The sequence below is a fragment of the Bos mutus genome, chromosome 11 (assembly GCF_027580195.1).
Source record: "Bos mutus isolate GX-2022 chromosome 11, NWIPB_WYAK_1.1, whole genome shotgun sequence".
NCBI lineage: Eukaryota > Metazoa > Chordata > Mammalia > Artiodactyla > Bovidae > Bos > Bos mutus.
Window position 1 is genome coordinate 60,706,431 of NC_091627.1, and position 143,507 is coordinate 60,849,937.

The window sequence follows — 143,507 nt, forward strand, 5'->3', positions numbered from 1 at the left end:
GGGAAGGAAATGAAAAAAAAAAAAGTGATAGATGCATACGTATAACCGATTCACTTTGCTGAACAGTAGAAACTAACACAACATTGTAAAGCAATTATACTCCAATAAAAATTAATTTAAAAATAAAACATAGGCAGAAGATGAGAGCAAGATAGAGAAACAGAGGTCAAGAAGAACAGAGCAAAGAACCCTGGGTGTGAATCTAGTTGAAGGGACTCTGCAGAGGATGAAGGGCTGTGAACAGGAAGCAAATGGCAGACTCTCTCCTGAGTCCCTGTCCACAGAGCTTCGGCCGAGTCAAAACTGTCTTTCTGTTACAGATTAGAACAGTGACTCCAAAATTTTGAGTGGGAGGATACCTTTAAACATAAACATATTTCTTTTCAAATATCTTCATGTGTTAGTGACAGTAGTTTAAATATGATTAGCCAACCATGGGACTAAAAGCTACAGTGAATTCAGTAATATCACAAAATTTGTGCTTTATTCCTCATGATGGCATCTGCATGTACTTGAAAAATAGCAGGTAATAATGACTGTGCAAGAGGGGAGTTTTCTCAGATGGTAGGTGGGGAGAGCATGCGGGTCAGGGACCCACCACAGTGGCTCCTGGGTGAAGGCAAGCCTCGGTCTCAAAGAGGGCCATGGGAGGAAGGCCCTGAAAGGCCTACCACGGTGCTGCCTTAGACATGCATCCACTGGGCTTCCCTCGGTGGGTTGTGAGGATCAGACAAAGGACTTGGCAAGTGGTAAGAATACAATGAATGAGCAACTACAGCATCAATAACTTAAGCAATATAAATAGCTAAACATATATTACATTTAAAAAAACACTATTTCCAAATTTGTTGTTGTTCAGTTGCTGAGTCGCTAACTCCGTCTCCTGCTTTGCAGGTGGCTTCTTTACCATCTGAGCCACCAGGAAGCCCTTTCATTTACTATAGTGCATTTTAAAGAGGAGATATCAACTTGCAATATGTATTTTTTAAAATTTCAACTTATGTTCCAGCTAAAGGGGCTTTCTGGTTAATCCTTACCCAAAATGAAATTTAATTTAGCAGAACAGCCCTATTCCTGAGGCACCCTGATTAACCGAGGTTTTATTATGAAATACAGAAATGTTTCATGTGTGATGTTCGTTCACCTAAAGGCAGATTTCAAAATGGAAATGTCAGTAAAATCCTCTTAGTTTTTCTGAAGTTATGGAGCTCCTGTTAAAATTTTTCCTATCTAAAATTAATTCCACTCTGCTGCTAATAACAAAAAAAAGTTTTTTTTGAAGTGTGATCACTTTTCTATCTCAAAGGAAGCATGCTTCAAGTTTTAAAGTTCTGATCTGTGTGTTTATAACCACAGGAAGTATTCCTTGGCAAAACACATCCATTGATGGAGGAATGCATAAAGAAAATGTGGTACATATATACAAAGGAATACTACTCAGTCATAAAAAATGCCATTTACAGCAACATGGATGGACCCAGAGATCGTCATACAGAGAGAAGTCAGAGAAGGACAAATATCATATGATATCACTTGTATGCAGAATCTGAAAAAATCGTACAAAGGAACTTGTGTATAAAACAGACATAGGATCATGGATGTAGAAAATAACCTTATGGTTACCAGGCAGGGAAAAGGGGAGGGATAAACTGGGAGATTGGGTTCGACACACTATACATAAAACAGATAACTAACAGAAACCTACTGTATAGCACAAGTAACTCTGCACAATGTTTTGTAATGACCTATATGGGGAAAGAATCTAAAAAAAGAGTGGAGATATATATATGGATATATATATATATATGTACAACTGATTCACTTCACTGTACACCTGAAACTAACACAACATTGTACATAAATTATAGTCCAAAAAAAAAAAAAAAAAGATTGCACAGCACACTAACTTTCCTCTAATTTATTTTAACCCTAAATTGCAGTCGACTTTATGGTGTTGCTTTCTCTGTTTTTCTTTAAACAATTGGATAATGCGTATCTGTTTCCTGAAGTCCTGACCATAATTCAAAGCTAGAAGCAGGAGAATTATATTGATCAGATGGGGAATACAGCTTACTTTATTTGGTTTGTATGAAATTGACTCTGTATTTGTGTGTGTGTGTTTTTAAAGCTTAATCCTGTCTGTCCCTAAGAGATGGATTTCATGGGTTTCCAGCCAATTCTTTCTCGAATCTGAAGAGGTAATGGAGATGTACTTGGGAGTTTTGGTGAGAAATAGACAAAATGTGGATAAAATGAAGCACTGAAATCTGAAATTCCATCAGCATTTATTTTGAAACTCCTTTTTTTTTTAAGATTTTTTTTTTTACCTGGACCATTAAAAAAAAAAACTCTTTATTGAATTTGTTACAACATTGCTTCTGCTTTGGTTTATTGGCCAGGAGGCATGTGGGACCCTAGCTCTCCAACCAGGGATGACCAGAGATTGAACTCATACCCCTTGCACTGGAAGGTAAGTCTTAACCACCAGATGACCAGGGAAGTTCCTGAAATTCTGATAGTGAGTTCATCTAGTTCCAGTTCAGTCACTCAGTTGTGTCTGACTCTTTGCGACCCCGTGAACTGCGGCACGCCAGGCCTCCCAGTTCATCACCACCTCCCGGAGTCTACTCAAACCCATGTCCATTGAGTCGGTGATGCCATCCAACCATCTCATCCTCTGTCATCCCCTTCTCCTCCTGCCCTCAATCTTTCCCAGCATCAGGGTCTTTTCAAATGAGTCAGATCTTCACATTAGGTGGCCAAAGTATTGGAGTTTCAACTTCAACATCAGTCCTTCCAATGAACACCCAGGACTGATCTCCTTTAGGATGGACTGGTTGGATCTCCTTGCAGTCCAAGGGACTCAAGAGTCTTTTCCAACACCACAGTTCAAAAGCATCAATTCTTCGGCACTCAGCTTGCTTTCTTTATCCAGCTCTCACATCCAAACATGACTACTGCAAAAACCATAGCCTTGACTAGATGGACCTTTGTTGACAAAGTAATGTCTCTGCTTTTTAATATGCTGTCTAGGTTTGTCATAACTTTCCTTCCAAGGAGTGTCTTTTAATTTCATGGCTGCAATCACCATTTGCAGTGATTTTGGAGCCCCCCAAAATAAAGTCTGACACTGTTCCCACTGTTTCCCCATCTATTTGCCATGAAGTGATGGGACCGGATGCCATGATCTTAGTTTTCTGAATGTTGAGCTTTAAGCCAACTTTTTCACTCTCCTCTTTCACTTTCATCAAGAGGCTCTTTAGTTCTTTTTCACTTTCTGCCATAAGGGTGGTGTCATCTGCATATCTGAGGTTATTGATATAAAGGCCTCTTTTCAGTCCTCTTTGCTAATGCTCACAGCCCTCTGTTCTTGGCAAACTCATGAAGGTTTGGAGTTTCCATCCATCATTAAAGATGTATTAAGTGTCTGCCTTGTCCTGGGTCTGTAGGAAAAGGTGCTGGAGCCACAGAAGAGAATCTGACATGGTCCTGCCCTCAGGCTGTTTACATCTGAGTCAAGAGGGATAACACAATTCAAGGGCAATAAAGCTCTTTATACAGGTGGAAGACCCACAGCACTAACGCTAGTTTTATAGCCAAAAGTCACTTGAGGGCAAATACTGTGACTTGCTCATTTCTGGCTTCCTGTGGAGTACTCTCCCATTTAGTAAGTCGGCAATAAATATTAATTAAATGTAACCGAATGACCAAAAATAGAATTGTTTATCCCACACAAACCAATTTACCCAACTTCTCTGTTTCTGATATGGGCACTTTTTCTTTGCCGATACTCACATCCAAATCCCTCGGCGACACTGGAAGCCTGTTCTTTTCTGCCCCCACATCCAGTACTGTCCATTCCTTTTGAGCTTCTCCTCTCAACTTTTCTAGATCTGTTCCCATCCAGTCACACCATCCCAGTTTGAGTTATTACCTTTCTAACTTCCAAACTTCTATTTTTATTAAAAAAATTTTTTTTAAGTGTTGTAAACTTCTGACAGGTCAGCATTTTTTGGCAAAGACACCAAATGAGTTATCCCGCCACCACAATGATGCCCACACTTAATTCCTGCTGCTCTGGAGCTTAGAACCCTGAAGACAGAGTCCACCTAGGTCTTGCCAAGGACAAGCTTGGGGAGAGGGAAGGAAGAAGTCGAATTGCAACAAGGTTTCTCTCTGGAGCTGAGATGCCTGATGGCCTTTTGTTGCCTGTGATCATTGGAGGAGGAGCTCCATTGGGAAGTTTCATTTTGAACCTGATTAAACTCAAGAAATTGAGTTTCCTAGAGGAATGGCAGATGAGCTGGGAGCTCCCTGAGGCTGCAGGTTTGAGAGTTAATCCCCGAACATCAGACCGGAAATATACAAAAAATGATTGAGCCTCTCTAAAAAGAAAGGTAGACATTAATGAAAACAAACGGGCCAATATTGTTTCAGGTATATGACTGTTAGAGGTTAGGAGAACATGCCAGATAAGAACAGATGTGGGCAAGTCAGAAAGATAGTGATGTTAGATAAATGAACAGATAGATGACTGCATTTCAGGAAACAGCAGAAATGCCATGTGCACAGAAAACTGTGCCAGATAAAGACTGAGAAAGAGATGTTGGGTTTCAGACAGAGAATGTCCTTGGTGAGTTTACAAAGACCCAGAGAAGGAAGAGGAGTTCAACTCTCGATTCAGTGAAGGTTACAAAGCAGAGGAGTAGCAAAAAAACTGGGTCAATGTTGTTATACCTATTTTGAGTAAACTAATTTAGAACTGGGCCAGACCATTTACTATAAACTCTGCTTTCCTTCTTAGGAAGACAAACTTTTCACAAAACAACAGACTGAGGGAGCTTCTTTCTCAAAGATGTAGAACAGGTGGCTGTCTCTGATACCCTGACCTTGGACTGATGGTGGCTCAGTGCCCTGATCCCCCTCAGCCACTGACCACTGAGTGCTTCCTACTGCCTGCAAGTATGCCAGGGACTTCCAGAGGAGCTGGGCAAATATTATCTCCATGTTGGATAGATTTTCGATAGGGTAAGAAACCCTTGTTCCACAGTTAAAGAAGCAGACAGTCAAACACTCAACTGGGACTTCAAAGCTATACTGGTTCCAGGACCCTCCTTGGGTACTTGTGTTGGGGAAGAGGCATTCATTCAGTGACATCACCTTGTCACCTGGGGTAAATTACGATTGCTTTAATATAATGAGAGGCCAGGAGCCTAAGGAAGACCCTCATTAACATGGATCCGGGCTATTACACCAGGATATCAGAATCATTTGAATAGTAGTATTTCCTTTGGGGAAGCCACATGGGGGGAGATTGATGACAGACATCTGGATACATGTGCCTGTTTAAGGAACCCTGTGTCTTGCCCCTCCTCTTGGGTTTCAGTCTTCCAAGTGTGTTTACAGGTAAGCATGTGGCCAGGTGGCCGGACGGTCCCACCACCAATGACAACTCTTGGGACCTACATTCCTGCAGTTCCACCCAGGATTTCGCCCCGTGGGCTGGTTCGAACTGGACACAGAGGCAGGCACATTGTGGTTTCCTCTTCTGCTTTTAAGAACTGCTTCCGAAGATAATGAGGGAGTCAAAAAGTGTCTGGTTGGGAAAGTAAATAGATACGAGGAAAATAAATAAAAATGCCCAGAAGCAACTACACAGAGGAAGTGACATTTTTCTGTAAGTCACTTTTCTGATGGACCGCAGGCCTGCTCCGCCGAGGGTGTCGTGGGAAGGCTTCCGGGAGAGGGGGCGGTGGCCAAGCCCCAGGGCGTCCTGATAAGAAAATCAAACAAAAAGGGGATGGACCGACCACCCGTCGGTCCTTCGAGGCCGGGTTGCTGCTGTTCTCGCCTCTCCCGTCTTCCTATTCGCTCCCGGGCGCGCAGGGTCGGAGCCGGGCCTCCCCTCCCCTCGGCGCCCGGCACGGCCCGGCCCGGCCCAGCGCAGGGTCCTCTGGGCCGGGCGGCGCCCGCGTTTGAGCCTCGAGCCAGTCCCGGCGCCGCCCGAGCCGGGCCGCCGTGCGCGCCCAGGTGGGTCCCGGGCGGCGGGCGCGCGGGCCTGGGCGGCCCCGGCGGCGTCACTGGGCGGAGCGGAGGAGGACGAGGAGGGGGAGGAAGGGCGCGCGGCGGGCGCAGCCGGGAGGGGCGGGGCGCCGCGGCGGGAGCGAGGCCGGAGCCGAGCGGGCCGGCGGGCGCGGGGCTCGGCGGCGGGGGTCGGCCGGGCCCGCGGGGTCCGCCCGGGCCGGAGCGTCGGCCGAGCGGCGGGAGGAGCGAGCGGCGCAGACAAAGAGCGGCGCCTGGGCGGGCGCAGGGCGGCAGCCGCCCGGGACCCGCGCTGTTGCCCCGGCCTCGGCGGGCGGCGCGCGAGGTAAGCAGGGGCCAGGGGCCGGGGCCCGGGGGTCGGGGCTCGGGGGCTGTGGCCCGGGCGGAGGCCGCCAACTTGGGCGGCTCGCGGAGTTGCGGGGCAGCCGGGGCGGGGCGCGCCGGTGCCGGAGCCGGGGCTGGGGGCCGGGTCCCTTGCGCGGCCTGGCCTCGCGGCCGCCGGCACCTCCGGCTCGCCCCCTCCCCGGGTCGGGCGGGTGGGGCAGGCCTGTGCGGTGGTCCCGGAGCGGGGACCGGGGAGGCCGGGCGCGCCTCCAGTAAGAACCGCGTGGATCGCCGGCCCCGCGCAGGCAGGACCGGGAGGCGAGCGCGGCCCGCACAACTTCTGGGATCGGGACTGTTGGCGACCCCGCGCGGAGCTGCTGTCACTTGGCGTCAGGGAGGCTTCCCGCGGCCCGGGGCGCTTCGTGCCCGGCTCCGCGTCCGACCGGGGATCGCCGGCCCCGAAACAAAGTTTCTCACGATCGCGCTGCCCTGGTAGATTATTCTGGGCGATCGAACCACCCACCGGTTCTGGAAGAATTCGGTGTGTGATTGTAGGCGTAGACGGTAACTCCCTCGTGAGAGCATTCGGCGTGGAGCGAGTGGGGGGCGTGATTGCAAAGCGCTTTCGTGTGTGGACCGAGGCGGTCGCCCTGAAAGGGTTGCGCGTGTGCCGGGGCTCTGGGGCTCACTGGCAGCTCGTCCGCGTGGGGACAAAGGGGGAGCCGGCGCGGGGCGACCTCTGGCACTCAGGCTAGGTCGGGTCCCCTGTGTTTGCCTTTGTTTATTTTGCCAACAGGTTTGGGGCTGAGCCTGGCAAGTTTGGGTATGCGCAGGGAATGAGCAGGCCTCAGCGTTGGGCCCGCGCAGGCCCACTCCTGCCCTTGACCCCACAGAAAGTGAACCCCCGAGAGGCTACGGGGTGTGGCCTGGGGATGGGGAACCCAAAGGTAGGGGAGTCCCGCCTGGTCCCGGCCCGGCTTCCTCCTCGGCTTCGCCGAAGGGATTTGGCAGGAATGAGAGTAATTTGGGGCGTGTTTTGTCCCTCTACATCAGGTATCGTTGGCAACAGGGCTTTTCAAGGCTAAAAGCGACTGAAAATGAAATCAATCTGGGTGCTTTGAATTATCACAGCAGACCTAAACTTTGTTTCCAAATACTGCCCTTAATTCATTTACCCGGTGTCCCCAGAGATTAATAAACGGGTAAATTAATAACAGGAATCGAGCCTGGGCCAAGGGTTTAGTAAATAGGAGGGCAGTGGTGAACAGGAGATGAAGTGAGTTCAACTGCAAGACTGAGCTGTCCATGTAGGTTTTTAGATGGTCTGAACAGGGATTTCCCCAGATGTGGGTGTTAACCATGATTCTGAAGCAGTGACCAGGAGGGAAAATCCTACATTGATGTTTCTCCTCTCCAGGTTGATTAGATGTAGTATTGATTGACGGAGAAGGCAATGGCAACCCACTCCAATACTCTTGCCTGGAGAATCCCAGGGACAGAGGAACCTGGTGGGCTGCTGTCTATGGGGTTGCACAGAGTCAGACACAATTGAAGGGACTTAGCAGCAGTATTGATTGAAGAAAGTGGCCAGATCTTAGTGGTCCTCTGGCTGCAGCTAGCTGAGGCTGAAATTGGAAACTTAAAGCAGTGGTAAGCTGGTGGTAACAAAGAGGCCTCATCTGGGCTCCAAGCTTCTCAGCTGTTCCCTAGACACATTGCGGGATTGGTCCTGGAAAATGGGATGAAGTTGGGTGGTGAATTGCATCCAGAGAACAGACTGACCCAGCACCTTCTCTCCCCACTTAAGGTGGGGCCTGATTAAGGTGATTTCAAGTAGCTGTGCTCACTTGTCAGGCTCTGAGGTTTTCTTTATCACATGCCTTGCACTTCAGGTCTCTCCATCTCTCATCTCTTGGAAGCTGTGATGTTTCCCAGCCTCTGTTGTTTGCATCAGGCAATGACTGAGATTTTCCAGCAAACGCATCATATGTACACAGTATTTGAGAAGTGCACTATTATCCATGTTAAACATACCCAAAATCTTTCTTGTGTGTATACAAACTGAATAACTTTTTTTTTTTTTTTTAATTTTTCATTGCTCTGGGTCTCTCTTGTCACCCACTGCTTCCTCTTGTTGCAGAGCATGGGCTCTAGGCACACAGGCTTCAGTAGTTACTGTATGTGGGCTCCTCATTCAGTTGCTGCTCCTGGGGTGTAGAGCACAGGCTCAGTAGTTGTGGCACGTGAGCTTAGTTGCTCCACGGCATGTAGGATCTTCCTGAACCAGGGATCAAACCCGTGTCTCCTACATTGGCAGGCAGACTCTTTACCTCTAAACCACCAGGGAAGCCCTGGATAAAATACCCTAAAGTCTTCTTGATTGTCTGGAATGACCAGATTCTCTTCCTTGGTCACGTCAGTTGCCCCAACTGGATGAGGCTGTGTTACACCATTCTCCAGGACACATGCATGCTTGTAACTACCCAGCATGGCCAACAGTGTGAGCCGAGGGCGAGGGCCACACATGTTTGTCCCACACGAAGAATGGAACTGAAGGCTGCTCCCTAGGACTGCATGGCAGGGCAGTGGACCATGCTTGGAAATCTAGTAAGCTGACTTTTCAAAAATGGACAGGAAACTCCCCACAGCTTGCGAAATTAATTTTCCCATCCAGATGAGTGGCAAATGGCACTTCCAAGTGGTTTCTCTTTCCTCAAATGAGTGATGGAAACCCCATGTTTTCAGAGGCTCAAAGTGATACTGTGATGATATTGTTAAATGCTTAAGGCAGCTTAGAAGGACAGGACAGCCTTTTAAAAGTATGCAGCCAAAGTAAAAACAGTTTATTTCTTTAGGCCATTTTAGTGGCATTGTTTTGAAAATTAGACTGTTTTCTTCTCCTGCATTTCACTTTGAATGGATCCCAAAGTATGTCAGTTTCTGAAGGTGTAATTGACGTTAGTCAATTACAACTGCTTCCCTCTCCCTGCCCTAACAACACACACACAGGCATTTGTCATAGTCGGCCCTGTGGGTTCTTTGTGTTCTTTCCAGAAAATACTGATTGAGCTCGTGATTTTGAATTCTGAGTCTGTCAGTCATTAAGGCTCTAGGTTCATAAGGTTTTGTCCACAGTGCATCCAGGTCCAGACAATGGGGGGATTTGGTCTGGTGGCCTCTCTGTTTGAGAAGTTCTCTGTCCAATGAATCATTTATAGTCCTGAACCTAAAACTAAAAAAAAAAGAGAAAAGGCAAGATGAAAAACAAACCCAACTGCATAACCCCCTGGTGGGATGACTGAATATTTAACTTTTTCAATAGAGTGTCTGTGCATGTTAACCTGAACTGGAAACTCTGGGCAGAGCATTTGTTATCCTGACCGCGGGAAGCTGGTCATTTAGTGTCCTTTTCTTTTTATACCGTTTGTGTTTTTAAATGTTTTTAAGAAAAGAAGCTTCAAGTGCACTCAGAAGGGAAATATTGCAGTTTCTCTTTTTGAGACAGTTTTGGAAAGTGGGATGTTTTTGCTGGTCGGTGGTTAACGTAAACCTGAAATGCCGAAGTCGGATAAAAATAATAGATGCTCATGTTCCGATGATAGATTACAGTTTACCAATTACTTTCCCATTCACCACCATATTTAGTATTAAGAGAACTTGGGGACCTGGGCTCTGGCCCTGACGTCAGTGTGAGGACCCTGGAGCCCAGGGACAGTGGCAGTGTGACAGAGCCCCCTGCCCTGCTCAGGAGGAGGAGGTGACCCCAAAAAGTGCTGGGTGAGGTGGTCCTGGGGAGGCTGTGGATCTGCCGGCAGGTCCCAACGAGGCCAAGTGTGTGGCCCCTGCCTGGCTGCTGGTGGGACCAGGGTCAGTAGGTGACCTCATGTCCTGGTTTCAGTGTCTGAGCCTCATCGGCCTGGATGGTCTCTGTGGGTTGAAGGGCGCTTGTCCCGGTTTAGCGTATGCACATCCACTCAGACTGTCCTCACAGATCCACAGACAGCATCAAAAGGAAGCTGATTTCTTGCCATTCTGGAGGCTGCAAAGTGATCATCAAAGTTCGGGCAGACTAGGTTCTCAGTGAGGCTCCGTTGGCCGCCTTCACTTTGTGTCCTCAGGTGCCTTGTGTGTTTGTCCCTCTTCCTAGGAGGTCACTGCTTCTCTTGGGTTAGGGCCCCACCCTTCTGACCTTGTTGAACTTCAGTTGCTGCAGAGGTTCTGTCTCCAGATGAGTCACTTGGGTGGTGGGAGCTTCAACACTTGAGTATGGGGACAGTTCTGTCCACGACAGTCACTCTTCAAAACCAGGCTGATGATTTAAGGCATTTCATGGCTTCTGTCTCCCAAGTGCTTGAAGACACCACTGGGGCGGGAGAGGTGGGTGACAGATCAGTTTCCCTCACAAAGCCTCATACTGCTGTGGCAGGTGGGTGCCGGGCCCAGATGCTTCAGGTCTTGAGAGAGGACAGCCCTGACCGATGCCCTTTGTGGACATTTCCCCTTAGCCCGTGTTGGCTCAGCTGCAGCATGGTTTTGGGACCAGGATCAGCATCAAATAGGAGCTATATGCAAGTATTGAATTTTGTGTGGAGACGAAGGCGTTTCCTGTGAATGGAACCCACGGCCCGGAGTATCACTGGGACTGCCCTGTGACTGTGGGTTCGCCAGGAGCCAGGCAGGTACAGGCGGGTTTGGTAATGTTCACTCCGATCACATGTGTGTTTCTGGCCAGGGCGAGCGTGAGCTGTTCCAGGTGGTCACCTGTGTGACCACAATTGCAAACCTGTCCATTCATGACTCACTCGGTCATTCAGGCGAATCATGCGACTTCTCCCCACTCATTTCCACCGGAAACTCTGAACATCTTGGCTGGGAGTACTATCTCCTGACCTGCCTGCCTGGGTTAATGTCCCTAGCATTGCCTCACTGTGTCATCCTGGATTCTCCCTCACTTCCCAGATCCCACGTCTTATCAGTTTTACCTCTGAAGATCTCTTCCATCTGAGCCTGAGGTACTTACTCCTCTCTCACTGGCGCTGGCAGACCCGTCTGTTTACCACACTCGCCTGATCACTGCACCCTGGTACCCAAACCTGGCTGAGGTCCCAGCATTGGCTCTCCATTGCCCTCGGGTCAGTGTCACCAGTGCTCAGCATGGGCCTGCACCATGGGCTCCTCCCTGCTCCCTCAGCCTCTACGTATACCTCCCACCCCTGTACACAGTGAGTGAAAGCCTGCTAGTTGTGATAACAGAATACCAGCGTTTATTGTCAGCTTATTTTTAAAGACTTGTGTACTTCGGGGCTGATTCATTGCTACCCTTGTAATAACAGCCTCGTGACACACAGAAGCTTTGTACCCCAAAACTGTGCTGGACCCCTAAGGAAGGAGGAGAAGCTGGTGCCAAAAATGCTATGTCTTTTTTAACATGGGGTATTTCCTGCAAACACCCCTTGAAGAAATCAATTGTTAAGAGCAGTGCTGTCCCCTTCAAATATACACATGTGAGTCACAGATGGGATTTTAAATGTCTGGTAGCCACACTGGACTCCCCAGGTGGCTCAGTGGGAAAGAATCTGCCTGCCAGTACAGGAGACAGGGGTTGGATCCCTGGGTTTGGAAGATTCCCTAGAGAAGGGAATGGCAACCCACTCCAGTATTCTTGCCTAGAGAATCCCATGGACAGAGGACCCTGGGACAGTCCATGGGATCGCAAAGAGTGGGACATGAATGAGTGAATAAACAACAACAGTAACCACATTAAAGATGTAGGAAGAAACAAGCAAAATTAATTTTCACAATGTATTCTGTTACCCAGTAGAGCCACAGTACTTTTATTCCCAGTGTTCAACGTAAAACCCTGTTAATGAGATGATGCATATTCTTCTGTTCATGTGCAGCCTGTGAAAGCCTGTGTGCATTCTTCATCTGTGGCATGCCTCTTCCCTCCCCACATTGGGGTGTTCACTGGCCCCCTGAGACCGGTGACTGTGTGGGAGAGCACAGGTCTGTACACTTTCATAATTCAAGCTTCATTTAGTCTGGGTTTTCCTAAGTTGAGATAGCTAAGAAGACATAGTGAGAGCAACCTGGAATCATAATCATGGTAATTATTATTCTTTAGCAGAAAGGTATAATCTCTGTCATGCTAAGGAAGACTGTAATATTCCATGTACTCATGCAAGTTTAGAATACTAGAACCTGATTTGCTTACCTATAATCAGAATGCTTGTATATTTTACAAACGTTTTAAAATGTATTTTGAATTCTAGAGGTTAAATTACCAATGTGAAATAACTGTTTTGGGGTGTTAGTTTTCAGTGTACTTCTGATATATGTCAAATATTTAATTTCTAAGTACAGAATCTAAAGTCATAGTTTTTTTTTTTTTTTTTTAATATTTTTTATGTATTTATTTTTGGCTGTCCTGGGTCCGTGTTGCTTCTCCAGCTTTCTCTGTCTTTGGTGCAAGGGTTTCTCATTGCAGCATCTTCTCTTGTTGCAAAGCACGGGCTCTAGGGCTCTGGGACTTAGTAGTTGCAGCACGTGGGCTCAGTAATTGCAGCTCCTGGGCTCTAGAGCACAGGCTCAGTAGTTGTGGCTCATGGGCTTAGTTGTTCTGAGACATGTGGGATCTTCCCAGACCAGAGATCGAACCCACGTCTCCTGCATTGGCAGGTGGACCCTTCACCACTGAGCCACCAGGGACGTCCTAAAATCATAGTACTTTAGGGATCATTGGGTTCTTCCCTAACACACACACATCACACACATTGTAGTGATGGTACTAACCATATTACACACAATATTAGCTCATTCAGTGCTCACAGAAGTTGAGTGTGGTTAGTTGCTGTGTTTCTCTTCAGAGATGAGAGTAGAGAGACCTAGCAGGTTAGGCTGCATAAGGTTCCAGAGCTGGTCAGCAGATCTGGAATTCAAACCTGTCTGATTGCTGAGGCTCTGCTTTTATCCCCTAAGCCAGACCACCATCTCTTCATTAAAAGAAAAGACATAAACAGAGCTGTAAACTTTTATGATGGTGTAGGACTGGAGAAACATGATGGAGAATCACAACAGTGGGTGGAGCTTGGGCGTCACTCATTCTGGACCTCTTATCAGCCCTGGACTCTGGAAGGACGTATGAGCAACCTCGGCTGCTCCAGTGGTCCTGGTGGGTGTGCTCTGGAGGTGGTGCAGCGGAGAGCATCCCCGGCCTTGCTGCTGCTCCCTCAGCCTGCCTCCTGAGAACCACAGGCCAGGGAGCCCCAGACGGACCCAGCTCAGAGCTGGGTCTCAGCTGTTCCGCCACCCACCCCAGCCCATAAAGCTTCCAACTCAGATGGCTGGACCCACCCCACAGAGCGTCTTCAGGGGTGCCTGAGAATTTGCTTTTCTCATGAGTTCTCAGGTGCTCTGGAGTTTTGGAAGACTGCTGCTCCAAGGTCTTGGTAGGAACCTTGACATTGACTGTCATCTTGGGCGAGGCTTGTAGTACCAGACCATCCTAAACTTCCCCTTCTGTTGTCAGAGGACGCTTGTGGCCCTCTGTGCTGGGCAGCCTCCCTTAAGGGCAGATGGAACTGAGGTATAACTGAGAGTCTGGTTCTTTGCATATTAGCAGGTCAGAAAGGCCACGGTCTCCAATGGGCTGTAGGGCAGGCAGGTGCTCTGAATTCACAGGCTTAGATTTGCAGTCCAGCTGCTGATCCTGTGGCATGTTCCAGGAGGAGTAGCAGCAAAGATTTATTTACTTAAACAAGCTTAATAATTCTCCCAGCTGCGGTGGGGGCGGCCAGCTGGGGAGGAACCTTCCAAGAGGGAGAGATGGGCCTGAGATGCTTAGTAAGGCGCCAGTGGCTGACTCCTTGGACAAGCCCTTCAGCATCTGCATCCATCTTGCTTAAAGGATGTGCCTTAGTTTTGTAAGCCTGTGAGTTTTGGCTGAGCATTTAAGGATGTCTGCAAGTCAACAGGTATTTTAATGATGTTACTTGTGAGCCTGGCTAAAGAAGAAAAGAACAGTTCTCCATCCCTCTTTCCAGCTGGGTTTGTTTTTGTTGTTGTTGGACTTTTTTTTTTAAGAATTAGTACAAGAGTTTAATAAGGTCACTGGATACAGACCAAAGTTATACAAATCAATACCCTACCAGTTATGTAACATTATAAAATATGATACATGAAAAGTACTCATTTTCATTAGAAAAATGTTTCTAATACAATATATATTATGCTTCATTAGAACACTAGCTGTGTTCATTTTAAGGACAGTCCCTTTAAAAGCTCATGTCCCTGTTTTCAAATGTGTGTGTGTTGGGGGTGGGGACACGCTGGATTGGTGATGATGAGCTCTCTTGTTGCTCTGAGTGACGGGAATCAGTTTGGAGACATGGGTATTAAAAACCACAAGCTGCTTGAGTATTTTTAAGAGACCAAGAAATATCAAGGGATTCAGGGAGTTACTTTAGAAACAGTTTCTGGACATTGGATCTAGGTGAATAGTGAGTTTTCATCAAACTGCTTTTTTTTAAGGAACATATTTAGGAACAGAATCTAGCAAGACAGATATAAAAAAAGACTTTTCCTTTCTTTTGATTCTTTTCTGTGTATTTCATGTTTGTGTATGACTTCCCCACCCTGATGGTGCGACTTCAGTCACCTGCCTTCCTATCTGCACTCAGGTGGTTTTTCTTTAGGAGTATAGTTACCGCCGTCCATGGACCAGCCTGGCTTGTGTGTACAAGCTCTCCTTCTTTTATTCAGCCATCTCTGCTGCTTCATTTCCCTTCTTGGAGTCTCCTTCATAGGTCTGTTTCATGTGGTTCAGGAGATAAGACTCAGAAGTGACTATAAAGAAATTATCCTCTTTCAAAAAAAAAAGTAGGGGAAGGACAGCAGACCCTCTGCTGTTGTCATTGTCACGCTGAGGGGGGCCTGCGTGGAACTGAGGCTCTGTTGAGGATCCCAGGTGAGGACTCTGGTGTTTAATTGTTGCTGCTTGAACTTGTCTGTGCCTTGCACCCCCAAGCTCAGGGCTGAGTGGGGGGAGGGGAGGGAAGGGTGCCCCGCTTTCTGGAGGAAGGAGATCCTCTTTTTCTTCACGTCTCAGATCACAGAGGGTTGTTATCATCAAGAGCAGAAAATGTTTCCGCATAGTGCATCTTCCCACAGTGCAACATAGTGCAAATTCCCACCTGTGTTTGGATTTTCCTCACTGTTAGGTTTGAATTGAGAAATAAGTGATTCACTTTTGCAAATACAAAGTAAAATACCTTTTCAAATGTTGATATTAAAAAAAGAAACTTGAGACTTGACCCACTACTCTTGTATATAAATTAGTGGTTCTCAGCTGGGGGTGGTTCTGCCCTTCTGGACAATTGGCAGTGTCTGGGGACATTTTCCAGTTGTCCAGACTTGAGAGTGGTCCTGGTGTCCAGTGGGTCAAGGCCAGGGATACTGGCCCATCTTGGCAATGCACATTACATTCCCGACTTCAAAGGGTTAACTGCCCAACGATGTCAGTATTTCAGCAGCCTTATTTTAAGTGAGTACTGCTGTACTTGGCTTAAACCTTTCAGTTAATGGCTCATGTATTCTTTCATACAGTTGCCCTCTTGGAGATCATCCCTATCCTGTCATCCCCAGAATTTTTATAAACATGAAAAATAATGCCTATTTAGAAAGCTGAAGGCAAAAGGGAAAGGGGGCGGCAGAAGAAGAGATGGACAGATAGCATCATTGACTCAACAGACATGAATTTCAGCAAATGCTGGGAGATAATGAAGGACAGGGAAGCCTGGCGTGCTGCAGTTTATGGGGTCGCAAAAAGTCAGACACAACTTCCCAATTGAACAACAACAGAAAGCTGAAAAGTATTTATGTATCTCTGCAGTTAAATATAAAAAGGAGAAACTTTAACTGACATATCATGGTTTATCTGTTGGTGGAAAAGTAGGGCATGCATTGTTCTTTAAATTTTCTACTTCCGTTTGGACCATAGAAATATGAAATGCTGATTTTGTAGGACGCATTAGGAAATCTAGCTGAACTGTGGTGACAACACATTCTCCTTAGAATATCCACTAACAGGAAAGTGATGGGGTCCCTTATCAATTGCTTGTAGTAAGTAATTGATTTTCAGAGTTTGGTTTGGTGAAATACATCTATTTACTTAGGCTCAGCATCCTTACAATTGGTGATGGTCTACAGAGAAAAAATTCCTTTGTTATTACTAAAGTTTATTAGGTTCTAGGTTTAGCCTACTCTTCTTTGAGCGAGTCACATCTGTTAGCTTTTGAATGCTTTATTTCCTTTTTTGTAAGGTCTAAAATAAACCCTTCAGGGGAGAGAGAATGAAAATATCACAAATTAGATGTTATCCAGGGAAAAGGAAGGGAAAAATGATAATTTGGCTGTTAGTTTCTGAGTCTCAGGGTCTGGCTCAGGGCAGAGCTGCTTGTTAGCTGCCTGGTCTGGACTGTGATATTCTGTGTACGTTTTCTTTTTTCTCTTATGAGCAGGTCCTGACTTGAGAAAGTCAGAGAAGCCTAGATATCCAGAGGGCGGCCAGTTAGAAGTTTTCTTGGCTTAATCTTGATCTGTTTTCTGTAAATCATTTCCTGTTGCCTTTGCTCTTCCTTTTTGCTTGGTCGCCTCTTATCTGCTCTCTTCCTGTTCTGTTACCAGGATAAACACAGAATCAGCACTCAGGGCGTTTTTGAACTTTTCTTGGTGGAGGTGGTTAAGGTACAATGAGTCTTTTCTTTCCTTAGCCTCCCATCCTCTCGGGCACTGAGAAAGACCTCTGAGAGCGTCGTCGTAACTCTTTGGAAAGACCTCTTAGACAGTCATAGTAATAAGTCTTTGGACAAGCTTGGAAATTTGGCAGTGGTGTGCTGGCGGGCTGGGTAACACTGTGTGTTTCTAATTGTTGTGTGTCATTGTATCATTCACTTCTGACACTGGTGGAGGGAGCAAGTGTTACTTGGCCACCGTGGAGAGGGGCAGCTGAGGGGCACAGGGGACAGGGGTTGGCTGCAGGAGCCCTGCTGCCAGGTGATGCCCCAGCTCTGGAACTACAGATGCAGGACTTTTGTAGGGCTTTGCATTTACAGTATTGAAATCCCCTCCTTCCTCAAAATAAACCATTGGCCTGAATGCAGTAACGTCTTGACTTTTAATTATAAGTGTGTGCCAAGTCGCTTTAGTGGTATCTGACTCTATGGACTGTAGCCCACCAGGCTTCTCTGTCCTTGGGATTCTCCAAACAAGAATACTGGAGTGGGTTGCCATGCCCTCCTCCAGGGGATTTTCCTGACCCAGGGATCAAACCTGTGTCTCCTAGGTCTCCTGCTTTGGCAGGCAGGTTCTTTACCACTAGCACCACCTGGGAAGCCCAATTATAACAGGGGCTGGATTAAAACAGCCTCATCCTGAACTTCATAAATAGCTGGTCTAAATGTGAACTTGAAAGGTCTGGCTTCCTGTGAGCAGTAGAGGTACGCATGCTCTTTTCCACCTGCTAGTAGTTTTTTTTTTTTAATTAATTTGGCTGTATCGGGTCTCAGTTGTGGGACTCAGGATCTTTCACTGTGGTGCACAGACCCTAGCTGTGGTGCTGCATGGGCTTTGGTACCCCTCGGCATGTCGGATCTTAGTTCCTCCATCAGGGATTGAACCCCTGTCCCCTCGAATACTTAACTACTGGACCATCAGGGAAGCTGCTCGCCCCCCCTACACACACTGCTGGCTTGTCCAAGGTGCACAGCTCATTTCTAACTCCTCTCCACCTCTGTTTTGTGTTCTGGGAAGCAGAAGCTTAATTCTGATTTGTGTGTGTGTGTGTGTGTGTGTGTGCGCGCGCCTCTGTATACCCTGTTTAGGAATTGCAACTGTGCAGTTCCTTTTTCAAGAAGGGTCTTCAGAGCAGCCAGCCTGCGTGGTAAACTGAAGATGCTGTTCCTTTTTTTGTGAATCTGGCTGGAGGACCGCGTGTGTTGAGGACAAAGCTGGCTTCTGCATCCTGCTCTGACTCACAGATCAGATTACCCCCCAGTTTGTTGTCACTAAGTTGTTGAGTGGTGGCTGGAGAGGAGCTGTGGCAGGAGCTCCCGAAACACACAGGGGGACCATACAGACCTGCTCTCAGGGAGCTTGTCAGCCCAGCCTGGGTAACTTTACCCGTTCATGATTGACTCTCATCTCAGTTAACACGTTTCCAAGATGAGTGTCATGCCTCTGTGTGGGGTTCTGTGGAGGTGCGAGGAATACCCATGCAAAGTCCCCAGGCCAGTTAATATTCATTTACCCCAGGGAGGGACTTCCCTGGTGGTCCAGTGGTTAAGGCTCCATGCTTCCACTGCAAGGATTGTGGGTTCAATCAACGGTAGGGGAACTAAGACCTCACATGTCTCAAAGCGCAGCAGAAAAATTTAAAAAAAAAAAAATTTTTTTTAAAAATAAAACATCAAATATTTCAGGGGGAGTGAGACAACCCTGAGACCATAGGGTGTCTGCTGAGCAGGGATTGTTTCACTTGCCCGTGGTAAAGCTCTGTGGTTGCTGTAGCTGGTCAGCACCCTGTCCTCCACCGACCACCCCTCTCCATCCACCCTTACTAGGATAGTGCTGTCATCCAGAGTCTGCTTGAGGCCATGCTGTCGGTTTACTTAGGATAAACAGATGGTTTTGGAGTCAACTAGTCCATAATTTGCAGATTATATAAACTCTGTTTACGTGTGATTTATTTGCTGAAGACTTTTATCTAAAAAAATAGCAAAACTACTTATTGCTGCTTTTAGTGGAATGCTGGGGTCAGGAAGCCCACTGATACTTCCAGTTCCCTTTTTTAAGTTGATAATGTTGTAAATGCAGTATGCCATTACATTTTAACCTAGGAAAGATTTATTTAGTCAAATAACTCCTTTGCCTGGATTCGTAATGAATACTGTAAGTCAGCCCGGATCAGGCATTTTGCAGGCTTGTTTTTTATCCTGATAGTCTGTTCAAAGTGTTTCTTTAGTTTGTTTCTTTTGAAATGTAAACTGTATTTTACTTCCTTATAGATTTTTTTTTAATCTTTTTCAAATGCAGTGTTTCTATTTGTCGACCTCTGCTACATCTAGTACCAGATTGTTGTGCCCTGTTGACGGTAAGGTGGTAGACCAGTTTCTGTGTGTATGTTTAGCATCTGGAAATACTTGAATCCTTAGCATTCAAAACAATTCAAGTCACAATTAGTGATTTGTCTTTTTGTTTCACACTGAACCCGTTTACAGTTCCTTTCGCTTCTGATGAGGTGGATTAGTGTAAAATAGTTTTTGTGATATACTGTAATTAATTTGTGATACACTGTAATTAATGCTTAGTGTTTAAATAAATGTAATTTGAGAATAAAGAGAATTTAATTTGCAATACAGATTTTATGTTGCAATTTTAAAAATTGATTGGAATATATTGATTCCTGGCTCTCAGAGACCTTAACAGGAGAGAATTTAATGCATGCCAAATAATTTTTCTTGGGTCTTGTTCAAGGGAGCAAGATCTTTTGTTTATCAGTTCGTGTATTTATTATTTTACACTTTGTAGTACATTTATTGTTTTATTTATAGAAGCACACACAGGTATTCTCTGAAGAACCAGAGTTGTACAAAAATTCAACCATATAATTATTCTATTGTGTTAAGCTAATCAGTAAGTGTGTTTACGGAGAAGGCAGTGGCACCCCACTCCAGTACTCTTGCCTGGAAAATCCCATGGACAGAGGAGCCTGGTTGACTGCAGTCCATGGGGTCTCTAAGAGTTGGACACGAATGAGCGACTTTACTTTCACTTTTCATTTTCATTCATTGGAGAAGGAAGTGGCAACCCACTCCAGTGTTCTTGCCTGGAGAATCCCAGGGTCAGGGGAGCCTGGTCGGCTGCCGTCTATGAGGTCGCACAGAGTCAGACACGTCTGAAGCGACTTAGCAGCAATAGCAGCAGCAACAAGTGTGTGTATCTCCTTCTGTTGAGTACAGTTTTTTTTAACTTTTCCAAAGTACACTTTGTAATTGTTCAAAGGTATTCACATTATGCTTTGCATGTATGGATTTATATATAGTATGTATAGTTGTTTAGTTGCTCAGTTGTGTCTGACTCTTTACAACCCCAGGAGCCCGCCAGGCTCCTCTGTCCAGGGGATTTTCCAGGCAAAAATACTGGAGTGGATTGCCATTTCCTTCTCCAATAATATGTACAGTACATATATATTTAAAAGTAAACCTTTAATTTTAGAAAAGACTTCGATTTATAGAAAAATTCCAAAGAGAGTACAGTGTCCACAACCACCACCCCGTCCCCACTGTAAATAGCATCTGCCATTATTCTGGTACACTGGTTGTTAACCAAAGTCCATACTTTTTTGGATTTTCTTAATTTTTCCTTAATGTTCTTCTCTTGTGCCCCAGAATCCCATCGTGGAAACCACACTGCTTTTACTCGTGGTGTGTCCTGAGGCTCCCTTGGCTGTGACAGTTTCTAGATTTTGCTTGTTCTGATGGCCTTTTCAGTGTTGAGGAGGACCAGCCAGGTGTTTTGTGGAATGCTCCTCAGTTGGGGTCTGTCCAGTGTTTTTCTCATGATTGAACTGGGCTATGGGCTGTTGCATCTTGTCAGGGTGCATGGTATCATCGAGGCTTATCCCCACTGACCCTGAACCCCCGGCTGAGGTTGTGTCTGCCAGGCTGTCTACTGTGGGTCCTCTGAGGGGTGACCGGGTACTTCCCTGTCTATATTGAAGTCTTGGGAAGGAAGCCTGATGCCCTCGGAGGTCCGGTGGAGGGAAATGGGGTCACATCCATGAACCCTGCCCTGGACATGTCAGTCAGGACCAGAAGAGGGAAGTCCTTTGGGCCAGGTTCATCTGAAATGTTTTCTTTTTCCATGTTATTGTAATAGATATTTTGTTTTTTATTATTAGAGGAAAATTGCTTTACAATGTTGTGGTTTCTGGCGTATGACAATATGAACCAGCCATAATTAAACACATATTCCCTCTTGAGCACCCTCCGTTCCCCCATCCCACTCCTCTAGGTTGCCACAGAGCACCAGGCTGAGCTCCCTGCACATGTGTAAGAGCAAGTGAGAGTGTGTGACAGAATGTCTGTGGACTTTGTCCAGTTTGGGCAAATAAAAACCAGCAGATCTTCCTGGTTTCGGCACACGCCCGATCCTTGGTGCTCTGAGACGGACTCTTGGGTCCTTTGGAGCCATCCTGTGCTCAGGCAGACCCCTGGTAGGATAGGGGCCTGAGATCATTCTTCTGAGGGAGGAAGTGCTCTGTGGTGATGGTGCTCCCGCTGAGATCTCAGCCCAGAGCAGGTGTGCTCCCTCTGAGGATTCAGCCTCTCGGGTGGCCCCTACCACCTGCCCAGTTGCCCTGGCACAGCTCCAGGTGTGCGTGCCAGTAGGTGTGGGCCTGGGAGCTGGCTTGGGGAGGGCTGGTCAGGGTACAGAACAGGTCAGGGTTAAAGGCAGCAGCCTATTTCACTTTCCTGTTTGTCCCTCCCCTGCCCCCTAGTGATGGTATGATTCTGGGTAGGGGTGGTGGAAGGCCCCTTGTGGGGACTCTACTTACCCTTCTGCCCTCCCTAGAGCTACTCTGATTAGAGAGAATCACTTACATTTATTCACATAAATATAACCTATATTGGTGCATTTTGTTCATTAAAATTGACTGCAAATAAGCATCTACAGTGACCTTTTTGGGTGTTATTTTCTTTAAGTCCATGCCTCTGTGTTAAAGTATAATTTACAATTTCCATTTTGACCCGTGGGTTTCTGAAAATTTTTTAAACCCTTTTTCTGAGTTTTTGCTTTGACCGACATTGTTTCTGTGAGTGTCGGCGTTTGTGCGCAGAAGAATCATGACCATGAGGGCTCCCACTTTGTTGGAAGCATTTAAGGAACTGGCTGGTCTTGGTTTTCTTCCTGGCAAGTCTGTTGGAAGCATCCTTCCTGTGTAAGAGCAGGGGTGCACAAGGTGATCTCTTCCGCTTGGTGGAAGAAGCCTTGCCAGATTCCGGAAGCAGGCAGCAGGTGGGTGGCAGAGCGTCGGCCCCAGGGGGCTGGTCCAGCTGCCTCCGCACCTCCTGTTACAGCAGCACAGGGGCCTCTGCTCTGATGGGTCCCTCTGCAGCCCCACCTGAGTCTGAAATCTAGGAATTTGTTGAATCTGACGGCCCCAGTTCACGACATCCTGTGACATTCTGAGTGGTTCTCCAAAGTCGTGCTTAACCCAGGGGCCCTGCCCAGAGAGGATGGACTTTAGGAAGCCTATGACCTTGGGGTGAAAAACTCACATTTCTATCTTCATTGGCTATTAGCTGAAATTGTGTTTCCTTCCATTTGGATTGTACACAGCACAACCTCAATTCACGGCCTTCAGAGAAAGAACTGGGGCTTTTCTATCACCTTGTGGTGGGTGCAGACAGGTTGGGATTCAGGCTGCTCTCATCGTCCTTTATTACACCTGCCAGACCCTCTGGGTCAGTGTATTAATAAAGGAGCACATGTTACTATAAGGGCTTCCCTAATGACTCAGTGGTAAAGAATCTGCCTGCAATGCAGGAGATGGAGGTTCAATCCTGGGTTGGGAAGATATCCTGGTCAAGGGGATGACAACCCACTCTAGTATTCTTGCCTGGAGAATCCCATGAACAGAGGACCCTGGTGGGCTACGGTCCATGGGGTTGCAAAGAGTCAGACGCGACTAAGCCCGCACGCATGTGTTTCTATGTCTCTAGTTCTTCTTTTTAAATAATACTTCAGTAACTGTCTTTTAATACAGTTGCATAAAATGAAAACCATTTCAAAGCATCCTGAGAAGGAGGGCCTGAGCCTCCTCTCCTGATGTGGGATGGGGTGTGTGGCAGGGGGAGGGGCCAGGCTGATGGGTCTTGGGTGCTGTCTTGTCTGATGTTGGAACTGCTGGGACCTAGGCCTTGGGCCAGAGATGGTCCACACAGGCATTGTAGAATGTAATTTAATTTTACTGCCTCATGGAACTCCCTCTAGTCATGGAGTGCATATCTAGAATCTGCCTGCAATGCAGGAGATGCGGGTTCTATCTCCCCCTCAGTGCATGTCATAAAATCCCTTGCCTATAAGAAAAATCCAAAAATAATTTTAAATTCAATAAAAAGCCTAATCGTTGCTTTTGTAAATTTATTTAAATTGTTATAGTGGGAAGGTATATATCAGTTTATTATCTAAAAAAGCTAAAGTAACTAGTGTTGTGAGGTTTATGTTGATTTACTATTCTAGTGTTTGGTTTGCATTGTGGATTTGGGACTTAGAGATTTGTAGTAACTTCTGGTATCAGGAAAATGTCACTGACTTTTAAAAATCTCTTGCATGAAAGAGTTGGACTTTCTGGTTCTCAGGGGTTACAGCAAAATGGTCCTTGGAGTTTTTGACCTTGTATTTAGAAGAAATATTTTATAAAATTAGAAATATTTTGGGAAAGGTTTGGGCTTCCCTGGTGGCTCAGACAGCAAAGAATCTGCCTGCAATGCAGGAGACCTGGGTTCAATCCTGGGTCGGGAAGATCCTCTGAAGAAGGGAATGGCTACGTCAGTATTCTTGCCTGAAGAATTCCATGGACAGAGGATTCTGTAGGCTACAGCCCATAGAGTTGCAAAGAGTGGGACACGACTGTGCAATGAACACTTTAACTTTCATGTTACAAAATTAGAAATAGTTGGGGAAAAGAGTTGGAACATGGAGCTGTAAATGCCAGCTGCTGGGTGGTGTGGAGGAACCTTCCTCAAGCCTGAACAAGGCAGTGACAACCACTGATATTTACCTAACGTTCCATCTGCTGCGTCTGATCTGATCTTCTCTGCGCCCCTGCGGGCTGCCTCATCCCTGTGTAAACAGGGAGTTTATCCAAGTGCAGTCCTGGCAGACTCTCTGGAGCATTTTTCTGTGTGGGTGTGTTATACGTGAACTTGTGTGTGGTGGCCCTTGGCAGTGGCTGGCTGGGTGTCTTTGCTGGACAGGTGAGTGGGGGGCAGACGTCTGCATCTCTGATGCACCCCCAGGGCTTGGTGGGCTGTGGGCTGCCAGGACCACATCCCTGAGGGCGCCATCCTGCTGTGCCTCCAGCTCCTGGCTGCCCCCCTCCCTGGGAGCTGGATGATCATGGTCAGTTGCTCTGGTCTCCCCAGGGGGATTTGTGACACTGACAGGTAACAGTCTGAAAGTGCAGGCTGAACACACACATGCTGAGTAAGACCTGGTATTCGGAGACTTATCTTTTCTGGTACTCCTCTTTTTTGTGGGATTTCTTTTATTAATCAAGGCAACATGCTAACTCTTCTTAAAAAAATTGTTTTCATTTTTTTATTTGGCTGTGCTGGGTCTTAGTTGTGGGACACGAGCTCTTTAATTGCAGTATATGGGATCTAGTTCCCTGACCAGGAATTGAACCCAGGCCCTGCATTTCTTGGGCTCCAAAATCACTCCAGATGGTGCCTGCAGCTATGAAATTAAAAAACATTTGCTCCTTGGAAGGAAAGTTATGGCAAACCTAGATGGTATATTAAAAATCAGACACATCACTTTGCTGACAAAGGTCCGTTTAGTCGTGAACGAATATACAAATGTAAAAGTTGGACCATAATAGCTAAGTGCCAAAGAATTGATGCTTTCAAACTGTGGTGCTGGAGAAGACTCTTGAGAGTCCCTTGGACTGTAAGAAGATCAAACCAGTCAACCCTAAAGGAAATCAACCCTGAATATTCATTGGAAGGACAGAAGCTGAAGCCCCATTTCTTTGGCTACCTGATGTGAAGAGCCGACTCATTGGAAAAGACCCTGTTGCTGGGAAAGACTGAGGGTAGGAGAAGAGGGTGACAGAGGATGAGATGGTTGGATGATGGTATCATCTACACAATGGACATGAGTTTGAACAAACTTTGAGAGATAGTGAAGGACAGGGGAGTCTGGCGTGTGTCAGTCCGTGGAGTCGCAAGGAATTGGACATGATGAACAACAGCAGCAACAAGTGTTAATGATCCTATTGGCTTTATTCCCTGATTCATGTGTCAGGCAGCTTTCCATCAGTAGACAGAGGAGTCCTGGGGAGCTGGACAGAATGAAGGACTTTATGGGCAAAAGGGAGCAGAGACCAGGAGGTCAATTTGGACAGAGTGGGTTGGTTATTAAGGTCATTATTAAGGTCATTATTAATTATTAAGGTTATTAAGGTCACAGGTTGGTTATTTCCTGTGTGGAACGGACAGCAGGGGTCTGCCAGGCAGGTGACCTCACTAGTGCTGGTCACAGGATCCGTGATGGACTGAGTTCAGATTCTGTTTGTGGGAGAGTGGAAACTGTAGTAAGTCTCCACTTGGTGATGTGGGGCTTACACTAGGTGATTCCACTTCAGGACCATGCTCTTGTTTTTAATAGCATAGAGCAGGGGTTGGCAAACTCTGACGCTGGCGCCAAACCCACTCCCCACCTGGTCTTGTGAGTGGTCATATTAGGACCTGCCCCGGCTCGGCCATTTACACGTGGTCTGTGGTTGTCTTCCTGATTCCAGGCAGGGCTGAGTCATTGCCTTAGAAACTAACTCCCAAAGCCTGAGATATTTATCTGGTCCTTTTCCAGAAAAAGTCCACCCACCCTGTGTACCAGGAGACAGGGAGGTGAGGTGAGATTGGAGGTCTTCCTCTGTCACTTTGCTGGTAGGAGCCCAGCGCTTTTTCCTGTGATAAGAGACAGGGATGCTTGTCACTGCGGGGGGTGGTAGGGTAGGGATGTGGAGGGGTTGGGGGAGTGGGGTTGGGGTGAAACTGCCCCACAAGCCTGGGGGGTTCCAGCACATCACCTACAAACACTGAATCCATATCAGCACCTCTCCCTATGTTACCCAGAGCCTCCCATCCTGGTAGCCACTTTCTTTCTACATGTTAAGATTGGAGATGCCTAGAGGATTCCAGGCTCTGAATTTTCAGAAATGAAGGCATTTAAAAATAGCGCCACACACACACACACACACTCTCACTCACTCAGTCACTCATTCACTAGAACTGTAATATAAGCTGCAAACATGAGCTAAGTACCTGTGCTCAGTCATGTCCGACTCTTTACAATCCCATGGACTGTAGCCCACCAGGCTCCTCTGTCCATGGGATTTTCCAGGCAAGAGTACTGGAGTGGGGTGCCACTGCCTTCTCTAGGGTATCTTCCCAATTCAGGAATGGAACTCAGGTCTCTTGCATCTCCTGCATTGGAAAGTGGGTTCTTTATGACTGTGCCACCTGGGAATTTTAAGTTTTTAGTAATCCCATTAAGAAAGCAGAAAGATATTAATTTTTGTAATGTATTAATTTAGCTAGCACAGTATCATTTTAGCTTATAAAAATGGCTAGTGGGATTGGTGATTTTTACATTATTGTGTGCGTGTGTGTGTGTTTTTCTTTTTCAGTCTCGTCTCTGGGACCTGGTGAGACCCTAGAGCAGGACACGGCAGACTGACTGCATCTTAGCGTTCAGTGGCCATATGACCAGAGGCTAGAGAATGGATGGGTCTCATGTTTTCTGATACCAGCTGTGTGTTCTGTAATTTAGTTGAATTCTGATACCAGCCAATAGAGGTTGGTGCTATCAGTTCAGTTCACTCACTCAGTCATGTCTGACTCTACGATCCCATGAAGCATGCCAGGCTTCTCTGTCCATCACCAACTCCTGGAGCTTGCTCAAACTCATGTCCGTCATGTCGGTGATGCCATCCAACCATCTCATCCTCTGTTGCCCCCTCTCCTCCTGCCTTCAATTTTTCCCAGCATCAGGGTCTTTTCCAGTGAGTCAGTTCTTCGCATCAGGTGGCCAAAGTTGAAGCTTCAGCTTCAACATCAGTCCTTCCAATGAATAGTCAGGACTGATTTCCGTTAGGATGGACTGGTTGGATCTCCTTGCAGTCCAAGGGACTCTCAAGAGTCTTCTCCAACAGTTTAAAAGCATCAATTCTTCGGCACTCAGCTTTCTTTATGGTCCAACTCTCACATCCATACATGATTACTGGAAAAACTATAGCTTTGACTGTATGGACCTTTGCTGGAAAAGTAATGTTTCTGCTCTTTAATATGCTGTCTAGGTTGGTCATAGCTTTTCTTCCAAGGAGTAAGTGTCTTTTAATTTCATGGCCGCACTCACCATTTGCAGTGATTTTGGAGCCCAAGAAAATAAAGTGTATCGCTGTTTCCATTGTTTCCCCATCTATTTGCCATGAAGTGATGGAGATGGATGCCATGATCTTAGTTTTTGAATGTTGAATTTTAAGCCAGCTTTTTCACTCTCCTCTTTCGCTTTCAGCAAGAGGCTCTTTAGTTCTTCTTTGCTCTGTGCCATAAGGGTGGTGTCATCTGCATATCTGAGTTATTGACGTTTCTCCCGGCAGCCTTGATTCCAGCTTGTGCTTCATCCAGCCCGGCATTTCACATCATGTACTCTGCATATAAGTTGAGTAAACAGGATGACAGTATACAGCCTTGATGTACTCCTTTGCCAATTTGAAACCAGTCTGTTGTTCCCTGTCTGTTTTTCCATGTTCAGTTCTAACTCTTGCTTCTTGACCTGCATACAGATTTCTCAGGAGGCAGGTAAGGTGGTCTGGTATTCCCATCTCTTGAAGAATTTTCCACAGTTTGTGGTGATCCACAGTCAAAGGCCTTAAAGTAGTCAATGAAGGAGAAATAGATGTTTTTCTGGAATTTTCTTGCTTTTTCTATGATCCAGTGGATGTTGGCAATTTGATCTCTGGTTATTCTGCCTTTTCTAAATCTAGCTTGAACATCTGGAAGTTGTTGGTTCATGTTCTGTTGAAAGCTAGCTTGGAGAATTTTGAGCATTACCTTGCTAGCATGTGAGATGAGTGCAGTTGTGTGGTAGTTTGAACATGCCTTGGCATTGCTTTTCTTTGGGATTGGAATGAAAATTGACCTTTTCCAGTCCTGTGGCCTCTTTTGAGTTTTCCAAATTTGCTGGCATATTGAGTGCAGCACTTACAGTATCATCTTTTAGGATTTGAAATCATTCAACTGGAATTCCATCACCTCCACTAGCTTTGTTTGTAGTGATGCTTCCTAAGGCCTACTTGACCTCACACTCCAGGATGTATGCCTTTGGTGAGTGATTGTACCATCATGGTTGTCTGGGTCAGTAATCTTTTTTGTATAGTTCTGTGTGTTTTTGCCACCTCTTCTTAATCTCTTCTGCTTCTGTTAGGTCCATACCATTTCTGTCCTTTATTGAGCCCATCTTTGCGTGAAATGTTCCCTTGGTGTCTCTAATTTTCTTAAATAGATCTCTAGCCTTTCCCATTCTATTGTTTTCCTCTATTTCTTTGCACTGATCACTGAGGAAGGCTTTCTTATCTCGTCTTGTTATTCTTTGAAACTCTGCATTCATATGGGTATATCTTTCCTTTTCTCCTTTGCCTTTAGCTTATCTTCTTTTCTCAGCTATTTGTAAGGCCTCCTCAGACAATCATTTTGCATTTCTTTGTCTTGGGGATGGTTTTGATCTTGACCTCTTGTACAAACCTCCGTCCATAGTTCTTCAGGCACTCTGTCTATCAGATCTAATCCCTTGAATCTATTTGTCATTTCCACTGTATAATTGTAAGGGATTTGATTTAAGTCATACCTGAATGATCTAATGGTTTTCCCTACTTTCTTCAATTTATAGGTCGACCCTGTAGATGAAGGGCTTAGTAGATGGCAGGGGTTGAGTCTGGACCCTGCTATGCTTCTGACCCACTAGCTATAATTTCGGGGTTCCCATGACCCTCCTCTTCAGGTTTGAGAATTTATTATAATGACACAGGGTCAGGGAGGCACTTTATTGTCAATGGTTTATTGCAAAAATACATCTCAGCAGCAGCCAGAGGGAAGAGGGGCACAGAGCCAGGTGTTGTGGTGCTGGCTGGGGGTCAGTGATGGTGAGGCAGAGTGTAGGCACCCTCTCTGGGCACACAGCCCTCCCAGCACAGCAGGGTGTTGGCCAACCCATGGGCACCTAGATCTGGCTCTGGAGTATTCATAGCCCAGTCTCCAGCCCCCTCCTCACCCTGGTGTCCCACCTTCCAATCTCAAGGTTGGTTTTTCCTGGCCAGGCCCCATGCTCAACTATGGGTGGTGGGAGAGGGCAGCCTTGGGCCACTTCATCAGCATCAGCTTGGGTGTGGCATAGGAGCTGGTTATCAGTAACCAGAGACACCCCCATGACTTCAGGGGGTCCGTGCTGGGACCAGGCCACGCATGCGTTTGAGCGATGTGAGGATGCCCCGCGCTGCTTCCCGTGCCTCCTCCCCGGGGCCGTGTCCCCTTGGAGAACACCCCTCCTCTGTGGAACAGCTGACATGGCTTATGTCACATTCCTCTCCACCCCTTGAACTAACCGTGCCTCTCACCCACCCTGTTCTTGGTTCTCAGGAAGCAGACGCAAGAAAAAATATAGTAACATTTCTAGGGAAGCTCAGAGATAAGTGAAGCACAGAAATTGTGACTCTGCTTCTAATAACTTGAAGAATCATTAAACTGTGGAGGGGCTGTGGCTGCAGCTTTTCTGAGACATGGGAGGTATGGAAAAGCTGCCACGCCTTCCGCTGTGTGTGGAACCCGGGGGTCAATTAGATCTCAGTCCGGGCAGCTCCTGTCCCAGGAGCTGGGCAGTCAGGCTCCTCCCTGGGTGGGAGGACCATGTGCACAGAGGCACTGCCAGGAAAACTGGTTTAGGAGGAAAAGCAGAGGAAAGCTGGGATTTTTATTCCTCACGTAGGCTTCGGTCTGCCTTCCTTGTGTGACGTGTCTGCATTCTTAACGTTTACTTCTTAGCTCTTCCTTAAGGCTTTTAAATCCAGGGTTCGGGAAACAGTTCATATCTTGGTCTCCCGGGAGGACCGTGTCTCAGGCCTGTGGTCTTGCCTCTCGAAGCCTCTGTTGCCTGCACTGGAATATGGGTTGTTGTGGAGATGAAAATGAGGCAAAATGAGTAAAAGCGGAAGTCCAGGAGCTGTGTGAGTTGAACACAATTGCTAAAGAAATTTCTAAGAATCAGCACTAAAAAAAATGTAGTATTTTACATGTGACTTGGGTGAAATTCCTTAAGCCTAAAGGGCATGATTAAAATTTCTGTTATTGGAGCTTGAGTTAGAAGTGGACCTAGTTCTAAGCTCTAATGTTGAAGATCTTTAAAGAGTGGTATTTATATCTGGCTTTTATTTTTCTGAGAATTACAGCTACATCAGTGATCAAATACAGTGTTTTTCCATAGCTAAGAAGTACTGAAACTGACTGTAAAATGTATGTGTGTGATCAAAATCACAGCTAAAATAATTTCCTTATTGATAGAAGGCTACAGAATGTCTATTTCCAAAGAGTGTGCTCCAGAAACAAGGGCTGTTGATTGGTAAAATGAGGAAGACCTGCTTTACTGTTTGAATCATCTGTCACGTCACAGAGGGCTGCCTGCCTAGGATATGGATATTGATATTTAGGAGTCTGAGTTCATTATTTTACATTCAGACATCTTACTTTTAACAGGTCAAGAAAAATATGTTTGAAGAACATATTTTTAGCCTTTTTATTTGTTCAGATATTCAAGAAAGTCATTTTGGGGAAGTAAGCTATAGTGCTCGTCACTCAATCGTGTCTGACCCTTTGCTACCCCACGGCCCAGCAGGCTCCTCTGTCCATGGGCTTCTCCAGGCAAGAATACTGGAGTGCGTTGCCATTTGCTTCTCCAGGGGATCTTCCCAACCCCGGGATTGAACCTGTGCCTCCTGCATTGCAGGCAGATTCTTTATTGTCTGAAGCACCCGATGCTTGGATGGCAACACTGACTCAATGGACTTGAATTTCAGCAAACTCTGGGAGGTAGTGAAGGACAGGGAAGCCTGGCGTGCTGCAATCCATGGGGTCGCAAAGAATCAGACATGACTTCGGGACTGAACAGCAATAGCGAAACCATAGTGTCTTAAGTAGGTTTTTAGATGGCTGATAATTCGGGTTTTCTGTGTTGACAGTCCTGCTGTTAATCTCACTGTCTCTATCCTCCTCCACAGTTTTCGTTCTGACTCTATAGGAAGAAACACAAAACTGAGTTATATTTCGGGCGGATATTTTAAGAGCTGTTTCCCATTCTTTCTCATCACATGGCTTTGGTGATTTATTTTAAATGTTATTTTCTTGTGAGGCAAGGATAAATTTCTTAAAAGCTAGTGTTTCTTAAATAGCGGCTGTCTTAGCTGGAACAGCTATTACAAAATACCACAGATTCGGGGAGGGGGACGCTTAAGCAGCGGACCTTTGTTTCTCGCCCTTCTGGAAGAAGACTGGAAACCACAGTCAAGGGAACAGCAGATTTAACTCCTGGTGGGACCCACTTCCTGGTCTGTGAAAAGTGAAAGTGTTTGTTGCTAAGTTCTGTTCGACTGTTTGCAACCCAATGGACTGTAGCCCGCCAGGCTCCTCTGTCCATGGGGATTCTCCCGGCAAGAACACTGGAGTGTGTTGCCATTTCCTCCTCTAGGGGATCTTCCTGACACAGTTCAGTCAGTCGCTCAGTCGTGTCTGACTCTTTGCAACCCCATGGACTGCAGCACGCCAGGCTTCCCTGTCCATCACCCACTCCCCAAGCGTGCTCAAACTCATGTCCATCAAGTCGGTGATGTCATCCAACCATCTTACCTCTGTCGCCCCCTTCTCCTCCTGCCTTCAATTTTTCCCAACATAAGGGTTTTTTCAAATGAGTCAGTACTTTATATCAGATGGCCAAAGTATTGGAGCTTCAGCTTCAGCATCAGTCCTTCCAATGAATATTCAGGACTGATTTCCTTTAGGATTGACTGGTTGGATCTCCTTGCAGTCCAAGGAACTCTCAAGAGTCTTCTCCAACACCATAGTTCAAAAGCATCAATTCTTTGGCACTCAGCTTTCTTTATGGCCCAACTCTCACATCCATACATAACTACTGGAAAAACCATAGCTTTGACTGTATGGACCTTCACTGGCAAAGTAATATTTCTGCTTTTTAATATGCTCTCTAGGTTGGTCATAGCTTATCTTCCAAGGAGCAAGTGTCTTTTAATTTCATGGTTGCAATCACCATCTGAAGTGATTTTGGAGCCCAAAAAATAGTCTGTCACTGTTTCCATTGTTTCCCCATCTACTTGCCATGAAGCGATGGGGCTGGATGCCATGATCTTAGGTTTTTGAATGTTGAGTTTTAAGCCAGCTTTTTCACTGTCCTCTTTCACTTTCATCAAGAGACTCTTTAGTTCTTCTTTGCTTTTTGCTATTAGGGTGGTGTCATCTGCATATCTGAGGTTATTAATATTTCTCCCGGCAACCTTGATTCCAGCTTGTGCTTCATCCAGCCTGGCATTTCACATCATGTACTCTGCATATAAGTTAAATAAGCAGAGTGACAATATATAGCCTTGACGTACTCCTTTCCCAATTTGGAACCAGTCTATTGTTCCACATCCGGTTCTAAGTGCTGCTTCCTGACCTGCATACAGACCTATCGGGAGGCAGCAAGGTGGTCTGGTATTCCCATCTCTCTCAGAATTTTCCACAGTTTGTTGTCACCCACACAGTCAAGGCTTTGGCGTAGTCAATAAAGCAGAAGTAGATATTTTTCTGGAATTTTCTTGCTTTTCCTGTGATCCAGTGGATGTTGGCAATTTGAGCTCTGGTTCCTCTGCATTTTCTAAATCCAGCTTGAACATCTGGAAGTCCTTGGTTCACTCTTGAAGCCTGGCTTGGAGAATTTTGAGCATTACTTTACTAGCGTGTGAGATGAGTGCAATTGTGTGGTAGTTTGAGCATTCTTTGACATTGTTTTTCTTTGGGATTGGAATGAAAACTGACCTTTTCTAGTCCTATGGCCACTGCTGAGTTTTCCAAATATACTGGCATATTGAGTGCAGCACTTTCACAGCATCATCTTTTAGGATTTGAAATAGCTCAACTGGAATTCCATCATCTCCACCAGCTGGGATCAAACCCGCATCTCCTGCATTGCAAGCAAATACTTTACTGTCTGAGCCACCAAGGTAGTCGCTTCCTTTTTGCTGTGTCCTCCTAAGGTGGAGGGAGGGCTTTGGCCTCATCCCCTTCCTCTGAGAACATTTATCCCGTCAGGGGCCTCCCCCTCATGACCTCAGCTAGACCTGGAATCACCTCCACACGCCATCACCCTGGTGCTTAGGTCTTCAGTGTTTGCATTTTGGGGAGACACAAACATTCAGTCTTAACAGGAGCTACTGAGACTTGTTGTGACTTCATAACGCTTTCTACAAAAAGCATGGGCCTTCTTTAACAAAAGCCAGACATGGCTCAGATGGTAAAGAATCTGCCTGCAATGTGAGAGACTCAGCTTCGATCCCTGGGTCAGGAAGATCCCCTGGAGAAGGAAATGGCCACCCACTCCAGTATTCTTGTCTGGCAAATTCCATGGACAGAGGAGCCTGGCGGGGCTACAGTCCATGAGGTCACAAAGAGTCAGATACAACTGAGTGACTAACACTTTACACACTTGGTTTAACACAGTTTGCCACTGCTCCTAACGTTACTTTCTTCCATCTCAAGTGAAAGCCCTTCTGCTGTCAGAGACTCCCTTCTCCTGTGAGGCCCACCCACCCTCTCAACTCTGTGCCTCTCCTGCAGCTGTTGCCAGGGTTTCTGGCAGACTCGCTCCCTCCTGGGGCAGCTGGAGGGCCTAATTTTCCATCCCCTCCCTGCCACCGTCCAGATACCCGCTGCTGCGGAAGCATCCAGGACTTCAGCTTGAAGCCTTGGGGAGATCAAGCAGGTGCACCATCCCCTGTTTGAAGCCTCACCTGGAAGCCCTACTCACCTGCAGCAGGTGTCTGGTGGGGAGGTGTCCTGCTGGGAATGCTAATGGGGCTTATAGAGCAGTTTCTCCTCAGCCTGTTGGGGATGCTTGTCTTTTCTGGCCCCAGGTTGGAGAACCTTGAGTGAGACTGTTGATTTTAATGTTCTGAAGGCCCAGCAAACACTCTGCTTAATCCCCAGAGAGAACCTTTGGTCTGTTGACACGAACACAGCTGTGTCCCACCCATCTGTCCGTGGTCGATGAGCGTGAAGCCTAGAAACAGGAAGGTGTCCTGCTCTCTCCTGTGAGTGTGGGCAGCGTCGTGGTTCTCAGTTGTATCCGTCATGCACTCAGCCATCCATCCCAGACTTTCCAGGAGGGCCTGATCTCCAGGCGTGGACCACCCACCCCAGCTCAGGGCCAGCCTCGATGCCCAGCCACCCTGAGCCTGGACGTGTTGCTGGGGGCTCCAGTTGGGGCCCTCCCTGCAGAGGACACAGCAGGAGGCGGCACAGCTGTGGGGCCTCTGAGTTCTGTTGTCTGAGTCCTCCTTTCTGGAGTCAGCTTCCTGGCCTCTCCCGTGGTCACAGAGAGGTCATCTTGGGGGTGTAGCCTCCCTTCTCTGGACCTCCATTTCTGGGCCCCCTGACCCCCTGAAACAGCTTTCATTCTGCATGTCCTTCTCCAGGGATTCACTCAGTCCTTGCGTCCCCCATGTCTGGGGAACGGCCAGGACCCATCCTGCTTCACTCACTCCACCCCTCCTTGGACCGCTGCCCCTCGTCTCTGGTGCTCTGCTCATGACCCCCTGTGATGTGTGTGCAGCCTGCAGAGCAGGTGTGTGCAGCCAGGTTCAATGGAAAGATCTGTGCCCTGTCACACCTACAGCTCCCCCGCTTCCTGGTCCTATAATAGCACCCCAACCACAGCGTCTGGCTCAGCTCATACAGGTATCATGAGATGCCACACATTGGGTGCTTATAAACACGGGCGTTTACTTCGCACAGTCTTGGGGGCTGCACATCTGAGATCCCGGGGCCAGCTGGTCCACAAGGGTCTCGCCCTGTGTCCACTTGGTGGCAGGCGCCAGCAGCCCTTGGGGCCTTCTTTTAAGGCACTAAACCCCTTCATGAGGCTCCACACTCACCACCTGACTGCCTCCCAGAACCCCCCATCCCCCACCAAGTCCCATCACCTTGAGGGTAAGGAGTTCCGCACAGGAATTTGGGGGGCACATCAGGGTTCATGAATCATATACTGTGGCTTCTGAGCGTGTGGTTATCTCTCCCTTGAAAGATTTCGTGCTTCAGTGTCCTGTTGGACACGTATGCGAGCATCTGCTCTCTGCTGAGCACTGTTCTAGGCTCTGGTGTCCTGTAAGGGGAGGAGATGCTTTGCTCCCCAGGCCTGCGCCCAGCTCCTCTGAGGGTGAGTGGTGGTGTGGACTTCTCTGGGTAGTCGATGGTCATTTGTTTAACTAGTTCAATTTGTTTAGGAAAAAGAACCCTGATTTGTATCATAAGAAAAGTACCAGAGACCCGAAATGAACTCCACGTCCAGGAACCCTAACTGACAGGTGTCTGCGTGAAGGAGGCTTCAGGTGTGGGGTCCTCCCCACAGCAGCCCTCCGTCTGCCCTGTGTGGAGATGTTCTGACCGACACTCAGTCTTTTCTGTTTGAGCAAAAATAAGGCTGACGATGAATCAGAATCTGGTGGCCTGTCTGGGTAGGATGTATTGAAAGTGAAAGTGAAGTCGCTCAGTCATGTCCCACTCTTTGCAACCCCATGGAGTGGGGCTTACCATGCTCCTCTGTCCTTGGGATTTTCCAGGCAAGATTACTGGAGTGAGTTGCTATTTCCTTCTCCAGGGGATCTTTGCAACCCAGGGATTGAACTCCGGTCTCCTGTGTTGCAGGCAGACACTTTACCCTGTGAGCCACCAGGAAATCCCTAGAATGTATTGCTGCTAAGTCGCTTCAGACGTGTCCGACTCTGTGCGACCCCATAGACGGCAGCCCACCAGGCTCCCCTGTCCCTGGGATTCTCCAGGCAAGAACACTGGAGTGGGTTGCCATTTCCTTCTCCAATGCATGAAAGTGAAAAGTGAAAGTGAAGTCGCTCAGTCGTGTCCGACTCCTAGCAACCCCATGGACTCCAGCCTACCAGGCTCCTCTGTCCATGGGATTTTCCAGGCAAGAGTACTGGAGTGGGGTGCCATTGCCTTCTCCGAGAATGTATTGAGTGCTTGCTCAATGCTGGGTACAAGCCAAGCACTTTACTTATTTGATCCTATGTGTGTGTGTTTAGTTGCTCAGTTGAGTCAAACTCTTTGTGACCCCCATGGACAACAGCCTGCCAGGCTCCTCTGTCCATGGAATTCTCCAAGCAGGAGTACTGGAGTGGGTGGCCATTTCCTGCTCCGGGAGATCTTTCCAACCCAGGGATCGATCCCAAGTCTCCGGCATTGCAGGTGGATTCTTTATGGCTGAGCCAGCCTGGAAACCCCATGATTGATACACAGTATATCATCAGTAAAGCAACTTTTCTTTGGAATTGTGTGATTATCTAATGTAACACGGTTACAAAGTTTTATATGATGTGTAATTGAAAAAAGTACTTTCTAAAATTGCTACCAGATGGAACTGTTAAGAAATTAAGTAACGTCCCATTGTCCCAATATCCTGTGGTCTGCTTTTGACTTAACTATTTTTCGTGAAAATACTAATCAGTGATGTTCAGGTGCGGGGAGCAGGGGCACACAGTTGACGCGAATTTGGTTGGTTTTTAGATTCCTGAGAGATAGTTTTGAACTACAGAGCGTGGTAAATCCCAGCAATCACTCAGCCCCAGTGGTCATCTTCTGGGGACCAATCTTGTCCCATCTTTGCTGCCTTGTGCCCCTCCCGACCATCATGTTCCTGTTACTTGTAAAGTGGACTCCAGGCACATATCATTTCTTGATACATTTTTAACCAGACTGTAATTTTTAATTTCAAATTGGTTTGTTTGAAATTAATTCTGTTTCCTCCCACTTGTTTATTCTTCTCACATGTCAGGATGGTCCCTTGATATTATGTTCTTCATTGTCTCCTTTGGGTTTTAAACATTATTTATGGGTTTACGGCTTAATTTAAATAGCTTCTTTTGTATCTCAGTCTACCTTTCATCTGAAGAATAATCAGTTAATTATACCCTGTTGAAAATTAGTTCTTTTCCCTCTGTGACCCCCATGCCTCGTTGGCCTAACCAGAGCACCGCCCCCTCCCCATGTATGAGCTTCATGGGCTGCACTGATTCACTGGGACTCTTTAATGTGAATGTTTTTTCTTTGTACGCTTGTCATGCTCATAATCTCCTCATCTGTGAATGAGGTGGGCTCGCTGGTTGTCAGAGTTCCCATTTGGTTTTGTGGTTACAACAACAAAAACCAGTATGAGGCATGATTCCCCCCCACCATCCCACGTTGCTTAGGGAGTTGATGACACCCACCCAGGACGTGGTTTGAGGAGAGTGGAGTTTGAGGGCCCGTGGTGTTTTGCTTTGGCCTATTTGGCACAGCACTGTGGGTGTCCCTGACCCTGGGCAAGGTGGGTGCGGGGGAGGAGGCCACATGTGGCCCACCTCCCCTGGGAGCCCAGGGTCTGCACTGGTGTCTGGTGTGACCCATAGCTCTCACTTCCCCTTCCTGTCCTGGGTGGGAGTGGGAGACGCCCTGCTTCTGTTCCAGCTATAACGGCCACACCTCCTGGATTTTCTGTAACAAACTCCCTTCCTACTGTTTCCCCTTCTTTCTGTAAGCATTCCAAATATCTTGCAATTTCAACGTCCTCTGGAAGCAGCCAAAGAAATTTTGGGGGCGGGTCAGGATCGTTTGTCACTTCACTGGGCATTTGGCTGGTGGGGCCATTCCTATGGCCGGGGCAGGGCCAGCCAGCTGTGGTCGCCGGCTGCTTCCTGTGCCTCCCCTCCCCTCCCCACCCACAGAGCATGTGAGTGTCCTTGCTGTCCTCTGGCCCAAAGAGGAAACTTTGATACTTGGAACTTGACTAGGGAAGGGAACTTGCGAATTTTCTCCATGTTTGGCCACTGAGTGACTGATGCAGTTTGCCTGCCCACCTTTCACGGCCCCTCTGCTTCACAAGCTGGTTATGGTACCCCTGTCCTGCAGGGTGACATCAGCTTTTCCCAGTTTCCAGAGATCTTAGCCATCAAATCACAGGTGACAGGTGCAGAGTGACACACCTTCCTGGCCTCTTTCTGTTTCAAGTCCACTGGGAATCACCACTGCTGTCTCCCTTTCCCAGGTGATCTCTGCTCTACCCAGGCCATGGGGTTCTTCCTTGGGGGTTCTCTTAGGAAACGAGAATCTCTTGGGTATTTTGGACAGGGAATGTGTATGAAATGTGTAAAGGATCGCAGCAGCCATGGGGTAGGAAGAGTCACCCAGAGATGGAAACCAGAAGCTGCTGCTGTCCCTGGTCTGGGAGCAAGTCCAGGACCCCTGCCCTGGGTCACCAAGCAGGAAGCAGAGCTGTGGGCCACTCGGCCCCCGTGCCCCCAGCCCTGGAAGCAGCTGGAGCCTCCCTAAGTGGCGGCGGGGGTGGGGACAGCAAACGTGCCCTTCCTCTGGCTGTGCTGCACCAGGACTGCTGTCCTGCAGAACTAACCAGAATTAGGCTGGCAGGGACCTGGGGAACACAGCTTTCTGGTTTTCTTTTCTGGCAGCACAGAGTGTGGCCAATGCCTGCATCCTGACACCAGCAGGCCACGCGTGGCTGGGGGGACACTTGAGGTGCTAGCGGAGCTAGTGAGCCACCTGCCTGCGGTGGGCGAGGGTGGTAGCTGCCGTGTGTCTCCCCTATGGGGTCAGCAGAGATGGTGGAGGGTCCACTCATCTGCAGACCCTGCTCACCAGCTGGTGTGGAGTCGTGAGCCAAAGCAGGGCTGTCACAGTCGGCCTGGGCTGACAGGTGACTGCACACTGCTCCAGTGTGGCTGGGCTTGGGGAGCAGGTCGTGGGCGCCGGTGTGCATGTTTCTCATCCGGGTGCCAAGTGTGAGGACTCGGGGCCCTGTGGTTTCCCTGGCATGTCACATGATGGGTAGAGGGACAAGCTTGTCTTTGAAGCTCTGGTGCAGACAGTTTACCAGCGACAGACAGGAAACAGCTTCAGGTGCCCAGAGGATGCTGAGTCCCCAGGGGAAGGGGTTGGGGTGAGGGGTCATGAGGGTCAAACCAGGGCAGGGGGCTTTGCTCTTCCATCTACCTCTGGGTCCCATGTGACCTGAGGAGCTGGCTCGTTTCAGGCCAGACTGTGAGGCTCACAGCTTGTGGGCACCTGTACCTCTGTCTTCCCCAGCAAGCTCAGGGAGATGACAGCCGCCTTCTCCAGCTCCCTGAGCAAGACAGGAAGTTGTCAGGGGGCAGGTGTCTTGTGAAGGGATGTTGGCAGGGGACCCAGTGCAGGGCAGGGCTTATAAGGGCGAAGTAAGCCCCTGCCTCAGTCCCCCTCCCAGTATGCATGGTGGGAAGTGGCCTCCGCTGGCCACGAGGGGTGTGTGTCTGGCATTGACCCTGCTCTGAAGCCTGCCTCTCAGGCAGGGCAGTCAGTAGACCATCCCCCTCAGGGTGGAGAGTGCAGTCTGACTGGATGGTTGCCCAGGTCATAACCATGTGCAGGGGACGGGGGAAGAGCAGCACAGGGCAGGGGGCAGCGTGGGCGCGGGCAGCCTCCTGGTGGTGTCTCCAAGCTTGGCTAGAGTCCTTGTACCCTACTGCTGGATGGGAGGGAAGGAAGGATGCCCTTGTAACTGGTTGTGCACATAAACTGGGATAAAGATTATTTTTAAAAGAGCTTTACGAATATGCTCTAAGAATATAGTCTTCTAAATGTGGAAGTCTGGTTTTAGAATATTTGAATTGAGCAACTTTTGGGAATAATTTTATTAGAAACAGTTAGTGTTTATAAGAATACCTCCTGAAGAGACAAAAATGCCAGCATTCAGGACTTTTTCATCTTTGCTAGTGTTAAGTTGCTTGAGTCATGTCCAACTTTTTGTGGCCCCATGGACCATAGCCTGCCAGGCTCCTCTGTCCAAGGGATTCTCCAGGCAAGAATAAGAGAGTAGGTTGCCATTTCCTTCCCCATGGGATTTTCTCAACCCAGGGACTGAACCCTCCTTTCCTGCATTGGCAGCTGGATTCTTTACTGCTGAGCCACCAGAGGAGCCTGCTTTAGGATAGTTCTCTTCTAATCACTGTATCGTCCTTTGTCAGAGTGTGGCAGCATCTCCTCTACCCCCTGCCAGGGGAGGATGCAGCGTCACAGCCCAACTGGGCATCCTGGACAGAGTTCCGTCTCAGAGTCCAGACAACTGTGGAGGACATGCTGTGAGCTCTCACCCAGCTTGCAATGGAGGAGGCGGGGGTGGGGTGGGGGTGGGAGAGGGCAGGAGGGGAATTTTATCCCCACCCCAGGGGAGGAGGGATGCAGGAGGAAGAAGGCAGAGGACTCTGATTTATCTTACTAACCAGGTTTGATGGGCTTCCCTGCTGGCTCAGCAGTAGAGAACCCACCTGCCAATGCAGCAGACTTGGGTTCAATCCTTGGATTGAAAATGTCCCCTGAGAAGGAAATGGCCACCATTCTAGTATTCTCGCCTGGGAAATCCCATGGACAGAGGAGCCTGGAGGGCTGTATGTAGTACATGGGGTCACAGAGTCAGACACGACTTGAGTGAGCATGAGCATGAACCAACTTTGGCTCCAAATCTATTGATGAGTCCATGAAGTAAAACACACACTCACACACACACACATCCTGGGCAGAATGTTGATTTCAGGGAGCTCGTATGTCTGTATGATGGGGTTAATTTTCTTTGCTATAGAAAATGAGGAACTGATGTGAGAAAAACAGCACATGAGAACTACCGTCCAGGGGACCGTGTGTGATTAGACCCCCCTTGCCGCCTCATATCACACGTGTACCCACACACTTGGTGCTTGAGAAGTCTCTGGGCTTTGTGTGTTTGCTATCCTGAAATGATTTAATTCAGTTCTACTCTGACTTTCATAAGTGACTCCTCCTTCTGTTTATTTACTTTTGCCTTTCCTATATGACATGACGTTATTTTAACCAAGCATGTTTTGAATGCACGAGAAACGAGGCGTACTTTTTTTTTTGAGGTATATGTTTTTTAATAGGAAAAATGTTCTGATTGCATGATTAATCAAGAAGAATGAGTTTTACTGTAGTAGACTATTTGATAAGTTTCAGAAGTGAAATTTTCAGTATTTAAACCATTGCTTCTCAACCTCTAGGATAAGTTGGGGCCTGATGTCATAAACATGTAGATATCCATCACCGTGGTTTTGTACTTTGGCTTCATATGTGTGAATTTGTGTAAAGGATGGCGCGCGCACACACACATGCATGCACACATACCCTTATTTTCATTTGGTCTCTGGCTTTAAATTCCTGTGTCCATCCACATATCCTGCTTCTCCCGTGCCCCTCAACCTATCCAGATGGGATGGATAAGATGACCATGTTTCTGTCTACATGGGGACCCCTTTGAGAGTGGAAGGTGCTGAGCCTGCAGCTGCAGAGCAGAGGTGGCTGAGGTCACCAGAGTCTTGAGCAGCCGGGCACTCCCTTCCCGTCGTCCACGCAGGGCCTCTGTCTCTTGCCAGCTGTGTGTTCGTGTCTTCCTGCTCCAGACCTCTCTCCCTCTCATCCGCCTCTTCACTGGGGTCGACCTTCTGATATATAGACTTACTTCACAGGTCCCCAAGTCAAGGGGCTCCTTACACATCTGATTCTGCCTGATCATCCACTGGGTAGCCCCTGTATGGTGGGGTTCCACAGTGGTCATTCCCAGCCAGGAAGCGTCTGCCCACCCCGACCTCTGCAGATGCAGTTCCCGACGCCTTGCCCACCTCCACTGCCGCCTTGTGGGCCTAGAATGGCATCTCCCCTTCGAAGGCTCTGCATGACCCCCGGGCCTTCCTTCTCCGGTTAATACACGTCATCTCCTAATTCCCCCACTCTGTCTCCTGGGAAGTGGGCACCGGTGTGCTGAGAGCCTGGTCCCCTGACCTGGATCCTGGCCCTCCTCTTGGCACTGACTTTGGGCTGGTAAGGCTCTTAGTGCCTCAGTTTTCTCACCTGAGAAAGGGGGACGATAGTAGTAGTTAGTTCCTGGGATAGTTGTGAGGTTTGTACAGAGCAGGGCCTCAGAGAGCCTGCTGCTCGGCAGGCAGTAACCCTGCAGTCGGTGCTGTCCGTGGCCAGCGGTGGCCGTGCCCTCTCTGCAGCGCTCGTCCTACATATGTGTTTCTCCAGCTGCTGTCTGTGTGAGTGTAGGGGCTCTGGGAGCATCATCAGGCTCGAAGGCTTTGCCGAGTCACTTTGTGAGTGTGCATGTTTTATATATAGTTTCATCACTCAGTCGTGTCTGTTTTGAGACCCCATGGACTGTAGCACACCAGGCTCCTCTGTCCATGGGATTTCCCAGGCAAGAATACTGGAACGGGTTGCCATTTCCTCCTCCAGGGGATCTTTTCGGCTCAGGATTCAAACCCTTATCTCCTTCATTGCCAGGCGGGTTCTTTACCACTGTGCCACCTGGGAAGCCCCATATATATATACGTACATGTATATTATTCCCGGCTTGTTTCTTACTGCAAATACCTTGAGTTGCAGTTCCACATGTGCAGCTATGGATGTGAGCATATCTGAGTGACCTGAAGACTTGAGGCCACCTGATCCCTTGAGTGGAGGGAGGGTTTCTGACGAGACAGAGAGCTGCTTTCCCAGGTTGGACGTCTGTCCCCTTCTCCTTGTGTCCTATGTCCTGGAAGCTGGGGGCAGGAGTGGGAGGGGCAGGGAAGGATGACCACATGCCAGCCAGTGGCATGACTGGCTTGTAAGGAAGAGCCTCATCCGATATAGAGAGTGAGCTGTGAGCTGGGGATGGGCTGCTGTGGGGGTCCCACTTGATGGTCTCTTCCTCTGCCTCCCTCATCAACATTTCTTACAAATTTAATTTAAAAAATTGGAATATAGTTGGTTTACAGTGTTGGGTGGTTTCAGGTGTACAGCACAGGGATCTGGTAATGCATCACTGGTTTGGGATAGTTTGAGTGGGAAGGTTGCCTTCCCGCACTGGTCATGGGCAGGCAGGCTGGACGCACCTGGGGGCTTGTGCTGGGCCCTCCTGCTCGGCTCCCCAGCCACAGCCAGGAGGGGCCAGTTTCTCTGCCACCCGGGTTCCTGGTGCCACGTCTCCCGCTCAGGTGATGGTTGGAAAGAAGGCTTCTTGAGGACTCAGGAAGAAAAAAGCAGTCTTTTCCTAACTATTGAACTTAATGCAACTCCTACTCACAATCTTCCTAGGCAGTGCCTGCTGCATGTAACATCCCATGTTCCTGACTGCCCACTCCTGACTTTATTAGTAGGTAGTGTCTGCTTTCCATACTTCTCTTTTTACTTCCTTAGAATAGTTTCATTTTCATGGCCAATTTAGCTCAACTCATATGATGTCTAATGTTAAAACCTGGTAACTTCTTAGTGTTGCAGGATCCTGCCCATTGAAATTGTCTGGCTGCAGCTGTCCTGTCTGTGGAGAAGCCAGGGCTCGGGGTTGGTGGGGGTGGGGGTGGGGGTGGGGTGTACAAGTCATGCCTCTTTTCAGCACTAGTGCCCACAGAGCAGGCGTCCCCAGAGCTGACCTCTGGTCATCTGGGCTAACACAGCATCCCTGACATTCCTGATTAGAAGGCTGTTTTCCATGGGAGATGGGACAGTAATGCTGACTGCTGTGCTGCATTCATGGGTGGGGTATAAGCTGCCCCTTTATTTCAAGACATAACAAGCCCCACTTGCAACTGATCCATGAGCACAGGCAGCGAGCTGCTCCAGGGCAGGCCCTGTGGTGGGTGCCTCTGATCCATGGAAGGGAAGCTGCCTTCCTGAGTCTTGTTGGCCAGTGAGGGTCAGTGGAAGGCAGAACCCTGAGGTGGTTGTCACCCTTCTGGGATCTTCCCTGACGCACCCTAGGAAGGATAAGCCTGGATCTCGGTGGCTGCTGAACTTGGACCCAAAAGACAACAACAAGTCTTCACATTGGGCTCTCTTAGTTCTTCAAATTTTTTATAATTTTTATTTATTTATTTTTGGTTGCACTGGCTTTTCGTTGCTGGGCACTGGCTTTCTCTAGTCACGATGAGTAGGGAATGTTCTCTAGCTGTGATGTGCAGGCTTCTCATTGTGGTGGCTTCTCTTGTTGGGGGAGCACAGGCTCAGCAGTTGTGCGTGGGCTTAGTCGCTCCGTGGCATGTGGGATGTTCCCAGACCAGAGATTAAACCCGTGTCTCCTGCACTGGCATGTGGATTTTAATCCACTGCACCACCAGGGATGTCCCGGGCTCTCTTTCAACTGTGTTCTTTGAGAAAGAACAAGCAGGGTGGCGAGAATGTGTCGAGTGCTGTTTAGAAGCCTCCAGGGTTCTCTGTCAGCTGCCTGAGCCTGGCTGGCCCCCAGTTCCTGCCCCCCCCACCCCTCCCCGGGGAGCCTGTGCTTTGTCATTCACTGGAGAAGGCTTCCCTAAGTCCCTTCTTGCAAGTGGGTTTGTTGTGAAGGAACAAGGGTGTCCCAAGTCCAGGGGCATGGATGGCATGGCATACAGCATCACCAGCTCCTGGTCAGCCCCTGCTCCAGGGAGGCTGTGCTCAAAAATGCCAGTGGTCACTGCAGGGATCAACTGTGCGGGGACTCAGATCCTTTCTAAACTGAGAGCCTGAGTTTGTGTTTTATGAGAACATCTTGTTACTGTTTAAGGAGGAGGCACGTGCGGGTACGTTTCTGTCTGCCAAGGATGGAGGCAGTAGGAGATGGTAAAATAAGATCCGCATCATCCTGGGATGTCTCCCTCCCCACGGGCATCTCTTCTCCCACAGGTGGGTGGAGATGGCTCAGACAGGAAGGGGAAGAACACAGCGTCCCCTGTGATGCTGTTGGCTGATGGTAGTTCAGGACCGCTGGGGCATGGGGTTTGCCTGAATCCTGATCACTTCTGAAGGGTGCTTGATAATCCGTGAAGTGCTTTGTTTTCTGTCTGCTGGGTGTATAAGAAGATGCAGGTTAGCTGCAGGCAGAGGTGGCGCGGGCGCGCGAGGAACTGGCCCGAGGCGCGCACGTGCATGAGCGCGCGCGCACCCCGCCTCCAGCCCCGGAGCGGCTTGCAGCCGGCTCCGAGAAAAAAAAAAAAAAGATGATGATGCAGGTTAGTAACTGCTGGTCCTGGCAACATTACTGTTTGGTCAGTGTTGATACCTGGTTTTTCATGCGTACCCCCTGGAGGTGCTTTTCTGGACTCATTCCTATTAAAGCTTTTATTTTGTGGGAGTGAATGATCAAACACTTCTTCTGGTGTTGCCTCAGAGCATTATAAATTCCAAAGAGCTTTTTTTTGTGGTCACTGAGTTGAGTGGTTATTGCAGTTTGTTTCTTTCCTTGGATAAATTTGAGATCGCTGTCTGGTCCCAGGTGTTTTTAATTTCTTTGATCCATCTCTAAAAGAGAATGCTTCGTGTTTTATGTATGGCTTTACAGCTTTTTTTTTTTTTACACTATTTATTTATTTGGCTGCTTCCAGTCTTAGTTCTGTCACTTGGGATATTTCCTTGCAGCACAGACTTAATTGCTCCAAGGCATGTGGGATCTTAGTTTCCCAACCAGGGATCAAACCCATGTCACCTGCATTGTAAGGCAGACTCTTAAACCACTGGACCGCCAGGAAAGTCCCTTACAGCCATTCAGAGCCCTCAAATTATTAAACTTGAAGAGAAAATCATTTGGTTCTTTATGGAATTTGGCTCCTCGGTGCCACTTAGTTGTCACTGGACTGTGGGGTGTCAGCCATCGAGCCTGGAATTCCATGATTTATTTATTTAAAATAAAATTTATTAAAATTTGTTTTATTTAAAGTAAATATATAAATCTGAGCCACCAGGGAAGTCCATAAAAAACTCCAGCTGAGCTATTTCAAATCCTAAAAGATGATGCCTTGAAAGTGCTATACTCAGTAGGCCAGGAAATTTGGAAAATTCAACAGTGGCCACAGGACTGGAAAAGGTCAGTTTTCATTCCAATCCCAAAGAAAGGCAATGCCAAAGAATGTTCAAACTACCACACAACTGTACTCATCTCACACGCTAGCAAAGTAATGCTCAAATATTCTCCAAGCCAGGCTTCAACAGTATGTGAACCATGAACTTCCAGATGTTCAAGCTGGACTTAGAAAAGCTGGAGGAACCAGAGATCAAGTTGCCAACATCCATTGGATCATAGAAAAAGCAAGAGAGTTGCAAAAAAACATCTGCCTCATTGACTGTGCTAAAGCCTTTGACTGTATGGATCACAACAAACTGGAAAATTCTGAAAGAGATGGGAATACCAGACCACCTGACCTGTCTCCTGAGAAATCTGTGTACAGGTCAAAAAGTAACAGTTAGAACTGAACATGGACAAACAGACGGGTTCCAAATTGGGAAAGGAGTACGTCAAGGCTATATATTGTCACCCTGCTTATTTAACTTTAATGCAGAGTACATCATGAGAAATGCTGGGCTGGATGAAGCACAAACTGGAATCAAGATTGCCAGGAGAAATATCAATCACCTCAGATATGCAGATGACACCACCCTAATAGCAGAAAGAGAAGAACTAAAGAGCCTCTTGCTGAAAGCGAAAGAGGAGAGTGAAAAAGCTGGCTTAAAACTTGCATTCAGAAAACTAAGATCATGGCAATCCAGTCACATCACTTCATGGCAAATGGATGGGGGAATAATGGAAACAGTGAGAGACTTTATTTTCTTGGGCTCCAATATCACTGCAGATGGTGACTGCAGCCATGAAATTAAAAGACGCTTGCTCCTTGGAAGAAAAGCTGTGACCAACCTAGACAGCATATTGAAAAGCAGAGACATTACTTTGCTGACAAAGGTCTGTCTAGTCAAAACTATGATTTTTCCAGTAGTCATGTATAGATGTGAGAGTTGGACCATAAAGAAAGCTGAGTGCCAAAGAATTGATGCTTTTGAACTGTGGTGTTGGAGAAGACTCTTGAGAATCCCTTGGACTGCAAGGAGATCCAACCAGTCCATCCTAAAGGAAGTCAGTCCTGAATATTCATTGGAAGGACTGAAGCTGAAGCTCCAATACTTTGGCCACCTGATATGAAGTACTGACTTATTAGAAAAGACCCTGATGTTGGGAAAGATTGAAGGCAGGAGAAGGGGGCGACAAAGGATGAGATAGTTGGATGGCATCACTGACTCAATGGACATGAGTTTGAGTAAGCTCCAGGAGTTGGTGATGGACAGGGAAGCCTGGCATGCTGCAGTCCATGGGGTTGCGAAGAGTTGGACATGACTAAGTGACTGAACTGAACTGAAGGGTTTTTTGTTTTGTTTTTTTTAAATGTGGACCATTTTTAAAGTCTTTTTGAATTTGTTACAGTATTGTTTCTGTTTTATGTTTTTTGTCCACGAGGCATGTGGGATTTAGCTCCCCAACCAGGGATCAAGCCCATATGCCCTACATTGGAAGGTGGAGTCTTAACCACTGTTCTACCAGGGAAGTCCCAAAGCTGGAGCCTTTCAGAAGGATGGCCGCAGTCTGGTCTTGGAGGTATCCCTGAGTTCCCAGGTACTAAGTGTATGATTTTCCTGGGACCTTGGAAACAAAGTACCACACAGTAGGTGTCTGAAGACAAGGGAAACTGTGCTAGCACTCCCTCTGTGACCTGTCGGGCCGTCGATCCCTCCTGGCCCCTTCCAGCTTCTGTTTCCCAGATGGTGGGCTTCCCTGATGAGAAGTTTTTTTCTCCTGAGATGTTCTGGGAGAAAGCAGTCATGGTGTGGTCATGGGGAGAGACATAGGGGGTGTAATTTCTATTATCCCAAAAGATGGAAGGGACTCAAGTCAAAAGGCAGCTGGGGGAGAGCTGGGCTTTAGTTTTGCTCATGCTCTGCACAGACCCAAGTGGCTTTTCCTGCCCAGCCCAGGGGAGAGGTCAGACTGGCCACAGCACTGGTGATGTGGAAGCCACCGGGGCTTCTCTGACTGCGGGCCACTCCTGCTCCTCTCTGGACATGAGGTTCTCGGGGGTTCCTCCTGCTCAGGTAAGTTTAGTGAAAGTTCATTAAACCTTGCAAAGCACCTGGCGCCTGCCTGCTGCCCTGTGCATGCTGTCTCCCTGGATTAACTTTTCTCCTTAACAGGAATAAAACTACCCTTAAAAGGATGCAACTACCGTTGCTAGTCCTCATCTCTTGTCGAGTAAGAGCAGGAGCATACTGTTTCACATTTCTATGTATTTAAATAGCTGCAGCATGTATCACAGTTTGTGTAGCTTGTGTCAGACTCTTCTGTTGACCAATGCAGAGCCTACCAACCTCCCCCAAGTGTGTTCTTCTAGGACTTTCTTCTTTTTGTTGTCTTTCAATGTTCTTTTTTTAAAGATATTTTTTGATGTGGGTCATTTTTTCAGTCTTTACTGAATTTGTTACGATATTAATTCTGTTTTATTTTGGGGTTTTTTTTTGGGCCCCGAGGCGTGTGGGAACTTAGCTTCCCAACCAGGGATCGAACCCAAACCCCGCAAAGGAAGGCAAAGTCTTAACCACTGGACCACCAGGGAAGTCTGTCTTTCGATATTCTTTTCCCATAAAATGCATACTTTCCCCCCACTAGTTTCCCATTTCCTCCTCTTTGTTCTAAAGTAGCTTACATCAGTCATAAACCATTGCCATTCAGTGCTCTGTGCTTTGAGACAAAAACCATCTGTACTAATTCTGTGTGTGTTTGACGGAGGAGGAGGAGCGGGGGAGCCCGTGGATCTCTTGGTTACTGGTTTGCGTTCTTTAAAGTGTGTTCAAGTTGCATTTCATCATTTCAGAATTTTCAGTGGATAGAGACAAATTCCTACTTAGTATATGATGAATGTGAACTATTTAATGCATGTTCTCTGACCATCTGCCCCTCCTCCAGGCCTTCAGGCTCCTGTGCTTGGGCTGGTCCAAGAATTGAAATTGTCCCCCTTCATCAGCTGATTGACCGGGACCCCCCAGCCCCCCAACCCTGTATGGGGTGATGACCAAGCCAAGGGTGCACTTGATCCCAAGTGTTCAGTAACTTCTTTCATTAAAAAAAAATTGACCTATTAATATTTCTTTCGATTCAGATAAGAGAGTTCTTTTCCACTGAAGAAGTTTCCCAGGGTCAGGCTGATGAAGATGATTCTCCTGCCAGAATTTGTTAATACCATCCTATTAATATGGCCAGTAGAAGGGTCTGAGAGACAATGAGTAAAGCATTATTGCCCATCAGTCTCTTAGGAGGATCAGGCTCTGAGGTTCTTAAATTTGTCCCAATTTAACCAGAGAGCTTTTTAAGACAGAAAGCCACTCTTCAACCCCCACCCCGCTTGGTTTCTGTCTCAGGAGTCCAGAGTGGCCTCAGTTATTTGCATTTCTAAGAAGCTTCCAGGTGATGATGCTGCTGCTGCTGCTACTGGTCAGGGCATGGGTGGAGCCCCTAGATGAGGAGGAAGAGCCAACTTTGCACAGGTGGCTGTCGGCTCTGACTTCTCCCTGCTCTGATGGGGGGAGTGTCTGCTCGGAGTCTAAATCATAACATCCTCTGGCGTCCCTTAAATGCACAGAAACAGAACTGGCTGGCCTTCAGACACCTTGGCATTTATTGCTTTTGCTGCGTGAAGGGTTATCTCCTGTTGGTGCGGTGGGAGGAGTTAAGAGTTGATTTGTGAGCTAAATACATGGCACCCAGTTCTCCTTCCTTGGAGCCCACAGGAGGGCCTGCATGGATTGATAAAAGTAGCCATTAGGAAACTGCTCCGTCATGAAAACTGGTTGATCCTATGACAGTGACAGGCTCTTGTCTCCTCACTTCCTGCAGCTTGTATAATCGCTTACCTCCTATTTTTAGTGGCACTGCTGACTCAAAATGGGAACTGATGCCAGGCTCTGCCTCTCAGTGCCCTGTCTGCAGGGGGCTGGGCTCTTAGGCGGGTGAGGCCGGGGGCTGGCCTGCTGGAAAGTGGATCCCTGGGCAGGGGGCCTGGGAGCCCCACCACTTCTGCTGACCCCTTATTGCTCCCGCCAACCCAGGCCACCACCCAGAGGAGCCCTCTGGGGCCCCTGTTTCAGGGCAAGGCTGCATGGAGTGTCTCACCATTGATGGGGGTCTTGCTGCCCTCCAGCCTGTCTTCACTCTTAGGGGACAGCTCAGCACCACGTGGGCTGGAGGCACCTTTGGCCTCTGTTCTGGGTGCAGCTGATGGAGGTAGAGCCAAGTGGAGTTTGTCTTCAGTTGCTTGGCCCCTTTCTGTAAGTCCAGGTGGCTTGTGCTGCCAGCTGGTATGTAGTCAGGGCATGGTTGGAGGATTGGCCCTTCAGCTTTGGCCTCTTGAGTCGTGCCCCAGGAGGGGTCTAGCCAGCTAGCCCGTGCCCATGTATCCACAGGGATTCACAAAGAATCAGCTAGAACCCAACAGTCCTGCTTTTGCATCAATACAGATATGAACCTGAGGATGGTTCTGTTGTCACTGGAGCTTGGCAGGAGGTGAAGGACTCTGCCTTGGTGCTGCCCCTCTAGCTCAGGACACCCTGGGGCTCTGGAAATATATTGGACCAAAGTGACCATAACTGGAAGGTGCTTGATACTGTGTGAGCCACCCTGAAAACCTGTGGCCTGGGGCTCACCTGTCCTGCACCTACCTTTTCTCCTCGGTTAAAAGAAAGGCTTAGAGCAGAAGAGTTTTCATCCTTTCCTTTAGGATTTAAATCTAGTAATTTGTAAGAGTGATGGCTCAGTGGTAAAGAATTCACCTGTCAATACGGGACATGCAAGAGACACTGATTCCATCCCTGGGTCAGGAAGATCCCCGGCGGAAGAAATGGCAACCTACTCCAGTATTCTTGCCTGGGAAATCCCATGAACAGAGGAGCCTGGTGGGCTATAGTCCATGGGATCACAAAGAGTCAGACACGACTGAGTGACTGAGCACACACACACATGCACAATTTGTAAGAGAACGTTGACTTCATCTGGAGGAGCCTGGGGAAGTAATGTCAGTTACAGCCACACTGTAAGGAATTGGCCATTTTTCCTCTCCTCCCTGTAACCTCGTCTGCCTTCGCACCCTGGACTAGTAGCAAGCTATGTGGACTTCAGGATGCCTGTCCTGAGGGACTGGCAGGGGTTGAGGGTGTGTGGGGTGTGGGCTTAAAGAATGCACTTTATCCTTCTCATGTCCTTACCAGCAAGCGTTTCCAGTAGTGGGATCTTGAGTCCCTGGGATGTCCTTACACTTTACTTGTACAATCGTGTGTGTTGTTTAGCGTATGTTTATATCACTTTGTTTTGTAAGGTGAACGTCTCCAGAGTAAGGAGCATGTGTGATTGGTTCACTTAATGTCTGAGCTGATCACAGTGACCTCTGTAAGGAAGGGCTTCATGTAGGTTTTCATCTTATAATTTTATGATTCAGAGAAATCAGTGCCTGGTATCCTTCCTGCAGCCTGTGACTGGGAGGAGCATGCAGAGTCTGATCGGTGTGAACGTGACACAGCTGCTGTTAGTCACTGTTTTCATAGGACACTAAATGCTTAAAAAAATTTTTTTTAATTGGAGGGTAATTGCTTTACAGTGTTGTGTTGGTTTCTGCCATACATCAACATGAATCAGCCATAGGTGCATGTATGTTCCCTCCTTCTGGAGCCCCCCTCCCACTTCTATCCCATCCCACCCCTCTGGGTTGTCACAGAACACCAGGTTGAATTCCCTGTGTCACATAGCCAATTACCACTGGCTATGTAATTTACATACGGTAGTGTATACGTTTCGTGCGACTCCCTCAATTCGTTCCACCCTCGCCTTCCCCTGGGTTTCCTTGGTGGCTCAGTCGTAAAGGATCTGTCTGCAACGCAGGAGACGGGGCTTTGATCCCTGGGTTGGGAAGATCCCTTGGAGAAGGGAATGGTAACCCACTCCAGTATTCTTGCCTGGAGAATTCATAGACAGAATCCATAGACAGAAGAGCCTGGCAGGCTACAGTCCCATGGGGTCACAAAGAGTTGGACACAACTGAGCGACTAACACACACACACTCCTTGCCTTACTGTGTCTACATGTCTTTGTCTCTATTGCTGCTCTGCAGATGGGTTCATCTGTACCTTCTTTCTAAATTCCACATACATGTATTAATATATGATATTTGTTTTTCTCTTTTTGACTTACTTCACTCTGCAGAACGGGCTCTAGGTTCATTCACCTCACTAGAACTAACTCAGATTTATTCTTTTTATGGCTGAGAACTATTCCATTGTATATATGTACCACAACTTCGTTATCCATTCCTCTGTCGATGGACATCTAGGTTGTTCCTATGCCCTGTTAACTAGATGTTTTAATATCTGTTGTATATTCAACCTTTGAGTAAATTCTTAAGGCTGTTGAATGAACTAATTTCACTTTCAACCTGTTAAAAAGACATTTTTTTTTTGGAAGTATGTTCAGCAGCTGACAGAAAGGCCTTAGTGTCTTAGCAGTTGACTGTAAACAGCAAGCTTCCAAGTGTGTGCAAGGCTCTGAGATTCCTCTGCAGCCTCTTCCTCTACCCAGTGAGGCCTTGACACCTGGAGGGAGAGGAGGTTCCCCTCGTGCCACCAGCAGCACACTCTGTCCCAGAGCTTTGAGGGCCTTTGTGTATAGAGAGTGGCCTGGAAGTTTCTGCAGGCCCTTCAAGCTCTCGCATTTTCAGATTCTCTTCATTCTCTCATTGCAGAATGGGATTTCTTAGTTAACAGGATAATCAATTCAGTGTCGTTTTCTGAAGGTAGAATCAAAGAGGGAATCATGAATATGTCAGCTTCAGGACTCATCAGTTAATTGCTAGTCTCCTTTCATCTAAACTGCCACCCTCTCCAGCGACTTTTATTTAAAGCAGACCCTAAATATCCTTTCATCTGAAAATATAGCAAATATTCCACTAGTAAAAATTCCTTAATCATACCAAGTTGGTGTTCAAATTTTCTGGCTATCTCAAATATTTTATTGAAAATTTGCTTGTTCAAACCAAGATCCAAATAAGGTCTATAAATCTTCATTGTTGTTCAGTCACTAAATTGTGTCCAACTCTTTGCAACTGGACTGCAGCACACCAGGCCTCCCTGTCCCCTACTATCTTCTGGAGTTTGTTGAAGTTCATGTCCATTGAATTGGTGATGCCATCCAGCCATCTCATCCTCTGCTGCCCTCTTCTCCTTTTGCCTTCAATCTTTCCCAGCATAACGTCTTTTCCAATGAGTCGGCTCTTCTCGTGGAGCTTCAGCTTCAGTGTCAGTCCTTCCAGTGAGTATTCAGAGTTTATTTCCTTTAGGATTGACTGGTCTGATCTTGCCATCCAAGGGACTCTCAAGAGTCTTCTCCAGCACCACAATTCAAAAGCATCAATTCTTTGGCGTTCATGTCCATAGATTACAGTGGAATTATTTATTGACTTCTCTGCCCTCTGATTTTTTTTTTTTTTTTTTTTTTCATTGTGGTTTGATTGGTTGGGGAAAACAGGTCTTTTGTCCCCACTTTGGGTTTCCTACCTGTGGTTTGGCATAGAGGCCCCTGGTTAGTGTTCTCCTGTGTGTCCTTGTGTCCTGGAAACTGCTGGCCACAATGGAGATCCGATTTTGGCAAGATGACTCTGTGATGTTGTGTGTGCCCCTGTTGGAGTGAAGCTGAATCTGGCCTTTGTACCATGATACCGAGTTAAATCTTAAGACAGAGTTTTGGGTGAAGTAGGAAAAAATAGCTTTATTGCTTTACCAGGCAAAGAGGGCCATAGCGGGTTAAAGTCTGCAAAACTGTGTGTCCTGCCCTGGAGCAGGTAATGAGGAGTGTTGTAATCCTGGTTCAAAGAGGGCATGGTCAGCTCTGGACATTCTTCTGATTAGCAGGTGGAGAGGTAAGTAGGAATCAGCATCGTCAGCCTTGTGGTTCCAACAGGTCTGGGCTGTCCTTGCTTGTGGGCAGCAGACAGTTAACCTCTCCCAGTCGGTGGGGGTTTCAGTGTCTGCAGAAAAGCTCTAAGGTATTGTTGTATGTGTCCCTTGAGGGGAACCAGGACCTGCCCCAAGGCTACACTATTGTTTCTTGACTGCTCCTCCCTTGTCTCTGCATCCCCTCCCTTCCCTGATTAGCAACTGTTTGAGCTTGCCCATTGGAACTCAGGGAGACCTGGAGGCTGAATGAAGCCTATTTCCTGTAATCAAGAATCAAGAAAGCGGGGACACAGAGGGCTTTCCTGCCCAGGAGTTCCGCAGGGTCCTGCTGGGTATCAGGGGCATATGGGAGAGGGCAGGTGTGGCGGTCTGGGCTCAATCCATGGTTCATCATTCCCATGGGATGCTGGCGCTCAGCCCGCATCTGGGTTGAGCGCCAGCTGTGCCTAGGCTGTGCCTAGGGGCCTGTTTTGCAGGGAGGTTGGCCCTTTATTTGACAGTGTTCACAAGTGGTGTTGCTTCCCCAGGACTGTCATGAGCGAGGTTTCTGTTTGGTTTTAGAGAAATCAGGAGCTGTGATTTCAGGAGCTGACCTCCTTGCTATTATGGGAAATACCCAGCCGTGGCCAGTGCCCACTGCCCAGGGTTGGTGGGGTAGGAGTTGAGGGGCTCCGGGCCCCTTCCACTAGTGCCTCCCCTCCTAGCTGTGCTCCCTTCATCAGAAGATGGAATTTGGGGACCCTAGTCCAGGAGACATGGATGCTCAGTACTCGTGAGCATTTAATCTGGGCCTTTTCAGTGGCTAAAGGTGTAGACTTAAAAAATAGTCACAATGTACAAGTTGAGAGTTATGTTTTATTCTGGGGGGAGTTTTTAGAACTTCAGGAGACAGCACCTCAAGTGATCCCGAGGGAACTGCTCCAAGGAGATGGGGTAGGAGTCAGGTTATATAGAAGTTTGCAACAAAGGGCAGGTAGTCTGAACATCAAAACTATTTTTTGTGAATTAAAGAAAACCAGGTATCTCATGTTAAGGAATTTAGTGCTTTTCTGTGTATGGGAGGATGTAAGATTCTGGGCTCCCTGAAATCTTTCCTTTCATATGCATCTCAGCTATCTGGGGCCAGCTTCCTTCATTTTTCTTTCTTTCTTTTTTTTATTTTAATTGGAGGCTAATTACTTTACAATATTGTATTGGTTTTGCCATACATCAACATGAATCCGCCACGGGTGTGCACGTGTTCCCACTCCTGAACCCCCCTCCCACCTCCCTCCCCATACCATCCCTCTGGGTCATCCCAGCGCACCAGCCCCAAGCATCCTGTATCCTGCCTCCAACCTGGTTCTTCAGAGCTCCTCGTAGGGAGTGGCTGCAGGCCTGGTAGCTGCTGGATACCAGGTATTGTCCTCCTTTCTGGGCACCCTCCAGGCTCAGGAATTCGCATTTGGAGGGCTAGAATTGCTGGTGGCTGTGACATCCTGGTTTACTGATACGGCAGGAAATACTTAAATTTCTCAAAGGTGGTTTCATTTACTTGTTTTTTTTTTTTTTTAAAACATAATCTATTGTAAATTCACAGTATTTCTAGTTCAGAATTAGAATTACAAGGTGTTTTAGTTCTTTGATTTTATATTTATATCTCTTTTCTCTTATGCTGAAAATTCTTATCCCTGGGAACATGAACATAATTACCTATTTGCTTGATTATCTCACTTTATTTATACACAGCCCATAGAAATGTTTAGAATAGCTCCACCAATATTTTTACTCACACTGTGAGTAGTGAAAACAGCTGAAGATGTTTTTGTCCTCAGGGTTTATCCCACTAGGAAACTGCAGCCAAATGACTGTGTTTCAGAGTCTTCCGGAACAATTCCCCTGTGTGTTCATGCCACCACTTCAGTATATAATTTGGTTAATTTGTTTCCATTTTGCTTTTGATTTTTAGAACTTAAAAAATTACTATCAGTTTATAATTATGTAAACCATTTTCATGGTTCCAGAGCCAAAGAGATGTCTGCAGAGAGGTCTGCTTTGTGTTTCTGTCTTCTCTTCTTACTCCTTCCATCACTATTTTTAAAAGGGTTATTTTTCTTTCTCTCCTTTTATTTATAGCCTTGTAATGCAAAGTACATACATGTCTTCATAAGTTAGATATTTGTTTTTAAATTTTTATTGGTGTTTAGTTGCTTTACAGTGTTCTGTTTCTACTGTACAGCAAAGTGAATCAGCTGTGAATCAGCTGTGAATCAGGTATACATATAAACCCTCTGTTTTGAATTTCCTTCCCATTGAGGTCACCGCAGAGCAGACTTGATTGCTCTGTGCTCTATAGTAAGGTTCTTATTAGTTATTTATTTTATACATAGTATCAATAGTGTTTATTTTTAATACTTAATGTTTTCTTAGATAAACAATAGCACAGTCTACACACTTACCCCAAACTAGAACTGGAAGATTGTCTTCTAATGATGAGGCAAGTTGTAGCTTAGTTAATCATGACCTTGAGTTAAACTGAGTATACCTGTCGATTCAGTTATTTTGGAGTGGGTAATTACAGCAACTAGGGCTTCCCAGGTGGCTCAGTGGTAAAGAATCTGCCTACCAATGCTGGAGACACTAGAAATGCATGTTCGATCCCTGAGTGGAAAAGATCCCCTGGAAAATGAAATGGTAACCCACTCCAGTGTTCTTGCCTGGAGAATCCCGTGGACAGAGGAGCCTGGCGGGCTGCAGTCTATGGGGTCACAAAAAGAGCTGGACATGACTAACTGACTGAGCATACACAGTTACAGCAACTGCCGCCTGAACATTCTAATCACATTCCAAAATATTAATAGTTAGAAAATACATGAATATTTCTGTCTTGTTTTTGCTGTTGGGAAAAAAAAAAGGAAACTTGGTCTGTTTAATTTACATATATTCTAGTTCAGTGGGTCTCGGCCCAGTGATTTCATCCCCGGGGGACGTGTGGCAGCATCTCAGATGTCTGGGGATGTTTTTGATCATTGTAACTTCAGGCGGGGGGAGCCCTCAACTCCTGCAGTGAATAGGGAGCTCCCCCAGCCAAGAAGTATCAGCCCTGTATTTGCCTCTGGTCAGAGCCCTGCACGATGGAAGGGGCCTTGAGACTTTGGGTCACCCCCTTCCCTCCCTCCCTCTCTCTGTCCCTCATCCCTTTCCTCCTCCCTTCCCCCTTCCCTCCCCTCTTCCCCGCCTCTCTTCCTTTTCCTCCCCTTTCTCTCTTCTTTTCCAGTAAAAGTAGATTTTTACGACTAGGAGTATAGGAAAACCATTTACAAAGACAAGCCAGAAGGACACCAGCAACTGTGCTTTACCACCTCGTGTGCAGAGAGTCCAGCACAGGAAGCGCTGTTCAGTTTACCCTGGTGTAAATCCCATGTGCGACTGCGTGCTTTGAGGGAAGCTGATTCTGCTTCAGGATGGGTCTCAGGAAGACGGATGTCTTGTTTGGTGCGAGCACATGGACCACCACCTGTAGGACAGTAGTGCTTGAAGTTGAGGTTGTGATGTGCTGACAGCACTGTGGCTTCACAGTGGATCCTGACGTGCTGCTCACTTAGAAAGATGACCGTTCAGAGGCACATGTGGGTGTGGGCAGCAGTGGGCAGCTGGCAGTTCTGTGCCTCTTAGGACATTCTCTTGTCATTGACAACATTCTGCATTCCTCTGGGGGTCGCTTTCTCATCTCTGGACTTTCCATGCCAGAGTCCTATGAGATGCTCATTTTCAACTAACAAAGAGGGTGAGTGGTCCTATCTCTGTGTGGTTTAATATGATGTGGATGGGGGGCTCACTCCTTTTCTCACACTGGGGACCCTGAGAAGTATCAACAAGGTGCCTGGTTGCCCCCAATCATTACCAGAGTGGGGCGCCTGGAGTGTGATCACAGGGCATTGGAAGCAGGTATTGGAGGCAGTAGTGTCTGGTCCAGGGATGGGCTTGCTGGCCTCGGATCTTAGCATCCCTTCTGCCTGTGGTGATGGAGGAGGCAGGTGGGTGGTGCCCTTCCTCTAGTTTCTACATCACTGCTCTTCCCCAGGTACCACCCACACTCCAGCAGGTCAGTTCACCCAGCTGTACAAGTCACTAGTCGGCATGTGTCTGTGGCATAAGAGAGCACAGTACAGGTTGCTTCTGTGGAAAGAAAGAGGTGTCTTTAGGAAAGTTAGCCGCTAAGGTGACAGCCCACTGGTTTTTAGCCCTGGGGAGCTGGGTTTATCTGATCGTTTTGTTAAACATTTGCCTGTGAACTTCAACTCTTGAGACTGCTTTGAGGGGACCCGTGGGGGTGGAGAGCACCCTGTTGTGGTTATGGGGTGGTCCTGCAGAAATAGCCCAAGTCACCAAAATTCCTTTTGATTTTAACTTTATGGTCCAAAGACACAATATTGTCCTTTAGGCCCTTGACTGGAGTCTTATACCACCTCCCCTCCTCGTTCAGCGTTTCCCCTGCCTCCCAAGGATAGCCTTATAAGCCTTGGACACTGAGAACCTGAAGGGCTCACTTCTGTTTCAGCATTTCTACTAATTCTGGGGGAAGCCCTTAAATATTGACAAGGGTCTGAAGCCTTGGTTCATTTTTTTTATTTTTTCGGCACAGAAATAAATGGTTTGTGCTATTTTTGAGTGGTGGATATTGAACTCAGGGTGTAGGGCAAAGTGGTTTCCATGTCTTTCTAAAGAGGAGAAGCAGGCACCTCTAGTGGCAGATGACCTTCTGATGGGGACAGGTGGGAGGCAGTTCTTAACCATTCCTGGGCAGGTGTGGGCGGTCACGCTCTGGGCAGCTAGCCTCTTGGGCTTCAGGATTGACAGGGGTGGTGGTCCTGGCCTTGCAGGATTCCTGCCCAGTGGTGGGGGAGGCATCTCCTAGCAGTGAAGGAAGACATCATGGGTTCACCATCAGCCTCCTGTGATCAGACTTACGGGCAAGTGCCAAGCCTTTTGTAACCATAATCAGTTAAGACAAAGCAAAGGGCTGTAAACTGCAGAATTCTGTTGGTGTCTGCCTTCTCGTAGAAACAAGATGCTTCTGGGACTTACCTGGTGGTGCAGTGGATAAGAATCTGCCTGCCAATGCAGGGGACTCCGGGTCGATCCCTGGTCTGAGAGGATCCCACATGCTGTTGAGCAACTAAGCCTGTACAACCACTGAGTGTGCCCTAGAGCCCATGCTGCACAACGAGAGAAGCCATCGAAATGAGAAGCCTGAGCACTGCAGTGAAGAGTAGCTCCCCCCACCAAAACAGAACAACACGACAAGAAAGAAACAGGATGCTTCTAGAAAAGAAAACCAGTTCGGAAATCTGGCACTGAAAACCTTTCAGTGTTGTAGTGTGGACTCGCTAGTTTATGGTTTTATAACTGGCTAAAGGTTCTGGCGTTAACTGCAGGTTTCCAAGTGGTTTCATCGCCCTCAGTCGGGGCTGACTGCAGGGTGACTAGTTGTGTTCATCTGATTCAGTTCATTTCCTAGGAGAACCAATTACAACCCCATTTTCACTAATTTACGGTCGTAATCCATCTATTTCAGAGCCAGGATTAAATTATCGCTTACCTCCAGAAGATGTATGTTTGAACTTAAGTATCTGTGGGATTTTCATATTCTATGAAAGACAAAGGGGTGAAAGTTAGCTCGTTGTTAAGTTTTGTTTTCTTCTATTTACTGTTATTATTTTGTTGGAAAATTTTTACTGCATGTATTTTTTTCAAAAGACAACTGAAACCTCTAACATCAGGGGAAGCCTTCCTCCTGTCTCAGGCACCCACATGACTTCATTGGAGCAAGACCACTGCTTCTTGTGTGTACAGCTACTGTTCTGGAAATCGCTAACTACCAGCTTAACTTCAGCTCCTCTGTCCATGGGATTTTCCAGGGAAGAATACAGAAGTGGCTTGCTGTTCCCTTCTCCAGGGGATCTTCCAGACCCAGGGATCAAACCCAGGTCTCCTGCATTGCAGGCAAATTCTTCACCATCTGAGCCACTGCTGCTGCTGCTGCTGCTAAGTCACTTCAGTTGTGTCTGACTCTGTGTGACCCTGTAGACGGCAGCCACCAGGCTCCCCCGTCCCTAGGATTCTCCAGGCAAAAACACTGGAGTGGGTTGCCATTTCTTGATCCAATGCATGAAAGTGAAAAGTGAAAGTGAAGTTGCTCAGTTGTGTCCAACTCCTAGCGACCCCAAGGACTGCAGCCTACCAGGCCCCTCCATCCATGGGATTTTCCAGGCAAGAGTACTGGAGTGGGGTGCCATTGCCTTCTCCGAATCTGAGCCACTAGGGATACCCAACTACCAGCTTTACTCAGGTCATTTCACTTTCTTGTAATACAAAGACATCTCTCCTTTACTTACTTTTAAAAAATAAAGTCATTGAATCGTACACTTCAGTTGGTGAATTCTTATGGTCTGTGAATTGCATTTCAATTGAATAAAAAGTAACCTTAGAGTCTGGGGACTGATTTGAAGAGAAAAGACGAAGAGTGGAATACTTTCATCTTTATGTCGTCAGAGGTGACTACAGAGGTTCCCCAAAGATCTTTGCAGCTTGGGTTAAAAACATTTTTATGGAGCATTTAGAAGGAGGAGCCTGTGATGAGCCTGCCAAGGTTCCTGAACATAGTTAAGTTCACTGGAGTGATGAATCTCAGCGTGAGGAGGGTGAACAGCAGGTCGGTAATTGCAGGCAGCTTAACCAGGCAGCAAAATGGTAGTTAAGTTTCTTCATAGATAAATACATATGTGGAAAAGAATCTGAAATGTCCTTACCTTACTTTTCGGAGTTGAGAATGTAAGTTTGAAGTCCTGTCTCTTTAGAACCTAGAGACATCTGTCTTGTTTTACAAGTGGATAGTTTTCAATGTGTGTTCACTCAGTCTTATCCGACTCTTTGTGACCCCATGGACTGTAGCCCACCAGGCTCCTCTGTCCATGGGATTCTGGAGTGGGTTGCCATTCCCTTCTCCAGGGGATCTTCACGACCCAGGGAACCTGTGTCTCTTGGCATCTAATGCATTGGCAGGCAGATTCTTTACCATTGAGCCACCTGGGACTTCCCTGTCATTCAGTGTCTGGTGCTGTTTAATCAAGCTGTTCCTCTCCGATAGCATCTCAGCCATGTCCTTTCTGTCCATTTTGACATGTCCTGCCTGCATTCCCGGTAGAGCCATGCCCGTCCACTTGGGTGGAGGACCATTGTGGGGAGTGATGGCTGGGAGTACAGGTGTCCCCAGAGTGTGGGCTGTTAGTTTGATTCTCCCCAAGGAAAGTGTCAGGTGGGTCCTGCCCTTGGCCATGGTCTGTACCACAGCGTGGATGGTGGCCTGGAGACAGGTGTGTGGGGTTTGCAGGTGAGGAGTGGATGGAGGGGGGCGGGTTGTCCAGGCCTGAAGCAGAATGAGAACTCTTGAGAACCTGCAGCGTTGGACTGCAGGTGGTGTGGAGGAGTGGACCAGGAGGGTCACCAGGGGCACATGTCTCTGCTTCCTCTCAGAAAGCCACCTGCCAACTGTAGTGTGAGGGGCCAGATGGGCTGTGCAGGTGTGAGGCTGCCTGTGGGGGACGCAGACTCAGTCAGTGTTCTCACGTGCAAAGCATCATCGGCATACCCAGTCTCTGCAGTGGACATCCCTGCTGAGGCCACATACCATGTGCAGAGACGATGGGGGGTGACCCACAGGGGCCTGAGGTCCCCGCTTGGGCCCACTCCTCTGTCTGTCTGCTTTGTAGGGGTGAAGCCTACATCTGTCTTGTCTGTTGTATGTCCAGCACCCCGCATAGTACTCAGAAGGCTTCAGAAATACTTGCGGAGTGACTTGTCTTGAAGTCTGTCCAGAAGAGAGAACTTTTAGGAAACTTGTCATTTTTTGACTTAGGAAGGATTTGCTTGCTGAAGAGGCCCTAAAGGACCTTGCAGCTCCTCTCAGTGTTGGGAGGTTAGTCTCAGGAAGGACAGATGAGACCTGCTTTCTAGTCCATCATAAACCACCTTTATGTAAAACTATTATGTTCATATAAGACACTGCTCACTTGTCTCCTTTAAAGATTTAAAAATTCTGCTCAGATACTAATGGGTACTTTGGATGGGACACATCTATTTCAGAAGTTATCTAGAAAAGTTGAACTGAATTTTTTTTAGGCAAGTTTTCTTGCAGCAGATAAAGCAGCACTGCCATATCACCTCATGTCTGACTTCGGTCCCTCACTGGACTGAATCCCCTAAGAAGGATGGCATCTGTATTGTGCTTTATTTACATACCGTGTCTGCACAGAGCAGATTTGTGTCACATTTCCATTGAATAAGTGTGACTTCCATTTATTTATAGCAATGAGGTGACTGATACTCTCTCCAAGGAAACCCGGTGTCTGAGGCTAAATGGCAGTCTCTACAGTGCCCAGCTGGAGAAGGAAATGGCAACCCACTCCAGTATTCTTGCCTGGAAAATCCCATGGATGGAGGAGCCTGGTAGGCTACAGTCCATGGGGTCGCAAAAAGTTGGACATGACTGAGCGGCTTCACTTCACTCACTTCATACTTTATCACTGGAGAAGGAAATGGCAATCCACTCCATTATTCTTGCCCGGAGAATCCCATGGACAGAGGAGCCTGGCGGGCCATGGTCCGTGGGGTCGCAGAGAATTGGACACGACTGATGTGACTAAGCACGCACGCACAGTGCCCAGCTGCTAAGATGTGCACTGGGCTGAGCGTCCCCTGGAAGAGAGTCTTTGTGTCCTTTGTCACGGGTGAAGGCGTGGCCAGCCTCATCACCTTCGTGCCCCTTCTTTCAGACAGGCCTGGTGTTCAGATGCTGAGGGTTTGGAGATAAATGTTCTTGATTCTGTCCTTCTCACTTTCTCTTCTTCCCTTTGCATCCCTTTGTTCTTACCTGGGGCTGGTGTCATAACCAGCTGCAGGTGGTCTGATTCAGCAGGTCTCAGTTGTTCTGTGTGCAATGAACAGGCAGTAGGGAAGGGGAACCCTTCCATTTCTGAAATGTGTGGTTAGAACACTCCTATTTCAGCTCTTACACATCATCCGAAGATAATTTTTGTCTTTTTGTTCAGTCATTAGGTCATGTCTGACTTTTTGTGGCCCCATATACTGTAGCACTCCAGGCTCCTCTGTCTTCCACTCTCTCCCAGGGTTGGCTCAGATTCATGGTCCATTGAGTCGGTGATGCCATCCTGCCCTCAGTCTTTCTCAGCATCAGGGTCTTTTCCAGTGAGTCAACTCTTGGCATCAAGTGGCCAAAGTATTGGAGCTTCAAGATCAGTCCTTCTGTTGACTATTCAGGGTTGATTTCCTTTAGGACTGACTGGTTTGACCTCCTTGTTGTCCAAGGGACTTTCAAGAATCTTCTCCAGCACCACAGATCAAAAGCATCAATTCGTTGGTGCTCAGCCTTCTTTATGATTCAGTTCTCACATCTGTACATGACTACTGGAAAAACCATAGCTTTGACTATACTGACTTGTGTCAGCAAAGTGGTGTCTCTGTTGCTGTAAATTTGAATAATGAATCACAAGGTGCAGAGGAGGTTTAACTCGTTCCCTAACTTTCTTCTGTCTTTGTGTTCATGTTTTCACGGAACAAGTTACATGTTTGGAGACCATGGTGAATTTCAGGATTTACTGATTTCAAAGCATCCTCCTTAAGGAGTAGGCCAGGGAAACACTGAATTCTGAGAGGGCTTGAAATCATGTCCTGAGTGTTTCCTCTGCATAGAATGGCATCGTGGAGCCCAGTTTGTCGTTTCTCTGTGCATGTAAGTGAACGGATCTCAGCTTTTCTTTGATGTGTACAGTGGATGAGGGTTGTTGGAGGAAACCTGGCTGCATGAGGAAGTGGGTTTTCTTTTTGCCAGGTGGCCGTTGAAATGTGTTTCCTCTGTGCCCAGTTGAAAGGCTGGGCATGTAGATTTTCATGCTCTTGTCGTGTTTTAGCTCTGAAAGTGCTTACACAGCTAATCTGGCTTTTATGTTTATTTCCACTTGGAGCTCAGCGGGAGGCTCTTTGGAGATATTCGGACAGAAATGACTTAATTGGATTTCAGCCCAGACACAGCATATGAATGGCTTTATGGATGGCATTAATTGGGCCGTTGCCATGGGAAGTCATCTATACATTTTTGAGCTTGAAAGTTTAGAAGTCCTCTTTGATTCATTCAGTCTCTCTCACTGGCTTCTTGCTAGTTTATTTGATCAATGACATACTCAAGAAAAATAAATTTATGGCAATAAAATGAAGACATGTGGTTCGTTAGCAGAACCATCATTTGGTTTTGGCACGGGTGCACTGATTTGTGATGAAGGCTCCGTGTTGACACCCAAGAGTTGGATCAGGCTGTGTGTAAGGAATTCAGGGTCTCTTGGGTTGAAATTTGGGAGAAGAGGATTCTAAACCCTGGAGCACTGAATGGTGCCATTGTTGTTCAGTCGCTAAGTCATGTCTGACTCTGCAGCCCCATGCACTGCAGCATGCCAGGCTTCGCTGTCCTTCACTATCTCCCAGAGTTTGCTTAAATTCATGTCTGTTGAGTCAGTGACGCCATCCAGCAATCTCATCCTCTGCTGCCCCCTTCTCCTTTTGTCTTCAGTATTTCACAGAATCAGAGTCTTTTCCAGTGAGTTGGCTCTTGGCTCTTCGCATCAGGTGACCAAAGTATTGAGCTTCAGCGTCAGTCCTTCCAATGAATATTCAGGGTTGATTTCCTTTAGGTTTGACAGGTTTGATTTCCTTGCAGTCCAAGGGACTCTCAAGAGTCTTCTCCAGCACCACAGTTTGAAAGCATCAAGTTTTTGGTGCTCAGTCTTCTTTAAGGTCCGACTTTCACATCTGTACATGACTACTGGAAAAACTGTAGCTTTGACTGTACAGACCTTTGAGGGCAAAGTCATGTCTCTGCTTTTTAATATGCTGTCTAGGTTTGTCGCAGCTTTCTTGCCAAGGAGCAAGTGTCTTCATGGCTGCAGAGATTTTGGAGCCCAAGAAAGTAGTCTGTCACTGTTTCCACTTTATCTCCATCTATTTGCCCTGAAGTACTGGAACTGGATGCCATGATCTTAGGTTTTTGTACCATTGTGGCAGATTCTATAGAAATCACTGAGGAAGTGTAAGTTTATTGGATGATGAATGTCTGATAAGAGTCATTCTGTCGAGAGCCTGCCATGTGGCTGAACCATATGGATGGCAGCATGTGGAGGTCCCTTGCTGGAGGCACTTGTGTTGCCTTTGAATGGGGGCGGTTTGGTTATAAAAGAGCAATCGCTGCAGGAATGAAGGACGTTCCTGTAGAATGTTCCAGAAGAGGGGAACTTTGGGTTCATTCCTCCTGGACGATGAGTTGGTTTTGGCTGGACAGTAGTTTTAGGAAGCTGCAGGTGTGAATCTCTTCCTAAATGGTGGAAGAAATGGACATAAAGGCACAAAAGTAGGAAAGTATCTGGCATTTGGGGAAAATGTGGGTGAGTCATATTGACCATTTTTCAGAATATTCAAAAGCAGCTAAATATACTTTAAAAACACAATGATATTAAAATTCATATTCAATTGGCATGATCATGAGTTTGTTCTCTGAAAGTATTTTTTTTAACCATTAGCCACATACAGTTAGAAATGTCATTTAGATCACCTGTGTGTATAAGTTATCTCAGATGAGAATTCAGTGTCTATATCTTCTTTCTTTCCTGTCTTCCCTTCCTTCTGTCTTTTTCAACAAAAGAGGTTTTATTCAATAGTGTGTTTTCATGTTTAAGGTTTATCTTGGTCAGCATGCTTTTTATTTGTGGTGTAATTACCTGGACAACAATGAAATCCTGTGGACACTTCGTAAAGAATGCAGGTGACCCTTTGCAAAATATTTTGTGTAATTGGACTATCCAGTTATGGCATTGAGATGTGTATATATACACAGGTATGTGTATATAGGGTTGTATACACACACCTACATGTATGCTGATTCTGAAAACTGATTTGGGTCAGTGGAAATAGGTTCAGAGAAACACCTATGATGCCTTTTGGAGGATGGGGACTGTTGTATTAAGAGGCTAGCATCAAATATATACACAGAATCTTATAAAGCATTAGAACAGGTGTTACTAATGTTATTCCTATCTGCTAGAATTCTGAGGCAGCGACCGTAAAATTTAAGTCCATATTAAGATTTGCCTTATGACTTCCTTGTCATGGTACTTTAGATAAATGTATTAATGCCTTTTTTCCCACATCATCAATTTTGGGTAATTCTCACATCCACTCCCGTGTGCTGAGCTCACAGCTACAGATTAGGGGCGTCGAGACCTCGTCACAACTGAGGACGTGGAGGAACAGGACCAAGGAGGGAGGGGCATGTGGGGGCTGAGCAGGTCTGGGGCCCACGGCTCCTGCCACGTCTTTTGGTCATGGCGTGTGTGGTCGACCCACTGCCGGCAGTTGTGTTCTCTGAGAAGTTCTAGAAGACTTGAAGGCAGATGTGTGCATTATTTCAGAACACAGAACCCTCAGAGCTCGGCATCTGACCAGTGATCCTGCTCCCCACACCTCCCCAGCCACATCTCCTTGAGGCTGTTCAGAGTTAGAAACTCATGCTCTTTCTGCCCCATTTTCATTAATCAACTTGTGATCCTCACACAGATGCAGTCCGCTGATAACCAGTGTTATCATTTAAATTGATTCCAGCCCATGGCAGAAAAATCTGGTGTTTTCCTTTTCAGGACAGTTTTATCTTGAGTAAAAGTCCAAATTTGGTGGGCCTTTCTGAAATGTGGACCCCGCATCTGACTGTTAGCACTGCGCACAGGGTAGTAAGAAGCAAGTGGGGTCCTGTCCCTGGAAGCATTAGTGTTGTTTTTTTCTTTTTAGTAAAAGAAAAAAGATAATTGCCTTTAGCTTGTCCTGCAGATGAGGGGTCTGGGCAGTTCACTGCGTGTGTCTTGCATGTTTATTTCATACTCATGTACTATTTGGTCATGATACTCATCTGGCATAATCCAAGAGTCTTGAGCTTATGTGCAGTGTTCAACAGTCAAACAGTGTAACTCAGTAATTTTTTTCTGCATTGACATCTAAGAGAAATAGTGCCTTTGTTTTTATTTATGTATATACTTTATTAATTTTAACGATGTGTTAATTTCTGCTGTATAGCAAAGTGACTCAGTTATACACATATATATGTTATTTTTTATATTCATTTCCATTATGGTTTATCATAGGGTTTTGTTTAACTTTTTATTTTATATTGGAGTAGAGCTGATTAACAATGTTGTGATAGTTTCAGGTGAACAGTGAAGGGACTCAGCCATACATACACATGTATCCATTCTCCCCCAAAGTCCCCTCCCATCCAGGCTGCCACATAACACCGAGCAGAGTTTCCTATACTATACAGTAGGTCCTTGTTAGTTATCCATTTTAAATACAGCAATGTGTTCATTTCCATCCCAAACTCCCTACCTATCCCTTCCCCTCATCCCTCCCTCCAGCAACCATAAGTTCATTCTCTAAGTCTGAATCACAGGATGTTGAATATAATTCCCTGTGTTATACAGTAGGACCTTGTTGTTTATCCATCCTATAGATAATAGCTTATATCTGCTAACCCCAACCTCCCCAGCCACCCCGATCCCACCCCTTGGTAACCACAAGTTTGTTCTCAGATTAAGGTGGCATGTGTGGTCATGGACTTGCGTCTTAGAAACTATGATACTGTCCTTCCCTGATTTGAGAGGCAGAAGCCGGGCTCCTATTGTGGCAGACACTCCAGACTGATGGCGGTGACAGATGACCTTTGCCCAGGTCTGGAGGTTCTGGCCCTTTAGTGGTGATCCATGTGGGGAGAAAGAGTCCAGTGGGGCTCTGCAGTCAGGTGGGCCTGGGTTTGAATCCTGGCTCTGGGCCTGAGGGTCTGGTGGTTTGGTTCCTGAGCCGACGATGAGTTGTGTCTCCTGGGTTGCTGTGAAGGTGGAGCCACCAACACAGTGTCCCTGGGACCTGTCCAGTTGCTTCTCTGCTTCTGTGGGTTGGGTGGTGGAGTGCTGGTCTTTATGCGGAGCCTTTAGGGGATTCATGTCATCTGGGCAGTAGGCAGGACTGCATGTCCATCCTGCCCAAAGAGTCGGGGGGCTCCAGCCTTTGGCCTCAATGGAAGGTCATGAGCCTCTCATTAATCCTGAAGACTGTACTGCAGGGAAGTCTGTCAGTGATGGACACCAGCCCTGAATGGCCAGCCCACTGAGGTTCAGAGGAAACCGCCCAGATGGCCCAGAAAAGCAGCCAGGACAGGCTCCGTGGGGCACCTGGAGTTCAGGTGGGGCTGGGACAGATGGTTTGGGTGTCTGGAGGCCAGGCCCGTGGGGACAGGCAGGGCTGCTGGTTGGCAGCCACCTGACCTGAGCACCTTCACTGGTGTCCTGGCTAAATGCCCCCCGAGACCAGGGAGAACCCCAGGTTGTGCCCAGGCTTTTCAAAACACAGTCAAGAAAAAGAAAACCTCAGTATTGCAGAGAATTCAGATAGTCCTTTGGTTTTGCCGTGGTAGAATGATCGGGGTCCAGATCATTGTGGAGAAAGGGGTGCATTTAGTATTTGTGTTAATATCCTTTACTCTGTCCTCATCGCTTTAATTCCTATGGGGAGATGCAAGTGGTGCTTGTGGGGAAATGCCTGTAAAGACAAGCATGCACTGTCCCCTCCTGCCTGAGCAGGCTGTGAAATGTTCTCCAGTGACCACCTTGGCCCCAGTGACCTTAAACCTGGCAGTGTTGCCAGTCAGAGGTGGTTTTCTACAAAGTGTATGCTTTCCTGGTGGATTCTATCACAGGTTGTACTGAAGACCTGATCTGAAGTGCTCGTCCTTAACAGAGGCTTTGAATAGTCCACATTAAACGTGGCAGTGGGTGGACTTCATGGAAACCCAGCAAGGGAACAGCTTAGTCTCTGTGTTCACTTCTGAGGAAGGTGTGTGGTTCGTGCACTGACGCTTGGTCAGTGAGATGCTTTTCTTGAAGAAAACACCACCCCTCCGTCTCACACAGTTGGATCGCAGGTGCCTAGGCCATCTTTGTTGTTGTTCAGCTGCGTCCGACTCTTTGCGACCCCATGGACTGCAGCATTGCAGGCTCCTTCTCTGTCTCCCGGAGTTGGCTCAGATTCATGTCCATTGAGTCAGTGATGCCATCCAACCATCTCATCCTCTGCTACCCCCTTCTCCTCCTGCCCTCAGTCTTTCCCAGGGAGGCTCTGGTTGGAACCTTGTCATTGGCTCAGATCCTGGGCATCCACCTGGATGGCCACAGCGAGTGTCAGAGGACAAGACTTCCAGACCCAGGCCGTGGCGCTGGTGAACTGGGAAGGAAGATAAATTCTCTGGCACTAGGCTTGCTGCTGGTGTGGTAGGTTCAGCTTTAGAGGCTTGCGTTCCTCACTCCAAGCCTGCTAAGGAGAATCTCTGCCTCTATGAGAACATTAAGTCCTGTGGCAAAGTGAATATTAGTATCTATCCCAGGAGGTTATTGGGAGGATTAAATCACACACACATATACACACACCATGAGCGCACCGTGCGTACAGGGGGCAACTCAGACAGCCCCCCAGACGCCCAAGGGCCTTGGCTTGAGCTCTGACTCCAGGCACATTCACTTTCCAATGAAAATTTTAAAGCTACAACTTATGTCCAGAAGAACCCCTGAAAATACTAATACAGAAGTGGTGTTTGCAGACACAGCAGTATTTAGCTAGTGGGTTTCTCCAGTAAGTGGCATGTGTCAGGCCCACAGTGAGAAATCGGAATCCTTGGTCAGGCCTGGAGTCTAGATAGCAAAGCGTCTGTTTTCTGTCTTGTTTCTGAAAACACACGGCAGAGAGAAGGCCTCCATCCTGGTGTGCGTCTAAGATCTCGTCCAGGTCTCATATCCCTGGCGTGTCTGCCCAGCACCTTTCCCTTGTGTTAAATCATACATTCAAACAAAACTAAACAAAAATCATCCAAGCCCTTAAAATAATACCAGAGAATGCATAAATGAATTCATTTTTTAATCAACATTTATGAACTTGCCTTAAAGCCTTCCCTGAATTATCCTTTTCTATTTGACTAAAATAAAACTCGACTCTTCTGTGGGGTGTTTAATAATGTTGTGAGTCATCATCATGGTTTGATGAATTAATAGATCTTGTACAAGTGAATGGTCAGGACAGATCCCTTCAGGCTTTGAAGCATAATTAAAGATGCCAGTGAACCCTCTTGGAGTCCACAGTGCCTCAGGGTCCCCTCAAAGGACAAATCAGGACTGAAAATAGGTACCCAGGTGTCAGGGGCCATAAGGCCAAGTCCCACAGCTGGGAGGGAGGGGGTTGCGGGATCCTCTGTCGGCTCCTCCTCTGTAATTTCAGGATGCTGTCTTCAGATTCCTGTAGCGATATTTTCTTTTTAAAAATTTTTATTGGAGTCTAGCTGATGTACAATGTTTTGTTAGTTTCCATTGTACAGCAAAGTGACTCAGTCATACACATGACGTACACATACAGTATAGCCTCTCTTTTTCAGATTCTTTTCCCATATATGTCATTAGAGTATTGAGTAGAGTTCCTTGTGCTATACAGTAGGTCCTTGTTAGCTATCTATTTGATATATAGTAGTGAGAGAGAGAGAGAGAGTGTGTGTGTGTTCATCCCGATAAGGACGAAGCTGTGGGTCTGGCGGGGCCTTTCTCAGTGAATGGTCCGCGCAGGAGATGAAATCTCTACATGATATCCATTCTCTGCAATTCTTCTCCCTAATTAGGCTCCCAGACGGGCTTTTTGAATTTCCACTTGGCAGCTGCTCTTTTGTTTTCAGCAGGCTTGCAGGGTGTGGGCAGCGGTATTGTGGGGAGGGGGCTGGAAGAGATCTGGGAGCTTGGGTCCCTCGGTTATCCCCAAGGGGGTCCCCACCTACCCTCTGCCTCCACGTTGACCCAGGGTCTGGAAAATAGAGCAGGGCAAAGGAGTTTTTGTTTGGGTCGAGGTCAGTAAATATAAAGCACATTTTTTCCTGGGGTCTATTAAAAATATTTGGAGAAGGAAACGGCAACCCACTCCATTATTCTTGCCTGAGGAATCCCATGGACAGAGAAGCCTAACAGGCTACAGTCCATGGGTCACAAGGAGTTGGACACAACTGAGTGACTAAACAACAACAACAAGTAAAATATTGGTTTCAGGTAAACAAATAATCAGTTATTTTTCAAGCAGTAACTTAAAATCCAGCAAGCAAGCTGCCCTGATAAATGGTGTCTTCTGTCTCTTTTCAGATTTCCTACGTTCCTTTTCTTCGAGCAATTTCCTGGATTGTCACTCTCTGCTGAGATTTGAATTGGATAGGAGAATTTGGAGAACTCCAGCAGCTTGGTGACTTCAGGTGCAGTCAGCTGAGGAACTCAGCCTTTGAGGAGCTCTGTGTTGTGTGTCACCTCTCGTAACTGGGTGCCGAAGGTGAGTGTGGCTTTCCGCCTGAGACAGGCAGGAGGAGTGACTGCTTTTGCCTTAGATGCCCACGTTGCACTGGGCATACGCTTTACGTTAGTAAAATGGCAATAAATGTAGCTCTGATTTGTTGAGCCTTATAAAATGTAAGTTGCCAAGGGATGTGGTTCAGAAGTTAGACTCACTGTTCCTGCTTTGGTGCATGGTGGCAGCAGGTAAGCTAGGAGGCAGGACCGTGGGTGCCTCCAACCTGTGAGATGCCTGAGCTCCTGGCTGGACAGGTAGCTTGTGTCTGTGGGAGATGGGCCTTCTCTGTGTCATGTGGGATGGGTGTCCAGAATACGTAGGAGCTGTCTTCAGGGCGAGCTCCATCTTGTGAGGCTTCATCCTAGCTTGGATGCTGGGAAGATAAGGTTGCATCAAAACATCAAATGGATAAGGATTCCGAGGGAGGGTTTATGTTTTCCTATGAGAAATGTTCTCGTGTGTTAAAATTGTACTTGTGACACAGCATATGGCTTGAGATTCAAGGCTCCTGGAATAACAGGTACTGGACAAAAGAATGTCTCTACAATAGGCATTTCTCAGCCCTAACATGATTTTGGACCATTTGATTTAGATGATACAAGATGCTGGCTGGCAGTCAGTTCCTCTGGGGTCCTGGCTCTGACTGGGCAATAAAATGCTTTATGAGAAGGTCCAATTCATCTTCAGAGTGTTGTCTCCTAAGTGGAGGTTTGTTGTTCACTCACTGTCGTGTCCAACTGTTTGCAACCCTGTGGATTGCAGCACACCAGGCTTCCCTGTCTTTCACCATCTCCCGGAATTTGCTTAAACTCATGTCCGTTGAGTTGGTGATACCATCCAACCATCTCATCCTTTGTCACCCTCTTCTTTTGCCTTCCATCTTTCCCAGCATCAGAGTCTTTTCCAGTGAGTTGGCTTTCCTCATCAGGTGGCCAAAATATTGGAGTTTAAGCTTCAGCATCAGTCCTTCCAGTGAATATTCAGAATTGATTTTCTTTAGGCTTGAGTGGGCTTCCCTGGTGGCCTAGATGGTAAAGAATCTGCCTGCAGTACAGGAGACCTGGGTTCAATCCCTGGATTGGGAAGATCCCCTGGAGGAGGGCATGGCAACCCATTCCAGTTGAACATAACTGAAGTGACTAAGCACAGCACAGGATTGACTACTTTGATCTCCTTGCTGTCCAAGGGGCTCTCGAGAGCCTTCTCTAGCACCACAGTTTGAAAGCATCAGTTCTGCAGTGCTCAGCCTTCTCTGTGGTCCAATGCTCACATCCATACATGACTACTGGGAAAACCATAGCTTTGACGGTACAGACCTTTGTCAGCAAACTGATGTCTCTGCTTTTTAACACACTGTCTAGGTTTGTGGAGGAATAACACCCAATTTATGAGCTTTCCTTTCAAGGCTTATTTTGCTTCTATTATTCACAAATTCCTTTATGCTATTCTTTAAAAAAAATTTTTTTTGTTTTACAGTAGAGAATATAATTCGGAGAAGGCAGTGGCACCCTACTCCAGTACTCTTGCCTGGAAAATCCCCATGGATGGAGAAGCCTAGTAGGCTGGAGTCCACGGGGTCTCGAAGAGTTGGACACGACTGAGCGACTTCACTTTCACTTTTTCACTTTCCTGCATTGGAGGAGGAAATGGCAACCCACTCCAGTGTTCTTGCCTGGAGAATCCCAGGGACAGCAGAGTCTGGTGGTCTGCTGTCTATGGGGTTGCACAGAGTCGGACACGACTGAAGTGACTTAGCAGCAGAGAATATAATTGCTTTGCAATGTTGTGTTTCAGGTGTACAGCAAAGTGATTCAGTCTTATATAAATACACATATACATTTTTTCAAATTCTTTTCCTTTTTAGGTTATTACAGAATATTGAGTATAAAGTTCCCTGTGCTATACAGTAGGTCCTTGTTAATTATCTATTTTTATATTAAGTAGTCTATGCATGTCAACCCCAAACTCCTAATTTATTTCTCCCCCTGACCTTTCCTCTTTGGTAATCATAAATCTGGCTTTAAACTATTCTTGAACCCGTGACTTCGGACTACAAAATCTCTTGGTTTGAATGTTGTAGATTTCTTACTTTAATATAAATTAGAGTTTTCTTTTATTTGGTCTAAAACTGCTACTAAACTTTTTGTAAATCAGGTTTTTCTCCTCAACCCCCTTTTTGTTTTTGAACCACCTGGATTTCAGTTATGTTCCCCTTTGATGTGTGGCCAGGAGAAGGTCATGGAGTCAATATGTCATGTTTCTTAGAGTACGATGGTGAATTCTGCTTTACTATTTCCTTGGAGCAAGCGACACTCTTCCCACCTGTTTGGGGAAGAGGCGGGGCATCCATTGTGATTTCCAGGTCAGGTCCTGATTTGGAATTGAGAACCTGGAGCTCATCTCAGCAGCTGATCCAAGCCCTCCTCCTCTCTGTGTCCCCGTAAGTGACCCCGAGACTGCCTTTTCCCCACAGGACGTTGCTGGCTCTCTCTGGCTTTACGTGCTCCTGGGCAGTGAACAGCCACTCCCAGGTTTCTCTTCCAGACCTTGTGTGAGTGCTCGGCATTGGGTGTTTCATGTCCAATCCTGGGAGGTTTCCTTTTCATAAAAAAATCTTAGCTGTGACCACTCAATTTTTTAAATAGTCGTTGAAGGGAAACCTATTAAAACTTGCTCATTTGTAAGTATAGTCATATATCAATCGGTTTGTTAGATTTCATGCGAATATAAGCTAGAAATTAGTGTAAATCCTTGAATCTAGTCAACAGAATTCATTAGTGATTCATCGATAATAGAGTCTTGGCATGACTTCTTTAGAAGCTCGGTCATGGGTGACATTAGCAGACTCTAAGTGACTGTCAGGGTCCTCTTCCAGAAGGTCATAAGTCAGGGGGAAATCACAGGCTTAATTGAGGAAGTGTTGATGTGTTCTGCATAAGTGCCCAGCGAGAGTCTGTTATCATCATGCAAACAAGAGGTGATGCCCGGTGGACAGTTATATGCAGATTATCATGCAAAGATACTTAGAAAAATATTTGTATGCATGTAATTTTAAATAGACTTTTAAGTTTATGACAGACACAGCGAAACCATGATTTTCTTATTAAGAATTGCTTTTGTGGTTTTGAAAACTGTCCAGTGGGAAAATCAGTAGATCTGTCCTTTCACGTAATAAATATTGACTGTGAGCACAGCTGGATTCTAGGCTACTCTTCCTGCTGTGACTGTTTTAGCAGCTACAAAAATAGATGGAATACAGTTGTTCCAGACTCTCTTTCTCGTGGCCTTGTGGGATAGGGTGTGACCCTGACAGCTCTGGTTTCCGGATTACCGCTATGTCAGGTTCTTAGAGCAAGTCTCGAGTGCCCGAGGCAGGGAAACTGAGTGAATTTTAAAGAAGGGGACTTGGAGCAGGAGCATCATGGGTCTTAAGGCACAGGGCTGCTGCTGCTGCTGATGATTAGTTGCTGAGTCATGTTGGACTCTGCAACCCCATGGACTGTAGCCTGCCAAGCTCCTCTGTCCATGGGCTTCTCCAGGCAAGAATATTGGAGTGGGCTGCCATTTCCTACTTCTGGATCTTCTGACTCAAGGATCAAGCCCAGTTGCATGGCAGGCAAATTCTTTACCCTTGAGCCACCTGAGAAGCCCATGGTAATCAGTCTGCACATCATTTAAGCAGTAACAGGTGGGGACTGGCATATGCTATTGGGCCAGTGGTCTTTGATGTGCCCACGGGAAAGGTGACGGTTTGGTCAGCCTGTCACTTGCCTTGTCCTGGAGAGAAAGAAAACAGTGCCAACCTGGTAAGGTGCTAAGTGAGGAGTCAGCCTCGGAAACATTTCCACGTTACTGGGCACCCCAAGTTGGTGCCATCTCAGCTAGCCGTCCCTGGGGCTGGACCGAGGGGAGCAGTCTTGAGGGATGTCAGCTGCATCTCTGGGTGACCTGAGGGGCCCCCGAGCCCCCTGTATCCAGGCCTGTAGTCCCTGTGCTGCATTCTTTTCTCCCCTGACCATCCCTCCCATGTTGAAATTAAGGAGCCAGGTCCTGAGAACTCCCCGGCCTTGACTTTGCCTGATTTGAGGGGAGTGGAGATCATGGGAGGAGCGTGGAGACAAGCCCCTTCCATTTGTACTGGAGTGAACTTAACAATGTAGAGTCTGCCCTTAATTATTCCCTGGATAACTCAGCATTGACAGTGACTCACTATTGTTGGAGGCTGGCTGGTATTTCCTGGAGATGGAGGATGTGAATAGTTCGTATGTTGTGCTGAAGATTGTTTGAAAATCTACTTGAGGACTTTTTCAGGAGAGCAGTCTAATAGGTGGAAGGACGTGGGTGTTATACAGGAAGACGGTGCATAGATGACAAGACATATGGGCACAGAAAAATAATCCAGACTGGATTTCATGCTGTGGCAGTTGCTGATGTGAATACCCAAGGTGTAAATGTTAGCATAGGCATCATTGTAATGACCTTTTCTGTTATCTTTTTAGTCTTTTATTTCATTTATTTTTTCTCTGATTACTATCCTTCCTTCTACTAACTATGGGCTTCACTTGGTCTTCTTTTTCTGGTTCCTTGAGGTGTAAAGTTTTCTTTATTTGGATCTCAGTTTTTTTTTTAACGTGGGTTTTTATCACTCTGAGCTTCCCTGCTAGAACTACTTTTAATGCATCCCATTAGTTTTGGTCTATTGTGTTTCCATTTTAATTTGTCTCAAGATAGTTTTGTTATTGAAACAGACTTGATTTACAATGTTATATTCGTTTCACATGTACAATGTAGTGATCAGTGTTTTTTATGCATTGTGAAAGTGAAAGCAAAAGTTGCTCAGTTGGTCAAACTCTTTGCGACCCCCATGGACTATAAAGTCCATGGAATTCTCCAGGCCAGAATATTGGAGTGGGTGGCCATTCCCTTCTCCAGGGGAATCTTCCCAACCCAGGGATCGAACCCAGGTCTCCCACATTGCAGGCAGATTCTTTACCAGCTGAGCCACAAGGGAAGCCCAAGAATGCTGGAGTGGGTAGCCTATCCCTTCTTCAGGGGATCTTCCTGACCCAGGAATCAAACCAGGGTCCCCTACGTTGCAGGCGGGTTCTTTACCAACTGAGCTATCAGGGGAGCCCTTTATACATTGTACTCCATTTAAAATCATTACAAAATAATGGCTATATTCTCTTGTGCTTTAGAATACATCCTTGTTGCTTATTCATGGTAGTTTGTGTCTCTTAATGTCTCATATATTTTTTTATTTCTTCTTTGACCCATTGGTTGTTCAGTAACATGCTATTTAATTTTCATATATTTATGAATTTTCCAATTTTCTTCTTATAACTGATTATTCTGATGGGAAGAGATGTAATTTCATTCTTAATTTTATTAATACTTGTTTCTGGCCTAACATATGATACTGTATATCCTGGAGAATGTTCCATGTGTGCTTTATAAAAATATGTGTTCTGCCTGCCCCTATTGGATGAAATGCTTTGTCAATGTCAAGTCCATCTGGTCTAGTGTGTAGTTTAAGTACAAATTTTCTTATTGATTTTCTGCCTGGATGATCTATCCATTGTTGAAAGTGGTATATTGAAGTGCCCTACTATTACTGTATTGTTGTCTATTTCTCCCTTTAGGTCTGCTAATATTTGCTTGAAATATTTGTTGTTGTTCAGTCACTAAGTCATGTCCAACTCTTTGTGACCCCATGGACTGTAGCACTCCAAGCTTCTCTGTCTTTCACTATCTCCTGGAATCTGCTCAAATTCATGTCCATTGAGTCCGTGATGCCATCTGACCATCTCATTCTCCGTTGCCTCCTTCTCCTGTTGCCCTCAATCTTTCCCAGCATCAGAGTCTTTTGCAATGAGTTGACTCTTGGAATCAGGGGCTGAAGTATTGGAGCTTCAGCTTCAGCATCAGTCCTTTCAATGAATGTTCAAGGTTGATTTCCTTTAGGACTGACTGGTTTGATCTCCTTGCAGTCCAAGGGACTCTCAAGAATCTTCTCTAGCATGACAATTTGAAAGCATCAGGGGTTACTCAGTGTCTAGGGTTGGCTGTAGCCTTTGATGTTCTAGTAGATGTAGTGGCTAGAGCTGCAATAATTGGTTTAAATAATTGCCCAGTAAGTACTGAATGTTGCTTAAAAAAAAAAAGTAGTGTTGATTCTGCCACAGTTAACCTACTTGTGAATCAGTGGAGGCAGATGTAAAGTACCAGGCACTTACCAGGGGCTTGACTCAGGCTTGATCCCTCCAGGACACTATCTGTGGCTGAAATACAGGTCTTATTACCCCCTATTGCATAGGCAGAGACACTGAGCGAAGATGGTTCCCAGGGTCTCAGAGTGGAACTCACACAGCAGCCTTCTGCCCTGCCCGTGCACTGCTTCCAAGCTGGTATTCCTTCTGCTTCCTGTCTCTGACATCCCACAGAAGTGACATGGCGGAGACTGGTATCGGAGTGCCTTCCTTAAACCAGGGACTCCTCACCACTCTGAGAGATGAAACAACTTGGCCACAACCCAGTGCTCGTAGGACAAAGTGGGCTGTGCACCCACATCTTTCTGACCCAAAGCCTTTCATTCTTGCTCGACAGTGAATTTTATTTATTTTCCCTTGCAAAATCTCCAGCAACAAAGGTTGGTTTGGAAACCAGTCCCTTTGGAATCTCAAGGAATGCATGAAGGAAGCCTTTGGAAGGGGTTGAGGGTGGGAGCCGAGACCTGAATCCCCCAGAGGCTTCGTTCCTCCCGAGACCCCAGCGCCAGCTCAGTAGTCTTCGGACCTGCACTTGTATCCGTCTCAGGGGTCACTGTGTGTTTGTGGCCCCCAGTTGACCGTCTGACCTCTGAGAGAAGTCATTTGTGGAGGCAGAGGGACCTCCTACCCTTCCTGTGTGCGTGATCATCCCTTGTGTCCCCTGCGTTTTCCATAGTACCTGTGTCAAGAGCAAAGCCACAGAAAATCAAGATTGATCGTTTCTTTGTGCAGCCACAAAATCATCCTTTTCTGCTGGTTGAGGTGATGGTCAAAGCTTAGGCAAGCATTTCCCTTTTCTGTCACAGCCAACATGCCCCATCAGTGTGACTTGCTTGAAGGCTGGACACAGATTGTTGCTGTTCAGTCTCTAAATCATATCTGACTCTTTGCAGCTCCATGGACTGCATTTCGCCAGGCTTCTCTGTCTTCCACCGTCTCCCGGAGTTTGCTCAAACTCACATCCGTTGAGTCAGTGATACCATCCAACCATCTCATCCTCTGCTGCCCCCTTTTCCTCTTGCCCTCCATCTTTCTCACCATCAGGGTTGTTTCCAGTGAGTCAGCTCTTCACATCAAAGGTGGCCAAATTAAAAACACAAAAAGCAAACCCTTGCCCCTGCCACCCCCATTCTTTTCCTTAGGAAAGATTATAGAAATGAATTCATAGCTTTACAGTCATGTCTTCACTACTCTCTGAATTGTACCTTATAGTTTGCAAATGAATTTTCTTATAAATTCTAAGATCAGGTGATGTGGCTATCTCCCCCCCATTTTATAAAAGGTGGAAAAGAGCCTGGAGAGTTCACTTTATTTGCCAGGACGGCCCAGCAGATGGTGATGCCTGACTCAGGGCTGCATGGGGGCTATGGGGGTGCTGACCACACAGACGCTGTGCTGGTCTCAGCGTCCCTGGACCGCGTGTGTACAATTCTAAGAAACAGGCCACTCCAGCCACTTGGAGCTTTAAATAGAGCGCTGCTGCACTTGAGGTTCCAAAATTAGGAGAGATGAAGAGTTCTTCTTGGCATCCTTCCTCCAGAAAAGCAAAAACATATTCGTCCTGTGTCTGTGTGTGTTGCCGGGTAGGGGTGTCAGCTTTTCAGAAGCAAACTAGACCTCAAATGGGTAAATTTTTTGGAGGTAATGGGTGTATTTATTACCTTGTTTTGGGGATCAAGGGTATATGCATATGTCCAAACTCATCCATCTATACACATTTAATACATGTCACTTCTAAGCGTACGTCAGTAAAGCTGAGAAATGCTGAGCCCATCCATGGCCGGATGAGAGTTCCTGTATGGACCCACTGCAGTGTGTGCCAGTCTGGAGGTTTTTTTTTTTTTTTGCCTACAGTTTTTCTGAAGTGTAGAAAACCGCAATGAGCAGCCTGGTGGTCCAGGAACACAGTTGGAGGGTCACTGGTGGCTCCGGGGGTCCTACCTTCTCCTGTTGCGAGCCTGTCTCAGTGCAGAGAGTGGAAAAGCACCTTGAGTTTTAGGTTTCTGCTGATCAGAATTAACTTTGCTGTTGGCTATTATGGAAACTATTTGATTTCAAGATGTTGAGATGGTTATAAAATCATATTGAGTAGTATGGTATGAATTGAATGAGTAACTGATATGAAAGGTATGAATAACTGAAACCATGAAAGATCAGTTTAAGGGGAGCAGTTTTTGGTGCTGTGTTAACGAGCAAGACAGTAGCAGAAGCAGTTTTGAATGGAGGCCAGTGGCCCTCAGTGCTTGCTGAGGGGGGTGACCGTGTCTACCTGCTGGTCCCCAAGTGGGGGCCAACCCTGCATCTCACTGTGAAATGACATCTGCCTTCTGAGCCTCTTGGAGTCGACTTTGACCAACAGTCACATTGACATGTGAATTGATGGAGTTGGAGGCTCTCTGGCCTGCCCTGGCTCTCCCACCTGTGTGCAGACCTCCCCAGGCATAAGTGGGCAGGCCATGGTCAGGGGCAGCCCAGGGCAGCCCCCAGCTCACTGGGGGAAGTGGAATGCTTCATCCACAGGGGGCATTTCTGTAGAATGCTGCTTTCTTTCTGGCGCCCCCCACCCCGCAGTCCAGGACTCGGGGAATGAGTGGGAAATGCAGGGAATCTGAGGACCACCCTACTCCGGCCCCCAGTCAGCCTCGCTTTGGTTGGAGGGATTGGGCATGAAGAGCCTGTGCTCTTAACCTGAGTTCTTACAGTAGATTTTGTGACGCATACAGAGATAACAGTTTGCCAACCAAGGTCTAGATAGTCAAAGCTAATGGTTTTTCCAGGGGTTGTGTACAGATGTGACACTTGGGCCATAGAGAAAGCTGAGTGCTGAAGAACTGACAGTTTTGAACTGTGGTTCTGGAGAAGACTCTTGAGAGTCCCTTGGTCATCAAGGCGATCAAACCAGTCAATCCTACAGGAAATCAGCTCTGAATATTCATTGGAAGGACTGATGCTAAACTCCAGTACTTTGGTCACCTGACAGGAGGAGCTGACTCATTGGAAAAGACCCTGATGCTGGGAACGATTGAATGCAGGAGGAGAAGGGCACAGCAGAGGATGGTTGGATGGCATCACCGACTCAGTGGACATAAGTGACTAAGTCGTCCGACTCTTTGCGACCCCATGGACTTAATTCCTAAACAATAACAGCAACAAGCAACTCAGTATCAAAAATACATATAACCCAATAAAAACAGGGACCAAAGATCAAAATGGATATTTGGCACCCACCCCCAGATGTGGTGGGCTTCTCTGGTGGTTCAGACAGTAAAGAATCGTCTGCCAGTGCAGGAGACTTGGGTTCAATCCCTGGGTCAGGACAATCTCCTGGAGAAGGGAATGACTACCTACTCCAGTTCTCTTGCCTGGAAAATGCTATGGACAGAGGAGCCCAGCTAGCTTCAGTCCATGGGGTTGCAAAGAGACAGACACGACAGAGCGACTGACACTTGCACTTTTTCAAAGCCCCTCTTTAACTGTCAGAAGCAGGGTTGCTCTGGACCAAGCGCAATTTCTGTGCTGTGGATGAGGCGTGGAGATGCCTCCTGGTACTGTGTCAGCATCCAGCTTTCCATCCAACCCCACATCATCTTCCCAGGCAGAACTGCCTTCCTCCTGTTCTGGCACAATAGGAGGATCTCCACTGCCTCCCAGCCTCCCTGATGCTCACATCATCAGCCTGGCCCATTTCTGTCCATCTAGTGTTAAAAGGCATTGCCCCTGTGGTATCGGATCATGGACACAGTGAGCTTTTCTGAGTTGATTCATCATCTATGCTGTCCTTCTGGACAATGAATGACTTTGTCTCCATTTGCTTTCAATTGAGTTGTTGTTCTGTTGCTTCTTGAACTGCAGGACTCTTTATATATTCTGGGAACCGGTCTTTTGTCATTATATATACTGGTTACTTTACAAGTATCCTATTTTTAAAATATTTTTTGACGTTCTTTGAAGTCTTTATTGAATTTGCTACAATATTGCTTCTGTTTTATGTTTTGTTTTTTTTGGCCTCAGAGGCATGTGGGAATCTTAGTTCTCCAACTAGAGATCAAACCTGTACCCCCTGCATTAGAAAGTGAAATCTTAACCACTGGACCATCAAGGAAGTCCCAATTTCATCATATTTTTTCTATTTCTTTATTTTTAATTAGAGGATAATTGCTTTACAACATTGTGTTGGTTTCTGCCACACGTCAGTGTGAATCAGCCATAGGAATCCATTTATCCCCTCCCCCTTGAGCCTCTGTCCCATCTCCATCCCCATCTCACCCCTGTAGATGGTCACAGAACACGGGATGGAGCTCCCTGAGTCACATAGCACATTCCCGCTGGCCGTCTGTTTTACGTGTGGGGTGTATACGTTTCCATGCTACTCTTTCAGTTCGTCCCACCCTCTCCTTCCCCCACTGTGTCCACAAGTCTGTTCTCTGTGTCTGTGTCTCCCTTGCTGCCCTGCAAATAGGCTCATCAGTGCCATCTTTCTAGAGTCCATATATATGGGTTAATGTACGATATTTTTTTTTATCTTTCTGACTTATTTCACTCTGTATAATAGGGTCTCGGTTCATCTACTTCATTAAAATTGACTCAAATGTGTTCCTTTTTATAGCTAATATTCCATTGTATATATGCATACCACTACTTCTTTATCCATTCATCTGTTGATGGACATCAGGTTGCTTCCTTGTCCTAGCTATTGTAAACAGTGCTTCAGTGAACTTTAAGATACATGTGTCTTTTTCAATTATGGTTTCCTCAGGGTATGTGCCGGAGAACGAATGGCACCCCACTCCAGTACTCTTGCCTGGAAAATCCCATGGATGGAGGAGCCTGGTAGGCTGCAGTCCATGGGGTCGCTGAGGGTCAGACATGGTTGAGCGACTTCACTTTCACTTTTCACTTTCATGCATTGGAGAAGGAAATGGCAACCCACTCCAGTGTTCTTGCCTGGAGAATCCCAGGGACAGGGGAGCGTGGTGGGCTGCCGTCTATGGGGTCACACAGAGTCAGACACGACTGAAGTGACTTAGCAGCAGCAGCAGGGTATGTCTAGTAGTGGGATTGCTGGGTCATATGGTAGTTTTATTCCTAGTTTTTTTAAGGAATCTCCTCCAATCTAACATCCATAGTGGCTGTATCAATTTGCATTCCCACAAACAGTGCAAGAGGGTTCCCTTTTCTCCACACCCTCTCCAGCATTCATTTGTAGATTTTTTTGGTGATGGCCATTCTGACCGGAACAAAGTGATAACCTCATTGTAGTTTTGATTTGCTTTTCTCTAATAATGAATGATGCTGAGCATCTTTTCAAGTGTTCATTAGCCATCTGTATGTCTTCTTTGGAGAAATGTCTATTTAGATCATCTGCCCACTTTTTGATTGGGTTGTTTGTTTTTCTGGTATTGAGCTGCATGAGATGCTTATATATTTTGGAGACTAATTCTTTGTCGGTTGTTCCATTTGCTATCATTTTCTCCTATTCTGAGGGATGCCTTTTCACCTTGTTTATAGTTTCTTTTGCTGTGCAAAAGCTTTTAAGTTTAATTAGGTCCCGTTTGTTTATTTTTGTTATAATTTCCATTAGTCTAGGAGGTGGGTCATAGAGGATCTTGCTGTGATTTATGTCAGAGAGTGTTCTATGTTTTCCTCTAAGAGTCTTATAGTTTCTGGCCTTACATTTAGGTCTTTAATCCATTTTGAGTTTATCTTTGAGAAAGTATTCTAACTTCATTCTTTTATACGTAGCTGTCCAGTTTTCCCAGCACCACTTATTGAAGAGGCTGTCTTTGCCCCATTGTACATTCTTGCCTCCTTTGTCAAAGATAAGGTGGTATCCATAGGTGTGTGGGTTTATCCCTGGGCTTTCTGTCTTCTTCCGTTGGTCTATATTTCTGTTTTTGTGCCAGTACCATACTGTCCGTGTGTTACATACTGATGACTGTAACTTTGTAGTATAGTCTGAATCAGGAAGGTTGATTCCTCCTGCTCCATTCTTTCTCAAGATTGCTTTGGCTGTTCAGGATCTTTTGTGTTTCCATACAAATTGCCAGTTTCATCATATTTTGATCTGGGAGGATTGGTAATTCCCATTAGAGAATCGAGATTTATTTGAACTAGAATGATTTTTTACTGTGTCAGCTATGCATACCACTATTTATATACTGTAATGCTTTCCTGTAAAAGGGAGTCTTATATTCTTACAGCTCTGCTATAAGGATTATGTGTATGCTTTGTATTGCTTCAGTGTTCAACATCCTGTTTTTAAATTTGGGGACTGTTAAAGATAAATGCAAAGTTTTCAAATCATTTTATTGACAGGTATGTCTCCAGGTCTGAGACAGCGCTTCCTCAGTAGTTTAATGAGCTTTGCTGAACTTTCATCTTTCCTTTTCTGTTGCTGCTCTTATCAGTTGTCAGAAAAAGTTGGAATTTTGCCCTTCCTTATTGATCTGTATTTCATGAATATTTATGTATATTCTGTGTATTTTCCCCCTTTTTCTCAAAGTAGCTGAATGACACAAAATTTTAAATTTTAATTGAAATTATTCCATGGCTTCCCTCATGAATGAAGAGCCCTTATTATGTAGAATAACAATGACGGTATCAAAGGTGAGTGCGAAAGTATGTGTTAGCGATTCAGTTGTGTCTGATTCTCTTCGACCCCCATGGACTGTGTAGTCCACCAAGCTCCTCTCTCCATGGGATTTCCCAGGCAAGAATACTGGAGTGGGTTACCATCCCCTTCTCCAGGGGATCTTCCCTACCCAGGAATCAGACCTGCATCTTCCTGCATTGCAGGCAGATTCTTTACCACCGAGCCACCAGGGAAGCCCCTATCTAAGGTGAGATTGTTTTAAATAAAGTTCCTTAATTGTGATTCTGGCTGCACATCAGGACTTGAGCACAGGAAGCAGCATCTCAGTGTCTTGTGTCCATGAGAGTTCTGGTGGTGGAAGCCACACAGCTGCTGGCAAAGAGCACCCATGCTGCTGTTCATGTGCTCTCTGGGTACACAGGCTCAGGCCCTTACAAGTGCTCGGTTTATGAGGAGACACAATCCTTGTTTGCGAGGAATCTTATTCAGCGAGAAAACAGACAATAAAAATGTACGTGAGATCCCAGTAAGTGCCAGGGAGAGAGAAAGCAGAACAGGAAAGTGTGTGTGTGTTGTGGGGGAGCAGCTGTGGGTGCAGCGGTTCTTTCAGATGAGCTGGGCGGACACTTGGTTTCATCAGGGTGGGCTGTGAATTTGGGGAGGGGGAGGGGGCAGGGGAGGCAAGAGGAGCAGAGAGTGTGAGCTTGGAGGAAGAGCTGGCCTTGGATTGTGTTCTCCTGTGGTGGGAAGGGCACGAGGCTTGAATGGAGGAGACACAACCTACCGTTCCTCCGTTTAGGAGCATCACAGGCCACTGCTGGGGAGGCAGACTGCGAGGGTGGAGACTGACCCAGTTGGGGAGAAAAAACTGTATGGTCTGGGCCCAGGTGGGGCTGGCTTGGAGCTGGGCAGTGGAGGGTCTGACGGTGGTAAAATTTGAGAAGTATTTTGAAGGTGAACTGAACTGAAATGAAATGAATGGGGTGCATGTATTCTGCGAGACGTGCCAAGATTTTTGCCTTTTGGGCACGTGGACGGATGTTCATCTTATGCTCATGGACTCAGAGGGGGCCTGGGGAGACAGGGGGTGGATTTTGTGGTCACTCTTTGATTGGTTTTCTTTTGCTGTGGTTTGGTGTAGATGGTGAAGAGTTCCGTTTGGGTGAGTTGGAGAACAGTTGGAGGTGTCTCAGAGGTGGGGGAGGGGTCCACGTCTTGGGGGCAGGGCTGGAAGCTGCACTTGGGAGCAGCTTGTTTAGAGAGGGAGCAAAAGGATAGAGTCGAGGCCCCCCAGACAGCCTAGGTCAGAAGCTTGAGGAGGGGCCTGTGAAAGAGGAGGAGAGAAAGTGAAGTAGGGCTGGGTGCTCCAGGCAGCGGAGCAGAGGGCAGCCCTTCAATGGCTAATGGACAGTGTCTGCTGTCAGCAGGCAGGAAAGACAATCCAGGAGAGAGAAGAATGACCTAGCCAAGAGAAATGGCAGTGACCACAGGACGGGTTCCTTCTTGAAGAGCAGGGTGGGCCCCATTCAGCACAGATGAGGCTTTCCTTCCCCAGGATCCCCTGCGTCGCCTGAGGTTACCTGTTCACCTGTTCACTGTGTGGGAGAGCCCGTTATGTGCTGACAGCGGCTGCAGCCACCCGGCCTAATGGGAAGGTCAAGGAAAGGCACTGATGATTCAAGGTTAATATGCACCTGCCTCATCACCCTTCTACAGAATGACTGATCTAGCCAGCCTCAAAGAAGACCAGGGTCATAAACAGCTTTAAAATGTTGCCAGTCCCATTTGTAATATAAACTTACATGGATGAAATATGATTTATTGAATTCAATTCAAAACAGAGACAAAAGGACCAACAAAACGAGTGTAATGTTTTACCTCTAGCATATTAACCTGTAATTTCAGAAAAATACCTGTGTGCACACGTAGATATAGACGTATCCAAATATAGAGCTAGGAGCAGATAATTGGTTTAGAGAGAAACCGGTAAGAAAAGAGACTGACTACATGGGGGGGAAAAAGTCATCCTTACCTTGATTTTCAACATACATTCTGAATTAGTCCAATAAGGTAATCTACTTCAATATGGGTCTTAAGGCTTTTTCTTTATAAGAGCTCATGCTTTCATTGCAGTCAATCAATTATAGAAATTCACTCAAATAGAGGTTTTCAGTATGACAACCCACTCCAGTATACTTTGCTAGAGAATCCCATGGACAGAGGAGCCTGGAGGGCTACAGTCCATGGGGTCACAAAGTCAGACACGACTTAGCAACTAAACAAGTAGGAAGAATATTAGCCTGGCCCCCAAAGATGTCCACATCTTCCTCCTTGGAAACCTGTGAATATGTTAGGCTATGTGGGGAAACATGGGGGGAAGGAGGTTACTGATCAGCTTATCTTGAGGGAACACCCTTGTAGGCCTTTGTGACCACAGAGGCCCTGTGAGCAGGAGAGGAGGCAGAAGAATAAGAGAGGAGCCTGCCTGGACCAGGGCAGTGCCCAGAAGCTGGAAGACATAAGGACCATTCTTCTCTGAACTCTCCAGAAGGGACATGGCCCTGCCCATACCTTGACTCAGCTCCAGTGAGACCCAGCTGGGACTTCTGCCCCACAGAACTGTAAGGGAATGAACTTGGGCTGTTTCAGGCCACTAAGTCTATGCAAGTGCCTACAGCAGCCCACGGAAAAAGAATGCCACAAGTAACCATGCCAAGGTCAGCCCAAACAAAAATAACACTTTCATTGTTTTCTCTCATTTATCACACTGTTTTCCCCCCTTTGTTTATTTTGCAAATACTTTAAAATAGTACACTTGCTTTAAGGAGACTCAGTCAGGGAAACGGTGTCAGAAGCAACTTTTAAAGACCTAATAAATTCTTTATTAAAGTTTCAGGTTGCGTGGTAGATAAGACTTGCCAGATGCCAACTCATTTTACAGGAGTTGGCAGGAGCCTGTGATGCCCTGAGGGGAACAGAAAGGCCAGTTGGTGGCTTTCTGCAAGCGTATCACTAATTGCAGCTGCTAGACTTCAACTTCAAGTAGGACACGATATAGAATCTCATGTTGCTCCAGCTCTCAGCAAGTTAATTAAGCCATGATGCGAGTCAAGGTATTACTGCTTCCCTAAGGCACAAAAATACACTACATGTAAAGGAGAAAATAAACAACAGAACGGGCTTGGCACACCTTCCTCCATGGGGACGGGCACACGGTCAAAGATTGTATTTAGTTGCTAAATTGTGTCCAACTTTGCAACCCCATGCAGCGTAGCCTGCCATGGACAGACTCCTCTGTCCATGGGATTCTCCAGGCAAGAACAGTGGAGTAGGTTGCTATTTCCTCCTCCAGGGGATCTTCCTGACCCAGGGATCAGAACCCACGTCTCCTGCCTTGGCAGGAGAATTCTTTACTGCCAAGTCACCAGGGAAGCCCAGTCATAGGAGGAGCTACTAGCATCCCCCTGGTGCCCATGGGGCTGTTTCCTGACTGTGAGCTCATCCCAGGTCTGCAGTCACCCTGTGAAGCAGAAACGATGGATCTACAGAGACACTGAATGAATGATGAAACTGGGGCTTAGAGATGTAAGATAACCTGTCCACATCCACAGGCTGGAAAGTGCCTGAGCCAGGATTCAAACCCACGAGAAGGGTCTCATCCCAAAGCCTGAGCGTCCCCCACTGTCCTCTCTTACATGCTAGTACTGGGCAGGAGATTTTGGCAGTCTGGCCCCCTGACACTAACCATCAGTGTGATAGCATGCATCGTGCTTTCATGCTGACTGTGATTCCCGTTCTGTGTGTGGGCACGGGGCTCAGAGCTGTTTTCACAAACTCCTGGAGGAGGTGGTCTTCTTGCCCCACACGACAGAAGGGCAGCTGGGCTGAGGTGCACAGCCGACTCCAACCCAGGCTTGTATGACATGAAACCTCGACCCTTAATCACGACATCACTGGGCTGCTTCCGGGGGTCTGGGTACCTCCTGGAGCGAGGCAGATACTGCTGTCTTGTCCTATAGAATGAGAGGAAGGCCAGGGGGATGCACAGAAGGCCCAGCTAAGCACATGATCCCAGATTATTGTTTTTTATGTTAATTTTTATTTGCTTGGCTGTGCTGGGTCTTAGTTGTGGGGTCTTTGATCTTCATTGTGGCAGGTGGGGTTTTTAGTTGCAGCATGTGAACTCAGGGTTGCTGCATATAGGATCTAGCTCCCCATGCAGCGATCAAACCCAGACCCCTTGCACAGTGGGCAAGAAATCTTAGCCACTGGACCACCTAGGAAATCCTGAACCCCAGACTCTTTATTCAGATTTTTTGTTTCAGTTATGTCCAAGTGGTTCAGCTTGGCCCCCGAGACCCTTTGGGAGTGTTCATGAGCATTTTGGGGTGTTGGTTGTTCTGAGAATTATGTAACCCAGCCCTAAAGCAGCAAGCTGAAGTTAACAGGCTCCTTTTTAGAGAGTCCCAGAATAGGATTGATATTATTTTAGGAGTTAGTGACAACTGCAGGGCCAAGAAAGTTTTATAACTATTCCAGTCTGTTTGGGTTTTTTTTTTTTTTTAATCTTTTTCCACCCAAGACTTGAAAAAGCAGCTTAGCATGTTAGATTTTCTGAGTTTCTTTAATTCAGTATAAAATAGGGTTTTTCTTGCTAATCTGTATCACTAACTCTTAAAATTGTATGACTGGTCGCATGACATGAAACATGATCTGGCTGCAAAATATTAACTTTGTGGCTCTTCTTTCTGTTGGCTATAGGTAGGTGAATACTAGCTTAGTGAATGAAGGCAAAAATTTGATTTTCTTGACCTGCCCAAGCTAGAGGGGTAAATGTACACTACGCTTTGTATCTGACCTCAGTAAGTCCTAGACCACATCAGAGTCCCATTTCTGACATAAAATTTCTGTAGTCAGTTAGAAGGTACTTCCTCAGACTTCCTTCTGTTACGGCTTTTCCGTATTAGGAATTTAAGTCCATTTGTACATCTGGTTTATATTGGGGAATAATCTTATTTCAGCGCCAGCCTCTTCTTATTACACAGTTCATCCTACACTCATATCAGACTTCTCATCACTGGAAGGACTGGCTCCTCTTGGCCTCCTGGAGCAGTTTCCCAGGACCTTGGGTGGAACCCCCACTCTCGCCCCCCTATCCTTACTAACAGCTTCCTCCAGGATGCCGACCAGCCAGCAGCCTCTACAGCCTGAATGGCCAAGGGAAGACAGAGTGGGGTCTGTGGCCTGGGTGCTGGTGGGCGGGGTGGGTAGACCTGTGCACTGACTGTGATTGGTTGTTGATGGGGGGTGTGGTTATTGTTGTAGTTGTTGATGGGGGAGTGTGGTCATTGGGGTGAGGTGGTTGATGGAGCGCTGTGATTGCTAGGGTGAGGTGGTGGTTGATGGTGGTCTGTGATCACTCACCCAAGAAGTGAGCACAGGAGCACAACCCTGGGCTCAAGTCCTGGCTCTGTTGTTCAGCAAGTCACTGAATCTCTGATCGTCTCTCTCTAAAGTTCACACTTCCCCAAGAGGTGGGTGTTTGGAGATTAAATGAGCACCCTGTGCACACCAATGTCCTCCCCTAGACTGAGCACTCACTTCCAACACTCCCTGCTCCGGACCCAGGAGGAGCACCTTCAAGGAGGGCTGTCAGAGTCACCTGAGGCCTGTGATACCCTAGGGATGTTCAGCCCCCGCTCCTAGGGGTCCCAGGTGACCGATGAGGGTAGAGCCAGGCACAGCATGTTCTAGGCTCCTTTCCCTGTGATTGTCAACCTGCACTGAAACCTACCATGCCAGCCAGAGCCTAACTTACCAGCTTTTTCACGCAGTTAAATTGTACAGAAAATTTATAGATTGCTTTGACTGGTCTTGAGTGATGTGCTGTTCTTGTTAAAATCTCTCTTTAAAACAACTGTAATTTAAGACACAAACCTGGTACCCCAATAAAATACTGTCTGAACCCCATTCCTTTTACTGCTCAGGCCCCTCCCCTCACGACTGAAAAAAGAGAAATGACCTCCATGACCTTCAAAAATCAAACCTGACAGTGAGTTTAGTACATGTGGAGACACCCATGGACTTGAGATTTTCTGAAGGTAGATAACAGTATTGCCTACAGTTTGGAAATGAGCTTTGTGTAAACTGTCTCCCTGGATATTGTGTACATTATGCATAAGGTTTATTAATCATCTCCTCCGTCCCCAAAGGTTTGTTATCTGTAAGTCTGGAAGTTAATTCATGAAGGAGGAGAACATGTATTATTTATAAGTGTCTTTAGCATCTAGCAGCAGAGAGTGTCATGTTATTTAAAAATGGGATTCATTCTTCTGTGGAGTCAGTGCGCTAGGTCCCCTCTGTCATCCTGAAGTAGCCCCTGTAAATAATGAGAACTCCTCCCTGTCAGAAAAGGAGAGGGTTTGAGTCAAGAGCCTTTCCATTATTCATGTCTTCCTAGTTTTGAGTAAATGTGTAGTCGTTTAAAGGACTGAATGTTGAATTTTTCTGTTGCAAACATACTGGCCCATCTTCTACCCGAGAAGTTAGGAAATAGCTCATAACTATAGTCATTGTGGAGCTTCCCGGTGGCTGAGTGGTAAAAAATCTTCCTGCCAATGCAGGAGATGTAGGTTCGATCCTTGGGTTGGGAAGATCCCCTGGAGGAGGAAATGGCAACCCACTCCAATATTCTTGCCTGGAGAATTACGTGGACAGAGGAGCCTGGTGGGCTGTGGTTCATGGGGGTCACAAAGAGTTGGATATGACTGAAGAACTAAACAGTAACCATAGTTATTGTAGTCATTCAGATACACTTTTACTATTTGTTACTTCGAGAACTGACTTTCTGAGGTATGTAATATACTGAATTCTTTGTTGTTTTGATAAACTTTTAGTTTTGGAGTCATTTTGTATTACGGTTCACTCTTGGTATTGCACATTTGTGGGTCTTGACAAATGTGTCATGACATGTGTCCACAATAGTGGACTGTATCATGCAAAATTGTCAGACTGCTCTAAAAATCCCTGTGTTCCACCCAGTCATCCTTCCCTCTGTCGCTGATCTTTGCAATGTCTCCATAGTTTTGCCATTTCTGGAATGTTATGTTCTTGGATTTATTGAAGAAAACATGACACTTTTTAAAGCATGATTTAGCTGATTTTACTCAGGGAAGTACTTTGAGGGACTTTTGCCATAGTTGAGAGAGACTGGGCTCACATCCACCTACAGGAGGGAAGAGGGAGGGAGTTTGTAGTCCAGGAGTGAGGAGGTAGGGAGCACAGAGAGGAAGCATCAGAGGTGAGAGGGCGTTGCTGGCTGTACTGACCTCACAGGATACCTCCTAAGAAGAGGCGTCACCTCAGGATTCTTGATAGAATGCAGAGAGTTGATGCCTAGTCTGCGCAGAGAATTCAGAGGAGTCTGACTCAAGTTTGGTCACGGAAAGAGTCTTTGTGAGAATCACAGTCTGCAGCCTTCTCGTGTAGGCTTCTTCCACGTAGTCTTATATGCATCTGAAGTTCCTCCATGTCTTTTCATGGCTTGACAGCTCATTTCTTTTTATCACTGAGTAATATTTCACTGGGGCTTCCCTGCTGGCTCAGTTGTAAAGAATCTGCCTGCCAGTGCAGGAGACGCAGGTTCAATCTTTGGATTGGGAATATCCCCTGGAGAAGGAAATGGCAACCCATTCCAGTATTCTTGTCTGGGAAAATCTCACGGACAGAGTAGCCTCGCAGGTCTCAGTGAGTCAGACACAACTCAGGAACTAAACAACAACAATCAATAACATTCCATTATTTGTCTGGACCGTAGTTGATTTACCCATCACCTCCTGATGGACAGCTGGATGACTCCCAAATCTTGGCAGTTATGAATGAAGCCACTATAAACATCTGTGTTTCAGGTTCCAAGAATAATTTTATATTTATGGAAAAGCTGCAAAGATAGTGCAAAGCATTCCAAATATCCCCCACTCGGTTTTCTAAGTGCTAACATCTTGCCTGACCAGGGACATTTGTCAGAAGTAAGAGTTGGTTAGTGGTAAACTATTGAGTAACTTCACTTTGTTGCTGTTGTTATTTAGTCACTCAGTCATGTCTGACTCTTTGTGACCCTGTGGCCTGTAGCCTACCAGGCTCCTCTGTCCATGGAATTTCCCAGGCAAGAAAACTAGCGTGGGTTGCCCTTTCCTCCTCCAGGGGATCTTCTCGACCCAGGGATCAAACCCATGTCTCCTGCATTGGCAGGCAGATTCTTCACCTCTGAGTCACCAGGGAAGCCCCAGACTTCACTTGGATTTCACTATTTTCATATTTGAGGATTCAGTCCAAGATACTACTTCAGTTTGAGTGTGTCACAGTCATTAAATATGTTCAGAAAATTCAGCTTATCCTGAGAAAATGGATGGATGTAACGATGTCAGCTATAAGAATCTGGTATTACTTAACCAATGAACAGAAGATGAAGTGGTTGGATGGCATCACTGACTCAATGGACATGAATTTGAGTAAACTACAGAAGGTGGTGATGAACGGGGGGCCTGGCGTGTTGCAATCCATGGGGTCGTAAAGAGTCAGACACGACTGAGTGACTGAACTGAACATATTTAATTATGGTACGGTTATTTTATGTAGAAGATTTTGGAAGGCTTTTGTTGTTTTAAGCAAAGCATACAGAGTTCCCACTGTGCAAAATTAAGATTTGCTTGATAAGGTCAAGCATTTTGTCCTTTCTAAACAAAATACTAAAGCTTGTTGAAGGAAGGTCATCTTAAGGTTTTTTCAAGACCCCAGAGACAGCCAGTTGCCGACTTGTTTTTTAAATCCTTTTATTTTGTATTGGAGTATAGCTGCTTAACAATGTTGTGATAGTTTCAGGTGAACAGCAAAGGGACTCAGCCATACATATACATGTATCCATTCTCCCCCAAACTCCCCTCCCATCCAGGCTGCCACATGATATTGGGCAGAGTTTCCAGTGCACTACAGTAAGTCCTTGTTGGTTATCCATTTTAAGTATAGCAGTGTGTACATGTCCATCCCACACTCCCTAACTATCCCTTCCCCCAGCCTTTCCCCTGGCCACCGTAAGTTTGTTCTCTTAAGTGTCTGAGTGTGTTTCTGTTTTGTAAGTAAGATTCATTTGTACTGTGTCCTTTGAGAGTGCACATGTAGGGGATGTCATACAGTTTCCCCTTCTCTGTCTGACTTGCCTCAGTTCGTATGATATCTCTAGGTCCATCCATGTTGCTGCAAATGGCATCACTTCATTCTTTTTGATGGTTTCCAAGTTGTAATAAAAGCTGTCAGGGTGTAGTTTTCCAAGTGGATGCAGTGGTGTTTGGCCAGGGCTCTAATGACTCTCTTCAAATGTTTTGCTGGCAGAAGTACTCCATGAAAGATGACAGAGGAGGTCATCGTCATAGCCAAGTGGGATTACACAGCCCAGCAGGATCAGGAGCTGGACATCAAGAAGAACGAGCGCCTGTGGCTACTGGACGACTCCAAGACGTGGTGGCGGGTGCGCAACGCAGCCAACCGGACAGGCTATGTGCCGTCCAACTACGTGGAGAGGAAAAACAGCCTGAAGAAGGGCTCGCTGGTGAAGAACATCAAGGACACGCTTGGTGAGTGGTGGGCGTAGTGGGCCCCTGGGCTGTACCCCAGCCCAGAGGCGGAGCACCCTCAGGGCAGGGGGTGGGAGGGGTTGTCTTTTTCATTTGTGTTTGAGGAAAAAAAGGCATCTTTCTACTTGTCTTTTTTAAAAGTCTCTGGACTTTGAGATGCAGTGCAGAAATAGCCTGTCATTTCCTCAAGATGTTCAAGTTTGGAGGATTCTGTAAGCTGACCCTTCTGTGTTTTGAACCTCCACCTCCCCCCCTTTACATCTCAGTCTCCTGGCATCAGTGTTCTGGAGGGGCCTGAGATGGGAATTAGCCCCTCCAGGCACGTCCACAGCTCCGCCCGGGTCATTCCATCCAGTCTTTTTTCCCACTAAATCCTGTGCATGGGGCCTTTGTGAGTAGAGGAGATGGTGAAAAGCACCTGGAACCTGGTAAATTGTTTCCCCCTGTTGAATTGGTGGCATTTCATACCACAATTGCTCATGGTGGCAGCTAAGGTGAGGACTCGGAGGAGGTGGTATGATGCCGAGGCCGCTGCGGTGACTCACAGGGGGCCAGCTGGGCACCTGGCTTTCTTCCCATGCGCCTGTCCCCTTCCCTGGTGTCTGGACATGAGAGAGGCCACCTGGGTCCACTGGAGTTGATGGTGTCCAGTCTCGCCTTCGTGTGGGCATCAGGCTGCCTTGCAATAGTCACGGCTGCAGAGGGAGTAAGAGTTACTTCCTGAAGGTCAGGTCTGTGATATCTCCTTCCGTGAGCACCATATAGTGACCCCTGAGACCACTGGCTGTCACGGAAGAGTTTGCTCTTGAAATAGGTCAGTGTTATCACCCACGTTACATGTCCTTGAAGTTTTCCTTTTTATTTCTAACCTGAGAATTAGTTTCATTTGAGGGAGGGGAACAGGTAGGGAAACTGAAAGGAAAATTAAGCTCTGAGTGTGGTAAGTGTTGCAAAGTATTCATCTTTCATTTTCTGCAATCTTAAAGAGTCCACTGACTTTCTTTGAAACCATGTGAAGCCTTCACCCACTGGAGAGTAATTTTGTGTCATGGGTTAGGTTATTTCCATGACTCTGGAAGAGAAATGAGACACTGGCCTGTGTGTGGATCATATCAGCTACTGTAGACTGTGCCCAATGGAGAAATTCCACTTTTCATGAGCAATCTGATTATTTTCCATGAAAGTGACTGCATCACTTTTCCATGAAAGTGACATCCGTTTGTCTTTTTTTCCAAGCTTGTCACTTGAAAGAAAGACTGTTGTCCTGTGTGTATAACTCTCCATTAACTGTGATCTAGAATTTCGGAAAGCATGAGTAGGTAAATACTTTAGGAGTGCCCTGAACTTGGTTTTATTTTTTCTTTTCCTCATCCACTCAAGTCCCTTTTTTTTGGAGATGCTCAACATTGTTGATTTGTTTTGTCTTCTTTCTTATACTTTTTAAAAAATATATTCTGAAGATTCTAGTAAAAATGATGTTGTTTAGTCACTAAGTCATGTTTGACTCTTTGTGACCCCATGGACTGTAGCCTGCCAGCCTCATCTGTCCATGGGATTTTCCAGGCAAGAATACTGGAATAGGTTGCCTTCTCCTCCTCCAGGGAATCTTCCCGACCCAGGGATCAAACTTGCATCTCCTGCATTTGCAGGTGGATTCTTTACCGCTGAGCCATAGGGGAAGTGCAATAAAGAATGAAACATCCAGAAATGGGATGGATTGCTGGGGAGTGAAATAAGGTGAAGGTAGCCCTCCAAGTTACCCACAAATCCCCTTGAACAGCTTGTCCTTCCTCCCTTCAGCTTTTAGAACAAGAAGACAGCTGAGCTGTGAAGCACATCTGTGCTCGGGTTCAATTTTTCAGGAGCCGTGGTCAGTCTCTGGGACTCCCAGGACTCAGGGGGCATCACTCAGCCAGCTTGTCCACGTGTGGAGTGCCAGGTTTTCTCCCCCGCCCCAACAGATGGCCACCCAGCTCTGCAGGCTCATGTCTCCTTCCACGGAGCCAGCCAGTTCCATTTTGGGAGAACACAGATTGCTAGAAAGCTCTTCCTTAAATAGAATCAACATTCGCTCCTCTGTAACTCTCTCCGTGCAGCTCTCCTTGGCACTCGAGAGCTGTGCTGGGGAACCGTGCTCCTTTTCTGGGGACTGACCACCCTTCTCCACCCTTCCTCCCCCGTCAGGCCTTGGAAACGTTTGCGCCAACCGTTATTTACTGTAGAAACACCAACAAAGTTATGTTCTGAACATCCTTATCAATACACAGCAGTTAATGTTTATAGTCTAAGCAGTGGTCCTCAACCTTTTTGGCACCAGGGACTGTTTTCGTGGAAGACAGTTTTTCCACCGACTGGAGGGGTGAGGATGGTTCCAGGATGATTCGAACACATTACATTTATTGTGCACTTTATTTCTGTCATTCTTACATCATCTCCACCTCAGATCATTAGACGTTAGATACCTGAGATTGGGCACCCCCGCTCTAAAGGCTCATGGGGTCCAGTATTCCCATCGCCTGGGAGAAACGCCCCGCTTCGTGGTTGGTCTTTTTCGCTTTGATGTGTTTACCCTGCTCACCCAAAGCCTTGCTTTTCTTGGACAAAGAGACCTTGTTGTCTTGGCTTGAGTCCTCCATCGGCCCCTCAAGCAGTGTCACTGAAAAGGGAGGCGCCCGACAAGAGGTGGAGTGACTTATCTCTCCATCATCAGACCTGACGTGGCATCAGTGTTGAGAAGGAAGGTGCGAAGACTTTCCCCATCCTCTCCTGCCTCCCGCTGGTCTTTGGAGCTAAGCCTTCCAAGGCTTCCAGTTTAAATCGCTGTGACCTGCGTGCTGTCGGAATTCCAGTGTGATCCTAGATGGATTACAGAGCCAGTGGATTTTCTCTCCACCATGCATCAGAAATAGTGAAAACAGGCTCAGAAACCACACCACATGTGTCAACCTTCTAATAGCTACTCATGACATCATCCATGTTTGTGATTCTCCTGCTATGGTTAAAGCCAGATTAAGATTTCCCCAGCAGACACCTGGCTTGGCACAAAACAGCACAGACTTCCCAGCAAAGTCCCTGTGTACCACATGCGTGGTGACATCTCTGGTTGCAGACAACTGATCCACAGAGCCTCTCTGGCTTTTTAACATTCCCACACTGGGTTGAGGTTGGTCGCCACTTTAATTCAGTCACTTCTCATCCTTTGTTAGGCAGAAAGCAGTGTGTGTAGGCATGCTCAGTCGTGTCCAGTCTTTGCAACCCATGGACTGTAGCCTGCCAGGCTCCTCTGTCCATGGCATTTTCCAGGCAAGAATACTAGGTTGCCACGCCCTCCTTCAGGGGATCTTCCCGATCCAGGGATCAAACCTGAGTCTCTTCTGTCTCCTTCATTGGCAGGCAGACTCTTTACCATTAGTGCCACTTGGGAAGCCCCTAGACAAAAAGCAGAGCCTTCCCCCCGAAGAGCTCTCTGTTAGGAAACAGATAACATTCTTTCTTTTCTTTTAATAATTTATAGTTAAGTAGAACAACATGAGCACTTCTTTGCATACAGGCAGTGCATTGATGCATACATGGAGCCATAGATCTCTCGTATTCAGCTCATGATCATGAACAGTCAAAGAGAACTTTTCCACTGATAACAAGGAGCCGTCCTTATGAATTGCTTCTCCTGGCAGAGTGCAGGTAATGTTTTAAAGGCTCAGCACATCCCTGGGCTCCGACCTGGCCTTGGTATTTCCATGACCTGACTCATAAAACCATGCAGGTGAGGTGTTGTCAAGCCATGTGCTAAATCTTCTTGGCTGGGGAGGTATTTTATCGAAGAGCTATCTTTCTTGCTACTTCTCGAGAGTAGCTGGACCCTGCTGCAGTCCCAAAGGTTAGCTGTCTTCTCAGTGGTCACCTTAGGCCCAGGTACTGACCAGGCTGCCTATAGAACCACGGCTCCATTATAACCTGTTAGTAGCCACCAGTGGAAGGTTGGCTCCAAGGCCCACATGTCCACTGCTGACTACCTCCCACGGTGTCTTGAACCAGCAGTGGGCTGCCACCAGGGCTGTTCCTTAGCCTTGGCCTCTATGTGACCTGACCTGAGGCCAGTTAGTCACCTGCCGGTGGTTAGCACCAAGACTCCACCTCTCTGAGTTCATGCCAGACCCAGGAGCAGAGAGAGGCTGCTGAAGGACCACTGCTCACTCTCTGAAGTACACCTTGTGCTGTCTGGGTTGAGGCTTGTGGTTGGACAGGGACTGGTCCCGGGAGTGAAATTCCCAGGTTCCTCAAAGTGTATCCATGTGGGGTTGACTGAGCGACTTACTTCTGCAAGAAAAGGCACAGATGGGACAACTTGGGATTTTTTTTAAAAACTTTTTTATTTTATATTGGAGTATAACAGATTAACAATGTTGTGGTAGTTTCAGGTGAAGAGCAGTGGGACTCAGTCGTACATGTACATGTATGCATTCTCCTCCTAACTCTCCTCCCATCCAGGCTGCCACATAACATTGAGTAGAGTTCTCTGTGCTGTATGTAGGTAAATTTGTTTGTTTGTTTGTTTAACCAACTCGAATATCAGGATTTAACTGGGTGGGCATTTGACAGGACTTTATAGCAAAGATAGGCAGCTAGGATGTTAAAAGGAAATTCTAGTGGTATGAGGTTCTCTATTTTAGAGATGAAAAACCAGGGTCTTATTCATAAAGCTTGAGTGGTGTGTGAGTATGACAGTGAACATGTGTTGGTGTTAAGGCCCTGGTTTTGATGGCAGAGTTGTGTTGAGGAGGAGGCTGTCTGTGTGTGTGGAAATGCACACCAGGTATTGAGGTAATGGGACAGGACATCGGGAGCTTGCTCTCAGACAGCTCAGGGAAACAGATATCCTTTGTGCTGTTCTTACAACTTTACCAAACATTAAACCAAATGGACAGACATAGTGGCCTAGGTTCTATTCCTGGGTCCGGAAGATCCCCTGGAGAAGGAAATGGCAGCTCACTCCAGTATTCTTGCCTGGAAAACCCCATGGACAGAGGAGCCTGGCAGGCTGCAGTCCATGGGTCGCAAGAGTGAGTTGGACATGACTGAGTGACTAAACCACCATCACCATTCAGAGATCAGAGGATCACCGAGCACCTGCTGAGATCAGACCTGAAAACGAGGCTGCCACTGGGCGTGAACATGCCAACTGAATCTTCCCCAGAACATCCCCAGGCCGTGGCTCAGGACTTTCTGTAATCATCCAGCAGTCCTTTGTGGGTCTGCAGCAGGCAGGGGAGCAAATCTTGCTTCTTGCTGGATCAGTCCAGGCTGCCTCAGCCAGTTCAATAAACACATCTTTGTTACAACAGAGACGGGAGAGAAAGACGGTCAGAAAGCACCTCGGGGCCCCACCTCTGTGATGCTGCGGCCTTGGGCTGCCCTTTCAGGCCCCACAGGTCTGTGGGTCTCTGCTGTAGTCACAAACATCCACGGCAGGTCTGAGCAGGGCAGGCAGCAGGCAATCTGTCCAGATGAGCCCAGGGCAAGGAATGCCACGGTCCGTGATTATCTCAGGCTGATCTGGAGTTGTTCCTCCTTCTCTGTCCCTTGGAAGTCCCTCTAAGCTCCTTGATTCCTGCTGAGTCACCTCTGGGAACAATAGCCCAAGGCTTTGAGATGAGTGTCGTTGTGCTGTGGGACCAGCCCTGTGTCCTTGTGCATGTCGGGAGTGAAGCCCAGTGGGACGGAAGAAGGGGTAGCGCTCAGCCCCTGGGTCTTGAGTGTGGGTGGACCGGAGGAGCTACCCTGGCCCGGATGCGTGGGGCTCATTGGAACAGTGGTGCTGTCCCCCGTGGGCCACTGGAAAGGACTGGACAGTGCCCCTCGGCTCCTCTTTTATCCTTCTAGAAGCATTGGTGCATCCAGTCACTCCTGGCCCCACCTGCAAGGCTGTGTTGGTTTTCTCCCACCCGTGCTGTGCCCTGGGACTGTAGAGGACTAGCTACTTCATGAGCATCCTTTACTCTTGGCCCCAAGGGACTCACTTATCAATAACTAACCCGGTTCCTTTAATGTTGAGGGGAGCGGGAGCTGTTAATGAAAATGATTGAGAAGCCAAATGTCCCAGGAGTACACCTCTTCCCTTTCTGTAAATTGATTTCCATTTTGGCAGCAGTCTCTTTGGCAGCAAGCACATTCTCTTGTCTTTGTCATTCATAGGCTTTTGGTATGACATGATTTCTGTACTCAGATAGCCCTCAGAATTGTCATCTCTTTGAAAGCCTGTCTTTTATCAAACTGTTCATTGAAGGAAGGCATACTTATTTTAAAAATTTTTGGAAAATAGGATAAAACAGAAATCACCTGTGATCTTATCACCCAGAAGTAATGACTTTTGGCGTTTCCATTTGTTGGCTCAGTATACATGTAGAATCAGAATAAGATTGCGGAGGGGACTTCCTGCTGGAGTCAGTACCGGCTGTCACCAGGCAGTTGGTGCTCAAGTATCTGCCCTTTCTGCCAAAGCCTGATTTCAACACATGCTAGAAAGGAGGTTTACTATATGAGTTTGGTCTCCTTGCTTGGTCAGTGGTCAGGATGCTCAGTGTTTTTGTATTTTCTATAAACAACCTAAGAGGAGAAGCTCATTCTTTACATTTGTCTTATACGTAGTTTGGTTTTCTAGGTTGAATGTCCATAAAGGATAAGAAAATTACTGATAGTCTTTCTACATGTCATTTAAACATAACTTCCTAAATGAAGTCACCATCTAAGGAACCAGTACAAAAAAGTACTTTTTTTTTTTTTTTTTTTCATTTCAAAAAAGTACAAAACCAAACCACTCCCCTGATGCTGAAGCTCCACTACTTTGGCCACCTGATGCAAAGAGCCGACTCATTGGAAAAGACCCTCAATCTGGGGAAGATTGAAGGCAAAAGAAGAAGAGGGCGACAGAGGATGAGATGGTTGGATGGCATCACAGACTCAATGCACATGAGTTTGAGCAAGCTCCGGGAGATGGTGAAGGACAGGGGAGTCTGGTATGCTGATGTTCATGGGGTCACAAAGAGTCAGACATGACTGAGGGACTGAACAACAACAAGCCACCCCCTGAGTTTGTATGTAGCGCATGCAAAGAATATTGAGAGAGATCAGTTTGATTTTAAACATCCAGCTTCTCTAATTATCTCTTTACTATGTTATAGCAAGGACTCTGGGTTTTCAGAGCCACTTTTAACACTTGAGGTTTACCTCTTCAGTCTCTGCCGTATAATCTATACAGTTGTGCGAACCTGAATTACATATAACATGCCATAATTTAGAACTCTCTAGCTTTCTGTCTCACGAGATCATTCACAGTACAGACGACCTGCCAAATGCAGTGCCCACAGACAGTGGAGACGTCTACAGAAACTGTGGTGCCAGCACCCAAAATAAACTTGGATTTGTTTCCGTATATCATGAGCGTCCAAGTATTTAGAACAAAAAATGTAAAACAACTCACAACAGATCAGTGGGTGGATAATTAGAGAGAAAATAGAGACAGATTGTTCAGAAGAATGCTAATGGGAGAAAAGCCAGGAGGGGCCATGGGAAGGAGGAGGGGCTGCCCCCTCGAGAAGCCGGGGAGAAGCAGGTGTGCGGTGACATGGGGGTTGTGAAACCAGATGCGTCATCCCCTGGCCCCTTGTGCCCCAAGGAAGGACGAGGACAGCAGGTAAGGTATTTCCCAGCAACTGGCACCTAAGTTGCTTCTTATTAAAATAATCATTTTTCTACAGAACACCCTTTCTTGACTCAAGTTACTCAAGTGGGAGCCTTCAGTTATAGAAGAAACGTAGACTAAAAATGCTGAGAGTTTAAGTAAAGCCTTCTTGCTGTGTTTCTAACTGTGCTTCCCCATATGGCCTGGCTCATTTTTAGACCCCATGCATATGTCTCAAACGTTCCTTTCCCCGATTACACATTCACGCCTGTTCCCAGGAGCCAGTGTGGGTGCGGGGAACATTGTTCAGGGTGGGTGCCATGGAGCTGACTGCAGAGCCCCTCAGGCTGCTGGCCAAGCAGGCTCCTTCTCTCCTGCACCCCCACCCTATGCCCACCACAGCTCTAGGTACAGGAGGGCAAGTGGGCATCTGGAGAGCTCCTGCTGACCTGAGCTGGCCAGGGTCTGACTGTCAGGCATCAGTGATTTTGGGTAGGCGGGATGTTCCTTTGCTCCTCACCAAGCACTTGTTCACATCATCTTTGTCTCCAAGTCATTCCCTGATCTCTCCAGGCTGCTGTCGCTTTTTCTCAACTCTCAGCTTCCTTTCTCTGCTTCTGAACTCATGGATTCTGTGAGCGTCTGGATTGTCCCAGTGGTTCTCACAGCTGGGAAGCCTCTGGAGGTCACATCTTGGGGAGTGTTCAAGCTGGGGCTGTGCCTACGTTTCCTCCTGGAAGCCAGCTGTCCTGGAGTAGCTGCTGGCAGGGAACCTTCATCTATTTTGTATTTTTGATTTTTCAGGAGCAAAACAGAAGCAAAACAGTTGAGGGTCTGACTTGGGAAATTTACAAGTGGGCATTTATAGTGGAGCGTGAATTGGTGGTGAAGTGGTCGAGGTGTCTTTCTGCAGTGATGTGAGGTAATGGTCCTGTCATATTAGCCCGTGTGTTCAGCCAAACTCTAGTGACAAGAGTTGGCTGTAAGAACCAGATGGACCACTTACAGTTCTTCTGTGGTTGTTTCTTATAGCCTAGTATGTACAGTTGAGTTTGAAAAGTGAGGTTCATTTGACAGCTTGGTGTCTCTGTAGAATCCTGGCAAGACCCTGGAGATGACCTGGCCCAGAGCTCTTCTGTGACCATCAGGCAGGTTGACATACTTGTCCCGGGTAACAAAGTGCTTCGTGGCACAGCTGGGAGCAGCCCAGGGCCAGGGTGGGTGGCGGGAATTGGGGTCTGGAGCCCAGCCCCTTAAGACCTCTCTTGGAGCCTGCATGTGCCTCGTCACCAGCGTGTGCCTCGTCCAGAGTGGCATGTGGTCCTAGAGCCTTGGGAGATGGAGTATCTCTTTTACTCCCTCCCTGAAGGCCCACTTTGCACTGAGGAGCATCTTCTCCTGGGACACTTCAGAGGGGCCCTCGTGTCTCAGCAGCTCCCAACCCAGCAGGCAGGACTGGTCAGCTGTGCACCCCCCACCACCCAGTCCCACAGGAGCATTTTAGGGAAAAACAGACACATGCACATCTCTGGAGAAAGCACCATCTGTTGTTTTCTCCATTGGACCTTTGTCCTCACCCAGAAAGGAAAACAACGTATGGACTGATAATAGCAGTAAACACCACAGCCACAGTTGTACAGCTCCTGCTGTGCGCTGGACACTGCACACGTCCTTTCCTCAGGCTTCGGACTCTCACGGTTGCCCCACCTACCCCTGCAGGGCCACTGACATCCTCGTGCTACAGATGCAGAAACCCAGTAGAGAGAGTGCAGAACTGCCAGGCCACAAGCCAGTGGGGCAGGAGCTGAGCTTGGAGCCTGGTCAGAGCTGGGGTTCAGTTGTCTGCCAGCCAGTCACCCCACAAATGTGTTGACCCTGTGTGCACTCTGTTCTTCGTTATTGTATTTCATTTTACCGAGCAGGTGTGGGCTCAAAAAGTTGCTCTTGTGAGCCTCTGCCAGTGACAGACGCTAAGTGATGCTTCAGAAGGTCATAGTGAATGCTTGCCACCTCCCAACCACCGCCCCACCTCCCCAGGCACATCACATTCAGAGATGCTTGTGCTGATGGATCGGGTATATGTGTTGAGAGGTACTAAATATGTATTTTTAATTACAATTTATAATGAAAACCTTTCAAAAATTCTTTACCCTGGCATCTGTGCTACCATTTGACTTTCACATTTGGTAGAAAATCCTATGCTTCTGAACCAGTTTTTTTTTTTCCCAGGCTTACACATTCAGTTATGTTATTTGACTGCCTGCTCATGGGGAAACGGGCTCTCTTAGGAGCAGGAATGGAAGTTCTGCTTCTGGACTCGTGGATCCATTGATGGTGTACTTTGCCCCAACACATCTCCCTCTGTGCCAGCTTCTGGCAAGTCTGCCCACGGGAAAGGGGACCATCTGGGCACATGGATGGTGACTTGCTCCTTTGTCCTGTCAGCTCGACCCAGGCCATGTGGGTTTGCCACAGGGATGGGAGGTCCCATCCATCCAACAGCCATCCATTTCTCCTTCCTCCCTCCGGTCCTAGACATCCCCTCCCTGAACTTGGGGCTCCGTATGGCATATAATAGCACATTTCATTGCAGGGTAAGGTGTAAGCCTAAGGTGCACATGCCTAGGAATAAAAAAAGTAAAATCTCCTGGGTTTACTGCAACTTGGGAGAGTGGGGGCACAGAGGGTGGGTCAGGAAATGGTGCCCTCAGGTTCCGGGAACATAGCCTGGCTAGAGTAGGGCCTCCTGCCCTGGCCGTGGAGTTGCTGGCTTACAGACATGTGGTGCCTGGACAGGGGAGGATCTCAAGGCATATGGAGGGGTCAGCAGTGCGTACTTAGGGGTGGGGGGCAGGGGTGGGTATCAGGCTGCTCCTAATTAACCTGAGCTCTCCTGGCAGCCCAGGTGTGTATCCCTGAAGAGATCAGTCTGCAAGGACTGATGAGGCAGACAAACTTGTGATGGTGAGATAGAAAATGGAGCTTGTTAAACTGGCAAACGTTAGTTGAATGCCCGCCCTGAACCAGGCCCCAGGCCCTGGGAAGATGAGTGCGGCAAAGGGAGAGGGCGCTGGGCAGGTGGGTGTGTGCTCCGCAGGCCTGGGGGCCCCAGTCGCCCATGAGGAGGACCTCACAGTGCTGCTCATGTTTTTGATGGGTCTGGTGCTGAGCACATCCAGGGATCAAGCCCCATTTTCCTCTGGAGGGAAGGCACCTAGCGAGTGAGTGACAGTGGTGCTGAGCTGAGTATGTGTCTGGGGCAGAGAATGCCAGCCTGGGTGGGTCCACTCTGGAAGCCAGTGCCCAGCTCCCCATGGTCCAGGCCATCATGACAGCTCCTCTTATTCCTTTGATCTCCCCACCCAACAGGGGAGTAGGAACAAAGGAAATTCTCAGAACCAAGCTGTGTGCTGTTTGGTCCCTCAGTCATGCCTGACTCTGTGCGACTCCATGGACTGTAGCCTGCCAGGTTCCTCTTTCTGTGGAATTTCCCAGGGAAGAATACTGGGTGGATTGCCATTTCTTCTTCCAGAGGATCTTCCCGACCCAGGGATCTAAGTCTCCTGCATTGGGAGGTGGGTTCTTTACCACTGAGCCACCAGGGAAGCCCACACTGTCTTTACTGCAGGGAATTAAGGGAGAAAGAAGTACAAGCTATCCATAGAAGTGCATTGTTGTCCTTCTGGGAAAAAAACAAAGATCTGCCAGTGGCCACAGTTTCCCTACTGTGGAAGCTCCCATGCTGGTGTAGCTCGGAGGCATGGTGGGCAAGTGGCCACCTCTCAGGAAAGCCCAAGAAGCACAGCCAACCCCGCAGTCCAGGGGCACGTCCCCAACTCAGGCATCGTGCCTTCCTTCCTAGGCTCGCTTCTACAAGGTTGCAGAATTCTGTGCATTTTAAGCAGGTTAAATCATTTTTACCCTAGGGCTTTTCAAGCTGTATTACACCTCATGCACAGGAAGTGATGTTTCAGGTGACAGCTTGGCCCTGACTCACACATGTAACCGAAGCAGCCGTTCTATGTTTGATGCACTCTGACATCTTCTGTTTTGTTTCCTTTTAAAAAGAAGACAGTGCATACACACAGGCTGCTCAGACCCCCTTAAACTGATTTTCTGATCCACTTGTGGGTTTGCCACCAGAATATGAAAAAGTCTGCCTTAAATTTACTGCATGCGCTGTTTTTTCTAAATCACTCATCACTGCTTGTGCGAAATCTGTGCAGTTTTGAAAGACGGGAAGGAAGGAGAAGGGTATGGGTTTCTCCCCAGGGTTGCCACCCTGGGAGGGTGCCGAGTATCCCCAGAGTGGAGGACAGGTGGTGGCCTGCAGAGCAGGACAGGCTTGAGGGGTCTGAGAGCCATGGAAGGTCTTCAAGGTCATTTGGTCCAATTTCCCACCCACAACACAGAAGATACCTCTGTCCTGATGCAGAAGATATTTGTGTACCGATGCCTTTTTGTTTTGTTTTCCTCCTAGTGGCATATGGCTGCTCTCATCATTTTCAGACTTTACACTGTTTTATCCTCATGGTTTGCTGGTGCTCTGGCTTTTTTTTTTTTTTTTTTTTTTTAAAGGAAAGCAGAGATGAGATATGGTAATTCCCAGCTTTCAGGCATTTGGCCACTGTTACTTCTGTTGGTGACTGGCTGGTCACCAGCCAGGGGGCCAAGTCCGTTCTGCATCAGTGTGCAGGCGCTGCCCCTCGGCTGGGGCCCTGCGTGGAGCCCTTGCGGGGTCCCACTCAGCTGAACCTGGTCCCTGCGCTGAGCTTTGCTGTTTCTCTACAGGCCTCGGAAGGACCCGCCGGAAGACGAGCGCACGCGATGCCTCCCCCACGCCCAGCACGGACGCGGAGTTCCCCGCCAATGGGGGCGGCGCCGACCGCATCTACGACCTCAGCATCCCCGCTGTGGTCAAGTTCGCGTATGCAGCAGAGCGCGAGGACGAGCTGTCGCTGGTGAAGGGCTCACGCGTCACCGTCATGGAGAAGTGCAGCGACGGCTGGTGGCGGGGCAGCTACAATGGCCAGGTGGGCTGGTTCCCGTCCAACTATGTGCTGGAGGAGCTGGACGAAGCAGCCGGCGACGCGCCTGGGGGCTCAAGCCTGCGGCCCGGTGCCACGCTCAGCAATGGGCAGGGCGCGCGGGCGCTGCAGGTGGTGCAGACGCTGTACCCTTTCAGCTCGGTCACCGAGGAGGAGCTCAACTTCGACAAGGGCGAGACCATGGAGGTGATCGAGAAGCCCGAGAACGACCCCGAGTGGTGGCGCTGCCGCAATGCGCGTGGCCAGGTCGGCCTGGTGCCCAAGAACTACGTGGTGGTGCTGAGCGAGGGCCCGGCCCCTCACGCTGGCTCCGGACCCGCGGGGCCTGCTCGTGCTGGCCGGTTCGCAGGCCGCGAGTGGTACTACGGGAACGTGACTCGCCACCAGGCCGAGTGCGCACTCAATGCGCGGGGAGTTCAGGGCGACTTCCTTGTGCGGGACAGCGAGTCCTCGGTGAGTGCAAGATGGGGTGGGTGGGCAGAGGGGTGTGTATGTGTCTGGGTGTGCACATATGTGGGCATCTCTGTGTGTGTACCAGGCATATAGGGCAACTTCTTCCTGCTTAACAGCAAGTCCCCAGTGAGTACAGGGTTGGTGGGTGGAGGGGTGTGCATGTGTGTGTGCATCTCTGTACCTGTGTACCAGGTGTGCAGGGCGCCTTTCTCATCAAGACAGTCATTAATGAGTGTGGGGCAGGGTGGGTGAAGGGGTGTGTACACGTGTCTGGGTGTAAACAGATGTGCATCTCAGAGTGTGTGCATGTGTGCAACTTTCTTGTCAGGACAGAGTGCTCAGTGAGTGTGGGGCGGGGTGGGTGGAGAGGTGTGCATGTGTGTGCATGTGCACATCTGGGTGTGCATGTATACACACGTCTAGGCATGTACATATGTGTGGGTATGCACTGGCCGTGCAGGACGGCTTCCTCCTCAGGTCAGAGAACCCTCGGTGGGTGGGTGGCGCACAGGAAGGAAGCAGAGAGCATGAAAGTGTGTGGAGGTGTGTGAATGGCCTCAGACAGCAGGGTTATGTGGGGCTCATGTTAAGCAAGATGAACACAGATGCTCTATACAGCCTGTGTCCTGAGGCCCCAGCCCCACCTTATGCTGACATCCACTTGGACTGCCCAGCCTCGGCTGTATCTCTACTCCGCAAGGTGCGTTCTTGTAGGTGAGATGGCAAGTACAAAGTGTCTCAGCTTCTGGAGATTTTGCTGCCTCTTGAGTGTGGTCACCCCTGTTCTGTCCTGCAGACCCAAACATCATTTTCTCCCATGGTTTCCCTGTTGATGACCCAACCTTGTTTCCTCTCTGGGTCTGAGATGCATCAGATATTCTCAGCAAGGCAGACACCCTGTTTCTGACACAATCTTTTGTTGGTTGGTATGTTTTTCTTTTTAAAATGTGTAATCCTCAGTACGTCTCTGCCACAGGCACCACTGAGTTTATCTCTGAAAAGCTTTTGAAGCACTCAGGAACAGAACTAAAAAAGGAAAAGGACAATTGTTAAGAGAGGGGTTTGTGTGTACAAGTTGAGTCAGCGGTATGAGGCCTCTCGACTTGGAGCATACCTGTTTCCAGCACAGATTTGGGGTCTGTGTTTCAGGTGTGTGGCCAAGTCTGTCTGGGGGAACTGGGCTGTCATTCCAGGTACCTTTTTGTGTTTTCATTGTGGAGGTCCTAAGCTGGTTTTTCAGTCCTTTTAAATACACCTGCCAGGTGTATTTAAGTGAAGCAAAAGTTTTGAGGATGGAGTCCAGTGTGAGTTTTGAGGATAGAGTCCAGTATGATCATTTTCTGTTGGTTCCTATAGACTTCAGTTTAATTGTATAAATGCAACCCGTAAGACTAGTCAGCCCATGCTATGTACTGTAATTGTCCCCTGCAAATGTTGATACTACGATTACTAAGTGCACAGTCAAGATTCCTATTGACTGATCTAGAGGGAGTTCAAGCCCACAGAAGTGGTTTCCCTTCAGACAGGGGGGCAGCTGTGATGGGATGGAAACCGGCCCCCCAGTGGTGGCAGCAGCTCGTGGTGGCAAGCACATGGGACTTAGACAGTAGCTGCATCTGAAATCCGGGCAATGAGCTTTTCTCATCCAGTCAATGGTTTCTGGCAGGACATCAGATTAAGTTGTTCTCATATGAAGTCTGCTCCGTGCACAGATCAGGAGGCTCCAGAGAATCGGGTCCAGAGCACTTGCAACCCCCCTAAGCAGAAACTCAAAGAAAGCACCAGAAACCCGTCACAGTAGGAGGTGATCGAGGGACAAGGATGATTCAGAGTCAAGGAGTCTCGTTCTTGTCCTGATTTAGGAACGTTGGGTTTGAAGAGGCTTCTTAGAAAGGAGAGGGGTAAAAGCAGCCCCCGGAGTGGAGACAGTGCCCCCAGGTTCTTCTCTATGGGGCTGGGGAAGGGAAAAGTCTTTAGCAGGAGGCAGATAGTATCACTGGCTTAGAGAAAACCTGTGACTTGTCCATGAGACAAGCACATACAGGCCATGGTCACTGTCAGACCTTGGGACAAGGTCCTTTTAGAGGTAGAGGAAGGTAATTTTCTCATCTACACTCCACTCCCAGGAACTTGAAGAAGCAGCAGTGTTACATTTGTCTCGGGTTATGAGAGGAGAAAGCCTTTTCTAAATAACTAAAGTATTGCTTGTTTATTTTAACCATTGGGGGCGGGGGGAGCCTTTCCACATTTTGTTCCTTCTGTTTTAATTTAGAAAACTGCACTACGACAGCTCATCGTGTGCTGGGCCACTGGCTCTCGGGGTGGGGGAGAGGCTCTCTGGGACTTGCTTAGCTCTGCCCCTGCCATGGCCCCAGCTCGGCCTGAAGGCTGCCATGTGGCCCAAGGGTGTGCTGGACTGCTTGTCTGGCTGGAACCCGCTGTTACACGTGGCGCTGTCTGCTGTGTGCACACCTGTCTTGTGCCAAAGAGATACCCAGGGACTCTCAGGCATGCTGCTGCTCTTCTCCTGATGGCAGGGCGAGCGGGCTGCGCTGTCTTCATGCTCGTAACTAGGTGTTTGCCCACCTGTCATCTGCAACCGTGAGGAGCCGTTCAGATGGACAAGTCCATCGCTTATCCATTTTCTGCCTCCACTGCCTCTGCTTCCTGCCAGCACCTTCCCGTCTTCTTTCTGCCTGTTGTCTTTTTCCCTGTTCACTCTGGCATCTCTAAGGTGAGAGCCTACCATTCAAAGCTGCGTGATCCTGGAGCTCCACAGCCTGACCCAGCTTCGGGGTCCCGTTTCTGCAGGACCCACAGGCATCCCCATTCAGTTTCCTTTTCCTTCCTCTAGGTGTCTGTGCTCAGGGCTCACCTTTGGTCACTGCAGGACCTGTGATTCCTCAGTAAGCATAGCTGCTTTTTTAGAGTGCCTCTTCAAGATGCATTTCATTTTTTTAAATATCCTGAGCAATTTCAGTATAAATGAGCAAGATTCTTGCTTGATACTTTGCATTTAAAAATATTCCGTATTTTTCTGTATTGAAAAGTAAAAAGATCTGAGTTCTGGGAAATCTGTGCTTGGGCGGAGGGCGGGAGGGGTGGACATATATTTCAGAACAACAAGCAAAGCATTGGCATATCCTACGATATCCAGGGTCAGTGATGTGTGGGTATTTCAAAGGCGTGTGTTAGACATGGTTTATCAGCCAGTGAATGAACCAGATGACCCTGCTTTGGCCCTTTTCTATCTTTCATCTCAATATCGAGTTTTCTCTCTCCCCCTCTCTTGCTCTCATTCCTCGCCTCTAATTGTCATTTACCTTTAGCAGCTAAAGATGAAACAGTGTCAGTTTCTTTGTATTTAATCATTATATTCCATCCATATCTCATTAAATCTAGAAAATTCAAAATTCCTACCTGCCTTCTCATCTAATGCTCATCGTAAATCCTTATGTATTTGTTCAGACTTATTCTGTGGATACGGCTAGAAAACTGTATTACAGTGAAGAATAACCAGTAACTAAATTTCTGTGTACTCTGTAAACTGTCAGTGTTTTATTTTTTCAGTTGCTGTAGAAAGTGGCAGCTTACAACTAGGTTGAGGTCTGCAAAGCATCAGCCTGTGGTGTAGGAAGCCGTTTTTCTCTGTAAGATGTTAAAGATCCCAAAGAGATCATCTATTTCCCTGTATTTTGTGTCCCTATGTTTTTGTGTCATTTATTACGAAGGGCTTTGGATGGAGTTTTATCTCTGCTGTATTATGTGTAAAAGAAGGTGAAGAGTGCTGAATCCCCTTTTTTTGGAGGGAGATGCTGTAGAAAGTGGAACAGAGGGCTGCTTGTTACCTGAAACCTGATTTGTGGTGAGAGCAGAAGGAGGCGGTGCAGGCGGCTGGGCTGTGTCATTGAGTGCCCTGGGGGGATCCCAGTCACGTGGCTGAGGGCGGCTCAGTGGCTCCTCCTGGTCCACAATGGGAGGAGACCTCCCATTGCTCTCTCCTGCATGCTGCTCAGACTCTGCTCTCTCCTCCTGTGGACCTTTGCATACATCTGGAAAATTGTAGAGTACAGCTGCCCCCATTCCCCCAGTACCCCCTCCCTGCCCAGTCTGGGCACACACACCATTCACACCTCACTCCTCCTCCTTTCCATCTGGGAAGCCTCTATGAGCTGTGCTCCTGGGTCCCATGACAGGGCCTGTGCTCACAGGTGTAACCGCCTTCATTCGTGGCTGTGCTGCCCCCATGGCAGCCAGGTCGGCACTGGAGTGCATGGTATGTCATCCTGTCGGCTGTTGAATCCCAGCACTGCGTGAGACCGTAGAAAATATTCTCCACATTCACTGATGATGCAATTGTCCAGCATGTGTGTGTAGATTCAGAGTGACTGGGAGCCAGCAGCAGCCAGAGGAGGTGCCAGCATGCCCAGCCCTTCCTCTGTGCTCATTGACCCCTGGGCTTGTGAACTCAGGTCAGACTTGGTAGCCTCTGGCTCAGGATTGCTGCCACCAGGGGTCCAGACAACCTCTCTTCAGGCTGCAAGTGTAACATGAAGAGAGATGAGTGTCCAGTAAATCAGTGAGAACTGAAAAACAGCTCTTTCAAACTAGAGTGCAAGTGTGAGTGTGTGCATGCTCAGTAGCTCAGTCCTGTTCAACCTCATGGACTGTAGCCCACCAGGCTTCTCTGGTGAAATTTCCCAGGCAAGAATGCTGGAGTGGGTTGCTATTTCCTACTCCAGGGGATCTTCCCAATCCAGGGATCGAACCTGCATCTCATCTCCTGCATTGGCAGGCTGATTCTTTACCACTGAGCCACCTGAAAACTCTGTCAAATACTTCATCTGTAACAGTATTCAGAAACATTTTCATAAAAACCCCCAGATCATTAGCTCCCTTGATGTAAATGTTTATTGATATACTTGCTGTTGTTGTTTAGTCGCTCAGTTGTGCCTGACTCTTTGTGACCTCATGGACTGCAGCATGCCAGGCTTCCCTATCCTTCACCATCTCCTGGAGCATGCTCAAATTCATGTCTGTTGAGTTGATGATGCCATCCAACCATCTCATCCTCTGTCACCTTCTTTTTCTCCTGTTCTCAATCTTTCCCAGCATCAGGGTCTGTTCTAATGAGTCAGCTCTTCACTTCAGGGGCCCAAAGTATTGGAGCCTCAGCATCAGTCCTTCCAATGAATATTCTGGGATGGTTTCCTTTAGGATTCACTGATTTGTTCTCCTTGCAGTCCAAGGGACTCTCAATAGTCCCTCCAGCACCACTGTTCGAAAGCATCAATTCTTTGATGCTCAGCCTTCTTTATGGATATACTGCTCGCATGTAAATTCACAAGTACCTGTTAGAAATGATTCCCTCCAAGAATTAAAAGCTGTAGTGGAAATTAAAAAAAAAAAAATAACTGTATCTTGGGACTTCCCTAGTGGTCTAGTGGCTAAGACTCCGAGCTCACAATGTGGGGGACCCAGGTTCAATCGCTGGTCAGAGAACTAGATCCTGCATGCTGCAACTAAGACCCAGAGCAGCCAAATAATATTAAAAAAAAAAAAAGAAATGGGTCTAATAAATTTTAATATATGAGAAAGGTGTGTACAGCTGGCACATGTATTAATAGCACCAGTGTAAACCTTTCTGTCTTCCTACTCCATTTCTTGTTAGCCATAACTGCAGAAGGACTGTGAACAGGCTAGTGTCCTAGGCTGGAGGGCTCCATTTTCATTTACAGAAGAGAGGTAATTCAGGCTTTGCTCCCAGTAATCTGCTGATCACTGCAGTCACTTAGCGAGGAGAAAAGAACATAGAAATTGCTAGGGTTTCTTTGAACTGTATCCCTTGTTTTTAAGAGCACTCAGGCACAGGCAGACCCAGAGCGAGGGGTGGGGGGCCCGCAGCCCCAGTAGGCACACTCCGGCCCTCCCAGCGAATGTTTTCTGCCCTGATTGTGGTTTCTCGGGGGCTTCCCTGGTGGCTCAGATGGTAAAGAGTCTGCCTGCAGTGTGAGAGACCCAGGTTCAATCCCTGAGTTGGGAAGATCCCCTGGAGAAGGAAATGGCAACCTACTCCAGTATTCTTGCCTGGAAAATCCTATGGACGGAGAAACCTGGCAGGTTACAGTCCATGAGGTCACAAAGAATCGGACATGACTTCAGTTTTCTGTGGTTTCTCAGCCAGTGAAGGGGAAACACCTTGTCCGATGAGATGAGCTGAGGAGCCCAGATGGAGGGAGGAGGGTTTGCATTCTGCTCTGCTCGGCTCTCCATAAATATTTCTTTCCTGGAGGCTGGCAAGCCCACCTCTTCTCTCAACTGCCAGGAGTCTTTACTGCCTGTCCTTTGAAAACAGTTCCTTCTCGACTTGCGGAGAAATTCTGCAAGAAGTGTTTACATTTTGGTCTCAAGATGCGAGCGAGGAAGGTACTTGCCCACCGGAGATGGTGTCTGAGGCATCTCACCGACCTCTAGGGGCCAGTGACTGCAAGTCAGTCCCACCCCAGATGCTGGGCTCGTGGGCTTCAGTCCTCTTCTCAGTGTGGTTGAGCCAGCAGTCAAGTTTCTGTGACATGCTTAGCTTCAGAGTGTTGCTGAGTCTTCCTGCCCAGTGCCCATGGCCAGTGCAGACCAGTGTGGCTAAATTAATTTAGCCTGTAAGGACCAAGACTGATGGCCCCAACTTCTCAGGGATCCGCTCCCCGCCCCCTACCCCCACCTCTGGAGCAGCCCCTTTTCTAGTCAGATCCAGGGGGCTGGCTTCTTGAGAAGGGAAGAGAATGCTGGCTGTGCCACCCAGGGGGGCCCCTGCAGGGAGTATCTAGAGCAAGGTCAAACCCCTCAGGACAGAGTCAGACAGGCTTCCCCAGCCTGGGGGTGGGCTTTGTCATGGACCTCCTCCAAGGTGCGTCTTAGCACATGAATCACATTCCTGTCTTGTTCTCACGGCCCTGACTGCTTGAAAGCACTGTGTGTGGTTCACTCAGACCTCATCTCAAACTGCATCTGAAGCCCCTGGACGGCCCTGCCCCTGAGCTGCTCATTCAGGGGGTCTGCGGTGGGGCCTGAGAATTCGCTTTTTCTGACAAGCACCCAGGTGATGCTACTGGACTTGGGAGCACAAATTGAGATGCCCTGGCCCAGTTCATCCTCAGGCTTCCTTTAGAACTTGGTGACGTGTAACAGTGCACTTTAGTACATAGATCAGAAGCACAGAGAGTTCTCCGAAGGTTCGGCACCCCCTGCTTGGTATAAACTTAATTCCTCCCATGTCCTTAAGTTCAAGCTCCTGCTCAGGAGCCCACAAAATTAAAATTACTGTCTCTGCTACAGCGACCAGTTTTACTGCCGTAATACATATGTACAGGAGACATATCAGGAGGCTAAATTAAGGTGCTTAAATGAAAAGCAAATTCAGAAAGTCATCTGCTGATTGTGGGGCATAAGTAAAATTGAGTCTATCACATAGTGACCCCATCTCACGCACGCCGTCTCACGGCACGCCGTCTCACGCACTCCCTCCGTACGATGCTGCTTTGTCTATGAACTGATTAAAGAGTCTCTAAAACTAGCTCAGTGCCCGGCTGGTCCTAAACGTAAAACTGAAGTCGCCTTCTATCTTTATCAGAAGGCACAGGCTTTTGGCACAGAACATATATGCTTCTAAAAATGAACAGATCTTGAAAGTACACATTGCTTCTTGAAAACCGGAAACCCCAAGAGAGAGCTGAGCATGTATATACTGCTAACGTGTATATACTGCTAACGTGTATATACTGCTGGACACAGGGCATGGTGACTGCTCAAGTCTTCACCCACCAGAACTGACTGCAACGTGACAGGGGCCAAGGGGCTAATGCTTAGGCCGTCCTGTGCAGAGCACGTGTCGGGCGGTACCTGTTTACTTTGTTCTGTTTTCAGAACCATATACAGCATCCAGCTTGGGTGGGAATACTCATAACACTGAGGCCAGCTCACATTCATCTTGATCAGTCTTGTGTAAATGTGAAAATAGCAGTGAGAATAGTGCAGTTGATTACTTAAAATGTCCTTCTGTGCCATTTGAGTTCAGTTCAGTTCAGTCGCTCAGTCATGTCCGACTCTTTGCGACCCCATGAACTGCAGCACGCCAGGCCTCCCTGTCCATCACCAACTCCCGGAGTTCACCCAGACTCACGTCCATCGAGTCAGTGATGCCATCCAGCCATCTCATCCTCTGTTGTCCCCTTCTCCTCCTGCCCCCAATCCCTCCCAGCATCAGAGTCTTTTCCAATGAGTCAACTCTTCACATGAGGTGGCCAAAGTACTGGAGTTTCAGCTTTAGTGTCATTCCTTCCAAAGAAATCCCAGGGCTGATCTCCTACAGAATGGACTGGTTGGATCTCCTTGCAGTCCAAGGGACTCTCAAGAGTCTTCTCCAACACCACACTTCAAAAGCATCAATTCTTTGGCGCTCAGCCTTCTTCACAGTCCAGCTCTCACATCCGTACATGACCACAGGAAAAACCATAGCCTTGACTAGACGGACTTTTGTTGGCAAAGTGATGTCTCTGCTTTTGAATATGCTATCTAGGTTGGTCATAACTTTCCTTCCAAGGAGTAAGCATCTTTTAATTTCATGGCTGCAGTCACCATCTGCAGTGATTTTGGAGCCCAAAAAAATAAAGTCTGACACTGTTTCCACTGTATTTCCATCTATTTCCCATGAAGTGATGGGACCAGATGCCATGATCTTCGTTTTCTGAATGTTGAGCTTTAAGCCAACTTTTTCACTCTCTACTTTCACTTTCATCAGGAGGCTTTTTAGTTCCTCTTCACTTTCTGCCATAAGGGTGGTGTCATCTGCATGTCTGAGGTTATTGATATTTCTCCCGGCAATCTTGATTCCAGCTTGTGCTTCTTCCAGCCCAGTGTTTCTCATGATGTACTCTGCATAGAAGTTAAATAAGCAGGGTGACAATATACAGCCTTGACATACTCCTTTTCCTATTTGGAACCAGTCTGTTGTTCCATGTCCAGTTCTAACTGTTGGTTCCTGACCTGCATACAGATTTCTCAAGAGGCAGGTCAGGTGGTCTGGTATTCCCATCTCTTTCAGAATTTTCCACAGTTTATTGTGATCCACACAGTCAAAGGCTTTGGCATAGTCAATAAAGCAGAAATAGATGTTTTTCTGGAACTCTCTTGCTTTTATACTCTTTTAAATTTTTTGTATTAAAGTATGGCCAATTAATGAGGCTTTCCTGGTGGCTCAGTGGTAAAGAATCCACCTGCCAATTCAGGAGATGCAGGAGACTCAGGTTCGATCCCTGGGTCAAGAAAATCCCCTGGAGGAGGATATGGCAACCCATTTCAGTATTCTTGACTGAGAATCCCATGGACAGAGGAGCCTGGTAGGCTACAGTCCCTGGGATCACGAAGAGTCGGACATGAGTTAGCAACTAAACAACCACGTGGCCAATTAACAATGTTGTGATAGTTTCGGGTGCATGGCAGGGGAACTCAGCCATACATATACATGTATCCGTTTTCCTCCAAACTCCCCTCCCATCCAGGCTGCCACAAAACACTGAGCAGAGTTTCTTGTTTTATACAGTATGTCCTTGTTGGTTATCTGTTTTAAATATAGCAGTGTGCACGCTGATGGCTGGTTGATCCGATGAATCATTCATGATGACTCATTTCTTTTTTGGGGAAGGGGCATAAGAGATCAAGTTGGGGAAATAATTTTCAAGTTCTATGTCCCCCTGCTCCTGCTGCTAAGTCACTTCAGTCATGTCCGACTCTGTGCGACCCCATAGACGGCAGCCCACCATGCTCCCCCATCCCTGGGATTCTCCAGGCAAGAACACTGGAGTGGGTTGCCATTTCCTTCTCCAATGCATGAAAGTGAAAAGTGAAAGTGAAGTTACTCAGTCGTGTCCGACACTCAGCGACCCCATGGACTGCAGCCTACCAGGCTCCTCTATCCATGGGATTTTCCAGGCAAGAGCATGGGAGTGGGGTGCCGTTGCCTTCTCCCTGTATCCCACATCTACCCCTAATCCTCTAATGGCTGTGATTCTGGAAATAACATACAACCCAAAGCCTAATTGGATCTAAAGCTTCCTATCTCTTCCTGAAATTTTATCCCCCCAGTGTTTTCTGGGTTTCCCCCAAGGCATTGGGCCCTGAGTTTAGTATAGAGATAAGATGAGGTTTTCCCCTCAAAGATTTATTTGGTCTATTTTGGGCAAAGGGACACACAGTTACTAACTAATTGAATATGTCTATCTCTGTGATACTGTTTTTAAATTTATTTATTTTAATTGGAGGATAATTACAATATTGTGATGCTGACAGTTGTGACTGTTGGGGACCAGTGGCCCACCCCAGATCTGGGTTCTCCTAGACACCCCTTTCCCTGAGTTGTCATTAGTTTATATAGAGTTGTCTCTCATTTTGCAAGATCTGTTCACTTTTGATCAGACATTTGCAGAGTCAGTGTAAAAACCAGTGAAGGGATGCTTGTTGGTTTTGTCCTGGTGGGAGACATGTGAGCAGGGGCTGGGTTGATGGGTCATCACCAGCAGTGAGTTCCTGGTTTGGGGAAGGGTGAAAGTCTGGGCTCAGAATTCACTTTAGACCTGGATCATACAGCTCCCACTATCTGTTGGGCTCTCTGTGGACACAGCCGTGGATTAGACGCAGCCCTGACCCACAGATGTGTCAGAATGTCTTCTGCTGGACAGTAGCCAAGGAGGTGTTTTCAGTGAAAACAAATCCATGTAGCAATGCAGAAGATGTGGATTTGATCCCTGGGTTGGGACAATTCCCTGGAGAAGGAAATGACAACCCACTCCAGTGTTCTTGCCTGGAGAATCCCACGGATAGAGGAGCCTGGTGGGCTGTAGTCCATGGGGTCTCGAAGAGTCAGACACAACTGAGCGACAATAACAACAAAGCCAAGGAGAGTGGAGCTTATCCAGTCTGGGGATGCAGAGGCATCTCCACGTGGCCATTCTGTGCTCTGAGACCCTCAGGAATGGTTGAGCAGGGAGAGGGACAAGGGATGGCTCAGAAACGGCAAGAACAGGAGTGACAGTGAGACGGGGCAGGGTGGGACATTCCTTCCATCTCATTGGTCGGGTCTGTGTCACCCATCATGTTCCAATCTCATTCCTTGTAGTTATCCACCTTTCCTAGCACTGCTTATTGAAGGGACCATCTTTTTTCTGTTGTATATGCTTGCCTCCTTTGTCACAGAGTAATTGACCCCGAAAGTGTGGATTTATTTCTGGGCTCTCTATTCTGTTCCATTGACTTTTTTTTAAATCAAAGATTATAATTGTACAATATAGAGAAGTATAGAACAAAATACAATTATTGGAGGATAACTACCCTACAGTATTGTGTTGGTCTCTGCTGCACATCAACATGAATCATCCACAGGTGTACATATGTCCTCTCCCTTCTGAAGCCCCGTCCTGTTTCTCTCTGCATCCCACCCCTCTAGGTTGTCACAGAGCACTGGGTTGAGCTCCCACTGGCTCCCGTACACATATGGTAATATATATGTTTCCATGCTATCCTCTCAGTTCGTCCCACTCTCTCCTTCCCCCAGTGTGCCCAAAGGTCTGTTCTCTCTCTCTGTCTCTACTGCTGCCCTGCAGATAGGTTCATGAGTACCATCTTCCTAGATTCCATACACATGTGTTAATACACAATATTTGTCTTTCTTTTTCTGACTTCACTTTGTATAATAGGCTCTAGGTTCATCCACCTCATTAGGACTCATTCACATGCATTCTTTTTCTTTTATAGCTGAGTAACATTTCCAATTGCATATATATATACCACAGTTTCTGTATTCATTCATCTGTCTGTTCCATTGACCTTGGTGCCTATACTCGGGCCAGCACCATGCTGTTGGCTGAGCTCCTAATAGTGGTAGAAGCCAGAGGAAGTGTATTTCTAGCCACTGCCTATGTACAGACCAGTTTCTACAAATCCAAGAACTAGCTAGGGAAATGAAAAACGTGCATTGGTTAGCATCGGTACTGTACGTTTCAGAACAAGTCTCCGTTTTCAAATAGTGAAAGTACATTTGGCACCGAAAGTACTAAGTTCAGTGTCACTTTTCTTCGATCCAGAGCACGAGCATCTCACCAGCCTCCGGGTGGTTCTAAAGATCAGGAGGTGGCTGCCCTGGGTGTGGACCGGAGCCCAGGCTCCCCAGCCGGTGCACGGAACCCAGTGATAATCTGCGCGTGTTCTCTTTCCCCTACAGCCCAGTGACTTCTCCGTGTCTCTCAAAGCATCAGGGAAGAACAAGCATTTCAAGGTTCAGCTGGTGGACAACGTCTACTGCATTGGGCAGCGGCGCTTCCACACCATGGACGAGCTGGTGGAGCACTATAAGAAGGCCCCCATCTTCACCAGCGAGCACGGGGAGAAGCTCTACCTCGTCCGGGCGCTGCAGTGATGCCCCGGGAAGGCGCCCTGGCTGGGCTCTCCTGCAGGCCCCGTTCTCTCCGCCTGGTCCCCTCTTTGTCCAGGTCGGTTATTTGCCACCGCCCCACTCTTTGCCATCCCGGGCCCTCCCGGCTGGTTTTCATGATGAGAGGTGGACAGAGCGAGTCGGTTCACTTTATTCCTCCTCCGTGGGAGACAGCCTTAGTTCATTCACACCGCTCGCGCCAGCAGATCCCCTTACAGACCTCGGGCGCCGTGTGGATGCACCAGAGCTGCCCTTATGTCCATGAGCCACAGAGCAGGCGGCACCTGCCTGGGGACCCCCAGTCCTGACCCCAGCAGCCCTCCATCCGTGTTGTTTGCGCTCCCACGGCTCCCAGGCTCTCCGGGGACAACCCTGGGCGCTGTTAGCAATACTGGAACCACCGGGCAAGACGGGAGGGAAGATGCTGTCCAGTGCCTTTGGGGCTGCGCTTGCAATAAAGAAAAGAGGTCCTGGAATGCCGGTTTGCAGAAGAGGGGCCAGAGACTGGGGGAGACGGTGGTTTCGGAAATTTCCCCCCAACGTGCCATCAGCAGAGTGCTCTTTCCTCTTGCCCTTCGGCTCGTTTCAAGCTCACAGTGATGTATTTAATTCTCAAAGTCATAAGTACCTGTAGCCATTTGTTGACACTAATGCAGATGATTAAGGAAAACAGGTGATCTTTGGGGAGGGGAGCAACCCACACTTCAAACACACACACACACACACACACATACACACACACACACCCACACACGCACACACAAAATATATATATATATATAGTATTTGCTTTACAGGGAAATTTTTCAGGGTTTACAAAAGGATATGTGATTGGTAGTAAGAGACAGAATGTTTATGAAGAAATTGCATTTTCTTTTCTCTTTACATCTGAACTCCTTTATAGTTCCAATATACAGTCTTGAGATGGCACATTCCTACAGTTGAGGAAGGGGTCTTGAGACCTCCTAAACTGCATACTCAGTTTTTTGGATATTGTAATAAAAAAGTATTATGACGAGACCCTGTGTGTGTTCATCTTTTGCCAAGCCTGGACTGAGCAGTGGGTAAGGGGTTCCTATAAGCTTGAGCATTCAGTCCCCCCAGGGGAGCGCTTTGAGGAGGACTTCTAATAAACTTATTACTTGTGTGTTTTCTTTTTCTTCGACCACATTTTTGTATCTTGAAATAATCAATTTTAATTAGCATGACTCCAAGAGAAACCAGAATCTCAAGTTTGGTCTTAAAATTACTCTTTGGAAATTATATACGTCACCAGCCTGTTATCAGCTAGCCTTCTCTCCTCTAGCTTTCCTTTCCCATCTCCTGCCTGCCTTTCATGCACTGGGGAAGCCATTGTCCAGCCCCTCTGAGTGCTGGGCACTGGGAATACAGAGCCAGAGAGCACTGGCTTGCAGCAGACATGTGCTCATCTCCCCCTCTTTGCTGGACTCAGCATCCTTGTCCCAGCTCCTTGAGGTGGTTCTGTGATCATACCCATCACACAGATGGAGAAGGTGAGTCACCAGATGATTGCATAAGGGTGTGGCTGCTGCCTCCTGGAGCAGGTGGCAAGCCCAGGGTCTGGCTTCAGGACCACACCTCCCCCCAACAATGCCGGCCTTGGGAGGCTCCTCTCTGCGAGTTCATTGTATCTTTAGTTGCCTTTGTTATACGTTTGATGATAAATTAGAAATTTGGTGTCTGGTACCTGAAATTGATGGGGCTTATGTGACTCAATGATAGAGAATCTGCCTGCCAGTGCAGGAGATGTGGGTTCAATCCTTGGTCAGGAAGATCTCTTCGAGAAGGAAGTGACAACCCACTGCAGTATTCTTGCCTGGAAAATCCCGTGGACAGAGCCTGGCGGGCTACAGTCCATAGGGTCTCAAAAGAGTCGGACACGACTTAGGAACTAAACAATCTGAGGTTGGGGGCACCCAGTTACATAAGAATGGACCTCTAGGTGAGTGAGGCAGACCATCACCTTAGACAAAACAGGTAGATCCTGGGCCTTGTCATGGAAATCCCACTTCCTCCCAACTTTCAGATCTTCCTGTTGTGAGTTCCACCTGGACCTCATGCAGGAGTCCCTCTATACTGAGAGTGCCTGGACACCAAAATAACTGATACAGCCATTCAGGAAGAAATAAAGGACATATTACAAACACATGTTTTGGCTTAAGGAGCCTCTTTAAGGCTTATGGTTGTAATTGACAATTATTTTTAATCTCAGACAACTGAGGAGGGGATCTCTAGCTCCCTGGGGTCGATCAGAATTTGCATCTATGAGGTTCCATGAGGAGGGGTTAGGGGTGTCCAGCAGGGTCCCTGTGTGGTTTGAAGTGTGAATCACCAGCAGTCCATCCAGGTACACTTGTGCTGTCACCTTTCTGCACACCCAGAGGTTCCCTGGACAAGTCTTGCAGTTCCCTTCTTTGCACAGACATTGGAGGACAGTAACACCTGGTGGTTTGTGGTCTGTGTGACTGCTCATATGTTTGCGTTAAATGTGCCTTCATTTTCCAGGAAGAACCTGTGATTTACAGTCTAGAGCCACCAGGATCCCCACATGTGGCTTCTGCAGAATGCCACAAACTCATGTTTCTTGGGCATTCAAGCTGTCCATCTACTCTCCCAAAGTGCCTCTCAAAGGAAACTCTTAACTGGACACGTCTTGCAGTTCCCTTCCTTGATATCTCCTGAAGATATGCCGTTTCCAAAGCATTTGTGGTGCTGTACTGCTGTGTCTTTGGTTTCCATGTGCTGACTGGTTCGTGATCTGATCATTCACCATTCCTCCCACCCAGCACCAGAATGCCAAAATAGTAAGACCAAAGTTCAGATGGAGAGTGTAACAGAGTTGGAAAGTTTTCTTTTAAAATTCTACTTTTCAATAAATATGGGTCTGGTTTTGGCCAGCTGCTCCCTAGAATCCAATGTTTTTCATCAGCAAGTATGCGACTCGTGTATTTAGTATTTCTGCTCTAACGCCTGGCCCAGGTGCCATCTGCTGTCCCGGGAAGGGCCAGGCCATCCTTACTGGCCCCGTGACCTCAAGCACATTATCCAGCCGTTCTGAGTGTTGGCTCACGAGTCAGGAGGGCTGCTTTCACCTCTGTAGTTCACAGGGTTGTGCGGGGTTGATGCGTGGCGCTCGGGACAGGGTCGTCCCATGTGCGCAGGACCACGGGAGATGCCAGTCAGGCTTCCTTTTGTCAAGTGGTCCACATGACACTGTCCTCGTCCTAATCCCCGTCGGCTTCCTCGGGAGCCCCATCCAGAGCCCTGGATCCAGGAGGCCCTCTGGAGCATAGTCCTCACTCCGTGGTTTCGGAGCCAGCCCATCCCGGCTTAGAACTCAGCCTCCTCCGGTGTTCAAGGAGGTTCCAGCTGACTCTGCATCCTGGAGCCACCGCCTCTCCTGCCCAGGAGCCACGCTTGATCCCGACCTCACCCTGCGTCCTCACCTCAGCTGACTGGCAAGCCCACACCCTTGGAAGTCACCCTCTCCTGAGCCCCTTTGTTCTCTCTGTGTTATGTGGAATGAAGCCCCCCACCCTTCTCAGCCTGAGCTGATAGCACCAATAGCCATCAAGGGTCAGGCAAAAGTTGAAACTAACGTCCTGAAGACTTATGCTGAGTCTCAGCTCCTGTCACTGTGACAAAATACTGTAGCCAAGCGGCTTAGAAACGTCGGATTTATTCCTGACAGTTCTGGAGACTGGAGGTCTGAGGTCACCAGGTCTCGTGGTCAGGCTATGGCCAGGGCCTGCCCATTTGCAGACATCCACCCTGAACCCTGCAATGGCAGAGAGAGCCAGCTTTTCCTAGGCTGTTCTGACGAGGGTGCTCATGAGGGCTCTACCCTCCTGACACCATCACATGGGGGTAGATGTTAACTTGAAAGTGGAAAGTGTTAGTTGCTCACTCATTTCCAACTCTTGGCGACCCCATGGAGTGTAGCCCCCCAGAGGCTCCTCTGTCCGTGGAATTCTCCATGCAAGAATATGGGAGTGGGTTGCCATTTCCTTCTCCAGGATCTTCCTGACCCGGAATCAAACCTGGGTCTCCCACATTGCAGGCAGATCTTTACCATCTGAGCCACCATAAAAGATGGGGTGATGCACCTTCTCCCAGCAGACAGTATCCCTGGCCAGATATAGTGACTCAGACCTGGAGGGTGATAGCTCCAGCCAGGAGAACAGGCTTCTCAAGAGCTCAGGTTCCAACCTGGAGGGCAGGGGTTCCTGGACCTTCCCAGGCGGTGGGGCCTTGCAGGGCAGGTACTGTCCTGACCCCCGCCCCTGTGTGCACACCTGCTGCCCTACAGCCTGCCCTTTCTGGGGTCGTCTAGAGAGAAATGTCTGATCATCAGGACTAGAATGGGCTTTTTCTTTTAACTGTATATTTATTTACACATTTATATGTATTGTAGAATATTGAATAATATTGGTAAAAATAGCAAACAACACTAAATACTAGTACAATTAAGTTTTTCTTTTTGTGTAATTAAAAAATAGAAGTTCTGATATGCTTTTCCTATACACCCCCTGGGATGGATGCCTGATCAGTCCAGTGAGGACAGTTGGCAGAAGTCATGGCCCATGATTAGGCCAGAGGACTCGAGAATGAGCTTTAAAAAAAAAAAATCCTCTTTGCCTGTACCTCCACTTGCATTTCTCCAGCTCAGCTCTGAGCTTCACAAGTGAACTGGAGAGTCTGTGTTCCTTCCTTGAGGGATCCTGTGACTTGACCGTAAGTCACTGCTGAAGATGGATGAGCCCCACAGTAATATAAAAGCTCACTGTGACAGTGTCTTAAAATGCATGGCCTCCTTGGCCAGGGATGGGCATTTGAAAAGCCTGGTGGGCTACAGTCCGTGGAATCACAGAGTCAGACACAACTGAGTAACTAAGTCACCTCAGCTTGGGGACTGGGTTCTACAACAAAGTTGGGAACCAGAGGACCAGAGCCTTGTACTTGAGCTCCCACTGATGGTTGAGGACCTGGGGCTTTCCAAGAACAGGTCAGGACCTGTGGAAGCCTCAAGGCCAAGGAAGAAGTGGTGCTCCCTCTCTGCTCTTCGAACCCTGCGACCTTGGTGTCCACACTGGATGTAAGCCTGGGCCTGACCCAGATCTCTGCAGTGGTGTGATCTTTGCTGAGTCCTGAAATTTTTGCACCTTCACGGTCTCAGATGCATGCATGCAGAGCTGCTGCCAGTCATTTAGGGACAATCTTAGACCTGATAAACATCGTTCATGTAGAGAAGGTGAGCTGCTTTGCACAATAATGTAAAATGCTTAGAGCCTTGTATAACCTGCTAAATGATCCTAATGAAAGAGGACATTGGTGGCTCAGTGGTAAAAGTTGGACACGACTGAGTGACTGAGCACAACCCAGCCCTACCTCCATCTGTTCCCATCCTTCTCCTCCTCACTTGAATCACTTGCTCCTGCCTTTCTCGGGCAGTACGCCACCCCCACTCCAGTTCGCACCACCTCTTTCTCCCCTACCCTTGGTACATGATGCTCTGCTCCCTATTCCCCCTGTGCTCTGCTGCACTAAGTGGGAACTGCTAGCCTCTCTGACTTCCCTAATTCCTTCCCTCAACCGCTCATCCTTCCTGGACATGGGCTTCCATGTCCTCACTTCACTCCTAGGTCCATCCACTCCCTCCTCCCCATGGAGCCGTGGCTGTCCAGACTCTAGATCCAGGCGTGCTCCCACTGCCCTCAACTCTCTGCTCCTCAGCATATCCTGATCCAAACTGCGTTCTCACAATTCCACACACAGCCTGTACCTGGCACTCTGCCTCCCTCTGCGACCATTTTTTGTAACTCAAGTGACTCTGCCCATCAGACCCATGTCCCAAGCTCACCTGGTTTCCTCGTCAAAAAGCCTCTCTCGGAGGACCTCAGGTTTGTCTGTGCGGGCTGCTAGCCAGCATTTCTGTGTCTCTGTATCAGTTCTTTCCCATCAGACTAGTTTAGGCTGAACAATATGAAATTGCCTTTCTTCCCCACAGGTCAAATGGTTGAATGTTGGCAGTGTCTTAAGGTTCAACCTAAAAACTTTTCTCAAAGTTCTTAGCACTGTGCTCCTTGTATGTCATAGGTTCTTAGCAAATATCTGTTGACTGATTAACAACAGAGAAAGAGAACCTATAAAATACAATGGACATGAGTTTGAGCCAGCTCCGGGAGATAATGAAGGACAGGGAAGCCTGGCATGCTGCAGTCCATGGGATCTCAAAGAGTCAGACAGGACCTAGCTACTGAACAACAAGAATAAAATACAAAGGTCACATCCTTCTCTCTGGTGTAATGAGAGTTAAACCAAACACACCTTAAAAACACTCTAAGGGAGGCCTTGGCACAGTCACTTGCTGGCTAGAGAGTATATTCTTGGTCCCAGGGGTACTTTGATTTCATGCATACTTTGAATGGGACAGACCATCAGGCCCCTGTGTCTCCATCTCTGATAAGATCACATGTCATCTGGGAATGAGCTAGGGTCTCGTTCAGTAGAGCTATTATTTCATATCTGTCTAATCTCCACAGAATCTCTGGAATATTCTTTAAGTGTATGTTAGTCACTCAGTCGTGTCTGACTCTTTGTGACCCTATGGACTGTCGCCCCCCAGGCTCTGTCCACCGAATTCTCCAGGCAAGAATACTGGAGTGGGTTCTCATTCCTTTCTCTAGGGGATCTTCCCGACCCAGGGATGGAACCCAAATCTCCTGCATTGTGGGCAGATTCTTTGGCATCTGAGCCACCAGGGAAGCCCCGAAAAATCCTTTAAACTAGGCACTAAATGTGGCCTGTGACCATTGTGAGTTTTTTTTAAAATTGTGGTAAAATACTGATAACTTTACCAGCCTCACTATTCTTAAGTGTTTGGCTCAGTGACACTAAATAAATTCACATTGTTGTACAGTCATTCCCACCATCATCTCCAAAACTTCTTTTTCATATAAAATTGAAACTCTCCCCCAGCCCCTGGCCCCTACCATCTACTTTCTGTCTCTTTGTATTTGATTCCCCTGGGGACCTCATAAGAATGAAATCATGCTGTATTTGTCCTTTTGTGAGCTTATTTTGCTCAGCATAATGTCCTCAAAATTCATCGATCTTGTAGCAGGTGTCAGAAATTCCTTCCTTTTTAAGGCTGCATAATAGCATCACCGACTGAATGGACATGAATTTAAGCAAACTCCAGGAGATAGTGAAGGACAGGGAAGCCTGGCGTGCTGCAGTCCATGGGGTCGCAAAGAGTCGGACACGAGTAGCAACAATATTCCACTGTGTGTATATACTGTATTTTATTTGTTTATCAGTTGATGGATACTTGGGGGGCTTCCACCTTTGGTGTATTGTGAATAGTGCTGCTATGAACATGGGTGTGCAGTATCCCACTTTTAATTCTCTGGGGCACATACCCAGATATGAAACTGTCAGATCATGTGGTCAGATAGTTTTCTATTTTTAATTTGGCAGGGAACCTCCATACTATTTCCACAGTGGCTGTACCATTTTATATTCTCATCAGCAGGGGAGAAGTCTATTTCTCCACATTCTCGTAACACTTGTAGTTTTCTGATAGCAGCCATCCTAATCCATATGGCAGTTGTAACACTTTTATAAGGCTTGGAGAAAATGCCACACCATTAGAACTTGGTCTCACGTCCACAACTGCCTGTGGAAGCTTACATTTCAGTGTCCACATATCCTCATTGGCAATTACAAGAACACTCAGCACTGTACTATCTTGAAAGATTAATTTTTATGTATCTTAATCCACAGGTGTAATGCATAGAATACATTTTTACCAATTATTGCATGCTGGCCCCTGTGCTGGCTTGTGTGCAGATTAGCGCAGAGCTGGTTGTGTGGGGAAGGCCCCCCAGTGGAGACAGGGTAAAGAGAGCAGGGGAGGGGGGGACTGTACAATGATGAGGGAACCAGACTCTGTTGGTACCTGAAAAGAGAAGGGAACGGTGGATACAGCTGGTACATAGATTTGGTGACCCAAATAGCGGTAGGATATCTGCATGGTGGCTCCCGTCTCCCTAAGAAGTATGAGGCTCACAGCGGGATATTTTTGTGTTCTTAAGGCTTTTGAATATAGAAAAGAAAGATTATTCAAAAGGAAGTTAGTTCAGTTAAAAAAAATAGTTACCAAATCCTGGTTCTTCCTTAAATTTTAAAATCCAACTTACAAATCTTATTCTATTTTCAAACTCAACATTGAGCAATTCCTTTTAATTACTTTGATTAATGTCTATTTTCATTTTAAAAAATTGAATTAAATAAACTTTAAGTATTTAAAATTGCATTTATATATTTATTAATCAAATTTCCTTTTTTAAGTGCTTAAGTTATATAATTAGCAAACCTTTCCAAGTACTTAAGTAATCCTTGAAAATCTAATTAACTATGGTTAAGCCCTCAGCTGTCTTAAATGCTGTTTATATATTTACTGACTCCAACCTAAATTCAAAAGTTTAAAATCAATTATACATTTTAAATCAACAGGCCAAATTCTCAAATTTTGTAAATACATTAACCCAATATGTACAGATTTTATTTCAAAAATAGTAATGCTATAATTTAATTCAATTAAACGGCTATATATTTGGGCTTCTCTGGTGGTCTAGTGGTTGGGAGTCAGCCTGCCAATGCAGGAGACACAGGTTCAATCCCTGGTCCAGGAGGATCCCACATGCTGCACAGTAACTAAGCCCGTGAGTCACAACACTGAGCCTGCTGACCTAGAGCCCATGCTCTGGAACAAAAGTAGCCACCGAAATGAGAAGCCTGTGCACTGCAATGAAGAGCAGTCCCCGCTCACCCAACTAGAGAAAGCCTGTGTGCAGCAATGAAGACTCAGCACAGCCAAAATAAATAAAAATAAACAAATATACATATTTAATTCAAAAATCTTCCTAGGCTTAAGAAAAGAAATTGTTGTCATCCCCAAGAATGCTGCCATAACTTTCCTAAGAGGAATCTGGGTTCACCGTTTGGACTGGGGGATTTTTATGATGGGGGAAGTCCCGGCCCAGACATCCACCAACTAGGTTCCAGCTGAGACCGCCTCCGAGGGTGGACGGCTCTAAGCTCCGCCTCTGCCGTGCCGCTGTCCCCTTCCAGGCAGTGCCTATGGACTCCAAGGGCCCACTGGCTGTTTCTCTGCTCCTGCAGGCCTGTAGTGGTTTCCACCTCATTAGATGCTGCCAGCCTCCAAGGTGGCCCGTTCTGCAGGGCTTCTTCCCACACGAGTCCTGCCAGGGCCACAGCCTTAAATGGGCATCTTGTACCTTGTGCTTGTGTTCAGTCGCTCAGTTATGTCCGACTCTTTTTAAGCCTACAGGGCAAATATTCAAAATGGATAACTAACAAGGACCTACTTACAGCACAGGGAATTCTGGTCCATGTTATGTGGCAGCCTGGATGGGAGCAAAGTGTGGGAGAGAATGGATACATGCATATGTATAGGTTGTGTCCCTTCGCTGTTCACCTGAAACTACCACAGCATTGTTAATCGGCTGTATCTCAATACAAAATTAGAAGTTTAAAAATTGAAAAAAATTAAAACAGAGCAAGACCCTGCAGGGTTTCCCAGGGGCAGTCTCAAGTAGGTCTTTGCACATGACAATGGGCGATAAAAACGGGAAATACATTCAAATTATCCACTAGGTTAAAAATCATTGCAGTATCTTGGGACCTTGCTAACCCCCTCTTAGACTTCAGATTTCAAGGTCCTTTGTCTGAAAACCCAGTTAAAAGGTACAGCCGATCCACACCGACTGGATGAGATTTCCCGGTCACTTTGGACACCCACAGACCAGCCGTCAGACCCACTTCTCTTCCTCCCCGCCTCCCTGCTCTCCATGACCCCGGGTCCTTCCTGAGGACAGATTTACACAAAGGCTTCTCTCACAGCCGTCTCTCTGTCCCTCGAGGTCCCTGGGCTGAGTCCCTGGGTAGCAATGGAAGTCGCAGTTAAAGGCAGCGACACAATCAGTCTATTGTGTGAGCTGTAAGTCATCCAGAGGGCAGTGGGGCCCAGGGCTGAGTCACCAGGCACACCTGCCTGGCCCCTCCCTCAGAGCTGGGGTGGGCGGGGCTTTCTGGATGCCTGGCCTGGGGCCACGTCTCCGCCTCCTGCTGCCGCTTTCCTCCAGACTCTGCCTTCTCTCCACCAGCACTGAGGGGCAGAGTGCTGGCCCTGGACACAACAGCCTCCAGCCCACCCAGTTCTTGAGCCAGTTGTGACCAGAATTGGGAGGCCCCACACCAGAGTTAGAGGCTGGGCAGAACCTGGTCACCTGCCAGGTCCAGACTCAGAATGTTAGGGCTAAGCCCCGTCTGGCCCTTCCTGAAAACTTCAGGCCACAGCATTTCTAGCCAGATTGAGCAACTGGGCAGCTGTGCAGCAGCCCAGGGTCTGGAGGCTGGGGCAGTGAGGCTGGGGTGTACAGGGAACCCAAGGATGACAATCAGAACCAGACCTGGTAAAGAGACAGACTGGGTGAGCCCTGGGGAACCAGCGCCTTCAAAGGGTTTAAATACAGAGCAAATGCACTGGTATATTTGGTGTCCAAGGCAAGGCCAGCAGGCCCAACTGACAGGGATCTGGGAAGGAGTGATAGTCCAGGAGGGTGGTCAGAGCTGGGGGTAAGTTCCACAAAGACAGGACGGCATTCTGGGGGATCCAGGGCAACTTTGAAGTGAGCCTGCAGCTGACCTGAGCTGCCAATCCCGGCCCGAACTAGCCTTGTGCAGCTTCTGGGCACTGGAAATGTGATGAGTCTACACAGACGTAGTGAATGAACTTATGGTTCCCGGGGGGATGATGGAGGGAAGGGATAGCTAGGGAGTTTGGGATGGACATGTGCACACTGCTATATTTAAAATGGGTGACAACAAGGACCTACTGTATTCCACAGGGAGCTCTGCTCAATGTCATGTAGCAGCCTGGATGGGAGGAGGGTTTGGGGGAGAATGGATACATGTATATGTATGGCTGAGTCCTTTGCTATACACCTGAAACGATCACAACATTGTTAATCAGCTGTACACCAATATAAAATAAAAAGTTTAAAACAAAAGAAATGTGGCGAGTCCAGGTGAGCTGAAGTATAAATTACACACCCAGTAGTGAAGACACACTGAGAAATGGAAAAAAGCTCATTAATATGTTTCTATACTGATAATATATGTTGAAATTCTGTCTAGGTAATATTATAATATGTTGAAATGAAATGTATTGGATTTAGTGGGTTAAAGAAAATGCTGTATTGAAGTAAATTCCAACCTCTTTCCTTTTCCCCTTTTAAACTGTATCTATGAAAGAATTTAAAATGACATAATTGGGTCGCATTGTATCTTATGGGACAGAGTTGCTCTGAGCTGTTTATCTGCCTGAATTCCCCAGGTCCCCCAGCTGGGTCCCTCTGTCTCCTTCCAGCCACAGAGTGAAGTGTGGCCTTGACAGGGACAGGACGCTCCAGAGCAGGAATGGAGAGAAAACAACAAAGCTCCTGGAAAGTAAAAAATGAGGCACCCTTATTAATAAATTTATCAGAGGAATTGGGCAGTAGTTTGAGAAAATCTTCTAGAATGGAGAAAAGAGGTAAGAAAACTATAGGATGTATGAGAGGAACTAGCAGTAAGCTATGAAAAGGGGAGAGAAAAGGCCCCAAGTTCAGGGAGGTGGAGGAGAGGGTGCTGGTCTGTTGCCACAGGAAGTTGATAGAAAATGTCAAAAACTGAATACCCAGAATAGAGCAGTCTTACCACTGCTGCTGCTGCTAAGTCACTTCAGTCATGTCCGACTCTGTGTGACCCCTAGACAGCAGCCCACCAGGCCCTGCCGTCCCTGGGATTCTCCAGGCAAGAAGACTGGAGTGGGTTGCCATTTCCTCCTCCAATGCATGAAAGTGAAAAGTGAAAGTGAAGTCGCTCAGTCGTGTCCAACTCTTAGCGACCCCATGGACTGCAGCCTACCAGGCTCCTCCATCCATGGGATTTTCCAGGCAAGAGTACTGGAGTGGAGTGCCATTGCCTTCTCCCAGTCTTACCAGATTTATGTGGATATTAGGTCCAGAAGAGCTGCTAGGTTCTCGTCTGGAGAGAAGATGGAGGGGGCACTGCAAATCCAAGAAGGGGACAGACCAGCCAGCCCACCACCCCAGACCCCTTTTCCTTTCTTGTAACAGGAGATACAATCCCAGGCAAAATAAAGACAAAAATGTGAAAGGCAAAGCTTTTAGAGGATGCCTTAAACTATATTTTTGTGAATTTGAGCTGGAAAAAAATTTGTAAAATGTGGAAATCTTAAGGTAAATAGTAGACAAATGCAACTCCATTAAAAAGGAATTTCCGTTCCTCAAAAGAAGTTTGTCAGCATTTTCCGAGCTGGGTTATAATTTATAACCACATTAATGTAGGTTGTCTCTGTCCCTTTGTCAAGATTATTAATAAAGTGTCTATATATGGTGGGTCTATTCTGAACTCTATTCTGTTTGCTAATGTTTATGCCAGTAACACACTGTCTCTATAATAATTAGTATAGTAATTAGTATGCTGTGCTGTGCTCTGTGCTCAGTCATGTCTAACTCTTTGTGACCCTGCGGACTATAGCCCACCAGGCTCCTACATCCATGGAATTCTCCAGGCTAGAATACTGGAGTGGGATGCAGTTTCCTCCTCCAGGGGATCTAGTAGCTCTGTAATAATTATTGACACCAGGTAGCATTAGTCTGGCTTTCCTGGTAGCTCAGCTGGTAGAGAATCCGCCTGCAGTGCAGGAAACCCCGGTTCGATTCCTGAGTTGGGAAGATCCCCTGGAGAAGGGATAGGCTACCCACTCCATTCTTGGGCTTCCCTGGTGGCTCAGACAGTAAAGAATCTGCCTGCAATGCAGGAGACCTGGGTTCGATCCCTGGGTTGGGCATGACAATGCCCTGGAAGAGGGCATGACAATCCACTCCAGTATTCTCACGTGGAGAATCCGCATGGACAGAGGAGCCTGGTGGGCTACAGACCATGGGGTCACATGACTGAGTGACTAAGCACAGCACAGTGGCATTAATTCTCTGTTTGTTCTAAGTTGTTCTGCCTATTCTAAGTCCTTTGTGTTTCCATTCACATTTTAGAAACAGCTGGTTAACTTCTACAAAAATAAAAAAAAGGTTTGTTTGGATTTTGATTGGGTCTGTTTTGGATGTATAGATCAATTGAAAATAATCAAGCCTTCCAGCCTATGAATAAGGTCTATATTTCCATCAATTTAAATCTTCTTTGATTTCCCTCAGCAAGGTTTTGCAGTTTTCAGGGCACGGATCTTTTGCATCTTCAGTCAGATGTATTGGTAAGTACTTAATATAGCTGATGTGATATTAAATGAAATTGATTTTCATTTCAATTTCCAATCGTTTGTTCCTAGGATATAGGTATGTAAGATTTTTATGTCTGGATTTTGTATGCTGCAGCTTCTCTAAACTCATCAATTCTAACAGCTTTTTTGTGAATCCCATCAGGTTTTTTAGTGAGACAATTCCATTATCTGGGATCTAAGAGGAGGAGGTGTTACAGAACGAGGGGGCTGCGCTCACCTGGCAGGCTTCTAGGAGGTGATGACAGAGCGGGTGAAGCTGCTGCTGGAGGCAGGCCTGGGGCTCCTTCCTCTGCCTCCCCCAGTGCCTCCTGTTGGCCACATCCGGCCAGAAGCTGGCATCACTTCAGGTCCACCCTCTGATGCAGAGTGGGGAGATTTCATCTGGAACCAGTCATGTGGCCACAACGCCTGCGTGGCTGTGTGAGGAGAGTGGGTGTGTGGACTGGGAGCAGCAGGTGCGGGCTGAGCACAGGCCCTGCAGCCCCACCTGGTCACCGTGGGTGCAGCTGGGTCTGCTGGGCAGCTCTGGAGGTCTGCTCCTCCTGGAGTCTGCTCCTGCTCTCCCTAGCATCCTGAAAGCCACCTTACAGCCTGTCATAACCCCCTTTTGCTTTAACCAGCTCATGTGGGCTCTGTCTCGCAGCAAACCCTGAGGAATATGACTGCAGCATCGGCATTGTCTTGGAAAGCAAAGGCAGAAGCTGATGTCCAGATGCAGCTGAGTGGTGAGGCTAGACCAGAGGGGCAGTGGGATGCTGACTGCAGAGGTGTCCCAGCTCAGGCCTGGCCTAACCTGGGGTCCTGGTAAACATGGGCCTGGATGGACCAACATTTGGGCAAAAAGCATGAATTAGGCCCCTCTGAGCTGCGTGAAGAGTGAATTCCAGGTGGTTAGGCCTGGCCGGAATCCAGCATCCATCCCCACTTTGCAGCAGAAGAAAGTGGATGGTGCATATATACAATGAAATACTACTCAGCCACTAAAAAGAATGAAATAATGCCATTTGTAGCGCCATGGATGAACCTAGAGAGAGTCATACTGAGTGAAGTAAGACAGAAGGAGAAATACCATATGACATCCTTTATATGGGGAATATAAAAAGAAATAATACAAATGAACTTACTTACAAAACAGATACAGACTCACAGAGAATGAATTTATGGTTGCCATGGGAGAATGATGTGGGGAAGGAATACTTAGGGAGTTTGGGATGGACATGTACACTCTGCTGTATTTAAAATGGATAACCAACAAGGACCTGCTGTATAGCACACAGAACTCTGCTCAGTGTTATGTGGAAGCCTGGATGGGAGGGGGCTATTGGGGGAGAATCAGTACACATATATTTATGACTGAGTCCCTTTGCTGTCCACCTAAACTATCACAACATTGTAAATCAGTTATGCGTGCATGAGGGCTCAGTTGCTTCAGTCGTGTCCCACTCTTTGCGACCCTATAGACTGTAGCCTACCAGGCTCTTCTGTCCTTGGGATTCTCCAGGCAAGAATACTGGAGTGGGTTGCCATGCCCTCCTCCAGGAGATCTTCGTGACCCAGGGATCAAACCCATGTTGCTTATGTTTCCTTCATTGGCAGACAGATTCTTTACCACCAGCGCCACCTGGGAAGCCCCATCTGCTATACTCCAGTATAAAATAAAACGTTAAAAAGAAAGAAGTAGATGATAGAAAACATATTTAGAATTACAGGAAGTCACATGTTAAACACTGTGACTAGCTTCTGGTACATATGTGGCTCTTAGTCAATTGTGCCCAGGATGGTGTTACAGAAGAACAGAGTGGAGTCTGCTATTTTATCCAAATTGGAGACTCATCTTGATGCCCATGTGCACTGGGCCATCACTGGACGTGGCCATCACCTAAAAGCCAGCAAGAAGCAGCAGTTTCTGGAACTTGCAGGGAGGAACAGGCATCAAGAAATCCAAACGAAGGCTCATGACCATTTTCTCTTGTGTTAAACTTATGTAAAAGCAGCTTTCCAAGGACTCTATATATACCAATCCATGAAGTACTTCTCCAAATAAAGCAGGGAGAGGCTGTTTAATTATAACAGGGCAGATAATACACAATACATCAAACATTTGTTTTACATCCAAAAACCCTAGAAACTGAAATCAACAGCTTCACGCAAGAACGCACTCACTTGTGGGGGACCAGCCATGCCAAGCACATCCGCAACAACTCATTTTCCTTCTAATTCATTTCTGGGATGGAAACATGAAAAGTGGTTTCAAGAAGGAAAACGATTGGGTGGAAATCTGACCGGTTTTCGCAAGAACTGAATCACTCTTTTGTTTCCTGCCCTGCAGAGTGAGACTGTCAGCTGAAACTGGGTCTCTGCTGTATCCACACAGCCACAGGCCGGCTCAGAGGCGGAGGAAACTGCGTGTCTGGCCATGGCCCTGCTCTGGGATGGGACACCAAGGAGAAGGAAGGGCAGACCCTCCAAGGCCGGGTGCCGCCATCTCAGGACCATGGGGGAAGATTTCAAAGCAATGTGGTGCTGAAGGCAGATGAGGTCCAGCATGAATATTAGGACTGGACTTGCACTCAGTTATCATGAAGATGAAAGAAACAAAAAGGAACAATGAATTCAACCAATGAGGGCTTTTATTAAAAATCCAAATCAACCAATTTTGTCCACATGTGCAGACCCAGAAAAAGCTTGCCTTCCTGGTCCACACTTAGCCCTAAGCCTGGCGCATGTACCTGCTCTTTTATTTTTTTTATTTATTTTTTTAGGTGAGAAGCATATTTATAGTGTGGGCCATCTCAGAAGGCAAGTGCAGATTGTGTGTGCCAAGTCGCTTCAGTCGTTTCCGACTCTGTGTGACCCCATGGACTGTAGCCCGCCAGGCTCCTCAGTCCATGGGATTTTCCAGGCAAGAACGCTGGAGTGGATGCAGACTGTGCCTGCTCTTTTAATAAATGATTGTTAAGTGATGATGAAACCAAAACTGAGAGTAACAAAGTAAGAGTAACAAAATGCCTGGGGTGGCAAGGCCAGCCTATCGGTGGCATTTGTTTTTTGTAAAAATGGGCCAGATATGGAATCCTGATGACAGAAGCTGGGAGCAGAAGCTGTAAGCATCTATGAGCCCAAATGGAGCCTCTAGGAGGGATCTCAGAGTGGTAGGAGGTGCAGAGGGCAGGGACTCGGGTGGAACATCATAGCAGCCACTGTTAGCAAAATGGATGGAAGGAAATGAACTTCTTGGCTCCCTTCCAGCCGAACAGCCCCAGTCCACTGGCAGCCCCCTGCCACCAGCCACAGACCTTATCCTCCCCACCCCCCAACTCTGGAAGGCCCAGAGCCCGGATATGACATAATACAGATGATTACTGAGTAAGATCCTCAATCCAACACTTTGGAAGTCTTAAAGCTGCCTATTGAAAATTGATTTTATTTTCCCTGAGTTAAATGAATTAGGCCTCTTGCTAAAAGGCTCCCTCTCGTACTCCCGGTACACAAATTACACATATTTTTTGAGATCTCCCATGATCATGAACATCTTGGCTGTATATTGTCACCCTGCTTATTCAACTTCTATGCAGAGTACATCATGTGAAATGCCAGGCTGGATGAAGCTCAAGCTGGAATCAAGGTTGCTGAAGAAACATTAACAACCTCAGATACACAGATGACACCACCCTAATGGCAGAAAGAGAAGAGGAACTAAAGAGCCTCTTCATGAAAGTGAAAGAGGAGAGTGAAAAAGTTGGCTTAAAACTCAACATTCAAAAAACAAAGATCATGGCATCCGGTCCCATCACTTCACAGCAAATAGATGGGGAAACACTGACAGACTTTTATTACGATCGAGGTTGGAGGTGACGTGATGAAAATGGATGTTGGGGAACAACAGGAGGGAGCCCTCTCTGTGGATCAGTCTAGAAAAGAGACAATAAGTATTTCCATTCCTAATCCCAGGTGGACATGACAGACTTTTCCATTTTACCAGAGTGCATTGCTGAGGACAGACAGATGCTGAAAAATCTGCCCCCAAACTCTTGAAATGTAAAACTAACTCAGACCTTGTGTCCCAGGCTGTGAAGACAATGGGGCCATTTCTCTGCTGACTCTGATGTCCTGGTGAGCACAGTGACTGTGGCCATGAAATTAAAGGACACTTGGAAGAAAAGCTATGACAAACCTGGGCAGCATTTTAAAAAGCAGAGACACTACTTTGTTAACAAAGGTCCATATAGTCGAAGCTATGGTTTTTCCAGTAGTCATATACGGATGTGAGAGTTGGACCATAAAGGAGGGTGAGCACTGAAGAATTGATGCTTTCAAACTGTGGTACTGGAGAAGACTCTTGAGAGTCCCTCAGAGAGCAAGGAGATCAAACCAGTCAGTCCTAAAGGAAATCAACCCTGGATATTCACTGGACGGACTGATGCTGAAGCTGAAGCTCCAATACTTTGGCCACCTGATGTGAAGAGCGGACTCATTGGAAAAGACCCTGATGCTGGGAAAGATTGAAGGCAGGAGGAGAAGGGAGTGACAGAGGATGAGATAGTTGGATGGCATCACGGATTCAATGGACATGAGTTTGAGCAAACTCAGATACTGAAGGACAGGGGAGCCTGCTGTGTTGCGGTCCATAGGGTCACAAAGAATTGGACGAAACTCAAAGACTGAACAACAATAACAGTGGATGGACATTTAAAGCCCTGAGGACTCCTGCACCAGGAAAAGCCCCCTCGGAACTTGCGAGCAAGGTTTTTCAGGATACACCACAGAGTACAAGGAGAACCAGGCACTGGAAGGCAGGCTTGGGGCTTTGTGAGGCGGCCTTATCCAAGGCCCTTCTGAGAAGGCCCCTTGTGGGAGGCACATTTTTGAGTCAAGGAGCACCTGCTTGGGTGTCTCTGACTCTGGACAACCAGGAGGACCTGACATTTCCAGTGGAAACTCTGGAAGCCCCCCAGGGCCTTTCCTTGCTGGAGTCTTAGATTCAAAAAAGGTGTGAATGGGGATCTTCAGTTTCCTTCTAGATCAGGGCCAGTTCAATAGACAACAGTGCAATTCACAGATGTCATACTAAATTTCCCAGTAGCCATGTGCATTTAACATTAATTTTAACAATATATTTAACACAATAGACTAATATAATTTTATCTCAACATGTAGTCAAAAATTATTGTTGAAATATTTTCTTTTTTAAAACCTAGTTTCTTTATGGGAGAAGGCAATGGCACCCCACTCCAGTACTGTTGCCCAGAAAATCCCATGCATGGAGGAGCCTGGTAGGCTGCAGTCCATGGGGTCGCTAAGAGTCAGACATGACTGAGCGACTTCACTTTCACTTTCCACTTTCATGCATTGGAGAAGGAAATGGCAACCCACTCCAGTGTTCTTGCTTGGAGAATCCCATGGACGGAGAAGCTTGGTAGGCTGCAGTCCATGGGGTCGCACAGAGTCGGACACAACTGAAGAGACTTAGCAGCAGCAGCAGCAGTTTCTTTTTATTTTTTAAATTAATTTATTTCTTTATTTTACTTTTTGGCAGCATGTGGAATCTTAGTTCTCTGACCAGGGATCGAACTCACAATCCCTACATTGGAAGCAAAGAGTCTTAACCATTGGACCACCAAGGAAATCCCTGATATTTTCTTGTTTTGAAATTTTCTAAATAAAAATTATCTTCATAATCCAGGGTATATTTGACCCTCAAACACACCTCAGGTCAGACCAGACTCGCTCCAAGAGCTCCATGGTCTTGGGTGGTGATGGTTCTGGATGAGACAGCCCAGCCCTGGATTGCCAAGCTCAGCCCTTGCAAGAGAAAGGAAGCCGGGCTCCAGGCTTACCCTGACCTGTGGAAATATTGAGTTCAATTTTGATTTCCTCTCTTAGATGGTTAATTTTGTTTCAATTTGACTGGGTTGGGGGAAGCCTCGCTAGCTGGTCAAACATCATTTCTGGGTGTGTCTGTGAGGGTGTTTCCAGAATATGTTAAAAATCTAAATCTGTAAAGTCAAAACTACAGTGAGGTACCATCGCACTCTGGTCAGAATGGCCATCATCAAAAAAATCTACAGACAATAAATGCTGGAGAGGCTGTGAAGAAAAGGGAATCCTCTTATCCTGTTAGTGGGAGTGTAAATTGGTGCAGCCACTAGGGAGAACAGGAAGGAGGTTCCTTAAGAAACTGAAACCAGAGCTACCATGTGATCCAGCAGTCCTTCTCCTGGGCACATATCTGGGAAAGACAAAGCTCTAATTTAAAGAGATACATGCTCCTCCGTGTTTATAGCAGCATTCTTTACAATAGTCAAGGATGGAAGCAGCATATCAACAGACGAATGGACAAGAAGATGTGGTACATGTATACAATGGAATACCACTCAGCCATAGAAAGTAATGAAATAATGCCATTTACAGCAACACAGATGGACCTAGAGATGATCATACTAAGTGAAGTAAATCAGACAGAGGAAGACAAATACCATATGATATCATATATATGTGGGATCTTAAAAAAATGATACAAATGAACTTACTTACAAAAATAGAAACACAGAGAGCAAATTTATGGTTACCAAAGGGGATCAGGGGAGGGATAAATTAGGTTGGGATTAACAGATATACACTACTATATATGAAATAAATAACCAACAAGGACCTGCTGTACAGCACAGGGAACCATACTCAATATCTTGTAATAACCTATAAAAGAAAAGAATCAGAGCTACCCACACCCCTCTTTCTGTATTTCTGCCTTCTTCCCACTCACTGTCTCCTCCCAGGGGCTGGAGGTCTTAGGAGCCAGGGGATGGTCACCCAGCCACACTCCTCATTCCCCACCCACTGCTCTTTGTCATTTTCACTGGGACACCCCCTCCCCCAAGACCCTACAAGACCAAGCTGCTGATCAATTTATCTTGATTTCCTTTTGCAGCAGAAGTTCCCAACCTTCCAGGGCTGTCTGGAGAAAAACGTGTGAAGATCCAGAAGAAGTCACTTCAGGGCAGTGTGGGACGGTAGGTATCAGGCCAGGCCTGATGGCAGGTATCATGACCTGAGCAGTGAGGTCCCAGCTGCAAGACCTCCAAGGAGCCCTTCCTGCTCTGTGTTCCAGAATGAAAGCCCCATGTGCGCATGCTCAGTCGTGTCTGACTCTCCCACCCCCTGAACTATAGCCTGCCACGCTCCTCTGTCCATGAGATTTTCCAAGCAAGAACACTGGAGTGGGTTACCATGCCTTCCTCCAGGGGATCTTCCCAACCCAAGAATGGAACCTGCGTCTCCTGGGTCTCCTGCACTGGCATGCGGACTTTTTACCACAGTGCCACCTTGGAAGCCCTAAAGTGCCATGGGATGGCCTTAAAGGTGTTCCCTTTACAAGGCCAGCTGTCCAAGCAGCTGGAGAAGCCCAACCAGGCACCTACGGTTCTGAGCTCCCATAAGTCTAAGCTCGACTTGCTAAGTGATCTGGTTCCCCACCAAGGCACCAGGATCCACCATTGTCCAGGGACTTCAAAGCACTGAGAACATTTGCAGCTCACGGATGGGTCCCCAGAGCCCTGAGAGCCTGGTCCTCCTGCTTGCTTTGCCCCAGGCATACGAGCCCCAGGCTGCCCCCTCTGCTCATACCCCGCCTCATTTACCACTTTTCCTTATTCTGTTGGGGTTTTTTTTTGAGCCTTCTCAAAGGAGTCTGAGGAAAAGGAGGCAAGGGCGACCCAGCATCACGGCTGCCATCTGACAGGCTTAAAGAGATTGCTAGGTGACAAGTCTCAAATTAACATCTGGAAAAAAAAAAAAAAAAACCCTGTATTTCAGCGGAAGTGGACTTAGATGAGTCAAAGTCCTGCTGGACCCTGGAAGGGGGCTCCGTGCCTTTTTGGGGGGCAGCCTGCTGGTGACTGGTGAGAGGCTGAGTGGAGTGGGGAGATGGCAACTGAGGCCCCCACCCTCCACTATCTGTCTTATCTTCTCATCAAACACTCATGCTTTCGATATGACAGGTTGCTATTTCCATGGGGGTTTTTAAACACAATATCCAGCATTCTGTGACTTCCTGTCTTCTGAGAGCGTGGGGTTGAGGAGCTGCCCCCTCACCCTAATGAGCACCAACTCTGCCTGGTTGGGTCAAGGCCTGGATCCATAGCTAAGCTGCACAAACCTTGGGTTGAGCAAGGATCCTCAGGCCCCCTCTCCACTCTTACTTCGAGGATTCACAGGGGCCCTTGTCTCTGCAAACAGAGCCTTGCTGGGTGCAGGTAGGGAGGCTCAGAGGGGAGACCCAGCCACCTGCTCACTGCAGGGAGGGAAAGCCTGTGACTCCCCACACGAGGGGCCAGACTGGCTCCTGCATCTTTCAGTCCTCATCCCAGAGCATCACCTCCCTTCCCTCCCCTGACTTTACATCCTGGAGGAGGACGTGGCCCGAAAAGCGGGTCTCATCCTTTCCCCTTCCTCCTGCTCCAAGCTAGCTGTGTCCATCTCTGTGCTCCTTCCTGCTTCCCCGGGGCTGACATGGTGTCAGCATGTCCCAGGTTCCCACAGACCCAGGCACCTGCTGATGTCGCCACAGGACCATGTGATCTGCAAGCTCCCAATCTAAGCTCTATGGGAATGTTGCTGGAAAGCAAGGGTAAGGTCAAGAACGCTTTAAAAACAAAACAAAACAAACAAACAAACAAAAATGGAAGGAACAAGGCCGGGTGTTCTGGAAGACAGAATGGAAACACCCTGAGCAGGAAGTACAAGATGCCAAGGGCGACCAGCCCCTGGATCTGGTGAGCAAGGTCAAGGTTGGAGAGACTGCAGGAGAACAAGAAGGGCTTTTCCAGATCCTGATTTGTCCCGAAGAAACTAGGAAACCCCGAGTTGTGGGCTTTGACTGGACCCAGCCTCAGGGACTCCAGGGGGCTCACTTTCCAGAGTTGCCAGATGTGCCCATCCTCACCTTGAGGATGGAGGTGACTCAGATGAGGAGCAGAAGGATAGACGGATTTATCTGGTGACAATGGAAATACGGAAGTTGTTCTTTATTTCCTGGACTTGGAGATGTGCTAAGGAGCTCAGGAAAGACGCCTGGATGGAGCAGTAGTGGGGGAAGGGGTGGCAGGTCATCTGAACACTACTCTAGAATGTTGACTGAATACCTGGCCAGGCTGAGCACTGGGACTCAGAACATGACGTGGACAGGGCTAGACTCCAGACCTCCTTCCCTCTGACACTTATGCTCTGGGAAGGGAGATGAGGAACAGCACCAACCTCCCGCTCTGGTCTGCAGGGAGCGGCCTGGGGACAGACATTCCAGAACTTGTGAAGCTGGGAGGACAATGGGGGTCTCCATCACCCCACAAGGAGAAGATGCAGGATGTAGCGATTCTAGGCTGTGCGTGGCTGGTGCCTGGTTTTGGGTGAACACTCGGGGCGAGCGAGGGGCACAGAGGAACACAGAACAGCCCCACCTCTCCATTCACATCTGCTGGCCTGTCTATGAGGTGCAATGTGCTCACAGATTCATCTGCTTTAACAATTCTAGACAAATTCTGGAATGCTGGATCCATAAGAAGGAACTAAGAAAATTAGAGGTTCCAGGAGAGGCCTTTTTTCTTAAATTTTTTTGATGTGGACCATTTTTCAAGTCTTGTTTGAATTTGTTATGATATTACTTCTGTTTTTTTATGTTTTGGTTTTTTGGCCTTGAGGCATTCGGATCTTAGCTCCCCTACAAGGGATCAGACCTGCACCCCGTGCACTGGAAGGGGAAGTCTTAACCACTGGACCACCGGGAAGTCCCAGGATAGTTTTTAAATTGTCTAGTTTGGGGGGGGGGGGCGCGCGCGCGCGTCTGTGCGGGAGGGGCGGGTGGGGAAAGACAGCCGGCGAGATCCCGAGGCGAGGCTCGCGCGCCTGCCCCCGCCCTGGCCCCCAGCTCCCACCCAGTCCGCCCGGCTCAGCCACAATCAAGGCGATCCTCATCTTTAACAACCACGGGAAGCCGCGGCTCTACCAGCCCTACAGTGAAGATACACGACAGCAAATCATCAGGGAGACATTCCATTTGGTATCTAAAAGAGATGAAAATGTTTGTAATTTCCTAGAAGGAGGATTATTAATCG

The 143,507-nt window shown here is 47.4% G+C and overlaps 1 protein-coding gene across 3 annotated transcripts; it reads left to right on the forward strand.

The window, feature by feature from the left end:
• The first annotated feature begins 5,799 nt into the window (after positions 1-5,799).
• On the forward strand, positions 5,800-121,013 carry NCK2 (NCK adaptor protein 2). Of its 3 annotated transcripts, none has more exons than XM_070379491.1 (6): positions 5,800-6,030; positions 71,648-71,828; positions 94,095-94,336; positions 101,136-101,349; positions 106,806-107,515; positions 119,784-119,927. In XM_070379491.1, the coding sequence occupies exons 3-6, from the start codon at positions 94,111-94,113 to the stop codon at positions 119,789-119,791; spliced, it is 1,158 nt and encodes a 385-aa protein (XP_070235592.1). In that variant the 5' UTR covers positions 5,800-6,030; positions 71,648-71,828; positions 94,095-94,110; the 3' UTR covers positions 119,792-119,927. The 3 variants fall into 3 exon arrangements, with proteins under 3 accessions (XP_070235592.1, XP_070235591.1, XP_070235593.1); XM_070379490.1 differs by lacking the exon at positions 5,800-6,030 and adding an exon at positions 6,120-6,367; XM_070379492.1 differs by lacking the exons at positions 5,800-6,030; positions 101,136-101,349 and adding an exon at positions 6,126-6,367 and having other exon boundaries at positions 119,784-121,013.
• The last annotated feature ends 22,494 nt before the right edge of the window (positions 121,014-143,507 follow it).

Coding starts and splice junctions, on each gene's coding strand:
- NCK2 (XM_070379491.1), top strand. CDS start 94,111: ATGACAGAGGAGGTCATCGTCATAGCCAAGTGGGATTACACAGCCCAG. Junction 94,337..101,135: donor GAACATCAAGGACACGCTTG/GTGAGTGGTGGG, acceptor ATTTCAAAAAAG/TACAAAACCAAACCACTCCC. Junction 101,350..106,805: donor GTGAAGGACAGGGGAGTCTG/GTATGCTGATGT, acceptor GTTTCTCTACAG/GCCTCGGAAGGACCCGCCGG.